Source organism: Salmo salar, chromosome ssa01 (assembly GCF_905237065.1).
Source record: "Salmo salar chromosome ssa01, Ssal_v3.1, whole genome shotgun sequence".
NCBI lineage: Eukaryota > Metazoa > Chordata > Actinopteri > Salmoniformes > Salmonidae > Salmo > Salmo salar.
This window is the reverse complement of record NC_059442.1, coordinates 108,862,201-109,006,379: the sequence shown is the minus strand read 5'-3', so window position 1 is coordinate 109,006,379 and position 144,179 is coordinate 108,862,201. Positions and strand designations below refer to the sequence as shown.

The window sequence follows — 144,179 nt, the reverse complement described above, 5'->3', positions numbered from 1 at the left end:
ATTGTGGATATGTTATAGACTGTATTGTGTATTGTGTTCATAGTAGATATGTTATAGACTGTGTGGTGCATTGTGTTCATAGTGGATATATTATAGACTGTGTGGTGTATTGTGGATATGTTAGACACTGTGTGGTGTATTGTGGATATATTATAGACTGTGGTGTATTGTGGATATATTATAGACTGTGTGGTGTATTGTGGATATATTATAGACTGTGTGGTGTATTGTGAATATATTATAGACTGTGTGGTGTATTGTCGATTTATTATAGACTGTGTGGTGTATTGTGGATATGTTATAGACTGTGTGGTGTATTGTGGATATATTATAGACTGTATTGTGTTCATAGTGGTTATATTATAGACTGTGTGGTGTATTGTGGTGTATTGTGGATATATTATAGACTGTGTGGTGTATTGTGGATATATTATAGACTGTGTGGTGTATTGTGTTCATAGTGGATATATAATTGACTCTGTGGTGTATAGTGGACATATTATAGACTGTATTGTGGTCATAGTGGATATATTATAGACTGTGTGGTGTATTGTGTTCATAGTGGATATATTATAGACTGTGTGGTGTATTGTGTTCATAGTGGATATATTATAGACTGTGTGGTGTATTGTGGATATATTATAGACTGTGTTGTATTCATAGTGGATATGTTATAGACTGTATTGTGTATTGTGGATATATTACAGACTGTGTGGTGTATTGTGGATATATTATAGACTGTGTGGTGTATTGTGGATATATTATAGACTGTGTGGTGTATTGTGGATATATTATAGACTGTGTTGTATTGTGGATATATTATAGACTGTGTGGTGTATTGTGGATATGTTATAGTCTGTGTGGTGTATTGTGGATATGTAATAGACTGTGTTGTGTATAGTGGATATATTATAGACTGTGTGGTGTATTGTGGATATGTTATAGATTGTGTGGTGTATTGTGGATATGTTATAGACTGTGTGGTGTATTGTGGATATGTAATAGACTGTGTTGTGTATAGTGCATATATTATAGACTGTGTGGTGTATTGTGGATATATTATAGACTGTGTGGTGTATTGTGAATATATTATAGACTGTGTGGTGTATTGTCGATTTATTATAGACTGTGTGGTGTATTGTGGATATGTTATAGACTGTGTGGTGTATTGTGGATATATTATAGACTGTATTGTGTTCATAGTGGATATATTGTAGACTGTGTGGTGTATTGTGGTTATATTGTAGACTGTGTGGTGTATTGTGGATATATTATAGACTGTGTGGTGTATTGTGGATATATTATAGACTGTGTGGTGTATTGTGTTCATAGTGGATATATTATTGACTCTGTGGTGTATAGTGGATATATTATAGACTGTATTGTGTTCATAGTGGATATATTATAGACTGTGTGGTGTATTGTGTTCATAGTGGATATATTATAGACTGTGTGGTGTATTGTGGATATATTATAGACTGTGTTGTGTTCATAGTGGATATGTTATAGACTGTATTGTGTATTGTGGATATATTATAGACTGTGTGGTGTATTGTGGATATATTATAGACTGTGTGGTGTATTGTGGATATATTATAGACTGTGTGGTGTATTGTGGATATATTATAGACTGTGTGGTGTATTGTGGATATATTATAGACTGTGTTGTATTGTGGATATATTATAGACTGTGTGGTGTATTGTGGATTTATTATAGACTGTGTGGTGTATTGCGGATATGTTATAGACTGTGTGGTGTATTGTGGATATATTATAGACTGTATTGTGTTCATAGTGGATATATTATAGACTGTGTGGTGTATTGTGGTTATATTGTAGACTGTGTGGTGTATTGTGGATATGTTAGAGACTGTGTGGTGTATTGTGGATATGTTAGAGACTGTGTGGTGTATTGTGGATATATTATAGACTGTGTGGTGTATTGTGGATATATTATAGACTGTGTGGTGTATTGTGAATATATTATAGACTGTGTGGTGTATTGTGGATATGTTATAGACTGTGTGGTGTATTGTAGATATATTATAGACTGTGTGGTGTATTGTGGATATATTATAGACTGTGTGGTGTATTGTGGATATATTATAGACTGTGTGGTGTATTGTGGATATAATATAGACTGTATTGTGTTCATAGTGGATATGTTATAGACTGTGTGGTGTAGTGTTCATAGTGGATATATTATAGACTGTGTGGTGTATAGTGGATATATTATAGACTGTATTGTGTTCATAGTGGATATGTTATAGACTGTGTGGTGTATTGTGGATATATTATAGACTGTATTGTGTTCATAGTGGATATATTATAGACTGTGTTGTGTTCATAGTGGATATATTATAGACTGTGTGGTGTATTGTGGATATGTTAGACACTGTGTGGTGTATTGTGGATATATTATAGACTGTGGTGTATTGTGGATATGTTATAGACTGTATTGTGTTCATAGTGGATATATTATAGACTGTGTGGTGTATTGTGGATATATTATAGACTGTGTTGTGTTCATAGTGGATATGTTATAGACTGTATTGTGTATTGTGGATATATTATAGACTGTGTGGTGTATTGTGGATATATTATAGACTGTGTGGGGTATTGTGGATATGTTATAGACTGTATTGTGTATTGTGTTCATAGTAGATATGTTATAGACTGTGTGGTGCATTGTGTTCATAGTGGATATATTATAGACTGTGTGGTGTATTGTGGATATGTTAGACACTGTGTGGGTTGAGACGTGTGGTGTATTGTGGATATATTATAGACTGTGTGGTGTATTGTGGATATATTATAGACTGTGTGGTGTATTGTGGATATATTATAGACTGTGTGGTGTATTGTGGATATATTATAGACTGTGTGGTGTATTGTGGATATATTATAGACTGTGTGGTGTATTGTGGATATATTATAGACTGTGTGGTGTATTGTGGATATATTATAGACTGTGTGGTGTATAGTGGATATATTATAGACTGTGTGGTGTATTGTGGATATATTATAGACTGTGTGGTGTATTGTGGATATATTATAGACTGTATTGTGTTCATAGTGGATATATTATAGACTGTGTGGTGTATTGTGTTCATAGTGGATATATTATAGACTGTGTGGTGTATTGTGGATATATTATAGACTGTGTGGTGTATTGTGGATATATTATAGACTGTATTGTGTTCATAGTGGATATATTATAGACTGTGTGGTGTATTGTGGATATGTTGTAGTCTGTGTGGTGTATTGTGGATATATTATAGACTGTGTGGTGTATTGTGGATATATTATAGACTGTGTGGTGTATTGTGGATATATTATAGACTGTGTGGTGTATTGTGGATATATTATAGACTGTGTGGTGTATTGTGGATATATTATAGACTGTGTGGTGTATTGTGGATTTATTATAGACTGTGTGGTGTATTGCGGATATGTTATAGACTGTGTGGTGTATTGTGGATATATTATAGACTGTATTGTGTTCATAGTGGATATATTATAGACTGTGTGGTGTATTGTGGTTATATTGTAGACTGTGTGGTGTATTGTGGATATGTTAGAGACTGTGTGGTGTATTGTGGATATGTTAGAGACTGTGTGGTGTATTGTGGATATATTATAGACTGTGTGGTGTATTGTGGATATATTATAGACTGTGTGGTGTATTGTGAATATATTATAGACTGTGTGGTGTATTGTGGATATGTTATAGACTGTGTGGTGTATTGTAGATATATTATAGACTGTGTGGTGTATTGTGGATATATTATAGACTGTGTGGTGTATTGTGGATATATTATAGACTGTGTGGTGTATTGTGGATATAATATAGACTGTATTGTGTTCATAGTGGATATGTTATAGACTGTGTGGTGTAGTGTTCATAGTGGATATATTATAGACTGTGTGGTGTATAGTGGATATATTATAGACTGTATTGTGTTCATAGTGGATATGTTATAGACTGTGTGGTGTATTGTGGATATATTATAGACTGTATTGTGTTCATAGTGGATATATTATAGACTGTATTGTGTTCATAGTGGATATGTTATAGACTGTATTGTGTTCATAGTGGATATATTATAGACTGTGTGGTGTATTGTGGATATATTATAGACTGTGTTGTGTTCATAGTGGATATGTTATAGACTGTATTGTGTATTGTGGATATATTATAGACTGTGTGGTGTATTGTGGATATATTATAGACTGTGTGGGGTATTGTGGATATGTTATAGACTGTATTGTGTATTGTGTTCATAGTAGATATGTTATAGACTGTGTGGTGCATTGTGTTCATAGTGGATATATTATAGACTGTGTTGTGTTCATAGTGGATATGTTATAGACTGTATTGTGTATTGTGGATATATTATAGACTGTGTGGTGTATTGTGGATATATTATAGACTGTGTGGGGTATTGTGGATATGTTATAGACTGTATTGTGTATTGTGTTCATAGTAGATATGTTATAGACTGTGTGGTGCATTGTGTTCATAGTGGATATATTATAGACTGTGTGGTGTATTGTGGATATGTTAGACACTGTGTGGTGTATTGTGGATATATTATAGACTGTGGTGTATTGTGGATATATTATAGACTGTGTGGTGTATTGTGGATATATTATAGACTGTGTGGTGTATTGTGAATATATTATAGACTGTGTGGTGTATTGTCGATTTATTATAGACTGTGTGGTGTATTGTGGATATGTTATAGACTGTGTGGTGTATTGTGGATATATTATAGACTGTATTGTGTTCATAGTGGATATATTATAGACTGTGTGGTGTATTGTGGATATATTATAGACTGTGTTGTGTTCATAGTGGATATGTTATAGACTGTATTGTGTATTGTGGATATATTATAGACTGTGTGGTGTATTGTGGATATATTATAGACTGTGTGGGGTATTGTGGATATGTTATAGACTGTATTGTGTATTGTGTTCATAGTAGATATGTTATAGACTGTGTGGTGTATTGTGTTCATAGTGGATATATTATTGACTGTGTGGTGTATTGTGATATGTTAGAGACTGTGGTGTATTGTGGATATATTATAGACTGTGTGGTGTATTGTGGATATATTATAGACTGTGTGGTGTATTGTGGATATATTATAGACTGTGTGGTGTATTGTGGATATATTATAGACTGTGTGGTGTATTGTGAATATATTATAGACTGTGTGGTGTATTGTCGATTTATTATAGACTGTGTGGTGTATTGTGGATATGTTATAGACTGTGTGGTGTATTGTGGTTATATTGTAGTCTGTGTGGTGTATTTTGGATATATTATAGACTGTGTGGTGTATTGTGGATATATTATAGACTGTATTGTGTTCATAGTGGATATATTATAGACTGTGTGGTGTATTGTGTTCATAGTGGATATATTATAGACTGTGTGGTGTATTGTGGATATATTATAGACTGTGTGGTGTATTGTGGATATATTATAGACTGTCTTGTATTGTGGATATATTATAGACTGTGTGGTGTATTGTGGATATGTTACAGTCTGTGTGGTGTATTGTGGATATATTATAGACTGTTTGGTGTATTGTGGATATATTATAGACTGTGTGGTGTATTGTGGATATATTATAGACTGTGTGGTGTATTGTGGATATATTATAGACTGTGTGGTGTATTGTGAATATATTATAGACTGTGTGGTGTATTGTGGATTTATTATAGACTGTGTGGTGTATTGCGGATATGTTATAGACTGTGTGGTGTATTGTGGATATATTATAGACTGTATTGTGTTCATAGTGGATATATTATAGACTGTGTGGTGTATTGTGGTTATATTGTAGACTGTGTGGTGTATTGTGGATATGTTAGAGACTGTGTGGTGTATTGTGGATATGTTAGAGACTGTGTGGTGTATTGTGGATATATTATAGACTGTGTGGTGTATTGTGGATATAATATAGACTGTGTGGTGTATTGTGAATATATTATAGACTGTGTGGTGTATTGTGGATATGTTATAGACTGTGTGGTGTATTGTAGATATATTATAGACTGTGTGGTGTATTGTGGATATATTATAGACTGTGTGGTGTATTGTGGATATATTATAGACTGTGTGGTGTATTGTGGATATAATATAGACTGTATTGTGTTCATAGTGGATATGTTATAGACTGTGTGGTGTAGTGTTCATAGTGGATATATTATAGACTGTGTGGTGTATAGTGGATATATTATAGACTGTATTGTGTTCATAGTGGATATGTTATAGACTGTGTGGTGTATTGTGGATATATTATAGACTGTATTGTGTTCATAGTGGATATATTATAGACTGTATTGTGTTCATAGTGGATATGTTATAGACTGTATTGTGTTCATAGTGGATATATTATAGACTGTGTGGTGTATTGTGGATATATTATAGACTGTGTTGTGTTCATAGTGGATATGTTATAGACTGTATTGTGTATTGTGGATATATTATAGACTGTGTGGTGTATTGTGGATATATTATAGACTGTGTGGGGTATTGTGGATATGTTATAGACTGTATTGTGTATTGTGTTCATAGTAGATATGTTATAGACTGTGTGGTGCATTGTGTTCATAGTGGATATATTATAGACTGTGTTGTGTTCATAGTGGATATGTTATAGACTGTATTGTGTATTGTGGATATATTATAGACTGTGTGGTGTATTGTGGATATATTATAGACTGTGTGGGGTATTGTGGATATGTTATAGACTGTATTGTGTATTGTGTTCATAGTAGATATGTTATAGACTGTGTGGTGCATTGTGTTCATAGTGGATATATTATAGACTGTGTGGTGTATTGTGGATATGTTAGACACTGTGTGGTGTATTGTGGATATATTATAGACTGTGGTGTATTGTGGATATATTATAGACTGTGTGGTGTATTGTGGATATATTATAGACTGTGTGGTGTATTGTGAATATATTATAGACTGTGTGGTGTATTGTCGATTTATTATAGACTGTGTGGTGTATTGTGGATATGTTATAGACTGTGTGGTGTATTGTGGATATATTATAGACTGTATTGTGTTCATAGTGGTTATATTATAGACTGTGTGGTGTATTGTGGTGTATTGTGGATATATTATAGACTGTGTGGTGTATTGTGGATATATTATAGACTGTGTGGTGTATTGTGTTCATAGTGGATATATAATTGACTCTGTGGTGTATAGTGGACATATTATAGACTGTATTGTGGTCATAGTGGATATATTATAGACTGTGTGGTGTATTGTGTTCATAGTGGATATATTATAGACTGTGTGGTGTATTGTGTTCATAGTGGATATATTATAGACTGTGTGGTGTATTGTGGATATATTATAGACTGTGTTGTATTCATAGTGGATATGTTATAGACTGTATTGTGTATTGTGGATATATTACAGACTGTGTGGTGTATTGTGGATATATTATAGACTGTGTGGTGTATTGTGGATATATTATAGACTGTGTGGTGTATTGTGGATATATTATAGACTGTGTTGTATTGTGGATATATTATAGACTGTGTGGTGTATTGTGGATATGTTATAGTCTGTGTGGTGTATTGTGGATATGTAATAGACTGTGTTGTGTATAGTGGATATATTATAGACTGTGTGGTGTATTGTGGATATGTTATAGATTGTGTGGTGTATTGTGGATATGTTATAGACTGTGTGGTGTATTGTGGATATGTAATAGACTGTGTTGTGTATAGTGCATATATTATAGACTGTGTGGTGTATTGTGGATATATTATAGACTGTGTGGTGTATTGTGAATATATTATAGACTGTGTGGTGTATTGTCGATTTATTATAGACTGTGTGGTGTATTGTGGATATGTTATAGACTGTGTGGTGTATTGTGGATATATTATAGACTGTATTGTGTTCATAGTGGATATATTGTAGACTGTGTGGTGTATTGTGGTTATATTGTAGACTGTGTGGTGTATTGTGGATATATTATAGACTGTGTGGTGTATTGTGGATATATTATAGACTGTGTGGTGTATTGTGTTCATAGTGGATATATTATTGACTCTGTGGTGTATAGTGGATATATTATAGACTGTATTGTGTTCATAGTGGATATATTATAGACTGTGTGGTGTATTGTGTTCATAGTGGATATATTATAGACTGTGTGGTGTATTGTGGATATATTATAGACTGTGTTGTGTTCATAGTGGATATGTTATAGACTGTATTGTGTATTGTGGATATATTATAGACTGTGTGGTGTATTGTGGATATATTATAGACTGTGTGGTGTATTGTGGATATATTATAGACTGTGTGGTGTATTGTGGATATATTATAGACTGTGTGGTGTATTGTGGATATATTATAGACTGTGTTGTATTGTGGATATATTATAGACTGTGTGGTGTATTGTGGATTTATTATAGACTGTGTGGTGTATTGCGGATATGTTATAGACTGTGTGGTGTATTGTGGATATATTATAGACTGTATTGTGTTCATAGTGGATATATTATAGACTGTGTGGTGTATTGTGGTTATATTGTAGACTGTGTGGTGTATTGTGGATATGTTAGAGACTGTGTGGTGTATTGTGGATATGTTAGAGACTGTGTGGTGTATTGTGGATATATTATAGACTGTGTGGTGTATTGTGGATATATTATAGACTGTGTGGTGTATTGTGAATATATTATAGACTGTGTGGTGTATTGTGGATATGTTATAGACTGTGTGGTGTATTGTAGATATATTATAGACTGTGTGGTGTATTGTGGATATATTATAGACTGTGTGGTGTATTGTGGATATATTATAGACTGTGTGGTGTATTGTGGATATATTATAGACTGTATTGTGTTCATAGTGGATATGTTATAGACTGTGTGGTGTAGTGTTCATGTGGATATATTATAGACTGTGTGGTGTATAGTGGATATATTATAGACTGTGTTGTGTTCATAGTGGATATTTTATAGACTGTGTGGTGTATTGTGGATATATTATAGACTGTATTGTGTTCATAGTGGATATATTATAGACTGTATTGTGTTCATAGTGGATATGTTATAGACTGTATTGTGTTCATAGTGGATATATTATAGACTGTGTGGTGTATTGTGGATATATTATAGACTGTGTTGTGTTCATAGTGGATATGTTATAGACTGTATTGTGTATTGTGGATATATTATAGACTGTGTGGTGTATTGTGGATATATTATAGACTGTGTGGGGTATTGTGGATATGTTATAGACTGTATTGTGTATTGTGTTCATAGTAGATATGTTATAGACTGTGTGGTGCATTGTGTTCATAGTGGATATATTATAGACTGTGTTGTGTTCATAGTGGATATGTTATAGACTGTATTGTGTATTGTGGATATATTATAGACTGTGTGGTGTATTGTGGATATATTATAGACTGTGTGGGGTATTGTGGATATGTTATAGACTGTATTGTGTATTGTGTTCATAGTAGATATGTTATAGACTGTGTGGTGCATTGTGTTCATAGTGGATATATTATAGACTGTGTGGTGTATTGTGGATATGTTAGACACTGTGTGGTGTATTGTGGATATATTATAGACTGTGTGTGTATTGTGGATATATTATAGACTGTGTGGTGTATTGTGGATATATTATAGACTGTGTGGTGTATTGTGAATATATTATAGACTGTGTGGTGTATTGTCGATTTATTATAGACTGTGTGGTGTATTGTGGATATGTTATAGACTGTGTGGTGTATTGTGGATATATTATAGACTGTATTGTGTTCATAGTGGATATATTATAGACTGTGTGGTGTATTGTGGATATATTATAGACTGTGTTGTGTTCATAGTGGATATGTTATAGACTGTATTGTGTATTGTGGATATATTATAGACTGTGTGGTGTATTGTGGATATATTATAGACTGTGTGGGGTATTGTGGATATGTTATAGACTGTATTGTGTATTGTGTTCATAGTAGATATGTTATAGACTGTGTGGTGTATTGTGTTCATAGTGGATATATTATTGACTGTGTGGTGTATTGTGATATGTTATAGACTGTGTGGTGTATTGTGGATATATTATAGACTGTATTGTGTTCATAGTGGATATATTGTAGACTGTGTGGTGTATTGTGGTTATATTGTAGACTGTGTGGTGTATTGTGGATATATTATAGACTGTGTGGTGTATTGTGGATATATTATAGACTGTGTGGTGTATTGTGTTCATAGTGGATATATTATTGACTCTGTGGTGTATAGTGGATATATTATAGACTGTATTGTGTTCATAGTGGATATATTATAGACTGTGTGGTGTATTGTGTTCATAGTGGATATATTATAGACTGTGTGGTGTATTGTGGATATATTATAGACTGTGTTGTGTTCATAGTGGATATGTTATAGACTGTATTGTGTATTGTGGATATATTATAGACTGTGTGGTGTATTGTGGATATATTATAGACTGTGTGGTGTATTGTGGATATATTATAGACTGTGTGGTGTATTGTGGATATATTATAGACTGTGTGGTGTATTGTGGATATATTATAGACTGTGTGTGTATTGTGGATATATTATAGACTGTGTGGTGTATTGTGGATTTATTATAGACTGTGTGGTGTATTGTGGATATGTTATAGACTGTGTGGTGTATTGTGGATATATTATAGACTGTATTGTGTTCATAGTGGATATATTATAGACTGTGTGGTGTATTGTGGTTATATTGTAGACTGTGTGGTGTATTGTGGATATGTTAGAGACTGTGTGGTGTATTGTGGATATGTTAGAGACTGTGTGGTGTATTGTGGATATATTATAGACTGTGTGGTGTATTGTGGATATATTATAGACTGTGTGGTGTATTGTGGATATATTATAGACTGTGTGGTGTATTGTGGATATGTTATAGACTGTGTGGTGTATTGTGGATATATTATAGACTGTGTGGTGTATTGTGGATATATTATAGACTGTGTGGTGTATTGTGGATATATTATAGACTGTGTGGTGTATTGTGGATATAATATAGACTGTATTGTGTTCATAGTGGATATGTTATAGACTGTGTGGTGTAGTGTTCATAGTGGATATATTATAGACTGTGTGGTGTATAGTGGATATATTATAGACTGTATTGTGTTATAGTGGATATGTTATAGACTGTGTGGTGTATTGTGGATATATTATAGACTGTATTGTGTTCATTGTGGATATATTATAGACTGTGTTGTGTTCATAGTGGATATGTTATAGACTGTGTTGTGTTCATAGTGGATATATTATAGACTGTGTGGTGTATTGTGGATATATTATAGACTGTGTTGTGTTCATAGTGGATATGTTATAGACTGTATTGTGTATTGTGGATATATTATAGACTGTGTGGTGTATTGTGGATATATTATAGACTGTGTGGGGTATTGTGGATATGTTATAGACTGTATTGTGTATTGTGTTCTAGTAGATATGTTATAGACTGTGTGGTGTATTGTGTTATAGTGGATATATTATAGACTGTGTTGTGTTCATAGTGGATATGTTATAGACTGTATTGTGTATTGTGGATATATTATAGACTGTGTGGTGTATTGTGGATATATTATAGACTGTGTGGGGTATTGTGGATATGTTATAGACTGTATTGTGTATTGTGTTCATAGTAGATATGTTATAGACTGTGTGGTGTATTGTGTTCATAGTGGATATATTATAGACTGTGTGGTGTATTGTGGATATGTTAGACACTGTGTGGTGTATTGTGGATATATTATAGACTGTGTGGTGTATTGTGGATATATTATAGACTGTGTGGTGTATTGTGGATATATTATAGACTGTGTGGTGTATTGTGAATATATTATAGACTGTGTGGTGTATTGTGGATATATTATAGACTGTGTGGTGTATTGTGGATATATTATAGACTGTGTGGTGTATTGTGGATATATTATAGACTGTATTGTGTTCATAGTGGATATATTATAGACTGTGTGGTGTATTGTGGATATATTATAGACTGTGTTGTGTTCATAGTGGATATGTTATAGACTGTATTGTGTATTGTGGATATATTATAGACTGTGTGGTGTATTGTGGATATATTATAGACTGTGTGGGGTATTGTGGATATGTTATAGACTGTATTGTGTATTGTGTTCATAGTAGATATGTTATAGACTGTGTGGTGTATTGTGTTCATAGTGGATATATTATTGACTGTGTGGTGTATTGTGGATATGTTAGAGACTGTGGTGTATTGTGGATATATTATAGACTGTGTGGTGTATTGTGGATATATTATAGACTGTGTGGTGTATTGTGGATATATTATAGACTGTGTGGTGTATTGTGGATATATTATAGACTGTGTGGTGTATTGTGAATATATTATAGACTGTGTGGTGTATTGTGGATTTATTATAGACTGTGTGGTGTATTGTGGATATGTTATAGACTGTGTGGTGTATTGTGGTTATATTGTAGTCTGTGTGGTGTATTGTGGATATATTATAGACTGTGTGGTGTATTGTGGATATATTATAGACTGTATTGTGTTCATAGTGGATATATTATAGACTGTGTGGTGTATTGTGTTCATAGTGGATATATTATAGACTGTGTGGTGTATTGTGGATATATTATAGACTGTGTGGTGTATTGTGGATATATTATAGACTGTCTGTGTATTGTGGATATATTATAGACTGTGTGGTGTATTGTGGATATGTTACAGACTGTGTGGTGTATTGTGGATATATTATAGACTGTTTGGTGTATTGTGGATATATTATAGACTGTGTGGTGTATTGTGGATATATTATAGACTGTGTGGTGTATTGTGGATATATTATAGACTGTGTGGTGTATTGTGAATATATTATAGACTGTGTGGTGTATTGTGGATTTATTATAGACTGTGTGGTGTATTGCGGATATGTTATAGACTGTGTGGTGTATTGTGGATATATTATAGACTGTATTGTGTTCATAGTGGATATATTATAGACTGTGTGGTGTATTGTGGTTATATTGTAGACTGTGTGGTGTATTGTGGATATGTTAGAGACTGTGTGGTGTATTGTGGATATGTTAGAGACTGTGTGGTGTATTGTGGATATATTATAGACTGTGTGGTGTATTGTGGATATAATATAGACTGTGTGGTGTATTGTGGATATATTATAGACTGTGTGGTGTATTGTGGATATGTTAAAGACTGTGTGGTGTATTGTGGATATATTATAGACTGTGTGGTGTATTGTGGATATATTATAGACTGTGTGGTGTATTGTGGATATATTATAGACTGTGTGGTGTATTGTGGATATAATATAGACTGTATTGTGTTCATAGTGGATATGTTATAGACTGTGTGGTGTAGTGTTCATAGTGGATATATTATAGACTGTGTGGTGTATAGTGGATATATTATAGACTGTATTGTGTTCATAGTGGATATGTTATAGACTGTGTGGTGTATTGTGGATATATTATAGACTGTATTGTGTCATAGTGGATATATTATAGACTGTGTTGTGTTCATAGTGGATATATTATAGACTGTATTGTGTCATAGTGGATATATTATAGACTGTGTGGTGTATTGTGGATATATTATAGACTGTGTTGTGTTATAGTGGATATGTTATAGACTGTGTTGTGTATTGTGGATATATTATAGACTGTGTGGTGTATAGTGGATATATTATAGACTGTGTGGTGTATTGTGGATATGTTATAGACTGTGTTGTGTATTGTGTTCATGTAGATATGTTATAGACTGTGTGGTGTATTGTGTTATGTGGATATATTATAGACTGTGTTGTGTTCATAGTGGATATGTTATAGACTGTGTTGTGTATAGTGCATATATTATAGACTGTGTGGTGTATTGTGGATATATTATAGACTGTGTGGGGTATTGTGGATATGTTATAGACTGTATTGTGTACTGTGTTCATAGTAGATATGTTATAGACTGTGTGGTGTATTGTGTTCATAGTGGATATATTATAGACTGTGTGGTGTATTGTGGATATGTTATACACTGTGTGGTGTTCATAGTGGATATATTATAGACTGTGTGGTGTATTGTGGATATATTATAGACTGTGTGGTGTATTGTGGATATATTATAGACTGTGTGGTGTATTGTGGATATATTATAGACTGTGTGGTGTATTGTCGATATTATACTGTGGTTTGTGGATATGTTATAGACTGTGTGGTGTATTGTGGATATATTATAGACTGTATTGTGGTCATAGTGGATATATTATAGACTGTGTGGTGTATTGTGGTGTATTGTGGATATATTATAGACTGTGTGGTGTATTGTGGATATATTATAGACTGTGTGGTGTATTGTGTTCATAGTGGATATATAATTGACTCTGTGGTGTATAGTGGACATATTATAGACTGTATTGTGGTCATAGTGGATATATTATAGACTGTGTGGTGTATTGTGTTCATAGTGGATATATTATAGACTGTGTGGTGTATTGTGTTCATAGTGGATATATTATAGACTGTGTGGTGTATTGTGGATATATTATAGACTGTGTTGTATTCATAGTGGATATGTTATAGACTGTATTGTGTATTGTGGATATATTACAGACTGTGTGGTGTATTGTGGATATATTATAGACTGTGTGGTGTATTGTGGATATATTATAGACTGTGTGGTGTATTGTGGATATATTATAGACTGTGTGTGTATTGTGGATATATTATAGACTGTGTGGTGTATTGTGGATATGTTATAGTCTGTGTGGTGTATTGTGGATATGTAATAGACTGTGTTGTGTATAGTGGATATATTATAGACTGTGTGGTGTATTGTGGATATGTTATAGATTGTGTGGTGTATTGTGGATATGTTATAGACTGTGTGGTGTATTGTGGATATGTAATAGACTGTGTTGTGTATAGTGCATATATTATAGACTGTGTGGTGTATTGTGGATATATTATAGACTGTGTGGTGTATTGTGAATATATTATAGACTGTGTGGTGTATTGTCGATTTATTATAGACTGTGTGGTGTATTGTGGATATGTTATAGACTGTGTGGTGTATTGTGGATATATTATAGACTGTATTGTGTTCATAGTGGATATATTGTAGACTGTGTGGTGTATTGTGGTTATATTGTAGACTGTGTGGTGTATTGTGGATATATTATAGACTGTGTGGTGTATTGTGGATATATTATAGACTGTGTGGTGTATTGTGTTCATAGTGGATATATTATTGACTCTGTGGTGTATAGTGGATATATTATAGACTGTATTGTGTTCATAGTGGATATATTATAGACTGTGTGGTGTATTGTGTTCATAGTGGATATATTATAGACTGTGTGGTGTATTGTGGATATATTATAGACTGTGTTGTGTTCATAGTGGATATGTTATAGACTGTATTGTGTATTGTGGATATATTATAGACTGTGTTGTGTATTGTGGATATATTATAGACTGTGTGGTGTATTGTGGATATATTATAGACTGTGTGGTGTATTGTGGATATATTATAGACTGTGTGGTGTATTGTGGATATATTATAGACTGTGTGGTGTATTGTTGATATATTATAGTCTGTGTGGTGTATTGTGGATATATTATAGACTGTGTGGTGTATTGTGGATATATTATAGACTGTGGTGTATTGTGGATTTATTATAGACTGTGTGGTGTATTGCGGATATGTTATAGACCGTGTGGTGTATTGTGGATATATTATAGACTGTATTGTGTTCATAGTGGATATATTATAGACTGTGTGGTGTATTGTGGTTATATTGTAGACTGTGTGGTGTATTGTGGATATGTTAGAGACTGTGTGGTGTATTGTGGATATATTATAGACTGTGTGGTGTATTGTGGATATATTATAGACTGTGTGGTGTATTGTGGATATATTATAGACTGTGTGGTGTATTGTGGATATATTATAGACTGTGTGGTGTATTGTGGATATATTATAGACTGTGCAGTGTATTGTGGATTATTATAGACTGTGTGGTGTATTGCGGATATGTTATAGACTGTGTGGTGTATTGTGGATATATTATAGACTGTATTGTGTTCATAGTGGATATATTATAGACTGTGTGGTGTATTGTGGTTATATTGTAGACTGTGTGGTGTATTGTGGATATGTTAGAGACTGTGTGGTGTATTGTGAATATGTTAGAGACTGTGTGGTGTATTGTGGATATATTATAGACTGTGTGGTGTATTGTGGATATATTATAGACTGTGTGGTGTATTGTGGATATATTATAGACTGTGTGGTGTATTGTGGATATATTAAAGACTGTGTTGTATTGTGGATATATTATAGACTGTGTGGTGTATTGTGGATATGTTATAGTCTGTGTGGTGTATTGTGGATATGTAATAGACTGTGTTGTGTATAGTGGATATATTATAGACTGTGTGGTGAATTGTGGATATATTATAGACTGTGTGGTGTATTGTGGATATATTATAGACTGTGTGGTGTATTGTGGATATGTTATAGACTGTGTGGTGTATTGTGGATATGTAATAGACTGTGTTGTGTATAGTGCATATATTATAGACTGTGTGGTGTATTGTGGATATATTATAGACTGTGTGGGGTATTGTGGATATGTTATAGACTGTATTGTGTACTGTGTTCATAGTAGATATGTTATAGACTGTGTGGTGTATTGTGTTCATAGTGGATATATTATAGACTGTGTGGTGTATTGTGGATATGTTATAGACTGTATTGTGTTCATAGTGGTTATATTATAGACTGTGTGGTGTATTGTGGTTATATTGTAGACTGTGTGGTGTATTGTGGATATATTATAGACTGTGTGGTGTATTGTGGATATATTATAGACTGTGTGGTGTATTGTGTTCATAGTGGATATATAATTGACTCTGTGGTGTATAGTGGACATATTATAGACTGTATTGTGGTCATAGTGGATATATTATAGACTGTGTGGTGTATTGTGTTCATAGTGGATATATTATAGACTGTGTGGTGTATTGTGGATATATTATAGACTGTGTTGTGTTCATAGTGGATATATTATAGACTGTGCGGTGTATTGTGTTCATAGTGGATATATTATAGACTGTGTGGTGTATTGTGTTCATAGTGGATATATTATAGACTGTGTGGTGTATTGTGTTCATAGTGGATATATTATAGACTGTGTGGTGTATTGTGGATATATTATAGACTGTGTTGTATTCATAGTGGATATGTTATAGACTGTATTGTGTATTGTGGATATATTACAGACTGTGTGGTGTATTGTGGATATGTTATAGATTGTGTGGTGTATTGTGGATATGTTATAGACTGTGTGGTGTATTGTGGATATGTAATAGACTGTGTTGTGTATAGTGCATATATTATAGACTGTGTGGTGTATTGTGGATATATTATAGACTGTGTGGTGTATTGTGAATATATTATAGACTGTGTGGTGTATTGTCGATTTATTATAGACTGTGTGGTGTATTGTGGATATGTTATAGACTGTGTGGTGTATTGTGGATATATTATAGACTGTATTGTGTTCATAGTGGATATATTGTAGACTGTGTGGTGTATTGTGGTTATATTGTAGACTGTGTGGTGTATTGTGGATATATTATAGACTGTGTGGTGTATTGTGGATATATTATAGACTGTGTGGTGTATTGTGTTCATAGTGGATATATTATTGACTCTGTGGTGTATAGTGGATATATTATAGACTGTATTGTGTTCATAGTGGATATATTATAGACTGTGTGGTGTATTGTGTTCATAGTGGATATATTATAGACTGTGTGGTGTATTGTGGATATATTATAGACTGTGTTGTGTTCATAGTGGATATGTTATAGACTGTATTGTGTATTGTGGATATATTATAGACTGTGTGGTGTATTGTGGATATATTATAGACTGTGTGGTGTATTGTGGATATATTATAGACTGTGTGGTGTATTGTGGATATATTATAGACTGTGTGGTGTATTGTGGATATATTATAGACTGTGTTGTATTGTGGATATATTATAGACTGTGTGGTGTATTGTGGATATGTTATAGTCTGTGTGGTGTATTGTGGATATTTTATAGACTGTGTGGTGTATTGTGGATATATTATAGACTGTGGTGTATTGTGGATTTATTATAGACTGTGTGGTGTATTGCGGATATGTTATAGACCGTGTGGTGTATTGTGGATATATTATAGACTGTATTGTGTTCATAGTGGATATATTATAGACTGTGTGGTGTATTGTGGTTATATTGTAGACTGTGTGGTGTATTGTGGATATGTTAGAGACTGTGTGGTGTATTGTGGATATATTATAGACTGTGTGGTGTATTGTGGATATATTATAGACTGTGTGGTGTATTGTGGATATATTATAGACTGTGTGGTGTATTGTGGATATATTATAGACTGTGTGGTGTATTGTGGATATATTATAGACTGTGTGGTGTATTGTGGATTATTATAGACTGTGTGGTGTATTGCGGATATGTTATAGACTGTGTGGTGTATTGTGGATATATTATAGACTGTATTGTGTTCATAGTGGATATATTATAGACTGTGTGGTGTATTGTGGTTATATTGTAGACTGTGTGGTGTATTGTGGATATGTTAGAGACTGTGTGGTGTATTGTGAATATGTTAGAGACTGTGTGGTGTATTGTGGATATATTATAGACTGTGTGGTGTATTGTGGATATATTATAGACTGTGTGGTGTATTGTGGATATATTATAGACTGTGTGGTGTATTGTGGATATATTAAAGACTGTGTTGTATTGTGGATATATTATAGACTGTGTGGTGTATTGTGGATATGTTATAGTCTGTGTGGTGTATTGTGGATATGTAATAGACTGTGTTGTGTATAGTGGATATATTATAGACTGTGTGGTGAATTGTGGATATATTATAGACTGTGTGGTGTATTGTGGATATATTATAGACTGTGTGGTGTATTGTGGATATGTTATAGACTGTGTGGTGTATTGTGGATATGTAATAGACTGTGTTGTGTATAGTGCATATATTATAGACTGTGTGGTGTATTGTGGATATATTATAGACTGTGTGGGGTATTGTGGATATGTTATAGACTGTATTGTGTACTGTGTTCATAGTAGATATGTTATAGACTGTGTGGTGTATTGTGTTCATAGTGGATATATTATAGACTGTGTGGTGTATTGTGGATATGTTATAGACTGTATTGTGTTCATAGTGGTTATATTATAGACTGTGTGGTGTATTGTGGTTATATTGTAGACTGTGTGGTGTATTGTGGATATATTATAGACTGTGTGGTGTATTGTGGATATATTATAGACTGTGTGGTGTATTGTGTTCATAGTGGATATATAATTGACTCTGTGGTGTATAGTGGACATATTATAGACTGTATTGTGGTCATAGTGGATATATTATAGACTGTGTGGTGTATTGTGTTCATAGTGGATATATTATAGACTGTGTGGTGTATTGTGGATATATTATAGACTGTGTTGTGTTCATAGTGGATATATTATAGACTGTGCGGTGTATTGTGTTCATAGTGGATATATTATAGACTGTGTGGTGTATTGTGGATATATTATAGACTGTGTTGTATTCATAGTGGATATGTTATAGACTGTATTGTGTATTGTGGATATATTATAGACTGTGTGGTGTATTGTGGATATATTATAGACTGTGTGGTGTATTGTGGATATATTATAGACTGTGTGGTGTATTGTGGATATATTATAGACTGTGTGGTGTATTGTGGATATATTATAGACTGTGTTGTATTGTGGATATATTATAGACTGTGTGGTGTATTGTTGATATGTTATAGTCTGTGTGGTGTATTGTGGATATATTATAGACTGTGTGGTGTATTGTGGATATATTATAGACTGTGGTGTATTGTGGATTTATTATAGACTGTGTGGTGTATTGCGGATATGTTATAGACCGTGTGGTGTATTGTGGATATATTATAGACTGTATTGTGTTCATAGTGGATATATTATAGACTGTGTGGTGTATTGTGGTTATATTGTAGACTGTGTGGTGTATTGTGGATATGTTAGAGACTGTGTGGTGTATTGTGGATATATTATAGACTGTGTGGTGTATTGTGGATATATTATAGACTGTGTGGTGTATTGTGGATATATTATAGACTGTGTGGTGTATTGTGGATATATTATAGACTGTGTGGTGTATTGTGGATATATTATAGACTGTGCAGTGTATTGTGGATTATTATAGACTGTGTGGTGTATTGCGGATATGTTATAGACTGTGTGGTGTATTGTGGATATATTATAGACTGTATTGTGTTCATAGTGGATATATTATAGACTGTGTGGTGTATTGTGGTTATATTGTAGACTGTGTGGTGTATTGTGGATATGTTAGAGACTGTGTGGTGTATTGTGAATATGTTAGAGACTGTGTGGTGTATTGTGGATATATTATAGACTGTGTGGTGTATTGTGGATATATTATAGACTGTGTGGTGTATTGTGGATATATTATAGACTGTGTGGTGTATTGTGGATATATTAAAGACTGTGTTGTATTGTGGATATATTATAGACTGTGTGGTGTATTGTGGATATGTTATAGTCTGTGTGGTGTATTGTGGATATGTAATAGACTGTGTTGTGTATAGTGGATATATTATAGACTGTGTGGTGAATTGTGGATATATTATAGACTGTGTGGTGTATTGTGGATATATTATAGACTGTGTGGTGTATTGTGGATATGTTATAGACTGTGTGGTGTATTGTGGATATGTAATAGACTGTGTTGTGTATAGTGCATATATTATAGACTGTGTGGTGTATTGTGGATATATTATAGACTGTGTGGGGTATTGTGGATATGTTATAGACTGTATTGTGTACTGTGTTCATAGTAGATATGTTATAGACTGTATGGTGTATTGTGTTCATAGTGGATATATTATAGACTGTGTGGTGTATTGTGGATATGTTATAGACTGTATTGTGTTCATAGTGGTTATATTATAGACTGTGTGGTGTATTGTGGTTATATTGTAGACTGTGTGGTGTATTGTGGATATATTATAGACTGTGTGGTGTATTGTGGATATATTATAGACTGTGTGGTGTATTGTGTTCATAGTGGATATATAATTGACTCTGTGGTGTATAGTGGACATATTATAGACTGTATTGTGGTCATAGTGGATATATTATAGACTGTGTGGTGTATTGTGTTCATAGTGGATATATTATAGACTGTGTGGTGTATTGTGGATATATTATAGACTGTGTTGTGTTCATAGTGGATATATTATAGACTGTGCGGTGTATTGTGTTCATAGTGGATATATTATAGACTGTGTGGTGTATTGTGTTCATAGTGGATATATTATAGACTGTGTGGTGTATTGTGGATATATTATAGACTGTGTTGTATTCATAGTGGATATGTTATAGACTGTATTGTGTATTGTGGATATATTACAGACTGTGTGGTGTATTGTGGATATGTTATAGATTGTGTGGTGTATTGTGGATATGTTATAGACTGTGTGGTGTATTGTGGATATGTAATAGACTGTGTTGTGTATAGTGCATATATTATAGACTGTGTGGTGTATTGTGGATATATTATAGACTGTGTGGTGTATTGTGAATATATTATAGACTGTGTGGTGTATTGTCGATTTATTATAGACTGTGTGGTGTATTGTGGATATGTTATAGACTGTGTGGTGTATTGTGGATATATTATAGACTGTATTGTGTTCATAGTGGATATATTGTAGACTGTGTGGTGTATTGTGGTTATATTGTAGACTGTGTGGTGTATTGTGGATATATTATAGACTGTGTGGTGTATTGTGGATATATTATAGACTGTGTGGTGTATTGTGTTCATAGTGGATATATTATTGACTCTGTGGTGTATAGTGGATATATTATAGACTGTATTGTGTTCATAGTGGATATATTATAGACTGTGTGGTGTATTGTGTTCATAGTGGATATATTATAGACTGTGTGGTGTATTGTGGATATATTATAGACTGTGTTGTGTTCATAGTGGATATGTTATAGACTGTATTGTGTATTGTGGATATATTATAGACTGTGTGGTGTATTGTGGATATATTATAGACTGTGTGGTGTATTGTGGATATATTATAGACTGTGTGGTGTATTGTGGATATATTATAGACTGTGTGGTGTATTGTGGATATATTATAGACTGTGTGGTGTATTGTGGATATGTTATAGTCTGTGTGGTGTATTGTGGATATTTTATAGACTGTGTGGTGTATTGTGGATATATTATAGACTGTGGTGTATTGTGGATTTATTATAGACTGTGTGGTGTATTGCGGATATGTTATAGACCGTGTGGTGTATTGTGGATATATTATAGACTGTATTGTGTTCATAGTGGATATATTATAGACTGTGTGGTGTATTGTGGTTATATTGTAGACTGTGTGGTGTATTGTGGATATGTTAGAGACTGTGTGGTGTATTGTGGATATATTATAGACTGTGTGGTGTATTGTGGATATATTATAGACTGTGTGGTGTATTGTGGATATATTATAGACTGTGTGGTGTATTGTGGATATATTATAGACTGTGTGGTGTATTGTGGATATATTATAGACTGTGTGGTGTATTGTGGATATATTATAGACTGTGTGGTGTATTGTGGATATATTATAGACTGTATTGTGTTCATAGTGGATATATTATAGACTGTGTGGTGTATTGTGGTTATATTGTAGACTGTGTGGTGTATTGTGAATATGTTAGAGACTGTGTGGTGTATTGTGGATATATTATAGACTGTGTGGTGTATTGTGGATATATTATAGACTGTGTGGTGTATTGTGGATATATTATAGACTGTGTGGTGTATTGTGGATATATTAAAGACTGTGTTGTATTGTGGATATATTATAGACTGTGTGGTGTATTGTGGATATGTTATAGTCTGTGTGGTGTATTGTGGATATGTAATAGACTGTGTTGTGTATAGTGGATATATTATAGACTGTGTGGTGAATTGTGGATATATTATAGACTGTGTGGTGTATTGTGGATATATTATAGACTGTGTGGTGTATTGTGGATATGTTATAGACTGTGTGGTGTATTGTGGATATGTAATAGACTGTGTTGTGTATAGTGCATATATTATAGACTGTGTGGTGTATTGTTGATATATTATAGACTGTGTGGGGTATTGTGGATATGTTATAGACTGTATTGTGTACTGTGTTCATAGTAGATATGTTATAGACTGTGTGGTGTATTGTGTTCATAGTGGATATATTATAGACTGTGTGGTGTATTGTGGATATGTTATAGACTGTATTGTGTTCATAGTGGTTATATTATAGACTGTGTGGTGTATTGTGGTTATATTGTAGACTGTGTGGTGTATTGTGGATATATTATAGACTGTGTGGTGTATTGTGGATATATTATAGACTGTGTGGTGTATTGTGTTCATAGTGGATATATAATTGACTCTGTGGTGTATAGTGGACATATTATAGACTGTATTGTGGTCATAGTGGATATATTATAGACTGTGTGGTGTATTGTGTTCATAGTGGATATATTATAGTCTGTGTGGTGTATTGTGGATATATTATAGACTGTGTTGTGTTCATAGTGGATATATTATAGACTGTGCGGTGTATTGTGTTCATAGTGGATATATTATAGACTGTGTGGTGTATTGTGGATATATTATAGACTGTGTTGTATTCATAGTGGATATGTTATAGACTGTATTGTGTATTGTGGATATATTATAGACTGTGTGGTGTATTGTGGATATATTATAGACTGTGTGGTGTATTGTGGATATATTATAGACTGTGTGGTGTATTGTGGATATATTATAGACTGTGTGGTGTATTGTGGATATATTATAGACTGTGTGGTGTATTGTGGATATGTTATAGACTGTGTGGTGTATTGTTGATATATTATAGACTGTGTGGTGTATTGTGGATATATTATAGACTGTGTGGTGTATTGTGGATTTATTATAGACTGTGTGGTGTATTGCGGATATGTTATAGACCGTGTGGTGTATTGTGGATATATTATAGACTGTATTGTGTTCATAGTGGATATATTATAGACTGTGTGGTGTATTGTGGTTATATTGTAGACTGTGTGGTGTATTGTGGATATGTTAGAGACTGTGTGGTGTATTGTGGATATATTATAGACTGTGTGGTGTATTGTGGATATATTATAGACTGTGTGGTGTATTGTGGATATATTATAGACTGTGTGGTGTATTGTGGATATATTATAGACTGTGTGGTGTATTGTGGATATATTATAGACTGTGCAGTGTATTGTGGATTATTATAGACTGTGTGGTGTATTGCGGATATGTTATAGACTGTGTGGTGTATTGTGGATATATTATAGACTGTATTGTGTTCATAGTGGATATATTATAGACTGTGTGGTGTATTGTGGTTATATTGTAGACTGTGTGGTGTATTGTGGATATGTTAGAGACTGTGTGGTGTATTGTGAATATGTTAGAGACTGTGTGGTGTATTGTGGATATATTATAGACTGTGTGGTGTATTGTGGATATATTATAGACTGTGTGGTGTATTGTGGATATATTATAGACTGTGTGGTGTATTGTGGATATATTAAAGACTGTGTTGTATTGTGGATATATTATAGACTGTGTGGTGTATTGTGGATATGTTATAGTCTGTGTGGTGTATTGTGGATATGTAATAGACTGTGTTGTGTATAGTGGATATATTATAGACTGTGTGGTGAATTGTGGATATATTATAGACTGTGTGGTGTATTGTGGATATATTATAGACTGTGTGGTGTATTGTGGATATGTTATAGACTGTGTGGTGTATTGTGGATATGTAATAGACTGTGTTGTGTATAGTGCATATATTATAGACTGTGTGGTGTATTGTGGATATATTATAGACTGTGTGGGGTATTGTGGATATGTTATAGACTGTATTGTGTACTGTGTTCATAGTAGATATGTTATAGACTGTATGGTGTATTGTGTTCATAGTGGATATATTATAGACTGTGTGGTGTATTGTGGATATGTTATAGACTGTATTGTGTTCATAGTGGTTATATTATAGACTGTGTGGTGTATTGTGGTTATATTGTAGACTGTGTGGTGTATTGTGGATATATTATAGACTGTGTGGTGTATTGTGGATATATTATAGACTGTGTGGTGTATTGTGTTCATAGTGGATATATAATTGACTCTGTGGTGTATAGTGGACATATTATAGACTGTATTGTGGTCATAGTGGATATATTATAGACTGTGTGGTGTATTGTGTTCATAGTGGATATATTATAGACTGTGTGGTGTATTGTGGATATATTATAGACTGTGTTGTGTTCATAGTGGATATATTATAGACTGTGCGGTGTATTGTGTTCATAGTGGATATATTATAGACTGTGTGGTGTATTGTGTTCATAGTGGATATATTATAGACTGTGTGGTGTATTGTGTTCATAGTGGATATATTATAGACTGTGTGGTGTATTGTGGATATATTATAGACTGTGTTGTATTCATAGTGGATATGTTATAGACTGTATTGTGTATTGTGGATATATTACAGACTGTGTGGTGTATTGTGGATATGTTATAGATTGTGTGGTGTATTGTGGATATGTTATAGACTGTGTGGTGTATTGTGGATATGTAATAGACTGTGTTGTGTATAGTGCATATATTATAGACTGTGTGGTGTATTGTGGATATATTATAGACTGTGTGGTGTATTGTGAATATATTATAGACTGTGTGGTGTATTGTCGATTTATTATAGACTGTGTGGTGTATTGTGGATATGTTATAGACTGTGTGGTGTATTGTGGATATATTATAGACTGTATTGTGTTCATAGTGGATATATTGTAGACTGTGTGGTGTATTGTGGTTATATTGTAGACTGTGTGGTGTATTGTGGATATATTATAGACTGTGTGGTGTATTGTGGATATATTATAGACTGTGTGGTGTATTGTGTTCATAGTGGATATATTATTGACTCTGTGGTGTATAGTGGATATATTATAGACTGTATTGTGTTCATAGTGGATATATTATAGACTGTGTGGTGTATTGTGTTCATAGTGGATATATTATAGACTGTGTGGTGTATTGTGGATATATTATAGACTGTGTTGTGTTCATAGTGGATATGTTATAGACTGTATTGTGTATTGTGGATATATTATAGACTGTGTGGTGTATTGTGGATATATTATAGACTGTGTGGTGTATTGTGGATATATTATAGACTGTGTGGTGTATTGTGGATATATTATAGACTGTGTTGTATTGTGGATATATTATAGACTGTGTGGTGTATTGTGGATATGTTATAGTCTGTGTGGTGTATTGTGGATATTTTATAGACTGTGTGGTGTATTGTGGATATATTATAGACTGTGGTGTATTGTGGATTTATTATAGACTGTGTGGTGTATTGCGGATATGTTATAGACCGTGTGGTGTCTTGTGGATATATTATAGACTGTATTGTGTTCATAGTGGATATATTATAGACTGTGTGGTGTATTGTGGTTATATTGTAGACTGTGTGGTGTATTGTGGATATGTTAGAGACTGTGTGGTGTATTGTGGATATATTATAGACTGTGTGGTGTATTGTGGATATATTATAGACTGTGTGGTGTATTGTGGATATATTATAGACTGTGTGGTGTATTGTGGATATATTATAGACTGTGTGGTGTATTGTGGATATATTATAGACTGTGTGGTGTATTGTGGATTATTATAGACTGTGTGGTGTATTGCGGATATGTTATAGACTGTGTGGTGTATTGTGGATATATTATAGACTGTATTGTGTTCATAGTGGATATATTATAGACTGTGTGGTGTATTGTGGTTATATTGTAGACTGTGTGGTGTATTGTGGATATGTTAGAGACTGTGTGGTGTATTGTGAATATGTTAGAGACTGTGTGGTGTATTGTGGATATATTATAGACTGTGTGGTGTATTGTGGATATATTATAGACTGTGTGGTGTATTGTGGATATATTATAGACTGTGTGGTGTATTGTGGATATATTAAAGACTGTGTTGTATTGTGGATATATTATAGACTGTGTGGTGTATTGTGGATATGTTATAGTCTGTGTGGTGTATTGTGGATATGTAATAGACTGTGTTGTGTATAGTGGATATATTATAGACTGTGTGGTGAATTGTGGATATATTATAGACTGTGTGGTGTATTGTGGATATATTATAGACTGTGTGGTGTATTGTGGATATGTTATAGACTGTGTGGTGTATTGTGGATATGTAATAGACTGTGTTGTGTATAGTGCATATATTATAGACTGTGTGGTGTATTGTGGATATATTATAGACTGTGTGGGGTATTGTGGATATGTTATAGACTGTATTGTGTACTGTGTTCATAGTAGATATGTTATAGACTGTGTGGTGTATTGTGTTCATAGTGGATATATTATAGACTGTGTGGTGTATTGTGGATATGTTATAGACTGTATTGTGTTCATAGTGGTTATATTATAGACTGTGTGGTGTATTGTGGTTATATTGTAGACTGTGTGGTGTATTGTGGATATATTATAGACTGTGTGGTGTATTGTGGATATATTATAGACTGTGTGGTGTATTGTGTTCATAGTGGATATATAATTGACTCTGTGGTGTATAGTGGACATATTATAGACTGTATTGTGGTCATAGTGGATATATTATAGACTGTGTGGTGTATTGTGTTCATAGTGGATATATTATAGACTGTGTGGTGTATTGTGGATATATTATAGACTGTGTTGTGTTCATAGTGGATATATTATAGACTGTGCGGTGTATTGTGTTCATAGTGGATATATTATAGACTGTGTGGTGTATTGTGGATATATTATAGACTGTGTTGTATTCATAGTGGATATGTTATAGACTGTATTGTGTATTGTGGATATATTACAGACTGTGTGGTGTATTGTGGATATATTATAGACTGTGTGGTGTATTGTGGATGTATTATAGACTGTGTGGTGTATTGTGGATATATTATAGACTGTGTTGTATTGTGGATATATTATAGACTGTGTGGTGTATTGTGGATATGTTATAGTCTGTGTGGTGTATTGTGGATATGTAATAGACTGTGTTGTGTATAGTGGATATATTATAGACTGTGTGGTGTATTGTGGATATGTTATAGATTGTGTGGTGTATTGTGGATATATTATAGACTGTGTGGTGTATTGTGGATATGTTATAGTCTGTGTGGTGTATTGTGGATATTTTATAGACTGTGTGGTGTATTGTGGATATATTATAGACTGTGGTGTATTGTGGATTTATTATAGACTGTGTGGTGTATTGCGGATATGTTATAGACCGTGTGGTGTATTGTGGATATATTATAGACTGTATTGTGTTCATAGTGGATATATTATAGACTGTGTGGTGTATTGTGGTTATATTGTAGACTGTGTGGTGTATTGTGGATATGTTAGAGACTGTGTGGTGTATTGTGGATATATTATAGACTGTGTGGTGTATTGTGGATATATTATAGACTGTGTGGTGTATTGTGGATATATTATAGACTGTGTGGTGTATTGTGGATATATTATAGACTGTGTGGTGTATTGTGGATATATTATAGACTGTGTGGTGTATTGTGGATTATTATAGACTGTGTGGTGTATTGCGGATATGTTATAGACTGTGTGGTGTATTGTGGATATATTATAGACTGTATTGTGTTCATAGTGGATATATTATAGACTGTGTGGTGTATTGTGGTTATATTGTAGACTGTGTGGTGTATTGTGGATATGTTAGAGACTGTGTGGTGTATTGTGAATATGTTAGAGACTGTGTGGTGTATTGTGGATATATTATAGACTGTGTGGTGTATTGTGGATATATTATAGACTGTGTGGTGTATTGTGGATATATTATAGACTGTGTGGTGTATTGTGGATATATTAAAGACTGTGTTGTATTGTGGATATATTATAGACTGTGTGGTGTATTGTGGATATGTTATAGTCTGTGTGGTGTATTGTGGATATGTAATAGACTGTGTTGTGTATAGTGGATATATTATAGACTGTGTGGTGAATTGTGGATATATTATAGACTGTGTGGTGTATTGTGGATATATTATAGACTGTGTGGTGTATTGTGGATATGTTATAGACTGTGTGGTGTATTGTGGATATGTAATAGACTGTGTTGTGTATAGTGCATATATTATAGACTGTGTGGTGTATTGTGGATATATTATAGACTGTGTGGGGTATTGTGGATATGTTATAGACTGTATTGTGTACTGTGTTCATAGTAGATATGTTATAGACTGTGTGGTGTATTGTGTTCATAGTGGATATATTATAGACTGTGTGGTGTATTGTGGATATGTTATAGACTGTATTGTGTTCATAGTGGTTATATTATAGACTGTGTGGTGTATTGTGGTTATATTGTAGACTGTGTGGTGTATTGTGGATATATTATAGACTGTGTGGTGTATTGTGGATATATTATAGACTGTGTGGTGTATTGTGTTCATAGTGGATATATAATTGACTCTGTGGTGTATAGTGGACATATTATAGACTGTATTGTGGTCATAGTGGATATATTATAGACTGTGTGGTGTATTGTGTTCATAGTGGATATATTATAGACTGTGTGGTGTATTGTGGATATATTATAGACTGTGTTGTGTTCATAGTGGATATATTATAGACTGTGCGGTGTATTGTGTTCATAGTGGATATATTATAGACTGTGTGGTGTATTGTGGATATATTATAGACTGTGTTGTATTCATAGTGGATATGTTATAGACTGTATTGTGTATTGTGGATATATTACAGACTGTGTGGTGTATTGTGGATATATTATAGACTGTGTGGTGTATTGTGGATGTATTATAGACTGTGTGGTGTATTGTGGATATATTATAGACTGTGTTGTATTGTGGATATATTATAGACTGTGTGGTGTATTGTGGATATGTTATAGTCTGTGTGGTGTATTGTGGATATGTAACAGACTGTGTTGTGTATAGTGGATATATTATAGACTGTGTGGTGTATTGTGGATATGTTATAGATTGTGTGGTGTATTGTGGATATGTTATAGACTGTGTGGTGTATTGTGGATATGTAATAGACTGTGTTGTGTATAGTGCATATATTATAGACTGTGTGGTGTATTGTGGATATGTTATAGACTGTGTGGTGTATTGTGGATATATTATAGACTGTATTGTGTTCATAGTGGATATATTGTAGACTGTGTGGTGTATTGTGGTTATATTGTAGACTGTGTGGTGTATTGTGGATATATTATAGACTGTGTGGTGTATTGTGGATATATTATAGACTGTGTGGTGTATTGTGTTCATAGTGGATATATTATTGACTCTGTGGTGTATAGTGGATATATTATAGACTGTATTGTGTTCATAGTGGATATATTATAGACTGTGTGGTGTATTGTGTTCATAGTGGATATATTATAGACTGTGTGGTGTATTGTGGATATATTATAGACTGTGTTGTGTTCATAGTGGATATGTTATAGACTGTATTGTGTATTGTGGATATATTATAGACTGTGTGGTGTATTGTGGATATATTATAGACTGTGTGGTGTATTGTGGATATATTATAGACTGTGTGGTGTATTGTGGATATATTATAGACTGTGTGGTGTATTGTGGATATATTATAGACTGTGTGGTGTATTGTGGATATATTATAGACTGTGTTGTATTGTGGATATATTATAGACTGTGTGGTGTATTGTGGATATATTATAGACTGTGTGGTGTATTGTGGATATATTATAGACTGTGTGGTGTATTGTGGATTATTATAGACTGTGTGGTGTATTGCGGATATGTTATAGACTGTGTGGTGTATTGTGGATATATTATAGACTGTATTGTGTTCATAGTGGATATATTATAGACTGTGTGGTGTATTGTGGTTATATTGTAGACTGTGTGGTGTATTGTGGATATGTTAGAGATTGTGTGGTGTATTGTGGATATGTTAGAGACTGTGTGGTGTATTGTGGATATATTATAGACTGTGTGGTGTATTGTGGATATATTATAGACTGTGTGGTGTATTGTGGATATATTAAAGACTGTGTTGTATTGTGGATATATTATAGACTATGTGGTGTATTGTGGATATGTTATAGTCTGTGTGGTGTATTGTGGATATGTAATAGACTGTGTTGTGTATAGTGGATATATTATAGACTGTGTGGTGAATTGTGGATATATTATAGACTGTGTGGTGTATTGTGGATATATTATAGACTGTGTGGTGTATTGTGGATATGTTATAGACTGTGTGGTGTATTGTGGATATGTAATAGACTGTGTTGTGTATAGTGCATATATTATAGACTGTGTGGTGTATTTTGGATATATTATAGACTGTGTGGGGTATTGTGGATATGTTATAGACTGTATTGTGTACTGTTTTCATAGTAGATATGTTATAGACTGTGTGGTGTATTGTGTTCATAGTGGATATATTATAGACTGTGTGGTGTATTGTGGATATGTTATAGACTGTGTGGTGTATTGTGGATATATTATAGACTGTGTGGTGTATTGTGGATATATTATAGACTGTGTGGTGTATTGTGGATATATTATAGACTGTGTGGTGTATTGTGGATTTATTATAGACTGTGTGGTGTATTGCGGATATGTTATAGACTGTGTGGTGTATTGTGGATATATTATAAACTGTATTGTGTTCATAGTGGATATATTATAGACTGTATTGTGTTCATAGTGGATATATTATAGACTGTGTGGTGTATTGTGGTTATATTGTAGACTGTGGGGTGTATTGTGGATATATTATAGACTGTGTGGAGTATTGTGGATATATTATAGACTGTGTGGTGTATTGTGTTTATAGTGGATATATTATTGACTCTGTGGGGTATAGTGGATATATTATAGACTGTATTGTGTTCATAGTGGATATATTATAGACTGTGTAGTGTATTGTGTTCATAGTGGATATATTATAGACTGTGTGGTGTATTGTGGATATATTATAGACTGTGTTGTGTTCATAGTGGATATGTTATAGACTATATTGTGTATTGTGGATATATTATAGACTGTGTGGTGTATTGTGGATATATTATAGACTGTGTGGTGTATTGTGGATATATTATAGACTCTGTGGTGTATTGTGGATATATTATAGACTGTGTTGTATTGTGGATATATTATAGACTGTGTGGTGTATTGTGGATATGTTATAGTCTGTGTGGTGTATTGTGGATATGTAATAGACTGTGTTGTGTATAGTGCATATATTATAGACTGTGTGGTGTATTGTGGATATATTATAGACTGTGTGGTGTATTGTGAATATATTATAGACTGTGTGGTGTATTGTCGATTTATTATAGACTGTGTGGTGTATTGTGGATATGTTATAGACTGTGTGGTGTATTGTGGATATATTATAGACTGTATTGTGTTCATAGTGGATATATTGTAGACTGTGTGGTGTATTGTGGTTATATTGTAGACTGTGTGGTGTATTGTGGATATATTATAGACTGTGTGGTGTATTGTGGATATATTATAGACTGTGTGGTGTATTGTGTTCATAGTGGATATATTATTGACTCTGTGGTGTATAGTGGATATATTATAGACTGTATTGTGTTCATAGTGGATATATTATAGACTGTGTGGTGTATTGTGTTCATAGTGGATATATTATAGACTGTGTGGTGTATTGTGGATATATTATAGACTGTGTTGTGTTCATAGTGGATATGTTATAGACTGTATTGTGTATTGTGGATATATTATAGACTGTGTGGTGTATTGTGGATATATTATAGACTGTGTGGTGTATTGTGGATATATTATAGACTGTGTGGTGTATTGTGGATATATTATAGACTGTGTGGTGTATTGTGGATATATTATAGACTGTGTTGTATTGTGGATATATTATAGACTGTGTGGTGTATTGTGGATATGTTATAGTCTGTGTGGTGTATTGTGGATATATTATAGACTGTGTGGTGTATTGTGGATATATTATAGACTGTGGTGTATTGTGGATTTATTATAGACTGTGTGGTGTATTGCGGATATGTTATAGACCGTGTGGTGTATTGTGGATATATTATAGACTGTATTGTGTTCATAGTGGATATATTATAGACTGTGTGGTGAATTGTGGATATATTATAGACTGTGTGGTGTATTGTGGATATATTATAGACTGTGTGGTGTATTGTGGATATGTTATAGACTGTGTGGTGTATTGTGGATATGTAATAGACTGTGTTGTGTATAGTGCATATATTATAGACTGTGTGGTGTATTGTGGATATATTATAGACTGTGTGGTGTATTGTGGATATATTATAGACTGTATTGTGTTCATAGTGGATATATTATAGACTGTGTGGTGTATTGTGGTTATATTGTAGACTGTGTGGTGTATTGTGGATATGTTATAGACTGTGTGGTGTATTGTGGATATGTTATAGACTGTGTGGTGTATTGTGGATATATTATAGACTGTGTGGTGTATTGTGGATATATTATAGACTGTGTGGTGTATTGTGGATATATTATAGACTGTGTGGGGTATTGTGGATATTTTATAGACCTTATTGTGTATTGTGTTCATAGTAGATATGTTATAGACTGTGTAGTTTATTGTGTTCATAGTGGATATATTATAGACTGTGTGGTGTATTGTGGATATGTTATAGACTGTGTGGTGTATTGTGGATATATTATAGACTGTGTGGGGTATTGTGGATATGTTATAGACTGTATTGTGTACTGTGTTCATAGTAGATATTTTATAGACTGTGTGGTGTATTGTGTTCATAGTGGATATATTATAGACTGTGTGGTGTATTGTGGATATATTATAGACTGTGTGGTGTATTGTGTTCATAGTGGATATATAATTGACTCTGTGGTGTATAGTGGACATATTATAGACTGTATTGTGGTCATAGTGGATATATTATAGACTGTGTGGTGTATTGTGTTCATAGTGGATATATTATAGACTGTGTGGTGTATTGTGGATATATTATAGACTGTGTTGTGTTCATAGTGGATATATTATAGACTGTGCGGTGTATTGTGTTCATAGTGGATATATTATAGACTGTGTGGTGTATTGTGTTCATAGTGGATATATTATAGACTGTGTGGTGTATTGTGGATATATTATAGACTGTGTTGTATTCATAGTGGATATGTTATAGACTGTATTGTGTATTGTGGATATATTACAGACTGTGTGGTGTATTGTGGATATATTATAGACTGTGTGGTGTATTGTGGATATATTATAGACTGTGTGGTGTATTGTGGATATATTATAGACTGTGTTGTATTGTGGATATATTATAGACTGTGTGGTGTATTGTGGATATGTTATAGTCTGTGTGGTGTATTGTGGATATGTAATAGACTGTGTTGTGTATAGTGGATATATTATAGACTGTGTGGTGTATTGTGGATATGTTATAGATTGTGTGGTGTATTGTGGATATGTTATAGACTGTGTGGTGTATTGTGGATATGTAATAGACTGTGTTGTGTATAGTGCATATATTATAGACTGTGTGGTGTATTGTGGATATATTATAGACTGTGTGGTGTATTGTGAATATATTATAGACTGTGTGGTGTATTGTCGATTTATTATAGACTGTGTGGTGTATTGTGGATATGTTATAGACTGTGTGGTGTATTGTGGATATATTATAGACTGTATTGTGTTCATAGTGGATATATTGTAGACTGTGTGGTGTATTGTGGTTATATTGTAGACTGTGTGGTGTATTGTGGATATATTATAGACTGTGTGGTGTATTGTGGATATATTATAGACTGTGTGGTGTATTGTGTTCATAGTGGATATATTATTGACTCTGTGGTGTATAGTGGATATATTATAGACTGTATTGTGTTCATAGTGGATATATTATAGACTGTGTGGTGTATTGTGTTCATAGTGGATATATTATAGACTGTGTGGTGTATTGTGGATATATTATAGACTGTGTTGTGTTCATAGTGGATATGTTATAGACTGTATTGTGTATTGTGGATATATTATAGACTGTGTGGTGTATTGTGGATATATTATAGACTGTGTGGTGTATTGTGGATATATTATAGACTGTGTGGTGTATTGTGGATATATTATAGACTGTGTGGTGTATTGTGGATATATTATAGACTGTGTTGTATTGTGGATATATTATAGACTGTGTGGTGTATTGTGGATATGTTATAGTCTGTGTGGTGTATTGTGGATATTTTATAGACTGTGTGGTGTATTGTGGATATATTATAGACTGTGGTGTATTGTGGATTTATTATAGACTGTGTGGTGTATTGCGGATATGTTATAGACCGTGTGGTGTATTGTGGATATATTATAGACTGTATTGTGTTCATAGTGGATATATTATAGACTGTGTGGTGTATTGTGGTTATATTGTAGACTGTGTGGTGTATTGTGGATATGTTAGAGACTGTGTGGTGTATTGTGGATATATTATAGACTGTGTGGTGTATTGTGGATATATTATAGACTGTGTGGTGTATTGTGGATATATTATAGACTGTGTGGTGTATTGTGGATATATTATAGACTGTGTGGTGTATTGTGGATATATTATAGACTGTGTGGTGTATTGTGGATTATTATAGACTGTGTGGTGTATTGCGGATATGTTATAGACTGTGTGGTGTATTGTGGATATATTATAGACTGTATTGTGTTCATAGTGGATATATTATAGACTGTGTGGTGTATTGTGGTTATATTGTAGACTGTGTGGTGTATTGTGGATATGTTAGAGACTGTGTGGTGTATTGTGAATATGTTAGAGACTGTGTGGTGTATTGTGGATATATTATAGACTGTGTGGTGTATTGTGGATATATTATAGACTGTGTGGTGTATTGTGGATATATTATAGACTGTGTGGTGAATTGTGGATATATTATAGACTGTGTGGTGTATTGTGGATATATTATAGACTGTGTGGTGTATTGTGGATATGTTATAGACTGTGTGGTGTATTGTGGATATGTAATAGACTGTGTTGTGTATAGTGCATATATTATAGACTGTGTGGTGTATTGTGGATATATTATAGACTGTGTGGGGTATTGTGGATATGTTATAGACTGTATTGTGTACTGTGTTCATAGTAGATATGTTATAGACTGTGTGGTGTATTGTGTTCATAGTGGATATATTATAGACTGTGTGGTGTATTGTGGATATGTTATAGACTGTATTGTGTTCATAGTGGTTATATTATAGACTGTGTGGTGTATTGTGGTTATATTGTAGACTGTGTGGTGTATTGTGGATATATTATAGACTGTGTGGTGTATTGTGGATATATTATAGACTGTGTGGTGTATTGTGTTCATAGTGGATATATAATTGACTCTGTGGTGTATAGTGGACATATTATAGACTGTATTGTGGTCATAGTGGATATATTATAGACTGTGTGGTGTATTGTGTTCATAGTGGATATATTATAGACTGTGTGGTGTATTGTGGATATATTATAGACTGTGTTGTGTTCATAGTGGATATATTATAGACTGTGCGGTGTATTGTGTTCATAGTGGATATATTATAGACTGTGTGGTGTATTGTGGATATATTATAGACTGTGTTGTATTCATAGTGGATATGTTATAGACTGTATTGTGTATTGTGGATATATTACAGACTGTGTGGTGTATTGTGGATATATTATAGACTGTGTGGTGTATTGTGGATGTATTATAGACTGTGTGGTGTATTGTGGATATATTATAGACTGTGTTGTATTGTGGATATATTATAGACTGTGTGGTGTATTGTGGATATGTTATAGTCTGTGTGGTGTATTGTGGATATGTAATAGACTGTGTTGTGTATAGTGGATATATTATAGACTGTGTGGTGTATTGTGGATATGTTATAGATTGTGTGGTGTATTGTGGATATGTTATAGACTGTGTGGTGTATTGTGGATATGTAATAGACTGTGTTGTGTATAGTGCATATATTATAGACTGTGTGGTGTATTGTGGATATGTTATAGACTGTGTGGTGTATTGTGGATATATTATAGACTGTATTGTGTTCATAGTGGATATATTGTAGACTGTGTGGTGTATTGTGGTTATATTGTAGACTGTGTGGTGTATTGTGGATATATTATAGAATGTGTGGTGTATTGTGGATATATTATAGACTGTGTGGTGTATTGTGTTCATAGTGGATATATTATTGACTCTGTGGTGTATAGTGGATATATTATAGACTGTATTGTGTTCATAGTGGATATATTATAGACTGTGTGGTGTATTGTGTTCATAGTGGATATATTATAGACTGTGTGGTGTATTGTGGATATATTATAGACTGTGTTGTGTTCATAGTGGATATGTTATTGACTGTATTGTGTATTGTGGATATATTATAGACTGTGTGGTGTATTGTGGATATATTATAGACTGTGTGGTGTATTGTGGATATATTATAGACTGTGTGGTGTATTGTGGATATATTATAGACTGTGTGGTGTATTGTGGATATATTATAGACTGTGTGGTGTATTGTGGATATATTATAGACTGTGTTGTATTGTGGATATATTATAGACTGTGTGGTGTATTGTGGATATATTATAGACTGTGTGGTGTATTGTGGATATATTATAGACTGTGTGGTGTATTGTGGATTATTATAGACTGTGTGGTGTATTGCGGATATGTTATAGACTGTGTGGTGTATTGTGGATATATTATAGACTGTATTGTGTTCATAGTGGATATATTATAGACTGTGTGGTGTATTGTGGTTATATTGTAGACTGTGTGGTGTATTGTGGATATGTTAGAGATTGTGTGGTGTATTGTGGATATGTTAGAGACTGTGTGGTGTATTGTGGATATATTATAGACTGTGTGGTGTATTGTGGATATATTATAGACTGTGTGGTGTATTGTGGATATATTAAAGACTGTGTTGTATTGTGGATATATTATAGACTATGTGGTGTATTGTGGATATGTTATAGTCTGTGTGGTGTATTGTGGATATGTAATAGACTGTGTTGTGTATAGTGGATATATTATAGACTGTGTGGTGAATTGTGGATATATTATAGACTGTGTGGTGTATTGTGGATATATTATAGACTGTGTGGTGTATTGTGGATATGTTATAGACTGTGTGGTGTATTGTGGATATGTAATAGACTGTGTTGTGTATAGTGCATATATTATAGACTGTGTGGTGTATTTTGGATATATTATAGACTGTGTGGGGTATTGTGGATATGTTATAGACTGTATTGTGTACTGTGTTCATAGTAGATATGTTATAGACTGTGTGGTGTATTGTGTTCATAGTGGATATATTATAGACTGTGTGGTGTATTGTGGATATGTTATAGACTGTGTGGTGTATTGTGGATATATTATAGACTGTGTGGTGTATTGTGGATATATTATAGACTGTGTGGTGTATTGTGGATATATTATAGACTGTGTGGTGTATTGTGGATTTATTATAGACTGTGTGGTGTATTGCGGATGTTATAGACTGTGTGGTGTATTGTGGATATATTATAGACTGTATTGTGTTCATAGTGGATATATTATAGACTGTATTGTGTTCATAGTGGATATATTATAGACTGTGTGGTGTATTGTGGTTATATTGTAGACTGTGGGGTGTATTGTGGATATATTATAGACTGTGTGGTGTATTGTGGATATATTATAGACTGTGTGGTGTATTGTGTTTATAGTGGATATATTATTGACTCTGTGGTGTATAGTGGATATATTATAGACTGTATTGTGTTCATAGTGGATATATTATAGACTGTGTAGTGTATTGTGTTCATAGTGGATATATTATAGACTGTGTGGTGTATTGTGGATATATTATAGACTGTGTTGTGTTCATAGTGGATATGTTATAGACGGTATTGTGTATTGTGGATATATTATAGACTGTGTGGTGTATTGTGGATATATTATAGACTGTGTGGTGTATTGTGGATATATTATAGACTCTGTGGTGTATTGTGGATATATTATAGACTGTGTTGTATTGTGGATATATTATAGACTGTGTGGTGTATTGTGGATATGTTATAGTCTGTGTGGTGTATTGTGGATATGTAATAGACTGTGTTGTGTATAGTGCATATATTATAGACTGTGTGGTGTATTGTGGATATATTATAGACTGTGTGGTGTATTGTGAATATATTATAGACTGTGTGGTGTATTGTCGATTTATTATAGACTGTGTGGTGTATTGTGGATATGTTATAGACTGTGTGGTGTATTGTGGATATATTATAGACTGTATTGTGTTCATAGTGGATATATTGTAGACTGTGTGGTGTATTGTGGTTATATTGTAGACTGTGTGGTGTATTGTGGATATATTATAGACTGTGTGGTGTATTGTGGATATATTATAGACTGTGTGGTGTATTGTGTTCATAGTGGATATATTATTGACTCTGTGGTGTATAGTGGATATATTATAGACTGTATTGTGTTCATAGTGGATATATTATAGACTGTGTGGTGTATTGTGTTCATAGTGGATATATTATAGACTGTGTGGTGTATTGTGGATATATTATAGACTGTGTTGTGTTCATAGTGGATATGTTATTGACTGTATTGTGTATTGTGGATATATTATAGACTGTGTGGTGTATTGTGGATATATTATAGACTGTGTGGTGTATTGTGGATATATTATAGACTGTGTGGTGTATTGTGGATATATTATAGACTGTGTGGTGTATTGTGGATATATTATAGACTGTGTGGTGTATTGTGGATATATTATAGACTGTGTTGTATTGTGGATATATTATAGACTGTGTGGTGTATTGTGGATATATTATAGACTGTGTGGTGTATTGTGGATATATTATAGACTGTGGGTGTATTGTGGATTATTATAGACTGTGTGGTGTATTGCGGATATGTTATAGACTGTGTGGTGTATTGTGGATATATTATAGACTGTATTGTGTTCATAGTGGATATATTATAGACTGTGTGGTGTATTGTGGATATGTTATAGACTGTGTGGTGTATTGTGGATATATTATAGACTGTATTGTGTTCATAGTGGATATATTATAGACTGTGTGGTGTATTGTGGTTATATTGTAGACTGTGTGGTGTATTGTGGATATGTTAGAGATTGTGTGGTGTATTGTGGATATGTTAGAGACTGTGTGGTGTATTGTGGATATATTATAGACTGTGTGGTGTATTGTGGATATATTATAGACTGTGTGGTGTATTGTGGATATATTAAAGACTGTGTTGTATTGTGGATATATTATAGACTATGTGGTGTATTGTGGATATGTTATAGTCTGTGTGGTGTATTGTGGATATGTAATAGACTGTGTTGTGTATAGTGGATATATTATAGACTGTGTGGTGAATTGTGGATATATTATAGACTGTGTGGTGTATTGTGGATATATTATAGACTGTGTGGTGTATTGTGGATATGTTATAGACTGTGTGGTGTATTGTGGATATGTAATAGACTGTGTTGTGTATAGTGCATATATTATAGACTGTGTGGTGTATTTTGGATATATTATAGACTGTGTGGGGTATTGTGGATATGTTATAGACTGTATTGTGTACTGTGTTCATAGTAGATATGTTATAGACTGTGTGGTGTATTGTGTTCATAGTGGATATATTATAGACTGTGTGGTGTATTGTGGATATGTTATAGACTGTGTGGTGTATTGTGGATATATTATAGACTGTGTGGTGTATTGTGGATATATTATAGACTGTGTGGTGTATTGTGGATATATTATAGACTGTGTGGTGTATTGTGGATTTATTATAGACTGTGTGGTGTATTGCGGATGTTATAGACTGTGTGGTGTATTGTGGATATATTATAGACTGTATTGTGTTCATAGTGGATATATTATAGACTGTATTGTGTTCATAGTGGATATATTATAGACTGTGTGGTGTATTGTGGTTATATTGTAGACTGTGGGGTGTATTGTGGATATATTATAGACTGTGTGGTGTATTGTGGATATATTATAGACTGTGTGGTGTATTGTGTTTATAGTGGATATATTATTGACTCTGTGGTGTATAGTGGATATATTATAGACTGTATTGTGTTCATAGTGGATATATTATAGACTGTGTAGTGTATTGTGTTCATAGTGGATATATTATAGACTGTGTGGTGTATTGTGGATATATTATAGACTGTGTTGTGTTCATAGTGGATATGTTATAGACGGTATTGTGTATTGTGGATATATTATAGACTGTGTGGTGTATTGTGGATATATTATAGACTGTGTGGTGTATTGTGGATATATTATAGACTCTGTGGTGTATTGTGGATATATTATAGACTGTGTTGTATTGTGGATATATTATAGACTGTGTGGTGTATTGTGGATATGTTATAGTCTGTGTGGTGTATTGTGGATATGTAATAGACTGTGTTGTGTATAGTGCATATATTATAGACTGTGTGGTGTATTGTGGATATATTATAGACTGTGTGGTGTATTGTGAATATATTATAGACTGTGTGGTGTATTGTCGATTTATTATAGACTGTGTGGTGTATTGTGGATATGTTATAGACTGTGTGGTGTATTGTGGATATATTATAGACTGTATTGTGTTCATAGTGGATATATTGTAGACTGTGTGGTGTATTGTGGTTATATTGTAGACTGTGTGGTGTATTGTGGATATATTATAGACTGTGTGGTGTATTGTGGATATATTATAGACTGTGTGGTGTATTGTGTTCATAGTGGATATATTATTGACTCTGTGGTGTATAGTGGATATATTATAGACTGTATTGTGTTCATAGTGGATATATTATAGACTGTGTGGTGTATTGTGTTCATAGTGGATATATTATAGACTGTGTGGTGTATTGTGGATATATTATAGACTGTGTTGTGTTCATAGTGGATATGTTATAGACTGTATTGTGTATTGTGGATATATTATAGACTGTGTGGTGTATTGTGGATATATTATAGACTGTGTGGTGTATTGTGGATATATTATAGACTGTGTGGTGTATTGTGGATATATTATAGACTGTGTGGTGTATTGTGGATATATTATAGACTGTGTTGTATTGTGGATATATTATAGACTGTGTGGTGTATTGTGGATATGTTATAGTCTGTGTGGTGTATTGTGGATATATTATAGACTGTGTGGTGTATTGTGGATATATTATAGACTGTGGTGTATTGTGGATTTATTATAGACTGTGTGGTGTATTGCGGATATGTTATAGACCGTGTGGTGTATTGTGGATATATTATAGACTGTATTGTGTTCATAGTGGATATATTATAGACTGTGTGGTGTATTGTGGTTATATTGTAGACTGTGTGGTGTATTGTGGATATGTTAGAGACTGTGTGGTGTATTGTGGATATATTATAGACTGTGTGGTGTATTGTGGATATATTATAGACTGTGTGGTGTATTGTGGATATATTATAGACTGTGTGGTGTATTGTGGATATATTATAGACTGTGTGGTGTATTGTGGATATATTATAGACTGTGTGGTGTATTGTGGATTATTATAGACTGTGTGGTGTATTGCGGATATGTTATAGACTGTGTGGTGTATTGTGGATATATTATAGACTGTATTGTGTTCATAGTGGATATATTATAGACTGTGTGGTGTATTGTGGTTATATTGTAGACTGTGTGGTGTATTGTGGATATGTTAGAGACTGTGTGGTGTATTGTGGATATGTTAGAGACTGTGTGGTGTATTGTGGATATATTATAGACTGTGTGGTGTATTGTGGATATATTATAGACTGTGTGGTGTATTGTGGATATATTATAGACTGTGTGGTGTACTGTGGATATATTAAAGACTGTGTTGTATTGTGGATATATTATAGACTGTGTGGTGTATTGTGGATATGTTATAGTCTGTGTGGTGTATTGTGGATATGTAATAGACTGTGTTGTGTATAGTGGATATATTATAGACTGTGTGGTGAATTGTGGATATATTATAGACTGTGTGGTGTATTGTGGATATATTATAGACTGTGTGGTGTATTGTGGATATGTTATAGACTGTGTGGTGTATTGTGGATATGTAATAGACTGTGTTGTGTATAGTGCATATATTATAGACTGTGTGGTGTATTGTGGATATATTATAGACTGTGTGGTGTATTGTGGATATATTATAGACTGTGTGGTGTATTGTGGATATATTATAGACTGTATTGTGTTCATAGTGGATATATTATAGACTGTGTGGTGTATTGTGGTTATATTGTAGACTGTGTGGTGTATTGTGGATATGTTATAGACTGTGTGGTGTATTGTGGATATGTTATAGACTGTGTGGTGTATTGTGGATATATTATAGACTGTGTGGTGTATTGTGGATATATTATAGACTGTGTGGTGTATTGTGGATATATTATAGACTGTGTGGGGTATTGTGGATATTTTATAGACTGTATTGTGTATTGTGTTCATAGTAGATATGTTATAGACTGTGTAGTTTATTGTGTTCATAGTGGATATATTATAGACTGTGTGGTGTATTGTGGATATGTTATAGACTGTGTGGTGTATTGTGGATATATTATAGACTGTGTGGTGTATTGTGGATATATTATAGACTGTGTGGTGTATTGTGGATATGTTATAGACTGTGTGGTGTATTGTGGATATGTTATAGACTGTGTGGTGTATTGTGGATATATTATAGACTGTGTGGTGTATTGTGGATATATTATAGACTGTGTGGTGTATTGTGGATATATTATAGACTGTGTGGTGTATTGTGGATATATTATAGACTGTATTGTGTTCATAGTGGATATATTATAGACTGTGTGGTGTATTGTGGTTATATTGTGGACTGTGTGGTGTATTGTGGATATATTATAGACTGTGTGGTGTATTGTGGATATATTATAGACTGTGTGGGGTATTGTGGATATGTTATAGACTGTATTGTGTATTGTGTTCATAGTAGATATGTTATAGACTGTGTGGTGTATTGTGTTCATAGTGGATATATTATAGACTGTGTGGTGTATTGTGGATATGTTAGAGACTGTGTGGTGTATTGTGGATATATTATAGACTGTGGTGTATTGTGGATATATTATAGACTGTGTGGAGTATTGTGGATATATTATAGACTGTGTGGTGTATTGTGAATATATTATAGACTGTGTGGTGTATTGTCGATTTATTATAGACTGTGTGGTGTATTGTGGATATGTTATAGACTGTGTGGTGTATTGTGGATATATTATAGACTGTATTGTGTTCATAGTGGATGTTATAGACTGTGTGGTGTATTGTGGATATATTATAGACTGTGTGGTGTATTGTGGATATGTTATAGACTGTGTGGTGTATTGTGGATATGTTATAGACTGTGTGGTGTATTGTGGATATGTAATAGACTGTGTTGTGTATTGTGGATATGTAATAGACTGTGTTGTGTATAGTGGATATATTATAGACTGTGGTGTATTGTGGATATATTATAGACTGTGTGGTGTATTGTGGATATATTATAGACTGGGTGGTGTATTGTGAATATATTATAGACTGTGTGGTCTATTGTGGATATGTAATAGACTGTGTTGTGTATAGTGGATATATTATAGACTGTGTGGGGTATTGTGGATATATTATAGACTGTGTGGGGTATTGTGGATATGTTATAGTCTGTATTGTGTATTGTGATCATAGTAGATATATTATAGACTGTGTGGTGTATTGTGGATATGTTATAGACTGTGTGGTGTATTGTGGATATATTATAGACTGTGTGGTGTATTGTGGATATATTATAGACTGTATTGTGTTCATAGTGGATATGTTATAGACTGTGTGGTCTATTGTGGATATGTAATAGACTGTGTGGTGTATAGTGGATATATTATAGACTGTGTGGGGTATTGTGGATATATTATAGACTGTGTGGGGTATTGTGGATATGTTATAGTCTGTATTGTGTATTGTGTTCATAGTAGATATATTATAGACTGTGTGGTGTATTGTGGATATGTTATAGACTGTGTGGTGTATTGTGGATATATTATAGACTGTGTGGTGTATTGTGGATATATTATAGACTGTGTGGTGTATTGTGGATATGTTATAGACTGTGTGGTGTATTGTGGATAAGTAATAGACTGTGTTGTGTATAGTGCATATATTATAGACTGTGTGGTGTATTGTGGATATATTATAGACTGTGTGGGTTATTGTGGATATGTTATAGACTGTATTGTGTATTGTGTTCATAGTAGATATGTTATAGACTGTGTGGTGTATTGTGTTCATAGTGGATATATTATAGACTGTGTGGTGTATTGTGGATATGTTAGAGACTGTGTGGTGTGTTGTGGATATATTATAGACTGTGTGGTGTATTGTGCATATGTTATAGACTGTGTGGTGTATTGTGGATATATTATAGACTGTATTGTGTTCATAGTGGATATATTATAGACTGTGTGGTGTATTGTGGTTACATTGTAGACTGTGTGGTGTATTGTGGATATATTATAGACTGTGTGGTGTATTGTGGATATATTATAGACTGTGTGGTGTATTGTGTTCATAGTGGATATATTATTGACTCTGTGGTGTATAGTGGATATATAATAGACTGTATTGTGTTCATAGTGGATATATTATAGACTGTGTGTTGTATTGTGTTCATAGTGGATATATTATGGACTGTGTGGTGTATTGTGGATATATTATAGACTGTGTGGTGTATTGTGGATATATTATAGACTGTGTGGTGTATTGTGGATATATTATAGACTGTGTGGTGTATTGTGGATATGTTATAGTCTGTGTGGTGTATTGTGGATATGTAATAGACTGTGTTGTGTATAGTGGATATATTATAGACTGTGTGGTGTATTGTGGATATATTATAGACTGTGTGGTGTATTGTGGATATATTATAGACTGTGTGGTGTATTGTGGATATGTTATAGACTGTGTGGTGTATTGTGGATATGTAAAAGACTGTGATGTGTATAGTGCATATATTATAGACTGTGTGGTGTATTGTGGATATATTATAGACTGTGTGGGGTATTGTGGATATTTTATAGACTGTATTGTGTATTGTGTTCATAGTAGATATGTTATAGACTGTGTAGTTTATTGTGTTCATAGTGGATATATTATAGACTGTGTGGTGTATTGTGGATATGTTATAGACTGTGTGGTGTATTGTGGATATATTATAGACTGTGTGGTGTATTGTGGATATATTATAGACTGTGTGGTGTATTGTGGATATGTTATAGACTGTGTGGTGTATTGTGGATATGTTATAGACTGTGTGGTGTATTGTGGATATATTATAGACTGTGTGGTGTATTGTGGATATATTATAGACTGTGTGGTGTATTGTGGATATATTATAGACTGTGTGGTGTATTGTGGATATATTATAGACTGTGTGGGGTATTGTGGATATTTTATAGACTGTATTGTGTATTGTGTTCATAGTAGATATGTTATAGACTGTGTAGTTTATTGTGTTCATAGTGGATATATTATAGACTGTGTGGTGTATTGTGGATATGTTATAGACTGTGTGGTGTATTGTGGATATATTATAGACTGTGTGGTGTATTGTGGATATATTATAGACTGTGTGGTGTATTGTGGATATGTTATAGACTGTGTGGTGTATTGTGGATATGTTATAGACTGTGTGGTGTATTGTGGATATATTATAGACTGTGTGGTGTATTGTGGATATATTATAGACAGTGTGGTGTATTGTGGATATATTATAGACTGTGTGGTGTATTGTGGATATTTTATAGACTGTATTGTGTTCATAGTGGATATATTATAGACTGTGTGGTGTATTGTGGTTATATTGTGGACTGTGTGGTGTATTGTGGATATATTATAGACTGTGTGGTGTATTGTGGATATATTATAGACTGTGTGGTGTATTGTATTCATAGTGGATATATTATAGACTGTATGGTGTATAGTGGATATATGATAGACTGTATTGTGTTCATAGTGGATATGTTAGAGACTGTGTGGTGTAGTGTTCATAGTGGATATATTATAGACTGTGTGGTGTATAGTGCATATATTATAGACTGTATTGTGTTCATAGTGGATATGTTATAGACTGTGTGGTGTATTGTGGATATATTATAGACTGTATTGTGTTCATAGTGGATATATTATAGACTGTATTGTGTTCATAGTGGATATGTTATAGACTGTATTGTGTTCATAGTGGATATATTATAGACTGTGTGGTGTATTGTGGATATATTATAGACTGTGTTGTGTTCATAGTGGATATGTTATAGACTGTATTGTGTATTGTGGATATATTATAGACTGTGTGGTGTATTGTGGATATATTATAGACTGTGTGGGGTATTGTGGATATGTTATAGACTGTATTGTGTATTGTGTTCATAGTAGATATGTTATAGACTGTGTGGTGTATTGTGGATATATTATAGACTGTGTGGTGTATTGTGGATATATTATAGACTGTGTGGTATATTGTGGATATATTATAGACTGTGTGGTGTATTGTGGATATGTTATAGACTGTGTGGTGTATTGTGGATAAGTAATAGACTGTGTTGTGTATAGTGCATATATTATAGACTGTGTGGTGTATTGTGGATATATTATAGACTGTATTGTGTTCATAGTGGATATATTATAGACTGTGTGGTGTATTGTGGATATATTATAGACTGTGTGGTGTATTGTGGATATATTATAGACTGTGTGGTATATTGTGGATATATTATAGACTGTGTGGTGTATTGTGGATATGTTATAGACTGTGTGGTGTATTGTGGATAAGTAATAGACTGTGTTGTGTATAGTGCATATATTATAGACTGTGTGGTGTATTGTGGATATATTATAGACTGTGTGGGGTATTGTGGATATGTTATAGACTGTATTGTGTATTGTGTTCATAGTAGATATGTTATAGACTGTGTGGTGTATTGTGTTCATAGTGGATATATTATAGACTGTGTGGTGTATTGTGGATATGTTAGAGACTGTGTGGTGTGTTGTGGATATATTATAGACTGTGTGGTGTATTGTGGATATGTTATAGACTGTGTGGTGTATTGTGGATATATTATAGACTGTATTGTGTTCATAGTGGATATATTATAGACTGTGTGGTGTATTGTGGTTATATTGTAGACTGTGTGGTGTATTGTGGATATATTATAGACTGTGTGGTGTATTGTGGATATATTATAGACTGTGTGGTGTATTGTGTTCATAGTGGATATATTATTGACTCTGTGGTGTATAGTGGATATATAATAGACTGTATTGTGTTCATAGTGGATATATTATAGACTGTGTGTTGTATTGTGTTCATAGTGGATATATTATAGACTGTGTGGTGTATTGTGGATATATTATAGACTGTGTGGTGTATTGTGGATATATTATAGACTGTGTGGTGTATTGTGGATATATTATAGACTGTGTGGTGTATTGTGGATATGTTATAGTCTGTGTGGTGTATTGTGGATATGTAATAGACTGTGTTGTGTATAGTGGATATATTATAGACTGTGTGGTGTATTGTGGATATATTATAGACTGTGTGGTGTATTGTGGATATATTATAGACTGTGTGGTGTATTGTGGATATGTTATAGACTGTGTGGTGTATTGTGGATATGTAAAAGACTGTGATGTGTATAGTGCATATATTATAGACTGTGTGGTGTATTGTGGATATATTATAGACTGTGTGGGGTATTGTGGATATTTTATAGACTGTATTGTGTATTGTGTTCATAGTAGATATGTTATAGACTGTGTAGTTTATTGTGTTCATAGTGGATATATTATAGACTGTGTGGTGTATTGTGGATATGTTATAGACTGTGTGGTGTATTGTGGATATATTATAGACGGTGTGGTGTATTGTGGATATATTATAGACTGTGTGGTGTATTGTGGATATGTTATAGACTGTGTGGTGTATTGTGGATATGTTATAGACTGTGTGGTGTATTGTGGATATATTATAGACTGTGTGGTGTATTGTGGATATATTATAGACTGTGTGGTGTATTGTGGATATATTATAGACTGTGTGGTGTATTGTGGATATGTTATAGACTGTGTGGTGTATTGTGGATATATTATAGACTGTGTGGTGTATTGTGGATATATTATAGACTGTGTGGTGTATTGTGGATATATTATAGACTGTGTGGTGTATTGTGGATATATTATATACTGTATTGTGTATTGTGTTCATAGTAGATATGTTATAGACTGTGTAGTTTATTGTGTTCATAGTGGATATATTATAGACTGTGTGGTGTATTGTGGATATGTTATAGACTGTGTGGTGTATTGTGGATATATTATAGACTGTGTGGTGTATTGTGGATATATTATAGACTGTGTGGTGTATTGTGGATATGTTATAGACTGTGTGGTGTATTGTGGATATGTTATAGACTGTGTGGTGTATTGTGGATATATTATAGACTGTGTGGTGTATTGTGGATATATTATAGACTGTGTGGTGTATTGTGGATATATTATAGACTGTGTGGTGTATTGTGGATATATTATATACTGTATTGTGTTCATAGTGGATATATTATAGACTGTGTGGTGTATTGTGGTTATATTGTGGACTGTGTGGTGTATTGTGGATATATTATAGACTGTGTGGTGTATTGTGGATATATTATAGACTGTGTGGTGTATTGTATTCATAGTGGATATATTATAGACTGTATGGTGTATAGTGGATATATGATAGACTGTATTGTGTTCATAGTGGATATGTTAGAGACTGTGTGGTGTAGTGTTCATAGTGGATATATTATAGACTGTGTGGTGTATAGTGGATATATTATAGACTGTATTGTGTTCATAGTGGATATGTTATAGACTGTGTGGTGTATTGTGGATATATTATAGACTGTATTGTGTTCATAGTGGATATATTATAGACTGTATTGTGTTCATAGTGGATATGTTATAGACTGTATTGTGTTCATAGTGGATATATTATAGACTGTGTGGTGTATTGTGGATATATTAGACTGTGTTGTGTTCATAGTGGATATGTTATAGACTGTATTGTGTATTGTGGATATATTATAGACTGTGTGGTGTATTGTGGATATATTATAGACTGTGTGGGGTATTGTGGATATGTTATAGACTGTATTGTGTATTGTGTTCATAGTAGATATGTTATAGACTGTGTGGTGTATTGTGTTCATAGTGGATATATTATTGACTGTGTGGTGTATTGTGGATATGTTAGAGACTGTGGTGTATTGTGGATATATTATAGACTGTGTGGTGTATTGTGGATATATTATAGACTGTGTGGTGTATTGTGGATATATTATAGACTGTGTGGTGTATTGTGGATATATTATAGACTGTGTGGTGTATTGTGAATATATTATAGACTGTGTGGTGTATTGTCGATTTATTATAGACTGTGTGGTGTATTGTGGATATGTTATAGACTGTGTGGTGTATTGTGGTTATATTGTAGTCTGTGTGGTGTATTTTGGATATATTATAGACTGTGTGGTGTATTGTGGATATATTATAGACTGTATTGTGTTCATAGTGGATATATTATAGACTGTGTGGTGTATTGTGTTCATAGTGGATATATTATAGACTGTGTGGTGTATTGTGGATATATTATAGACTGTGTGGTGTATTGTGGATATATTATAGACTGTCTTGTATTGTGGATATATTATTTACTGTGTGGTGTATTGTGGATATGTTATAGTCTGTGTGGTGTATTGTGGATATATTATAGACTGTTTGGTGTATTGTGGATATATTATAGACTGTGTGGTGTATTGTGGATATATTATAGACTGTGTGGTGTATTGTGGATATATTATAGGCTGTGTGGTGTATTGTGAATATATTATAGACTGTGTGGTGTATTGTGGATTTATTATAGACTGTGTGCTGTATTGCGGATATGTTATAGACTGTGTGGTGTATTGTGGATATATTATAGACTGTATTGTGTTCATAGTGGATATATTATAGACTGCGTGGTGTATTGTGGTTATATTGTAGACTGTGTGGTGTATTGTGGATATGTTAGAGACTGTGTGGTGTATTGTGGATATGTTAGAGACTGTGTGGTGTATTGTGGATATATTATAGACTGTGTGGTGTATTGTGGATATATTATAGACTGTGTGGTGTATTGTGAATATATTATAGACTGTGTGGTGTATTGTGGATATGTTATAGACTGTGTGGTGTATTGTAGATATATTATAGACTGTGTGGTGTATTGTGGATATATTATAGACTGTGTGGTGTATTGTGGATATATTATAGACTGTGTGGTGTATTGTGGATATATTATAGACTGTATTGTGTTCATAGTGGATATGTTATAGACTGTGTGGTGTAGTGTTCATAGTGGATATATTATAGACTGTGTGGTGTATAGTGGATATATTATAGACTGTATTGTGTTCATAGTGGATATGTTATAGACTGTGTGGTGTATTGTGGATATATTATAGACTGTATTGTGTTCATAGTGGATATATTATAGACTGTATTGTGTTCATAGTGGATATGTTATAGACTGTATTGTGTTCATAGTGGATATATTATAGACTGTGTGGTGTATTGTGGATATATTATAGACTGTGTTGTGTTCATAGTGGATATGTTATAAACTGTATTGTGTATTGTGGATATATTATAGACTGTGTGGTGTATTGTGGATATATTATAGACTGTGTGGGGTATTGTGGATATGTTATAGACTGTATTGTGTATTGTGTTCATAGTAGATATGTTATAGACTGTGTGGTGTATTGTGTACATAGTGGATATATTATAGACTGTGTGGTGTATTGTGGATATGTTAGAGACTGTGTGGTGTATTGTGGATATATTATAGACTGTGGTGTATTGTGGATATATTATAGACTGTGTGGTGTATTGTGGATATATTATAGACTGTGTGGTGTATTGTGAATATATTATAGACTGTGTGGTGTATTGTCGATTTATTATAGACTGTGTGGTGTATTGTGGATATGTTATAGACTGTGTGGTGTATTGTGGATATATTATAGACTGTATTGTGTTCATAGTGGTTATATTATAGACTGTGTGGTGTATTGTGGTTATATTGTAGACTGTGTGGTGTATTGTGGATATATTATAGACTGTGTGGTGTATTGTGGATATATTATAGACTGTGTGGTGTATTGTGTTCATAGTGGATATATAATTGACTCTGTGGTGTATAGTGGACATATTATAGACTGTATTGTGGTCATAGTGGATATATTATAGACTGTGTGGTGTATTGTGTTCATAGTGGATATATTATAGACTGTGTGGTGTATTGTGGATATATTATAGACTGTGTTGTGTTCATAGTGGATATATTATAGACTGTGTGGTGTATTGTGTTCATAGTGGATATATTATAGACTGTGTGGTGTATTTTGGATATATTATAGACTGTGTTGTATTCATAGTGGATATGTTATAGACTGTATTGTGTATTGTGGATATATTACAGACTGTGTGGTGTATTGTGGATATATTATAGACTGTGTGGTGTATTGTGGATATATTATAGACTGTGTGGTGTATTGTGGATATATTATAGACTGTGTTGTATTGTGGATATATTATAGACTGTGTGGTGTATTGTGGATATGTTATAGTCTGTGTGGTGTATTGTGGATATGTAATAGACTGTGTTGTGTATAGTGGATATATTATAGACTGTGTGGTGTATTGTGGATATGTTATAGATTGTGTGGTGTATTGTGGATATGTTATAGACTGTGTGGTGTATTGTGGATATGTAATAGACTGTGTTGTGTATAGTGCATATATTATAGACTGTGTGGTGTATTGTGGATATATTATAGACTGTGTGGTGTATTGTGAATATATTATAGACTGTGTGGTGTATTGTCGATTTATTATAGACTGTGTGGTGTATTGTGGATATGTTATAGACTGTGTGGTGTATTGTGGATATATTATAGACTGTATTGTGTTCATAGTGGATATATTGTAGACTGTGTGGTGTATTGTGGTTATATTGTAGACTGTGTGGTGTATTGTGGATATATTATAGACTGTGTGGTGTATTGTGGATATATTATAGACTGTGTGGTGTATTGTGTTCATAGTGGATATATTATTGACTCTGTGGTGTATAGTGGATATATTATAGACTGTATTGTGTTCATAGTGGATATATTATAGACTGTGTGGTGTATTGTGTTCATAGTGGATATATTATAGACTGTGTGGTGTATTGTGGATATATTATTGACTGTGTGGTGTATTGTGGACATATTATAGACTGTGTGGTGTATTGTGGATATATTATAGACTGTATTGTGTTCATAGTGGATATGTTATAGACTGTGTGGTGTATTGTGGATATATTATAGACTGTGTGGTGTATTGTGTTCATAGTGGATATATTATTGACTCTGTGGTGTATAGTGGATATATTATAGACTGTGTGGTGTATTGTGTTCATAGTGGATATATTATAGACTGTGTGGTGTATTGTGGATATATTATTGACTGTGTGGTGTATTGTGGACATATTATAGACTGTGTGGTGTATTGTGGATATATTATAGACTGTATTGTGTTCATAGTGGATATGTTATAGACTTTGTGGGGTATTGTGGATATATTATAGACTGTGTGGTGTATTGTGTTCATAGTGGATATATTATAGACTGTGTGGTGTATTGTGGATATATTATAGACTGTGTGGTGTATTGTGGATATATTATAGACTGTGTGGTGTATTGTGGATATGTTATAGACTGTGTGGTGTATTGTGGATATATTATAGACTGTATTGTGTTCATAGTGGATATATTATAGACTGTGTGGTGTATTGTGGTTATATTGTAGACTGTGTGGTGTATTGTGGATATATTATAGACTGTGTGGTGTATTGTGGATATATTATAGACTGTGTGGTGTATTGTGTTCATAGTGGATATATTATTGACTCTGTGGTGTATAGTGGATATATTATAGACTGTATTGTGTTCATAGTGGATATATTATAGACTGTGTGGTGTATTGTGTTCATAGTGGATATGTTATAGACTGTGTGGTGTGTGGTGTATTGTGGATATATTATAGACTGTGTGGTGTATTGTGGATATATTATTGACTGTATTGTGTTCATAGTGGATATATTATAGACTGTGTGGTGTATTGTGGATATATTATAGACTGTGTGGTGTATTGTGTTCATAGTGGATATGTTATAGACTGTGTGGTGTGTGGTGTATTGTGGATATATTATAGACTGTGTGGTGTATTGTGGATATATTATAGACTGTATTGTGTTCATAGTGGATATATTATAGACTGTGTGGTGTATTGTGGATATATTATAGACTTTGTGTTCATAGTGGATATGATATAGACTGTGTGGTGTATTGTGTTCATAGTGGATATATTATAGACTGTGTGGTGTATTGTGGATATGTTATAGACTGTGTGGTGTATTGGGGATATATTATAGACTGTGTGGTGTATTGGGGATATATTATAGACTGTATTGTGTTCATAGTGGATATATTATAGACTGTGTGGTGTATTGTGGATATATTATAGACTTTATTGTGTTCATAGTGGATATGATATAGACTGTGTGGTGTATTGTGTTCATAGTGGATATATTATAGACTGTGTGGTGTATTGTGGATATATTATAGACTGTGTGGTGTATAGTGGATATATTATAGACTGTGTGGTGTATTGTGTTCATAGTGGATATATTATAGACTGTGTGGTGTATTGTGGTTATATTATAGACTGCGTGGTGTATTGTGGTTATATTATAGACTGTGTGGTGTATAGTGGACATATTATAGACTGTGTGGTGTATAGTGGACTTATTATAGACTGTGTGGTGTATTGTGGATATATTATAGACTGTGTGGTGTATAGTGGATATATTATAGACTGTGTGGTGTATAGTGGATATATTATAGACTGTGTGGTGTATTGTGGATATATTATTGACTGTGTGGTGTATTGTGGACATATTATAGACTGTGTGGTGTATTGTGGATATATTATAGACTGTATTGTGTTCATAGTGGATATGTTATAGACTGTGTGGGGTATTGTGGATATATTATAGACTGTGTGGTGTATTGTGTTCATAGTGGATATATTATAGACTGTGTGGTGTATTGTGGATATATTATAGACTGTGTGTTGTATTGTGGATATATTATAGACTGTGTGGTGTATTGTGGATATATTATAGACTGTGTGGTGTATTGTGGATATATTATAGACTGTATTGTGTTCATAGTGGATATATTATAGACTGTGTGGTGTATTGTGGATATATTATAGACTGTGTGGTGTATTGTGGATATATTATAGACTGTGTGGTGTATTGTGTTCATAGTGGATATATTATTGACTCTGTGGTGTATAGTGGATATATTATAGACTGTATTGTGTTCATAGTGGATATATTATAGACTGTGTGGTGTATTGTGTTCATAGTGGATATATTATAGACTGTGTGGTGTATTGTGGATATATTATTGACTGTGTGGTGTATTGTGGACATATTATAGACTGTGTGGTGTATTGTGGATATATTATAGACTGTATTGTGTTCATAGTGGATATGTTATAGACTGTGTTGGGTATTGTGGATATATTATAGACTGTGTGGTGTATTGTGTTCATAGTGGATATATTATAGACTGTGTGGTGTATTGTGGATATATTATAGACTGTGTGGTGTATTGTGGATATATTATAGACTGTGTGGTGTATTGTGGATATGTTAGACTGTGTGGTGTATTGTGGATATATTATAGACTGTATTGTGTTCATAGTGGATATATTATAGACTGTGTGGTGTATTGTGGTTATATTGTAGACTGTGTGGTGTATTGTGGATATATTATAGACTGTGTGGTGTATTGTGGATATATTATAGACTGTGTGGTGTATTGTGTTCATAGTGGATATATTATTGACTCTGTGGTGTATAGTGGATATATTATAGACTGTATTGTGTTCATAGTGGATATATTATAGACTGTGTGGTGTATTGTGTTCATAGTGGATATGTTATAGACTGTGTGGTGTGTGGTGTATTGTGGATATATTATAGACTGTGTGGTGTATTGTGTTCATAGTGGATATGTTATAGACTGTGTGGTGTGTGGTGTATTGTGGATATATTATAGACTGTGTGGTGTATTGTGGATATATTATTGACTGTATTGTGTTCATAGTGGATATATTATAGACTGTGTGGTGTATTGTGGATATATTATAGACTTTATTGTGTTCATAGTGGATATAATATAGACTGTGTGGTGTATTGAGTTCATAGTGGATATATTATAGACTGTGTGGTTTATTGTGGATATGTTATAGACTGTGTGGTGTATTGGGGATATATTATAGACTGTGTGGTGTATTGGGGATATATTATAGACTGTGTGGTGTATTGGGGATATATTATAGACTGTGTGGTGTATTGTGGATATATTATAGACTGTGTGGTGTATTGTGGATATATTATAGACTGTGTGGTGTATTGTGGATATATTATAGACTGTGTGGTGTATAGTGGATATATTATAGACTGTGTGGTGTATTGTGTTCATAGTGGATATATTATAGACTGTGTGGTGTATAGTGGACATATTATAGACTGTGTGGTGTATTGTGGATATATTATAGACTGTGTGGTGTATTGTGGATATATTATAGACTGTGTGGTGTATTGTGGATATATTATAGACTGTGTGGTGTATTGTGGATATGTTATAGACTGTGTGGTGTATTGTGGATATATTATAGACTGTGGTGTATCGTGGATATATTAGACTGTGTGGTGTATTGTGTTCATAGTGGATATATTATAGACTGTGTGGTGTATTGTGGATATGTTATAGACTGTGTGGTGTATTGTGGATATATTATTGACTGTGTGGTTTATTGTGGACATATTATAGACTGTGTGGTGTATTGTGGATATATTATAGACTGTATTGTGTTCATAGTGGATATTTTATAGACTGTGTGGGGTATTGTGGATATATTATAGACTGTGTGGTGTATTGTGTTCATAGTGGATATATTATAGACTGTGTGGTGTATTGTGGATATATTATAGACTGTGTGGTGTATTGTGGATATATTATAGACTGTGTGGTGTATTGTGGATATGTTAGACTGTGTGGTGTATTGTGGATATATTATAGACTGTATTGTGTTCATAGTCGATATATTATAGACTGTGTGGTGTATTGTGGTTATATTGTAGACTGTGTGGTGTATTGTGGATATATTATAGACTGTGTGGTGTATTGTGGATATATTATAGACTGTGTGGTGTATTGTGTTAATAGTGGATATATTATTGACTCTGTGGTGTATAGTGGATATATTATAGACTGTATTGTGTTCATAGTGGATATATTATAGACTGTGTGGTGTATTGTGTTCATAGTGGATATGTTATAGACTGTGTGGTGTGTGGTGTATTGTGGATATATTATAGACTGTGTGGTGTATTGTGGATATATTATTGACTGTATTGTGTTCATAGATGATATATTATAGACTGTGTGGTGTATTGTGGATATATTATAGACTTTATTGTGTTCATAGTGGATATAATATAGACTGTGTGGTGTATTGTGTTCATAGTGGATATATTATAGACTGTGTGGTTTATTGTGGATATGTTATAGACTGTGTGGTGTATTGGGGATATATTATAGACTGTGTGGTGTATTGGGGATATATTATAGACTGTGTGGTGTATTGTGGATATATTATAGACTGTGTGGTGTATTGTGGATATATTATAGACTGTGTGGTGTATAGTGGATATATTATAGACTGTGTGGTGTATTGTGTTCATAGTGGATATATTATAGACTGTGTGGTGTATAGTGGACATATTATAGACTGTGGGGTATCGTGGATATATTAGACTGTGTGGTGTATTGTGTTCATAGTGGATATATTATAGACTGTGTGGTGTATTGTGGATATGTTATAGACTGTGTGGTGTATTGGGGATATATTATAGACTGTGTGGTGTATTGGGGATATATTATAGACTGTGTGGTGTATTGTGGATATATTATAGACTGTGTGGTGTATTGTGGATATATTATAGACTGTGTGGTGTATAGTGGATATATTATAGACTGTTTGGTGTATTGTGTTCATAGTGGATATATTATAGACTGTGTGGTGTATTGTGGTTATATTATAGACTGCGTGGTGTATTGTGGTTATATTATAGACTGTGTGGTGTATAGTGGACATATTATAGACTGTGTGGTGTATAGTGGACTTATAGACTGTGTGGTGTATTGTGGATATATTATAGACTGTGTGGTGTATAGTGGATATATTATAGACTGTGTGGTGTATAGTGGATATATTATAGACTGTGTGGTGTATTGTGGATATATTATTGACTGTGTGGTGTATTGTGGACATATTATAGACTGTGTGGTGTATTGTGGATATATTATAGACTGTATTGTGTTCATAGTGGATATGTTATAGACTGTGTGGGGTATTGTGGATTTATTATAGACTGTGTGGTGTATTGTGTTCATAGTGGATATATTATAGACTGTGTGGTGTATTGTGGATATATTATAGACTGTGTGGTGTATTGTGGATATATTATAGACTGTGTGGTGTATTGTGGATATATTATAGACTGTATTGTGTTCATAGTGGATATATTATAGACTGTGTGGTGTATTGTGGTTATATTGTAGACTGTGTGGTGTATTGTGGATATATTATAGACTGTGTGGTGTATTGTGGATATATTATAGACTGTGTGGTGTATTGTGTTCATAGTGGATATATTATTGACTCTGTGGTGTATAGTGGATATATTATAGACTGTGTGGTGTATTGTGTTCATAGTGGATATATTATAGACTGTGTGGTGTATTGTGGATATATTATTGACTGTGTGGTGTATTGTGGACATATTATAGACTGTGTGGTGTATTGTGGATATATTATAGACTGTATTGTGTTCATAGTGGATATGTTATAGACTGTGTGGGGTATTGTGGATATATTATAGACTGTGTGGTGTATTGTGTTCATAGTGGATATATTATAGACTGTGTGGTGTATTGTGGATATATTATAGACTGTGTGGTGTATTGTGGATATATTATAGACAGTGTGGTGTATTGTGGATATGTTATAGACTGTGTGGTGTATTGTGGATATATTATAGACTGTATTGTGTTCATAGTGGATATTTTATAGACTGTGTGGTGTATTGTGGTTATATTGTAGACTGTGTGGTGTATTGTGGATATATTATAGACTGTGTGGTGTATTGTGGATATATTATAGACTGTATTGTGTTCATAGTGGATATGTTATAGACTGTGTGGGGTATTGTGGATATATTATAGACTGTGTGGTGTATTGTGTTCATAGTGGATATATTATAGACTGTGTGGTGTATTGTGGATATATTATAGACTGTGTGGTGTATTGTGGATATATTATAGACTGTGTGGTGTATTGTGGATATGTTATAGACTGTGTGGTGTATTGTGGATATATTATAGACTGTATTGTGTTCATAGTGGATATTTTATAGACTGTGTGGTGTATTGTGGTTATATTGTAGACTGTGTGGTGTATTGTGGATATATTATAGACTGTGTGGTGTATTGTGGATATATTATAGACTGTGTGGTGTATTGTGTTCATAGTGGATATATTATTGACTCTGTGGTGTATAGTGGATATATTATAGACTGTATTGTGTTCATAGTGGATATATTATAGACTGTGTGGTGTATTGTGTTCATAGTGGATATGTTATAGACTGTGTGGTGTGTGGTGTATTGTGGATATATTATAGACTGTGTGGTGTATTGTGGATATATTATTGACTGTATTGTGTTCATAGTGGATATATTATAGACTGTGTGGTGTATTGTGGATATATTATAGACTTTATTGTTTTCATAGTGGATATAATATAGACTGTGTGGTGTATTGTGTTCATAGTGGATATATTATAGACTGTGTGGTGTATTATGGATATGTTATAGACTGTGTGGTGTATTGTGGATATATTATAGACTGTGTGGTGTGTAGTGGATATATTATAGACTGTGTGGTGTATTGTGTTCATAGTGGATATATTATAGACTGTGTGGTGTATTGTGGATATATTATAGACTGTGTGGTGTATTGTGGATATATTATAGACTGTGTGGTGTATTGTGGATATATTATAGACTGTGTGGTGTGTAGTGGATATATTATAGACTGTGTGGTGTATTGTGTTCATAGTGGATATATTATAGACTGTGTGGTGTATTGTGGTTATATTATAGACTGCGTATTGTATTGTGGATATATTATAGACTGTGTGGTGTATTGTGGATATATTATAGACTGTGTGGTGTATTGTGTTCATAGTGGATATATTATTGACTCTGTGGTGTATAGTGGATATATTATAGAGTGTATTGTGTTCATAGTGGATATATTATAGACTGTGTGGTGTATTGTGTTCATAGTGGATATATTATAGACTGTGTGGTGTATTGTGGATATATTATTGACTGTGTGGTGTATTGTGGACATATTATAGACTGTGTGGTGTATTGTGGATATATTATAGACTGTATTGTGTTCATAGTGGATATGTTATAGACTGTGTGGGGTATTGTGGATATATTATAGACTGTGTGGTGCATTGTGTTCATAGTGGATATATTATAGACTGTGTGGTGTATTGTGGATATATTATAGACTGTGTGGTGTATTGTGGATATATTATAGACTGTGTGGTGTATTGTGGATATGTTATAGACTGTGTGGTGTATTGTGGATATATTATAGACTGTATTGTGTTCATAGTGGATATTTTATAGACTGTGTGGTGTATTGTGGTTATATTGTAGACTGTGTGGTGTATTGTGGATATATTATAGACTGTGTGGTGTATTGTGGATATATTATAGACTGTGTGGTGTATTGTGTTCATAGTGGATATATTATTGACTCTGTGGTGTATAGTGGATATATTATAGACTGTATTGTGTTCATAGTGGATATATTATAGACTGTGTGGTGTATTGTGTTCATAGTGGATATGTTATAGACTGTGTGGTGTATTGTGGATATGTTATAGACTGTGTGGTGTATTGGGGATATATTATAGACTGTGTGGTGTATTGGGGATATATTATAGAATGTGTGGTGTATTGGGGATATATTATAGACTGTGTTGTGTATTGTGGATATATTATAGACTGTGTGGTGTGTAGTGGATATATTATAGACTGTGTGGTGTATTGTGTTCATAGTGGATATATTATAGACTGTGTGGTGTATTGTGGTTATATTATAGACTGCGTGGTGTATTGTGGTTATATTATAGACTGTGTGGTGTATAGTGGACATATTATAGACTGTGTGGTGTATTGTGGATATATTATAGACTGTGTGGTGTATTGTGGATATATTATAGACTGTGTGGTGTATTGTGGATATATTATAGACTGTGTGGTGTATTGTGGATATATTATAGACTGTGTGGTGTATTGTGTTCATAGTGGATATATTATTGACTCTGTGGTGTATAGTGGATATATTATAGACTGTGTGGTGTATTGTGTTCATAGTGGATATATTATAGACTGTGTGGTGTATTGTGGATATATTATTGACTGTGTGGTGTATTGTGGACATATTATAGACTGTGTGGTGTATTGTGGATATATTATAGACTGTATTGTGTTCATAGTGGATATGTTATAGACTGTGTGGGGTATTGTGGATATATTATAGACTGTGTGGTGTATTGTGTTCATAGTGGATATATTATAGACTGTGTGGTGTATTGTGGATATATTATAGACTGTGTGGTGTATTGTGGATATATTATAGACAGTGTGGTGTATTGTGGATATGTTATAGACTGTGTGGTGTATTGTGGATATATTATAGACTGTGTGGGGTATTGTGGATATATTATAGACTGTGTGGTGTATTGTGTTCATAGTGGATATATTATAGACTGTGTGGTGTATTGTGGATATATTATAGACTGTGTGGTGTATTGTGGATATATTATAGACTGTGTGGTGTATTGTGGATATATTATAGACTGTATTGTGTTCATAGTGGATATGTTATAGACTGTGTGGGGTATTGTGGATATATTATAGACTGTGTGGTGTATTGTGTTCATAGTGGATATATTATAGACTGTGTGGTGTATTGTGGATATATTATAGACTGTGTGGTGTATTGTGGATATATTATAGACTGTGTGGTGTATTGTGGATATGTTATAGACTGTGTGGTGTATTGTGGATATATTATAGACTGTATTGTGTTCATAGTGGATATTTTATAGACTGTGTGGTGTATTGTGGTTATATTGTAGACTGTGTGGTGTATTGTGGATATATTATAGACTGTGTGGTGTATTGTGGATATATTATAGACTGTGTGGTGTATTGTGTTCATAGTGGATATATTATTGACTCTGTGGTGTATAGTGGATATATTATAGACTGTATTCTGTTCATAGTGGATATATTATAGACTGTGTGGTGTATTGTGTTCATAGTGGATATGTTATAGACTGTGTGGTGTGTGGTGTATTGTGGATATATTATAGACTGTGTGGTGTATTGTGGATATATTATTGACTGTATTGTGTTCATAGTGGATATATTATAGACTGTGTGGTGTATTGTGGATATATTATAGACTTTATTGTTTTCATAGTGGATATAATATAGACTGTGTGGTGTATTGTGTTCATAGTGGATATATTATAGACTGTGTGGTGTATTATGGATATGTTATAGACTGTGTGGTGTATTGGGGATATATTATAGACTGTGTGGTGTATTGGGGATATATTATAGACTGTGTGGTGTATTGTGGATATATTATAGACTGTGTGGTGTATTGTGGATATATTATAGACTGTGTGGTGTATTGTGGATATATTATAGACTGTGTGGTGTGTAGTGGATATATTATAGACTGTGTGGTGTATTGTGTTCATAGTGGATATATTATAGACTGTGTGGTGTATTGTGGTTATATTATAGACTGCGTGGTGTATTGTGGATATATTATAGACTGTGTGGTGTATTGTGGATATATTATAGACTGTGTGGTGTATTGTGTTCATAGTGGATATATTATTGACTCTGTGGTGTATAGTGGATATATTATAGACTGTATTGTGTTCATAGTGGATATATTATAGACTGTGTGGTGTATTGTGTTCATAGTGGATATATTATAGACTGTGTGGTGTATTGTGGATATATTATTGACTGTGTGGTGTATTGTGGACATATTATAGACTGTGTGGTGTATTGTGGATATATTATAGACTGTATTGTGTTCATAGTGGATATGTTATAGACTGTGTGGGGTATTGTGGATATATTATAGACTGTGTGGTGTATTGTGTTCATAGTGGATATATTATAGACTGTGTGGTGTATTGTGGATATATTATAGACTGTGTGGTGTATTGTGGATATATTATAGACTGTGTGGTGTATTGTGGATATGTTATAGACTGTGTGGTGTATTGTGGATATATTATAGACTGTATTGTGTTCATAGTGGATATTTTATAGACTGTGTGGTGTATTGTGGTTATATTGTAGACTGTGTGGTGTATTGTGGATATATTATAGACTGTGTGGTGTATTGTGGATATATTATAGACTGTGTGGTGTATTGTGTTCATAGTGGATATATTATTGACTCTGTGGTGTATAGTGGATATATTATAGACTGTATTGTGTTCATAGTGGATATATTATAGACTGTGTGGTGTATTGTGTTCATAGTGGATATGTTATAGACTGTGTGGTGTATTGTGGATATGTTATAGACTGTGTGGTGTATTGGGGATATATTATAGACTGTGTGGTGTATTGGGGATATATTATAGACTGTGTTGTGTATTGTGGATATATTATAGACTGTGTGGTGTGTAGTGGATATATTATAGACTGTGTGGTGTATTGTGTTCATAGTGGATATATTATAGACTGTGTGGTGTATTGTGGTTATATTATAGACTGCGTGGTGTATTGTGGTTATATTATAGACTGTGTGGTGTATAGTGGACATATTATAGACTGTGTGGTGTATTGTGGATATATTATAGACTGTGTGGTGTATTGTGGATATATTATAGACTGTGTGGTGTATTGTGGATATATTATAGACTGTGTGGTGTATTGTGGATATGTTATAGACTGTGTGGTGTATTGTGGATATATTATAGACTGTGGTGTATAGTGGATATATTATAGACTGTGTGGTGTATTGTGGATATATTATAGACTGTGTGGTGTATTGTGGATATATTATAGACTGTGTGGTTTATTGTAGCTATTTGCAGGCAGAATGTTTCAGTGGTTCTAGTCTGGTGCTGAAGCTCTCCTCCTGGACTCTCAGCTTCTCTGTGAATTCAGCCTGTAACAACACAAGAGGAAAGACATTGATAATAGTTTGGATAACTACTCATTATTTAACAAATGAAGAGTGCTTCAACGTTGTCATCCAATAGACGATTGTATTTCCCTGGCTGCGTGTATTTCCCCGGCTGCATGCATTTCCCTGGCTGCATCTATTTCCCCGGCTGCATGTATTCCCCTGGCTGTATGTATTTCCCCTGGCTGTATGTATTTCCCCGGCTGTATGTATTTCCCCGGCTGTATGTATTCCCCTGGCTGTATGCATTTCCCTGGCTGTATGTTGGGCTGTATACTTGAGAATGGAACAGTTCCAACCTACTTATGGAATTCATCCACAGCTTGTCCTACATTTAATCATTTCAACATATCGTTTAACAACAGAGCGGCGATTTGGCCCGAGACGATCCACAATGAAGGTTAAAGCCGTATGATGAGACCCGCATGCCTGTTGAAACTCCTAGGAACATATCCCCTTCAGAGGGAAAAAAAATGAATGTTATTAAATATCGTTTAACAAGAGAGCGGCGATTTGGCCCGAGACGATCCACAATGAAGGTTAAAGCCGTCACTACCAACAGGAGATTGAGGTAGAGAGGCTGCTGAGAGTTCGTATCCCACACTGCATCTCTCTCTCTCAGTGTTGTGACAGGAACTGAGTCATTCTATTAACTCATCTGATCAATGGGATCTTCTGCTATAAGTGTAAATTGTAGCAGTGAAATATGTCATTGACCTTGAGCAGACAGAAAAGAGAGAAAGTCATTGACATTGAGCAGACAGAAAGGAGAGAGAATGGTTAGAAATAGCTGTAGTTGTACGGTGGTGGATCATTCAGAATCAGGATGCTGCACACTGTTGGGGATGAAGAATCACATTACAGCAGAGCCACTCAATAACATGGACGTCCGTCAGTCCGTCAGTCCGTCAGTCCGTCAGTCAGTCAGTCAGTCAGTCAGTGAGTGTAGCTGTTCAGCTCTTTATCACACGGGCCTGTCTACTGTGATTTACGTCTGTCACCCTATTCACTATTTAGTGCACTACTTTCAACCAAGGCCCATAGGACTCTGGTCAAACGTAGTGCACTACATAGGGAAATAGGGTGCCATTTGGAACACAACCCTCCATGTCTCTGTTGTCCTATTTAGACCCATCATAATGAAAACCACCTGTACTGTTTTATAAACATGACAACAATTAGTATAAAACAAAACCTGCGTTTCCTGTTTAACATCGAATATATTCAACTTGTGAAAACTTGTCAAGGAAGATATGAAAACATCCAACAACAGTCCCAAAGCCTGTGTTCGGCTGCAGTCAGCGTGGTTATATCTGGACTGGTTATTGGAATTCAGCTGAGAACTGGCCTCCAGATGGATCAACGATCCAATTCAACTGTATATATAAACACCAGTATACATGAAGGTTGTTCATTTCAATAAAAACTATACAACAAAAAGCTTTAAAGGACTCAGATTCATCATGAAATCTCACCTGTAGGTTTCTCAGCATCTCTTTGGTCAGGTCATCCAGCACGTCTTTCACATCCTGAACGTTGTACTCTTCAAACTCTGTAGCCTTGTTCTCCTTCTCTTGCTCCAGAACTGTTTCACCTGGTACCTCTCCATCCTCCACCTGGCTGGTCCTCTGTCCCTGGGTAAACAGACCACCTATCAGACAGGCTGGTCCTCTGTCCCTGGGTCAACAGAACACCACCTATCAGACAGGCTGGTCCTCTGTCCCTGGGTCAGTAGAACACCACCTATCAGACAGGCTGGTCCTCTGTCCCTGGGTCAACAGAACACCACCTATCAGACAGGCTGGTCCTCTGTCCCTGGGTCAGTAGAACACCACCTATCAGACAGGCTGGTCCTCTGTCCCTGGGTCAACAGAACACCACCTATCAGACAGGCTGGTCCTCTGTCACTGGGTCAACAGAACACCACCTATCAGACAGGCTGGTCCTCTGTCCCTGGGTCAACAGACCACCACCTATCAGACAGGCTGGTCCTCTGTCCCTGGGTCAACAGAACACCTATCAGACAGAATGGTCCTCTGTCCCTGGGTCAACAGACCACCACCTATCAGACAGGCTGGTCCTCTGTCCCTGGGTCAACAGAACACCACCTATCAGACAGGCTGGTCCTCTGTCCCTGGGTCAACAGACCACCACCTATCAGACAGGCCGGTCCTCTGTCCCTGGGTCAGTATCAGACAGGTAGAATATTCCAGGAGGGAGATTCACATCATTGTTCCATTATGTGTATGGTGCTGCATGTTGAATAGGAACGAGATGAATGCAAAGCTACTGGCATGTTCAGAATACCATTACAACTTTAACTACAATATCCTACCCTTACATTCTGTTGCTATATGTTTAAATCAACCGTTATGGTATTTAACTACCATCTCCTACCCTTACATTCTGTTGCTATATGTTTAAATCAACCGTTATGGTATTTAACTACAATATCCTACCCTTAAATTATGTTACTACATGTTTAAATCAACCGTTATAGTATGTACTAGCAGTGATCAGTCATAAAGTCAGGCTTTAGTTCTCAGTAAAGAGGTCTTCAACATTGTGACAGCGCCCACCTGTGGTCATATGGGAAACGGCATGATCACTGACTTGGAACAGGAGTTGTGGAAAAGGAGTGATACTAACTCAGAAATAATAGACAATAATATAATCTGTATTATTTATTTATCTACTTGTCTTTTTAATCCAGATAGTATACTAAAATAGCAAACTACCTCTTCCTGCTGTTCAACAGGAGTCTAAGCAAAGAACAGGAGTCATGTAATGAGGTAGTCCTGCAGTACAGTACCTCTTCCTGCTGTTGAACAGGAGTCATGTAATGAGGTAGACATCAGTAGTCCTGCAGTACAGTACTTCTTCCTGCTGGTCAACAGGAGTCATGTAATGAGGTAGTCATCAGTAGTCCTACAGTACAGTACCTCTTCCTGCTGTTCAACAGGAGTCATGTAATGAGGTAGATATCAGTAGTCCTACAGTACAGTACCTGTTCCTGCTGTTCAACAGGAGTCATGTAATGAGGTAGACATCAGTAGTCCTACAGTACAGTACCTCTTCCTGCTGTTCAACAGGAGTCATGTAATGAGGTAGTCCTACAGTACAGTACAGTACCTCTTCCTGCTGTTCAACAGGGGTCATGTAATGAGGTAGACATCAGTAGTCCTACAGTACAGTACAGTACCTCTTCATGCTGTTCAACAGGAGTCATGTAATGAGGTAGACATCAGTTGTCCTACAGTACAGTACCTCTTCATGCTGTTAAACAGGAGTCATGTAATGAGGTAGATATCAGTAGTCCTACAGTACAGTAAAGTACCTCTTCCTGGTGTTCAACAGGAGTCATGTAATGAGGTAAACATCAGTAGTCCAACAGTACAGTACAGTACCTCTTCCTGGTGTTCAACAGGAGTCATGTAATGAGGTAGACATCAGTAGACATACAGTACAGTACCTCTTCCTGCTGTTCAACAGGAGTCATGTAATGAGGTAGACATCAGTAGTCCTGCAGTACAGTACCTCTTCCTGCTGGTCAACAGGAGTCATGTAATGAGGTAGTCATCAGTAGTCCTACAGTACAGTACCTCTTCCTGCTGTTCAATAGGAGTCATGTAATGAGGTAGTCCTACAGTACAGTACAGTACCTCTTCCTGCTGTTCAACAGGGGTCATGTAATGAGGTAGACATCAGTAGTCCTACAGTACAGTACCTCTTCATACTGTTGAACAGGAGTCATGTAATGAGGTAGACATCAGTTGTCCTACAGTACAGTACCTCTTCATGCTGTTCAACAGGAGTCATGTAATGAGGTAGATATCAGTAGTCCTACAGTACAGTACCTCTTCCTGGTGTTCAACAGGAGTCATGTAATGAGGTAGATATCAGTAGTCCTACAGTACAGTACCTCTTCCTGGTGTTCAACAGGAGTCATGTAATGAGGTAAACATCAGTAGTCCTACAGTACAGTACCTCTTCCTGCTGTTCAACAGGAGTCATGTAATGAGGTAGACATCAGTAGTCCTACAGTACATTACCTCTTCCTGCTGTTCAACAGGAGTCATGTAATGAGGTAGTCCTACAGTACAGTACAGTACCTCTTCCTGCTGTTCAACAGGGGTCATGTAATGAGGTAGACATCAGTAGTCCTACAGTACAGTACCTCTTCATGCTGTTCAACAGGAGTCATGTAATGAGGTAGACATCAGTTGTCCTACAGTACAGTACCTCTTCATGCTGTTCAACAGGAGTCATGTAATGAGGTAGATATCAGTAGTCCTACAGTACAGTACCTCTTCCTGGTGTTCAACAGGAGTCATGTAATGAGGTAAACATCAGTAGTCCAACATACAGTACCTCTTCCTGCTGTTCAATAGGAGTCATGTAATGAGGTAGACATCAGTAGTCCTACAGTACATTACCTCTTCCTGCTGTTCAACAGGAGTCATGTAATGAGGTAGTCCTACAGTACAGTACAGTACCTCTTCCTGGTGTTCAACAGGAATCATGTAATGAGGTAGACATCAGTAGTCCTACAGTACAGTACAGTACCTCTTCCTGGTGTTCAACAGGAGTCATGTAATGAGGTAGTCATCAGTAGTCCTACAGTACAGTACCTCTTCCTGCTGTTCAACAGGAGTCATGCAATGAGGTAGACATCAGTAGTCCTACAGTACAGTACCTCTTCCTGCTGTTCAACAGGAGTCATGTAATGAGGTAGACATCAGTAGTCCTACAGTACAGTACATTACCTCTTCCTGCTGTTCAATAGGAGTCATGTAATGAGGTAGACATCAGTAGTCCAACAGCACAGTACCTCTTCCTGCTGTTCAACAGGAGTCATGTAATGAGGTAGATATCAGTAGTCCTACAGTACAGTACAGGACCTCTTCCTGCTGTTCAACAGGGGTCATGTAATGAGGTAGACATCAGTAGTCCTACAGTACAGTACCTCTTCCTGCTGTTCAATAGGAGTCATGTAATGAGGTAGACATCAGTAGTCCTACAGTACATTACCTCTTCCTGCTGTTCAACAGGAGTCATGTAATGAGGTAGTCCTACAGTACAGTACAGTACCTCTTCCTGCTGTTCAACAGGGGTCATGTAATGAGGTAGACATCAGTAGTCCTACAGTACAGTACCTCTTCATGCTGTTCAACAGGAGTCATGTAATGAGGTAGACATCAGTTGTCCTACAGTACAGTACCTCTTCATGCTGTTCAAAAGGAGTCATGTAATGAGGTAGATATCAGTAGTCCTACAGTACAGTACCTCTTCCTGGTGTTCAACAGGAGTCATGTAATGAGGTAAACATCAGTAGTCCAACATACAGTACCTCTTCCTGCTGTTCAACAGGAGTCATGTAATGAGGTAGATATCAGTAGTACTACAGTACAGTACAGTACCTCTTCCTGGTGTTCAACAGGAGTCATGTAATGAGGTAGACATCAGTAGTCCTACAGTACAGTACAGTACCTCTTCCTGGTGTTCAACAGGAGTCATGTAATGAGGTAGTCATCAGTAGTCCTACAGTACAGTACCTCTTCCTGCTGTTCAACAGGAGTCATGCAATGAGGTAGACATCAGTAGTCCTACAGTACAGTACCTCTTCCTGCTGTTCAACAGGAGTCATGTAATGAGGTAGACATCAGTAGTCCTACAGTACAGTACAGTACCTCTTCCTGCTGTTCAATAGGAGTCATGTAATGAGGTAGACATCAGTAGTCCAACAGCACAGTACCTCTTCCTGCTGTTCAACAGGAGTCATGTAATGAGGTAGATATCAGTAGTCCTACAGTACAGTACAGGACCTCTTCCTGCTGTTCAACAGGGGTCATGTAATGAGGTAGACATCAGTAGTATACAGTACAGTACCTCTTCCTGCTGTTCAATAGGAGTCATGTAATGAGGTAGATATCAGTAGTCCTACAGTACAGTACAGTACCTCTTCCTGGTGTTCAACAGGAGTCATGTAATGAGGTAGACATCAGTAGTCCTACAGTACAGTACAGTACAGTACCTCTTCCTGGTGTTCAACAGGAGTCATGTAATGAGGTAAACATCAGTAGTCCAACAGTACAGTACAGTACCTCTTCCTGGTGTTCAACAGGAGTCATGTAATGAGGTAGACATCAGTAGACCTACAGTACAGTACCTCTTCCTGCTGTTCAACAGGAGTCATGTAATGAGGTAGACATCAGTAGTCCTGCAGTACAGAACCTCTTCCTGCTGGTCAACAGGAGTCATGTAATGAGGTAGTCATCAGTAGTCCTACAGTACATTACCTCTTCCTGCTGTTCAATAGGAGTCATGTAATGAGGTAGTCATCAGTAGTCCTACAGTACAGTACCTCTTCCTGCTGTTCAACAGGAGTCATGTAATGAGGTAGACATCAGTAGTCCTACAGTACAGTACCTCTTCCTGCTGTTCAACAGGAGTCATGTAATGAGGTAGACATCAGTAGTCCTACAGTACATTACCTCTTCATACTGTTCAACAGGAGTCATGTAATGAGGTAGTCCTACAGTACAGTACAGTACCTCTTCATGCTGTTCAACAGGGGTCATGTAATGAGGTAGACATCAGTAGTCCTACAGTACAGTACAGTACCTCTTCATGCTGTTCAACAGGAGTCATGTAATGAGGTAGACATCAGTTGTCCTACAGTACCTCTTCATGCTGTTCAACAGGAGTCATGTAATGAGGTAGATATCAGTAGTCCTACAGTACAGTACCTCTTCCTGGTGTTCAACAGGAGTCATGTAATGAGGTAGACATCAGTAGTCCTACAGTACAGTACCTCTTCCTGCTGTTCAACAGGAGTCATGTAATGAGGTAGTCATCAGTAGTCCTACAGTACAGTACCTCTTCATGCTGGTCAACAGGAGTCATGTAATGAGGTAGACATCAGTAGTCCTACAGTACAGTACCTCTTCATGCTGGTCAACAGGAGTCATGTAATGAGGTAGTCATCAGTTGTCCTACAGTACAGTACCTCTTCATACTGGTCAACAGGAGTCATGTAATGAGGTAGACATCAGTAGTCCTACAGTACAGTACAGTACCTCTTCCTGCTGTTCAACAGGAGTCATGTAATGAGGTAGTCATCAGTAGTCCTACAGTACAGTACCTCTTCATGCTGTTCAACAGGAGTCATGTAATGAGGTAGACATCAGTTGTCCTACAGTACAGTACCTCTTCATGCTGTTCAACAGGAGTCATGTAATGAGGTAGATATCAGTAGTCCTACAGTACAGTACCTCTTCCTGGTGTTCAACAGGAGTCATGTAATGAGGTAGTCATCAGTAGTCCTACAGTACAGTACCTCTTCATGCTGGTCAACAGGAGTCATGTAATGAGGTAGACATCAGTAGTCCTACAGTACAGTACCTCTTCCTGCTGTTCAATAGGAGTCATGTAATGAGGTAGACATCAGTAGTCCAACAGCACAGTACCTCTTCCTGCTGTTCAACAGGAGTCATGTAATGAGGTAGATATCAGTAGTCCTACAGTACAGTACCTCTTCCTGCTGTTCAACAGGAGTCATGTAATGAGGTAGACATCAGTAGTCCTGCAGTACAGTACCTCTTCCTGCTGGTCAACAGGAGTCATGTAATGAGGTAGTCATCAGTACTCCTACAGTACAGTACCTCTTCCTGCTGTTCAATAGGAGTCATGTAATGAGGTAGTCCTACAGTACAGTACAGTACCTCTTCCTGCTGTTCAACAGGGGTCATGTAATGAGGTAGACATCAGTAGTCCTACAGTACAGTACCTCTTCATGCTGTTCAACAGGAGTCATGTAATGAGGTAGACATCAGTTGTCCTACAGTACAGTACCTCTTCATGCTGTTCAACAGGAGTCATGTAATGAGGTAGATATCAGTAGTCCTACAGTACAGTACCTCTTCCTGGTGTTCAACAGGAGTCATGTAATGAGGTAAACATCAGTAGTCCAACATACAGTACCTCTTCCTGCTGTTCAACAGGAGTCATGTAATGAGGTAGTCATCAGTAGTCCTACAGTACAGTACCTCTTCATGCTGGTCAACAGGAGTCATGTAATGAGGTAGACATCAGTAGTCCTACAGTACAGTACCTCTTCATGCTGTTCAACAGGAGTCATGTAATGAGGTAGTCCTACAGTACAGTACAGTACCTCTTCCTGCTGTTCAACAGGGGTCATGTAATGAGGTAGACATCAGTAGTCCTACAGTACAGTACAGTACCTCTTCATGCTGTTCAACAGGAGTCATGTAATGAGGTAGACATCAGTTGTCCTACAGTACAGTACCTCTTCATGCTGTTCAACAGGAGTCATGTAATGAGGTAGATATCAGTAGTCCTACAGTACAGTACCTCTTCCTGGTGTTCAACAGGAGTCATGTAATGAGGTAAACATCAGTAGTCCAACAGTACAGTACCTCTTCCTGCTGTTCAACAGGAGTCATGTAATGAGGTAGATATCAGTAGTACTACAGTACAGTACAGTACCTCTTCCTGGTGTTCAACAGGAGTCATGTAATGAGGTAGACATGAGTAGTCCTACAGTACAGTACAGTACCTCTTCCTGGTGTTCAACAGGAGTCATGTAATGAGGTAGACATCAGTAGTCCTACAGTACAGTACCTCTTCCTGCTGTTCAACAGGAGTCATGTAATGAGGTAGTCATCAGTAGTCCTACAGTACAGTACCTCTTCATGCTGTTCAACAGGAGTCATGTAATGAGGTAGACATCAGTAGTCCTACAGTACAGTACCTCTTCCTGCTGTTCAATAGGAGTCATGTAATGAGGTAGACATCAGTAGTCCAACAGCACAGTACCTCTTCCTGCTGTTCAACAGGAGTCATGTAATGAGGTAGACATCAGTAGTCCTACAGTACAGTACCTCTTCCTGCTGTTCAATAGGAGTCATGTAATGAGGTAGATATCAGTAGTCCTACAGTACAGTACCTCTTCCTGCTGTTCAACAGGGGTCATGTAATGAGGTAGACATCAGTAGTCCTACAGTACAGTACCTCTTCCTGCTGTTCAATAGGAGTCATGTAATGAGGTAGATATCAGTAGTCCTACAGTACAGTACAGTACCTCTTCCTGGTGTTCAACAGGAGTCATGTAATGAGGTAGACATCAGTAGTCCTACAGTACAGTACCTCTTCCTGCTGTTCAATAGGAGTCATGTAATGAGGTAGACATCAGTAGTCCAACAGCACAGTACCTCTTCCTGCTGTTCAACAGGAGTCATGTAATGAGGTAGACATCAGTAGTCCTACAGTACAGTACAGTACCTCTTCCTGGTGTTCAACAGGAGTCATGTAATGAGGTAGACATCAGTAGTCCTACAGTACAGTACAGTACCTCTTCATGCTGTTCAACAGGAGTCATGTAATGAGGTAGACATCAGTTGTCCTACAGTACAGTACCTCTTCATGCTGTTCAACAGGAGTCATGTAATGAGGTAGATATCAGTAGTCCTACAGTACAGTACAGTACCTCTTCCTGGTGTTCAACAGGAGTCATGTAATGAGGTAAACATCAGTAGTCCTACAGTACAGTACCTCTTCCTGATGTTCAACAGGAGTCATGTAATGAGGTAGACATCAGTAGTCCTACAGTACAGTACAGTACCTCTTCCTGGTGTTCAACAGGAGTCATGTAATGAGGAAGACTCAGTAGTCCTACAGTACAGTACCTCTTCCTGCTGTTCAACAGGAGTCATGTAATGAGGTAGTCATCAGTAGTCCTACAGTACAGTACCTCTTCATGCTGGTCAACAGGAGGCCTGTAATGAGGTAGACATCCGTAGTCCTACAGTACAGTACAGTACCTCTTCATGCTGTTCAACAGGAGTCATGTAATGAGGTAGACATCAGTTGTCCTACAGTACAGTACCTCTTTATGCTGTTCAACAGGAGTCATGTAATGAGGTAGATATCAGTAGTCCTACAGTACAGTACCTCTTCCTGGTGTTCAACAGGAGTCATGTAATGAGGTAAACATCAGTAGTCCAACAGTACAGTACCTCTTCCTGCTGTTCAACAGCAGTCATGTAATGAGGTAGATATCAGTAGTACTACAGTACAGTACATTACCTCTTCCTGGTGTTCAACAGGAGTCATGTAATGAGGTAGACATCAGTAGTCCTACAGTACAGTACCTCTTCCTGGTGTTCAACAGGAGTCATGTAATGAGGTAGACATCAGTAGTCCTACAGTACAGTACCTCTTCCTGCTGTTCAACAGGAGTCATGTAATGAGGTAGTCATCAGTAGTCCTACAGTACAGTACCTATTCATGCTGGTCAACAGGAGTCATGTAATGAGGTAGACATCAGTAGTCCTACAGTACAGTACCTCTTCATGCTGTTCAACAGGAGTCATGTAATGAGGTAGTCCTACAGTACAGTACAGTACCTCTTCCTGCTGTTCAACAGGGGTCATGTAATGAGGTAGACATCAGTAGTCCTACAGTACAGTACCTCTTCCTGCTGTTCAATAGGAGTCATGTAATGAGGTAGACATCAGTAGTCCAACAGCACAGTACCTCTTTCTGCTGTTCAACAGGAGTCATGTAATGAGGTAGATATCAGTAGTCCTACAGTACAGTACAGTACCTCTTCCTGGTGTTCAACAGGAGTCATGTAATGAGGTAGACATCAGTAGTCCTACAGTACAGTACAGTACCTCTTCATGCTGTTCAACAGGAGTCATGTAATGAGGTAGACATCAGTTGTCCTACAGTACAGTACCTCTTCCTGGTGTTCAACAGGAGTCATGTAATGAGGTAAACATCAGTAGTCCTACAGTACAGTACAGTACCTCTTCCTGGTGTTCAACAGGAGTCATGTAATGAGGTAGACATCAGTAGTCCTACAGTACAGTACAGTACCTCTTCCTGGTGTTCAACAGGAGTCATGTAATGAGGAAGACTCAGTAGGTCTACAGTACAGTACCTATTCCTGCTGTTCAACAGGAGTCATGTAATGAGGTAGTCATCAGTAGTCCTACAGTACAGTACCTCTTCATGCTGGTCAACAGGAGGCATGTAATGAGGTAGACATCCGTAGTCCTACAGTACAGTACAGTACCTCTTCATGCTGTTCAACAGGAGTCATGTAATGAGGTAGACATCAGTTGTCCTACAGTACAGTACCTCTTCCTGGTGTTCAACAGGAGTCATGTAATGAGGTAGACATCAGTAGTCCTACAGTACAGTACCTCTTCCTGGTGTTCAACAGGAGTCATGTAATGAGGTAAACATCAGTAGTCCAACAGTACAGTACCTCTTCCTGCTGTTCAACAGAAGTCATGTAATGAGGTAGATATCAGTAGTACTACAGTACAGTACATTACCTCTTCCTGGTGTTCAACAGGAGTCATGTAATGAGGTAGACATCAGTAGTCCTACAGTACAGTACCTCTTCCTGGTGTTCAACAGGAGTCATGTAATGAGGTAGACATCAGTAGTCCTACAGTACAGTACCTCTTCCTGCTGTTCAACAGGAGTCATGTAATGAGGTAGTCATCAGTAGTCCTACAGTACAGTACCTCTTCATGCTGGTCAACAGGAGTCATGTAATGAGGTAGACATCAGTAGTCCTACAGTACAGTACCTCTTCATGCTGTTCAACAGGAGTCATGTAATGAGGTAGTCCTACAGTACAGTACAGTACCTCTTCCTGCTGTTCAACAGGGGTCATGTAATGAGGTAGACATCAGTAGTCCTACAGTACAGTACAGTACCTCTTCATGCTGTTCAACAGGAGTCATGTAATGAGGTAGACATCAGTTGTCCTACAGTACAGTACCTCTTCATGCTGTTCAACAGGAGTCATGTAATGAGGTAGATATCAGTAGTCCTACAGTACAGTACCTCTTCCTGGTGTTCAACAGGAGTCATGTAATGAGGTAAACATCAGTAGTCCAACAGTACAGTACCTCTTCCTGCTGTTCAACAGGAGTCATGTAATGAGGTAGATATCAGTAGTACTACAGTACAGTACAGTACCTCTTCCTGGTGTTCAACAGGAGTCATGTAATGAGGTAGACATGAGTAGTCCTACAGTACAGTACAGTACCTCTTCCTGGTGTTCAACAGGAGTCATGTAATGAGGTACACATCAGTAGTCCTACAGTACAGTACCTCTTCCTGCTGTTCAACAGGAGTCATGTAATGAGGTAGACATCAGTAGTCCTACAGTACAGTACCTCTTCCTGCTGTTCAATAGGAGTCATGTAATGAGGTAGTCATCAGTAGTCCTACAGTACAGTACAGTACCTCTTCCTGGTGTTCAACAGGAGTCATGTAATGAGGTAGTCATCAGTAGTCCTACAGTACAGTACCTCTTCCTGCTGTTCAACAGGAGTCATGCAATGAGGTAGACATCAGTAGTCCTACAGTACAGTACCTCTTCCTGCTGTTCAACAGGAGTCATGTAATGAGGTAGACATCAGTAGTCCTACAGTACAGTACAGTACCTCTTCCTGCTGTTCAATAGGAGTCATGTAATGAGGTAGACATCAGTAGTCCAACAGCACAGTACCTCTTCCTGCTGTTCAACAGGAGTCATGTAATGAGGTAGATATCAGTAGTCCTACAGTACAGTACAGGACCTCTTCCTGCTGTTCAACAGGGGTCATGTAATGAGGTAGACATCAGTAGTATACAGTACAGTACCTCTTCCTGCTGTTCAATAGGAGTCATGTAATGAGGTAGATATCAGTAGTCCTACAGTACAGTACAGTACCTCTTCCTGGTGTTCAACAGGAGTCATGTAATGAGGTAGACATCAGTAGTCCTACAGTACAGTACAGTACAGTACCTCTTCCTGGTGTTCAACAGGAGTCATGTAATGAGGTAAACATCAGTAGTCCAACAGTACAGTACAGTACCTCTTCCTGGTGTTCAACAGGAGTCATGTAATGAGGTAGACATCAGTAGACCTACAGTACAGTACCTCTTCCTGCTGTTCAACAGGAGTCATGTAATGAGGTAGACATCAGTAGTCCTGCAGTACAGAACCTCTTCCTGCTGGTCAACAGGAGTCATGTAATGAGGTAGTCATCAGTAGTCCTACAGTACATTACCTCTTCCTGCTGTTCAATAGGAGTCATGTAATGAGGTAGTCATCAGTAGTCCTACAGTACAGTACCTCTTCCTGCTGTTCAACAGGAGTCATGTAATGAGGTAGACATCAGTAGTCCTACAGTACAGTACCTCTTCCTGCTGTTCAACAGGAGTCATGTAATGAGGTAGACATCAGTAGTCCTACAGTACATTACCTCTTCATACTGTTCAACAGGAGTCATGTAATGAGGTAGTCCTACAGTACAGTACAGTACCTCTTCATGCTGTTCAACAGGGGTCATGTAATGAGGTAGACATCAGTAGTCCTACAGTACAGTACAGTACCTCTTCATGCTGTTCAACAGGAGTCATGTAATGAGGTAGACATCAGTTGTCCTACAGTACCTCTTCATGCTGTTCAACAGGAGTCATGTAATGAGGTAGATATCAGTAGTCCTACAGTACAGTACCTCTTCCTGGTGTTCAACAGGAGTCATGTAATGAGGTAGACATCAGTAGTCCTACAGTACAGTACCTCTTCCTGCTGTTCAACAGGAGTCATGTAATGAGGTAGTCATCAGTAGTCCTACAGTACAGTACCTCTTCATGCTGGTCAACAGGAGTCATGTAATGAGGTAGACATCAGTAGTCCTACAGTACAGTACCTCTTCATGCTGGTCAACAGGAGTCATGTAATGAGGTAGTCATCAGTTGTCCTACAGTACAGTACCTCTTCATACTGGTCAACAGGAGTCATGTAATGAGGTAGACATCAGTAGTCCTACAGTACAGTACAGTACCTCTTCCTGCTGTTCAACAGGAGTCATGTAATGAGGTAGTCATCAGTAGTCCTACAGTACAGTACCTCTTCATGCTGTTCAACAGGAGTCATGTAATGAGGTAGACATCAGTTGTCCTACAGTACAGTACCTCTTCATGCTGTTCAACAGGAGTCATGTAATGAGGTAGATATCAGTAGTCCTACAGTACAGTACCTCTTCCTGGTGTTCAACAGGAGTCATGTAATGAGGTAGTCATCAGTAGTCCTACAGTACAGTACCTCTTCATGCTGGTCAACAGGAGTCATGTAATGAGGTAGACATCAGTAGTCCTACAGTACAGTACCTCTTCCTGCTGTTCAATAGGAGTCATGTAATGAGGTAGACATCAGTAGTCCAACAGCACAGTACCTCTTCCTGCCGTTCAACAGGAGTCATGTAATGAGGTAGATATCAGTAGTCCTACAGTACAGTACCTCTTCCTGCTGTTCAACAGGAGTCATGTAATGAGGTAGACATCAGTAGTCCTGCAGTACAGTACCTCTTCCTGCTGGTCAACAGGAGTCATGTAATGAGGTAGTCATCAGTACTCCTACAGTACAGTACCTCTTCCTGCTGTTCAATAGGAGTCATGTAATGAGGTAGTCCTACAGTACAGTACAGTACCTCTTCCTGCTGTTCAACAGGGGTCATGTAATGAGGTAGACATCAGTAGTCCTACAGTACAGTACCTCTTCATGCTGTTCAACAGGAGTCATGTAATGAGGTAGACATCAGTTGTCCTACAGTACAGTACCTCTTCATGCTGTTCAACAGGAGTCATGTAATGAGGTAGATATCAGTAGTCCTACAGTACAGTACCTCTTCCTGGTGTTCAACAGGAGTCATGTAATGAGGTAAACATCAGTAGTCCAACATACAGTACCTCTTCCTGCTGTTCAACAGGAGTCATGTAATGAGGTAGTCATCAGTAGTCCTACAGTACAGTACCTCTTCATGCTGGTCAACAGGAGTCATGTAATGAGGTAGACATCAGTAGTCCTACAGTACAGTACCTCTTCATGCTGTTCAACAGGAGTCATGTAATGAGGTAGTCCTACAGTACAGTACAGTACCTCTTCCTGCTGTTCAACAGGGGTCATGTAATGAGGTAGACATCAGTAGTCCTACAGTACAGTACAGTACCTCTTCATGCTGTTCAACAGGAGTCATGTAATGAGGTAGACATCAGTTGTCCTACAGTACAGTACCTCTTCATGCTGTTCAACAGGAGTCATGTAATGAGGTAGATATCAGTAGTCCTACAGTACAGTACCTCTTCCTGGTGTTCAACAGGAGTCATGTAATGAGGTAAACATCAGTAGTCCAACAGTACAGTACCTCTTCCTGCTGTTCAACAGGAGTCATGTAATGAGGTAGATATCAGTAGTACTACAGTACAGTACAGTACCTCTTCCTGGTGTTCAACAGGAGTCATGTAATGAGGTAGACATGAGTAGTCCTACAGTACAGTACAGTACCTCTTCCTGGTGTTCAACAGGAGTCATGTAATGAGGTAGACATCAGTAGTCCTACAGTACAGTACCTCTTCCTGCTGTTCAACAGGAGTCATGTAATGAGGTAGTCATCAGTAGTCCTACAGTACAGTACCTCTTCATGCTGTTCAACAGGAGTCATGTAATGAGGTAGACATCAGTAGTCCTACAGTACAGTACCTCTTCCTGCTGTTCAATAGGAGTCATGTAATGAGGTAGACATCAGTAGTCCAACAGCACAGTACCTCTTCCTGCTGTTCAACAGGAGTCATGTAATGAGGTAGACATCAGTAGTCCTACAGTACAGTACCTCTTCCTGCTGTTCAATAGGAGTCATGTAATGAGGTAGATATCAGTAGTCCTACAGTACAGTACCTCTTCCTGCTGTTCAACAGGGGTCATGTAATGAGGTAGACATCAGTAGTCCTACAGTACAGTACCTCTTCCTGCTGTTCAATAGGAGTCATGTAATGAGGTAGATATCAGTAGTCCTACAGTACAGTACAGTACCTCTTCCTGGTGTTCAACAGGAGTCATGTAATGAGGTAGACATCAGTAGTCCTACAGTACAGTACCTCTTCCTGCTGTTCAATAGGAGTCATGTAATGAGGTAGACATCAGTAGTCCAACAGCACAGTACCTCTTCCTGCTGTTCAACAGGAGTCATGTAATGAGGTAGACATCAGTAGTCCTACAGTACAGTACAGTACCTCTTCCTGGTGTTCAACAGGAGTCATGTAATGAGGTAGACATCAGTAGTCCTACAGTACAGTACAGTACCTCTTCATGCTGTTCAACAGGAGTCATGTAATGAGGTAGACATCAGTTGTCCTACAGTACAGTACCTCTTCCTGGTGTTCAACAGGAGTCATGTAATGAGGTAAACATCAGTAGTCCTACAGTACAGTACCTCTTCCTGATGTTCAACAGGAGTCATGTAATGAGGTAGACATCAGTAGTCCTACAGTACAGTACAGTACCTCTTCCTGGTGTTCAACAGGAGTCATGTAATGAGGAAGACTCAGTAGTCCTACAGTACAGTACCTCTTCCTGCTGTTCAACAGGAGTCATGTAATGAGGTAGTCATCAGTAGTCCTACAGTACAGTACCTCTTCATGCTGGTCAACAGGAGGCCTGTAATGAGGTAGACATCCGTAGTCCTACAGTACAGTACAGTACCTCTTCATGCTGTTCAACAGGAGTCATGTAATGAGGTAGACATCAGTTGTCCTACAGTACAGTACCTCTTTATGCTGTTCAACAGGAGTCATGTAATGAGGTAGATATCAGTAGTCCTACAGTACAGTACCTCTTCCTGGTGTTCAACAGGAGTCATGTAATGAGGTAAACATCAGTAGTCCAACAGTACAGTACCTCTTCCTGCTGTTCAACAGCAGTCATGTAATGAGGTAGATATCAGTAGTACTACAGTACAGTACATTACCTCTTCCTGGTGTTCAACAGGAGTCATGTAATGAGGTAGACATCAGTAGTCCTACAGTACAGTACCTCTTCCTGGTGTTCAACAGGAGTCATGTAATGAGGTAGACATCAGTAGTCCTACAGTACAGTACCTCTTCCTGCTGTTCAACAGGAGTCATGTAATGAGGTAGTCATCAGTAGTCCTACAGTACAGTACCTATTCATGCTGGTCAACAGGAGTCATGTAATGAGGTAGACATCAGTAGTCCTACAGTACAGTACCTCTTCATGCTGTTCAACAGGAGTCATGTAATGAGGTAGTCCTACAGTACAGTACAGTACCTCTTCCTGCTGTTCAACAGGGGTCATGTAATGAGGTAGACATCAGTAGTCCTACAGTACAGTACCTCTTCCTGCTGTTCAATAGGAGTCATGTAATGAGGTAGACATCAGTAGTCCAACAGCACAGTACCTCTTTCTGCTGTTCAACAGGAGTCATGTAATGAGGTAGATATCAGTAGTCCTACAGTACAGTACAGTACCTCTTCCTGGTGTTCAACAGGAGTCATGTAATGAGGTAGACATCAGTAGTCCTACAGTACAGTACAGTACCTCTTCATGCTGTTCAACAGGAGTCATGTAATGAGGTAGACATCAGTTGTCCTACAGTACAGTACCTCTTCCTGGTGTTCAACAGGAGTCATGTAATGAGGTAAACATCAGTAGTCCTACAGTACAGTACAGTACCTCTTCCTGGTGTTCAACAGGAGTCATGTAATGAGGTAGACATCAGTAGTCCTACAGTACAGTACAGTACCTCTTCCTGGTGTTCAACAGGAGTCATGTAATGAGGAAGACTCAGTAGGTCTACAGTACAGTACCTATTCCTGCTGTTCAACAGAAGTCATGTAATGAGGTAGTCATCAGTAGTCCTACAGTACAGTACCTCTTCATGCTGGTCAACAGGAGGCATGTAATGAGGTAGACATCCGTAGTCCTACAGTACAGTACAGTACCTCTTCATGCTGTTCAACAGGAGTCATGTAATGAGGTAGACATCAGTTGTCCTACAGTACAGTACCTCTTCATGCTGTTCAACAGGAGTCATGTAATGAGGTAGATATCAGTAGTCCTACAGTACAGTACCTCTTCCTGGTGTTCAACAGGAGTCATGTAATGAGGTAAACATCAGTAGTCCAACATACAGTACCTCTTCCTGCTGTTCAACAGGAGTCATGTAATGAGGTAGTCATCAGTAGTCCTACAGTACAGTACCTCTTCATGCTGGTCAACAGGAGTCATGTAATGAGGTAGACATCAGTAGTCCTACAGTACAGTACCTCTTCATGCTGTTCAACAGGAGTCATGTAATGAGGTAGTCCTACAGTACAGTACAGTACCTCTTCCTGCTGTTCAACAGGGGTCATGTAATGAGGTAGACATCAGTAGTCCTACAGTACAGTACAGTACCTCTTCATGCTGTTCAACAGGAGTCATGTAATGAGGTAGACATCAGTTGTCCTACAGTACAGTACCTCTTCATGCTGTTCAACAGGAGTCATGTAATGAGGTAGATATCAGTAGTCCTACAGTACAGTACCTCTTCCTGGTGTTCAACAGGAGTCATGTAATGAGGTAAACATCAGTAGTCCAACAGTACAGTACCTCTTCCTGCTGTTCAACAGGAGTCATGTAATGAGGTAGATATCAGTAGTACTACAGTACAGTACAGTACCTCTTCCTGGTGTTCAACAGGAGTCATGTAATGAGGTAGACATGAGTAGTCCTACAGTACAGTACAGTACCTCTTCCTGGTGTTCAACAGGAGTCATGTAATGAGGTAGACATCAGTAGTCCTACAGTACAGTACCTCTTCCTGCTGTTCAACAGGAGTCATGTAATGAGGTAGTCATCAGTAGTCCTACAGTACAGTACCTCTTCATGCTGTTCAACAGGAGTCATGTAATGAGGTAGACATCAGTAGTCCTACAGTACAGTACCTCTTCCTGCTGTTCAATAGGAGTCATGTAATGAGGTAGACATCAGTAGTCCAACAGCACAGTACCTCTTCCTGCTGTTCAACAGGAGTCATGTAATGAGGTAGACATCAGTAGTCCTACAGTACAGTACCTCTTCCTGCTGTTCAATAGGAGTCATGTAATGAGGTAGATATCAGTAGTCCTACAGTACAGTACCTCTTCCTGCTGTTCAACAGGGGTCATGTAATGAGGTAGACATCAGTAGTCCTACAGTACAGTACCTCTTCCTGCTGTTCAATAGGAGTCATGTAATGAGGTAGATATCAGTAGTCCTACAGTACAGTACAGTACCTCTTCCTGGTGTTCAACAGGAGTCATGTAATGAGGTAGACATCAGTAGTCCTACAGTACAGTACCTCTTCCTGCTGTTCAATAGGAGTCATGTAATGAGGTAGACATCAGTAGTCCAACAGCACAGTACCTCTTCCTGCTGTTCAACAGGAGTCATGTAATGAGGTAGACATCAGTAGTCCTACAGTACAGTACAGTACCTCTTCCTGGTGTTCAACAGGAGTCATGTAATGAGGTAGACATCAGTAGTCCTACAGTACAGTACAGTACCTCTTCATGCTGTTCAACAGGAGTCATGTAATGAGGTAGACATCAGTTGTCCTACAGTACAGTACCTCTTCATGCTGTTCAACAGGAGTCATGTAATGAGGTAGATATCAGTAGTCCTACAGTACAGTACAGTACCTCTTCCTGGTGTTCAACAGGAGTCATGTAATGAGGTAAACATCAGTAGTCCTACAGTACAGTACCTCTTCCTGATGTTCAACAGGAGTCATGTAATGAGGTAGACATCAGTAGTCCTACAGTACAGTACAGTACCTCTTCCTGGTGTTCAACAGGAGTCATGTAATGAGGAAGACTCAGTAGTCCTACAGTACAGTACCTCTTCCTGCTGTTCAACAGGAGTCATGTAATGAGGTAGTCATCAGTAGTCCTACAGTACAGTACCTCTTCATGCTGGTCAACAGGAGGCCTGTAATGAGGTAGACATCCGTAGTCCTACAGTACAGTACAGTACCTCTTCATGCTGTTCAACAGGAGTCATGTAATGAGGTAGACATCAGTTGTCCTACAGTACAGTACCTCTTTATGCTGTTCAACAGGAGTCATGTAATGAGGTAGATATCAGTAGTCCTACAGTACAGTACCTCTTCCTGGTGTTCAACAGGAGTCATGTAATGAGGTAAACATCAGTAGTCCAACAGTACAGTACCTCTTCCTGCTGTTCAACAGCAGTCATGTAATGAGGTAGATATCAGTAGTACTACAGTACAGTACATTACCTCTTCCTGGTGTTCAACAGGAGTCATGTAATGAGGTAGACATCAGTAGTCCTACAGTACAGTACCTCTTCCTGGTGTTCAACAGGAGTCATGTAATGAGGTAGACATCAGTAGTCCTACAGTACAGTACCTCTTCCTGCTGTTCAACAGGAGTCATGTAATGAGGTAGTCATCAGTAGTCCTACAGTACAGTACCTATTCATGCTGGTCAACAGGAGTCATGTAATGAGGTAGACATCAGTAGTCCTACAGTACAGTACCTCTTCATGCTGTTCAACAGGAGTCATGTAATGAGGTAGTCCTACAGTACAGTACAGTACCTCTTCCTGCTGTTCAACAGGGGTCATGTAATGAGGTAGACATCAGTAGTCCTACAGTACAGTACCTCTTCCTGCTGTTCAATAGGAGTCATGTAATGAGGTAGACATCAGTAGTCCAACAGCACAGTACCTCTTTCTGCTGTTCAACAGGAGTCATGTAATGAGGTAGATATCAGTAGTCCTACAGTACAGTACAGTACCTCTTCCTGGTGTTCAACAGGAGTCATGTAATGAGGTAGACATCAGTAGTCCTACAGTACAGTACAGTACCTCTTCATGCTGTTCAACAGGAGTCATGTAATGAGGTAGACATCAGTTGTCCTACAGTACAGTACCTCTTCCTGGTGTTCAACAGGAGTCATGTAATGAGGTAAACATCAGTAGTCCTACAGTACAGTACAGTACCTCTTCCTGGTGTTCAACAGGAGTCATGTAATGAGGTAGACATCAGTAGTCCTACAGTACAGTACAGTACCTCTTCCTGGTGTTCAACAGGAGTCATGTAATGAGGAAGACTCAGTAGGTCTACAGTACAGTACCTATTCCTGCTGTTCAACAGGAGTCATGTAATGAGGTAGTCATCAGTAGTCCTACAGTACAGTACCTCTTCATGCTGGTCAACAGGAGGCATGTAATGAGGTAGACATCCGTAGTCCTACAGTACAGTACAGTACCTCTTCATGCTGTTCAACAGGAGTCATGTAATGAGGTAGACATCAGTTGTCCTACAGTACAGTACCTCTTCCTGGTGTTCAACAGGAGTCATGTAATGAGGTAGACATCAGTAGTCCTACAGTACAGTACCTCTTCCTGGTGTTCAACAGGAGTCATGTAATGAGGTAAACATCAGTAGTCCAACAGTACAGTACCTCTTCCTGCTGTTCAACAGAAGTCATGTAATGAGGTAGATATCAGTAGTACTACAGTACAGTACATTACCTCTTCCTGGTGTTCAACAGGAGTCATGTAATGAGGTAGACATCAGTAGTCCTACAGTACAGTACCTCTTCCTGGTGTTCAACAGGAGTCATGTAATGAGGTAGACATCAGTAGTCCTACAGTACAGTACCTCTTCCTGCTGTTCAACAGGAGTCATGTAATGAGGTAGTCATCAGTAGTCCTACAGTACAGTACCTCTTCATGCTGGTCAACAGGAGTCATGTAATGAGGTAGACATCAGTAGTCCTACAGTACAGTACCTCTTCATGCTGTTCAACAGGAGTCATGTAATGAGGTAGTCCTACAGTACAGTACAGTACCTCTTCCTGCTGTTCAACAGGGGTCATGTAATGAGGTAGACATCAGTAGTCCTACAGTACAGTACAGTACCTCTTCATGCTGTTCAACAGGAGTCATGTAATGAGGTAGACATCAGTTGTCCTACAGTACAGTACCTCTTCATGCTGTTCAACAGGAGTCATGTAATGAGGTAGATATCAGTAGTCCTACAGTACAGTACCTCTTCCTGGTGTTCAACAGGAGTCATGTAATGAGGTAAACATCAGTAGTCCAACAGTACAGTACCTCTTCCTGCTGTTCAACAGGAGTCATGTAATGAGGTAGATATCAGTAGTCCTACAGTACAGTACCTCTTCCTGGTGTTCAACAGGAGTCATGTAATGAGGTAGACATCAGTAGTCCTACAGTACAGTACAGTACCTCTTCCTGCTGTTCAATAGGAGTCATGTAATGAGGTAGACATCAGTAGTCCAACAGCACAGTACCTCTTCCTGCTGTTCAACGGGAGTCATGTAATGAGGTAGATATCAGTAGTCCTACAGTACAGTACAGTACCTCTTCCTGCTGTTCAACAGGGGTCATGTAATGAGGTAGACATCAGTAGTCCTACAGTACAGTACCTCTTCCTGCTGTTCAATAGGAGTCATGTAATGAGGTAGATATCAGTAGTCCTACAGTACAGTACAGTACCTCTTCCTGGTGTTCAACAGGAGTCATGTAATGAGGTAGACATCAGTAGTCCTACAGTACAGTACCTCTTCCTGCTGTTCAATAGGAGTCATGTAATGAGGTAGACATCAGTAGTCCAACAGCACAGTACCTCTTCCTGCTGTTCAACAGGAGTCATGTAATGAGGTAGACATCAGTAGTCCTACAGTACAGTACCTCTTCCTGCTGTTCAACAGGAGTCATGTAATGAGGTAGACATCAGTAGTCCTACAGTACATTACCTCTTCCTGCTGTTCAACAGGAGTCATGTAATGAGGTAGTCCTACAGTACAGTACAGTACCTCTTCCTGCTGTTCAACAGGGGTCATGTAATGAGGTAGACATCAGTAGTCCTACAGTACAGTACAGTACCTCTTCATGCTGTTCAACAGGAGTCATGTAATGAGGTAGACATCAGTTGTCCTACAGTACAGTACCTCTTCATGCTGTTCAACAGGAGTCATGTAATGAGGTAGATATCAGTAGTCCTACAGTACAGTACCTCTTCCTGGTGTTCAAAAGGAGTCATGTAATGAGGTAAACATCAGTAGTCCAACAGTACAGTACCTCTTCCTGCTGTTCAACAGGAGTCATGTAATGAGGTAGATATCAGTAGTACTACAGTACAGTACAGTACCTCTTCCTGGTGTTCAACAGGAGTCATGTAATGAGGTAGACATCAATAGTCCTACAGTACAGTACAGTACCTCTTCCTGGTGTTCAACAGCAGTCATGTAATGAGGTAGACATCAGTAGTCCTACAGTACAGTACCTCTTCCTGCTGTTCAACAGGAGTCATGTAATGAGGTAGTCATCAGTAGTCCTACAGTACAGTACCTCTTCATGCTGGTCAACAGGAGTCATGTAATGAGGTAGACATCAGTAGTCCAACAGCACAGTACCTCTTCCTGCTGTTCAACAGGAGTCATGTAATGAGGTAGATATCAGTAGTCCTACAGTACAGTACCTCTTCCTGGTGTTCAACAGGAGTCATGTAATGAGGTAGACATCAGTAGTCCTACAGTACAGTACAGTACCTCTTCCTGCTGTTCAATAGGAGTCATGTAATGAGGTAGACATCAGTAGTCCAACAGCACAGTACCTCTTCCTGCTGTTCAACGGGAGTCATGTAATGAGGTAGATATCAGTAGTCCTACAGTACAGTACAGTACCTCTTCCTGCTGTTCAACAGGGGTCATGTAATGAGGTAGACATCAGTAGTCCTACAGTACAGTACCTCTTCCTGCTGTTCAATAGGAGTCATGTAATGAGGTAGATATCAGTAGTCCTACAGTACAGTACAGTACCTCTTCCTGGTGTTCAACAGGAGTCATGTAATGAGGTAGACATCAGTAGTCCTACAGTACAGTACCTCTTCCTGCTGTTCAATAGGAGTCATGTAATGAGGTAGACATCAGTAGTCCAACAGCACAGTACCTCTTCCTGCTGTTCAACAGGAGTCATGTAATGAGGTAGACATCAGTAGTCCTACAGTACAGTACCTCTTCCTGCTGTTCAACAGGAGTCATGTAATGAGGTAGACATCAGTAGTCCTACAGTACATTACCTCTTCCTGCTGTTCAACAGGAGTCATGTAATGAGGTAGTCCTACAGTACAGTACAGTACCTCTTCCTGCTGTTCAACAGGGGTCATGTAATGAGGTAGACATCAGTAGTCCTACAGTACAGTACAGTACCTCTTCATGCTGTTCAACAGGAGTCATGTAATGAGGTAGACATCAGTTGTCCTACAGTACAGTACCTCTTCATGCTGTTCAACAGGAGTCATGTAATGAGGTAGATATCAGTAGTCCTACAGTACAGTACCTCTTCCTGGTGTTCAAAAGGAGTCATGTAATGAGGTAGACATCAATAGTCCTACAGTACAGTACAGTACCTCTTCCTGGTGTTCAACAGGAGTCATGTAATGAGGTAGACATCAGTAGTCCTACAGTACAGTACCTCTTCCTGCTGTTCAACAGGAGTCATGTAATGAGGTAGTCATCAGTAGTCCTACAGTACAGTACCTCTTCATGCTGGTCAACAGGAGTCATGTAATGAGGTAGACATCAGTAGTCCTACAGTACAGTACCTCTTCCTGCTGTTCAATAGGAGTCATGTAATGAGGTAGACATCAGTAGTCCAACAGCACAGTACCTCTTACTGCTGTTCAACAGGAGTCATGTAATGAGGTAGATATCAGTAGTCCTACAGTACAGTACCTCTTCCTGGTGTTCAACAGGAGTCATGTAATGAGGTAGACATCAGTAGTCCTACAGTACAGTACAGTACCTCTTCCTGCTGTTCAATAGGAGTCATGTAATGAGGTAGACATCAGTAGTCCAACAGCACAGTACCTCTTCCTGCTGTTCAACGGGAGTCATGTAATGAGGTAGATATCAGTAGTCCTACAGTACAGTACAGTACCTCTCCCTGCTGTTCAACAGGGGTCATGTAATGAGGTAGACATCAGTAGTCCTACAGTACAGTACCTCTTCCTGCTGTTCAATAGGAGTCATGTAATGAGGTAGATATCAGTAGTCCTACAGTACAGTACAGTACCTCTTCCTGGTGTTCAACAGGAGTCATGTAATGAGGTAGACATCAGTAGTCCTACAGTACAGTACCTCTTCCTGCTGTTCAATAGGAGTCATGTAATGAGGTAGATATCAGTAGTCCTACAGTACAGTACAGTACCTCTTCCTGGTGTTCAACAGGAGTCATGTAATGAGGTAGACATCAGTAGTCCTACAGTACAGTACCTCTTCCTGCTGTTCAATAGGAGTCATGTAATGAGGTAGATATCAGTAGTCCTACAGTACAGTACAGTACCTCTTCATGCTGTTCAACAGGAGTCATGTAATGAGGTAGACATCAGTTGTCCTACAGTACAGTACCTCTTAATGCTGTTCAACAGGAGTCATGTAATGAGGTAGATATCAGTAGTCCTACAGTACAGTACAGTACCTCTTCCTGGTGTTCAACAGGAGTCATGTAATGAGGTAAACATCAGTAGTCCTACAGTACAGTACCTCTTCCTGGTGTTCAACAGGAGTCATGTAATGAGGTAGACATCAGTAGTCCTACAGTACAGTACAGTACCTCTTCCTGGTGTTCAACAGGAGTCATGTAATGAGGAAGACTCAGTAGTCCTACAGTACAGTACCTCTTCCTGCTGTTCAACAGGAGTCATGTAATGAGGTAGTCATCAGTAGTCCTACAGTACAGTACGTCTTCATGCTGGTCAACAGGAGGCCTGTAATGAGGTAGACATCCGTAGTCCTACAGTACAGTACAGTACCTCTTCCTGGTGTTCAACAGGAGTCATGTAATGAGGTAGACATCAGTAGTCCTACAGTACAGTACCTCTTCCTGCTGTTCAACAGGAGTCATGTAATGAGGTAGTCATCAGTAGTCCTACAGTACAGTACCTCTTCATGCTGGTCAACAGGAGTCATGTAATGAGGTAGACATCAGTAGTCCTACAGTACAGTACCTCTTCCTGCTGTTCAATAGGAGTCATGTAATGAGGTAGACATCAGTAGTCCAACAGCACAGTACCTCTTACTGCTGTTCAACAGGAGTCATGTAATGAGGTAGATATCAGTAGTCCTACAGTACAGTACCTCTTCCTGGTGTTCAACAGGAGTCATGTAATGAGGTAGACATCAGTAGTCCTACAGTACAGTACAGTACCTCTTCCTGCTGTTCAATAGGAGTCATGTAATGAGGTAGACATCAGTAGTCCAACAGCACAGTACCTCTTCCTGCTGTTCAACGGGAGTCATGTAATGAGGTAGATATCAGTAGTCCTACAGTACAGTACAGTACCTCTCCCTGCTGTTCAACAGGGGTCATGTAATGAGGTAGACATCAGTAGTCCTACAGTACAGTACCTCTTCCTGCTGTTCAATAGGAGTCATGTAATGAGGTAGATATCAGTAGTCCTACAGTACAGTACAGTACCTCTTCCTGGTGTTCAACAGGAGTCATGTAATGAGGTAGACATCAGTAGTCCTACAGTACAGTACCTCTTCCTGCTGTTCAATAGGAGTCATGTAATGAGGTAGATATCAGTAGTCCTACAGTACAGTACAGTACCTCTTCCTGGTGTTCAACAGGAGTCATGTAATGAGGTAGACATCAGTAGTCCTACAGTACAGTACCTCTTCCTGCTGTTCAATAGGAGTCATGTAATGAGGTAGATATCAGTAGTCCTACAGTACAGTACAGTACCTCTTCATGCTGTTCAACAGGAGTCATGTAATGAGGTAGACATCAGTTGTCCTACAGTACAGTACCTCTTAATGCTGTTCAACAGGAGTCATGTAATGAGGTAGATATCAGTAGTCCTACAGTACAGTACAGTACCTCTTCCTGGTGTTCAACAGGAGTCATGTAATGAGGTAAACATCAGTAGTCCTACAGTACAGTACCTCTTCCTGGTGTTCAACAGGAGTCATGTAATGAGGTAGACATCAGTAGTCCTACAGTACAGTACAGTACCTCTTCCTGGTGTTCAACAGGAGTCATGTAATGAGGAAGACTCAGTAGTCCTACAGTACAGTACCTCTTCCTGCTGTTCAACAGGAGTCATGTAATGAGGTAGTCATCAGTAGTCCTACAGTACAGTAAGTCTTCATGCTGGTCAACAGGAGGCCTGTAATGAGGTAGACATCCGTAGTCCTACAGTACAGTACAGTACCTCTTCATGCTGTTCAACAGGAGTCATGTAATGAGGTAGACATCAGTTGTCCTACAGTACAGTACCTCTTTATGCTGTTCAACAGGAGTCATGTAATGAGGTAGATATCAGTAGTCCTACAGTACAGTACCTCTTCCTGGTGTTCAACAGGAGTCATGTAATGAGGTAAACATCAGTAGTCCAACAGTACAGTACCTCTTCCTGCTGTTCAACAGCAGTCATGTAATGAGGTAGATATCAGTAGTACTACAGTACAGTACATTACCTCTTCCTGGTGTTCAACAGGAGTCATGTAATGAGGTAGACATCAGTAGTCCTACAGTACAGTACCTCTTCCTGGTGTTCAACAGGAGTCATGTAATGAGGTAGACATCAGTAGTCCTACAGTACAGTACCTCTTCCTGCTGTTCAACAGGAGTCATGTAATGAGGTAGTCATCAGTAGTCCTACAGTACAGTACCTCTTCATGCTGGTCAACAGGAGTCATGTAATGAGGTAGACATCAGTAGTCCTACAGTACAGTACCTCTTCATGCTGTTCAACAGGAGTCATGTAATGAGGTAGTCCTACAGTACAGTACAGTACCTCTTCCTGCTGTTCAACAGGGGTCATGTAATGAGGTAGACATCAGTAGTCCTACAGTACAGTACAGTACCTCTTCATGCTGTTCAACAGGAGTCATGTAATGAGGTAGACATCAGTTGTCCTACAGTACAGTACCTCTTCATGCTGTTCAACAGGAGTCATGTAATGAGGTAGATATCAGTAGTCCTACAGTACAGTACCTCTTCCTGGTGTTCAACAGGAGTCATGTAATGAGGTAAACATCAGTAGTCCAACAGTACAGTACCTCTTCCTGGTGTTCAACAGGAGTCATGTAATGAGGTAGACATGAGTAGTCCTACAGTACAGTACAGTACCTCTTCCTGGTGTTCAACAGGAGTCATGTAATGAGGTACACATCAGTAGTCCTACAGTACAGTACCTCTTCCTGCTGTTCAACAGGAGTCATGTAATGAGGTAGACATCAGTAGTCCTACAGTACAGTACCTCTTCCTGCTGTTCAATAGGAGTCATGTAATGAGGTAGACATCAGTAGTCCAACAGCACAGTACCTCTTCCTGCTGTTCAACGGGAGTCATGTAATGAGGTAGATATCAGTAGTCCTACAGTACAGTACAGTACCTCTCCCTGCTGTTCAACAGGGGTCATGTAATGAGGTAGACATCAGTAGTCCTACAGTACAGTACCTCTTCCTGCTGTTCAATAGGAGTCATGTAATGAGGTAGATATCAGTAGTCCTACAGTACAGTACAGTACAGTACCTCTTCCTGGTGTTCAACAGGAGTCATGTAATGAGGTAGACATCAGTAGTCCTACAGTACAGTACCTCTTCCTGCTGTTCAATAGGAGTCATGTAATGAGGTAGATATCAGTAGTCCTACAGTACAGTACAGTACCTCTTCCTGGTGTTCAACAGGAGTCATGTAATGAGGTAGACATCAGTAGTCCTACAGTACAGTACCTCTTCCTGCTGTTCAATAGGAGTCATGTAATGAGGTAGATATCAGTAGTCCTACAGTACAGTACAGTACCTCTTCATGCTGTTCAACAGGAGTCATGTAATGAGGTAGACATCAGTTGTCCTACAGTACAGTACCTCTTAATGCTGTTCAACAGGAGTCATGTAATGAGGTAGATATCAGTAGTCCTACAGTACAGTACAGTACCTCTTCCTGGTGTTCAACAGGAGTCATGTAATGAGGTAAACATCAGTAGTCCTACAGTACAGTACCTCTTCCTGCTGTTCAACAGGAGTCATGTAATGAGGTAGACATCAGTAGTCCTACAGTACAGTACCTCTTCCTGCTGTTCAATAGGAGTCATGTAATGAGGTAGACATCAGTAGTCCAACAGCACAGTACCTCTTCCTGCTGTTCAACGGGAGTCATGTAATGAGGTAGATATCAGTAGTCCTACAGTACAGTACAGTACCTCTCCCTGCTGTTCAACAGGGGTCATGTAATGAGGTAGACATCAGTAGTCCTACAGTACAGTACCTCTTCCTGCTGTTCAATAGGAGTCATGTAATGAGGTAGATATCAGTAGTCCTACAGTACAGTACAGTACCTCTTCCTGGTGTTCAACAGGAGTCATGTAATGAGGTAGACATCAGTAGTCCTACAGTACAGTACCTCTTCCTGCTGTTCAATAGGAGTCATGTAATGAGGTAGATATCAGTAGTCCTACAGTACAGTACAGTACCTCTTCCTGGTGTTCAACAGGAGTCATGTAATGAGGTAGACATCAGTAGTCCTACAGTACAGTACCTCTTCCTGCTGTTCAATAGGAGTCATGTAATGAGGTAGATATCAGTAGTCCTACAGTACAGTACAGTACCTCTTCATGCTGTTCAACAGGAGTCATGTAATGAGGTAGACATCAGTTGTCCTACAGTACAGTACCTCTTAATGCTGTTCAACAGGAGTCATGTAATGAGGTAGATATCAGTAGTCCTACAGTACAGTACAGTACCTCTTCCTGGTGTTCAACAGGAGTCATGTAATGAGGTAGACATCAGTAGTCCAACAGCACAGTACCTCTTCCTGCTGTTCAACGGGAGTCATGTAATGAGGTAGATATCAGTAGTCCTACAGTACAGTACAGTACCTCTCCCTGCTGTTCAACAGGGGTCATGTAATGAGGTAGACATCAGTAGTCCTACAGTACAGTACCTCTTCCTGCTGTTCAATAGGAGTCATGTAATGAGGTAGATATCAGTAGTCCTACAGTACAGTACAGTACCTCTTCCTGGTGTTCAACAGGAGTCATGTAATGAGGTAGACATCAGTAGTCCTACAGTACAGTACCTCTTCCTGCTGTTCAATAGGAGTCATGTAATGAGGTAGATATCAGTAGTCCTACAGTACAGTACAGTACCTCTTCCTGGTGTTCAACAGGAGTCATGTAATGAGGTAAACATCAGTAGTCCTACAGTACAGTACCTCTTCCTGGTGTTCAACAGGAGTCATGTAATGAGGTAGACATCAGTAGTCCTACAGTACAGTACAGTACCTCTTCCTGGTGTTCAACAGGAGTCATGTAATGAGGAAGACTCAGTAGTCCTACAGTACAGTACCTCTTCCTGCTGTTCAACAGGAGTCATGTAATGAGGTAGTCATCAGTAGTCCTACAGTACAGTACGTCTTCATGCTGGTCAACAGGAGGCCTGTAATGAGGTAGACATCCGTAGTCCTACAGTACAGTACAGTACCTCTTCATGCTGTTCAACAGGAGTCATGTAATGAGGTAGACATCAGTTGTCCTACAGTACAGTACCTCTTTATGCTGTTCAACAGGAGTCATGTAATGAGGTAGATATCAGTAGTCCTACAGTACAGTACCTCTTCCTGGTGTTCAACAGGAGTCATGTAATGAGGTAAACATCAGTAGTCCAACAGTACAGTACCTCTTCCTGCTGTTCAACAGCAGTCATGTAATGAGGTAGATATCAGTAGTACTACAGTACAGTACATTACCTCTTCCTGGTGTTCAACAGGAGTCATGTAATGAGGTAGACATCAGTAGTCCTACAGTACAGTACCTCTTCCTGGTGTTCAACAGGAGTCATGTAATGAGGTAGACATCAGTAGTCCTACAGTACAGTACCTCTTCCTGCTGTTCAACAGGAGTCATGTAATGAGGTAGTCATCAGTAGTCCTACAGTACAGTACCTCTTCATGCTGGTCAACAGGAGTCATGTAATGAGGTAGACATCAGTAGTCCTACAGTACAGTACCTCTTCATGCTGTTCAACAGGAGTCATGTAATGAGGTAGTCCTACAGTACAGTACAGTACCTCTTCCTGCTGTTCAACAGGGGTCATGTAATGAGGTAGACATCAGTAGTCCTACAGTACAGTACAGTACCTCTTCATGCTGTTCAACAGGAGTCATGTAATGAGGTAGACATCAGTTGTCCTACAGTACAGTACCTCTTCATGCTGTTCAACAGGAGTCATGTAATGAGGTAGATATCAGTAGTCCTACAGTACAGTACCTCTTCCTGGTGTTCAACAGGAGTCATGTAATGAGGTAAACATCAGTAGTCCAACAGTACAGTACCTCTTCCTGGTGTTCAACAGGAGTCATGTAATGAGGTAGACATGAGTAGTCCTACAGTACAGTACAGTACCTCTTCCTGGTGTTCAACAGGAGTCATGTAATGAGGTACACATCAGTAGTCCTACAGTACAGTACCTCTTCCTGCTGTTCAACAGGAGTCATGTAATGAGGTAGACATCAGTAGTCCTACAGTACAGTACCTCTTCCTGCTGTTCAATAGGAGTCATGTAATGAGGTAGACATCAGTAGTCCAACAGCACAGTACCTCTTCCTGCTGTTCAACGGGAGTCATGTAATGAGGTAGATATCAGTAGTCCTACAGTACAGTACAGTACCTCTCCCTGCTGTTCAACAGGGGTCATGTAATGAGGTAGACATCAGTAGTCCTACAGTACAGTACCTCTTCCTGCTGTTCAATAGGAGTCATGTAATGAGGTAGATATCAGTAGTCCTACAGTACAGTACAGTACCTCTTCCTGGTGTTCAACAGGAGTCATGTAATGAGGTAGACATCAGTAGTCCTACAGTACAGTACCTCTTCCTGCTGTTCAATAGGAGTCATGTAATGAGGTAGATATCAGTAGTCCTACAGTACAGTACAGTACCTCTTCCTGGTGTTCAACAGGAGTCATGTAATGAGGTAGACATCAGTAGTCCTACAGTACAGTACCTCTTCCTGCTGTTCAATAGGAGTCATGTAATGAGGTAGATATCAGTAGTCCTACAGTACAGTACAGTACCTCTTCATGCTGTTCAACAGGAGTCATGTAATGAGGTAGACATCAGTTGTCCTACAGTACAGTACCTCTTAATGCTGTTCAACAGGAGTCATGTAATGAGGTAGATATCAGTAGTCCTACAGTACAGTACAGTACCTCTTCCTGGTGTTCAACAGGAGTCATGTAATGAGGTAAACATCAGTAGTCCTACAGTACAGTACCTCTTCCTGCTGTTCAACAGGAGTCATGTAATGAGGTAGACATCAGTAGTCCTACAGTACAGTACCTCTTCCTGCTGTTCAATAGGAGTCATGTAATGAGGTAGACATCAGTAGTCCAACAGCACAGTACCTCTTCCTGCTGTTCAACGGGAGTCATGTAATGAGGTAGATATCAGTAGTCCTACAGTACAGTACAGTACCTCTCCCTGCTGTTCAACAGGGGTCATGTAATGAGGTAGACATCAGTAGTCCTACAGTACAGTACCTCTTCCTGCTGTTCAATAGGAGTCATGTAATGAGGTAGATATCAGTAGTCCTACAGTACAGTACAGTACCTCTTCCTGGTGTTCAACAGGAGTCATGTAATGAGGTAGACATCAGTAGTCCTACAGTACAGTACCTCTTCCTGCTGTTCAATAGGAGTCATGTAATGAGGTAGATATCAGTAGTCCTACAGTACAGTACAGTACCTCTTCCTGGTGTTCAACAGGAGTCATGTAATGAGGTAGACATCAGTAGTCCTACAGTACAGTACCTCTTCCTGCTGTTCAATAGGAGTCATGTAATGAGGTAGATATCAGTAGTCCTACAGTACAGTACAGTACCTCTTCATGCTGTTCAACAGGAGTCATGTAATGAGGTAGACATCAGTTGTCCTACAGTACAGTACCTCTTAATGCTGTTCAACAGGAGTCATGTAATGAGGTAGATATCAGTAGTCCTACAGTACAGTACAGTACCTCTTCCTGGTGTTCAACAGGAGTCATGTAATGAGGTAAACATCAGTAGTCCTACAGTACAGTACCTCTTCCTGGTGTTCAACAGGAGTCATGTAATGAGGTAGACATCAGTAGTCCTACAGTACAGTACAGTACCTCTTCCTGGTGTTCAACAGGAGTCATGTAATGAGGAAGACTCAGTAGTCCTACAGTACAGTACCTCTTCCTGCTGTTCAACAGGAGTCATGTAATGAGGTAGTCATCAGTAGTCCTACAGTACAGTACGTCTTCATGCTGGTCAACAGGAGGCCTGTAATGAGGTAGACATCCGTAGTCCTACAGTACAGTACAGTACCTCTTCATGCTGTTCAACAGGAGTCATGTAATGAGGTAGACATCAGTTGTCCTACAGTACAGTACCTCTTTATGCTGTTCAACAGGAGTCATGTAATGAGGTAGATATCAGTAGTCCTACAGTACAGTACCTCTTCCTGGTGTTCAACAGGAGTCATGTAATGAGGTAAACATCAGTAGTCCAACAGTACAGTACCTCTTCCTGCTGTTCAACAGCAGTCATGTAATGAGGTAGATATCAGTAGTACTACAGTACAGTACATTACCTCTTCCTGGTGTTCAACAGGAGTCATGTAATGAGGTAGACATCAGTAGTCCTACAGTACAGTACCTCTTCCTGGTGTTCAACAGGAGTCATGTAATGAGGTAGACATCAGTAGTCCTACAGTACAGTACCTCTTCCTGCTGTTCAACAGGAGTCATGTAATGAGGTAGTCATCAGTAGTCCTACAGTACAGTACCTCTTCATGCTGGTCAACAGGAGTCATGTAATGAGGTAGACATCAGTAGTCCTACAGTACAGTACCTCTTCATGCTGTTCAACAGGAGTCATGTAATGAGGTAGTCCTACAGTACAGTACAGTACCTCTTCCTGCTGTTCAACAGGGGTCATGTAATGAGGTAGACATCAGTAGTCCTACAGTACAGTACAGTACCTCTTCATGCTGTTCAACAGGAGTCATGTAATGAGGTAGACATCAGTTGTCCTACAGTACAGTACCTCTTCATGCTGTTCAACAGGAGTCATGTAATGAGGTAGATATCAGTAGTCCTACAGTACAGTACCTCTTCCTGGTGTTCAACAGGAGTCATGTAATGAGGTAAACATCAGTAGTCCAACAGTACAGTACCTCTTCCTGCTGTTCAACAGGAGTCATGTAATGAGGTAGATATCAGTAGTACTACAGTACAGTACAGTACCTCTTCCTGGTGTTCAACAGGAGTCATGTAATGAGGTAGACATGAGTAGTCCTACAGTACAGTACAGTACCTCTTCCTGGTGTTCAACAGGAGTCATGTAATGAGGTACACATCAGTAGTCCTACAGTACAGTACCTCTTCCTGCTGTTCAACAGGAGTCATGTAATGAGGTAGACATCAGTAGTCCTACAGTACAGTACCTCTTCCTGCTGTTCAATAGGAGTCATGTAATGAGGTAGACATCAGTAGTCCAACAGCACAGTACCTCTTCCTGCTGTTCAACAGGAGTCATGTAATGAGGTAGATATCAGTAGTCCTACAGTACAGTACCTCTTCCTGGTGTTCAACAGGAGTCATGTAATGAGGTAGACATCAGTAGTCCTACAGTACAGTACAGTACCTCTTCCTGCTGTTCAATAGGAGTCATGTAATGAGGTAGACATCAGTAGTCCAACAGCACAGTACCTCTTCCTGCTGTTCAACGGGAGTCATGTAATGAGGTAGATATCAGTAGTCCTACAGTACAGTACAGTACCTCTTCCTGCTGTTCAACAGGGGTCATGTAATGAGGTAGACATCAGTAGTCCTACAGTACAGTACCTCTTCCTGCTGTTCAATAGGAGTCATGTAATGAGGTAGATATCAGTAGTCCTACAGTACAGTACAGTACCTCTTCCTGGTGTTCAACAGGAGTCATGTAATGAGGTAGACATCAGTAGTCCTACAGTACAGTACCTCTTCCTGCTGTTCAATAGGAGTCATGTAATGAGGTAGACATCAGTAGTCCAACAGCACAGTACCTCTTCCTGCTGTTCAACAGGAGTCATGTAATGAGGTAGACATCAGTAGTCCTACAGTACAGTACCTCTTCCTGCTGTTCAACAGGAGTCATGTAATGAGGTAGACATCAGTAGTCCTACAGTACATTACCTCTTCCTGCTGTTCAACAGGAGTCATGTAATGAGGTAGTCCTACAGTACAGTACAGTACCTCTTCCTGCTGTTCAACAGGGGTCATGTAATGAGGTAGACATCAGTAGTCCTACAGTACAGTACAGTACCTCTTCATGCTGTTCAACAGGAGTCATGTAATGAGGTAGACATCAGTTGTCCTACAGTACAGTACCTCTTCATGCTGTTCAACAGGAGTCATGTAATGAGGTAGATATCAGTAGTCCTACAGCACAGTACCTCTTCCTGGTGTTCAAAAGGAGTCATGTAATGAGGTAAACATCAGTAGTCCAACAGTACAGTACCTCTTCCTGCTGTTCAACAGGAGTCATGTAATGAGGTAGATATCAGTAGTACTACAGTACAGTACAGTACCTCTTCCTGGTGTTCAACAGGAGTCATGTAATGAGGTAGACATCAATAGTCCTACAGTACAGTACAGTACCTCTTCCTGGTGTTCAACAGGAGTCATGTAATGAGGTAGACATCAGATGTCCTACAGTACAGTACCTCTTCCTGCTGTTCAACAGGAGTCATGTAATGAGGTAGTCATCAGTAGTCCTACAGTACAGTACCTCTTCATGCTGGTCAACAGGAGTCATGTAATGAGGTAGACATCAGTAGTCCAACAGCACAGTACCTCTTCCTGCTGTTCAACAGGAGTCATGTAATGAGGTAGATATCAGTAGTCCTACAGTACAGTACCTCTTCCTGGTGTTCAACAGGAGTCATGTAATGAGGTAGACATCAGTAGTCCTACAGTACAGTACAGTACCTCTTCCTGCTGTTCAATAGGAGTCATGTAATGAGGTAGACATCAGTAGTCCAACAGCACAGTACCTCTTCCTGCTGTTCAACGGGAGTCATGTAATGAGGTAGATATCAGTAGTCCTACAGTACAGTACAGTACCTCTTCCTGCTGTTCAACAGGGGTCATGTAATGAGGTAGACATCAGTAGTCCTACAGTACAGTACCTCTTCCTGCTGTTCAATAGGAGTCATGTAATGAGGTAGATATCAGTAGTCCTACAGTACAGTACAGTACCTCTTCCTGGTGTTCAACAGGAGTCATGTAATGAGGTAGACATCAGTAGTCCTACAGTACAGTACCTCTTCCTGCTGTTCAATAGGAGTCATGTAATGAGGTAGACATCAGTAGTCCAACAGCACAGTACCTCTTCCTGCTGTTCAACAGGAGTCATGTAATGAGGTAGACATCAGTAGCCCTACAGTACAGTACCTCTTCCTGCTGTTCAACAGGAGTCATGTAATGAGGTAGACATCAGTAGTCCTACAGTACATTACCTCTTCCTGATTTTCAACAGGAGTCATGTAATGAGGTAGTCCTACAGTACAGTACAGTACCTCTTCCTGCTGTTCAACAGGGGTCATGTAATGAGGTAGACATCAGTAGTCCTACAGTACAGTACAGTACCTCTTCATGCTGTTCAACAGGAGTCATGTAATGAGGTAGTCCTACAGTACAGTACAGTACCTCTTCCTGCTGTTCAACAGGGGTCATGTAATGAGGTAGACATCAGTAGTCCTACAGTACAGTACAGTACCTCTTCATGCTGTTCAACAGGAGTCATGTAATGAGGTAGACATCAGTTGTCCTACAGTACAGTACCTCTTCATGCTGTTCAACAGGAGTCATGTAATGAGGTAGATATCAGTAGTCCTACAGTACAGTACCTCTTCCTGGTGTTCAACAGGAGTCATGTAATGAGGTAAACATCAGTAGTCCAACAGTACAGTACCTCTTCCTGCTGTTCAACAGGAGTCATGTAATGAGGTAGATATCAGTAGTACTACAGTACAGTACAGTACCTCTTCCTGGTGTTCAACAGGAGTCATGTAATGAGGTAGACATGAGTAGTCCTACAGTACAGTACAGTACCTCTTCCTGGTGTTCAACAGGAGTCATGTAATGAGGTACACATCAGTAGTCCTACAGTACAGTACCTCTTCCTGCTGTTCAACAGGAGTCATGTAATGAGGTAGACATCAGTAGTCCTACAGTACAGTACCTCTTCCTGCTGTTCAATAGGAGTCATGTAATGAGGTAGACATCAGTAGTCCAACAGCACAGTACCTCTTCCTGCTGTTCAACAGGAGTCATGTAATGAGGTAGATATCAGTAGTCCTACAGTACAGTACCTCTTCCTGGTGTTCAACAGGAGTCATGTAATGAGGTAGACATCAGTAGTCCTACAGTACAGTACAGTACCTCTTCCTGCTGTTCAATAGGAGTCATGTAATGAGGTAGACATCAGTAGTCCAACAGCACAGTACCTCTTCCTGCTGTTCAACGGGAGTCATGTAATGAGGTAGATATCAGTAGTCCTACAGTACAGTACAGTACCTCTTCCTGCTGTTCAACAAGGGTCATGTAATGAGGTAGACATCAGTAGTCCTACAGTACAGTACCTCTTCCTGCTGTTCAATAGGAGTCATGTAATGAGGTAGATATCAGTAGTCCTACAGTACAGTACAGTACCTCTTCCTGGTGTTCAACAGGAGTCATGTAATGAGGTAGACATCAGTAGTCCTACAGTACAGTACCTCTTCCTGCTGTTCAATAGGAGTCATGTAATGAGGTAGACATCAGTAGTCCAACAGCACAGTACCTCTTCCTGCTGTTCAACAGGAGTCATGTAATGAGGTAGACATCAGTAGTCCTACAGTACAGTACCTCTTCCTGCTGTTCAACAGGAGTCATGTAATGAGGTAGACATCAGTAGTCCTACAGTACATTACCTCTTCCTGCTGTTCAACAGGAGTCATGTAATGAGGTAGTCCTACAGTACAGTACAGTACCTCTTCCTGCTGTTCAACAGGGGTCATGTAATGAGGTAGACATCAGTAGTCCTACAGTACAGTACAGTACCTCTTCATGCTGTTCAACAGGAGTCATGTAATGAGGTAGACATCAGTTGTCCTACAGTACAGTACCTCTTCATGCTGTTCAACAGGAGTCATGTAATGAGGTAGATATCAGTAGTCCTACAGTACAGTACCTCTTCCTGGTGTTCAAAAGGAGTCATGTAATGAGGTAAACATCAGTAGTCCAACAGTACAGTACCTCTTCCTGCTGTTCAACAGGAGTCATGTAATGAGGTAGATATCAGTAGTACTACAGTACAGTACAGTACCTCTTCCTGGTGTTCAACAGGAGTCATGTAATGAGGTAGACATCAATAGTCCTACAGTACAGTACAGTACCTCTTCCTGGTGTTCAACAGGAGTCATGTAATGAGGTAGACATCAGTAGTCCTACAGTACAGTACCTCTTCCTGCTGTTCAACAGGAGTCATGTAATGAGGTAGTCATCAGTAGTCCTACAGTACAGTACCTCTTCATGCTGGTCAACAGGAGTCATGTAATGAGGTAGACATCAGTAGTCCAACAGCACAGTACCTCTTCCTGCTGTTCAACAGGAGTCATGTAATGAGGTAGATATCAGTAGTCCTACAGTACAGTACCTCTTCCTGGTGTTCAACAGGAGTCATGTAATGAGGTAGACATCAGTAGTCCTACAGTACAGTACAGTACCTCTTCCTGCTGTTCAATAGGAGTCATGTAATGAGGTAGACATCAGTAGTCCAACAGCACAGTACCTCTTCCTGCTGTTCAACGGGAGTCATGTAATGAGGTAGATATCAGTAGTCCTACAGTACAGTACAGTACCTCTTCCTGCTGTTCAACAGGAGTCATGTAATGAGGTAGACATCAGAAGTCCTACAGTACATTACCTCTTCCTGCTGTTCAACAGGAGTCATGTAATGAGGTAGTCCTACAGTACAGTACAGTACCTCTTCCTGCTGTTCAACAGGGGTCATGTAATGAGGTAGACATCAGTAGTCCTACAGTACAGTACAGTACCTCTTCATGCTGTTCAACAGGAGTCATGTAATGAGGTAGACATCAGTTGTCCTACAGTACAGTACCTCTTCATGCTGTTCAACAGGAGTCATGTAATGAGGTAGATATCAGTAGTCCTACAGTACAGTACCTCTTCCTGGTGTTCAAAAGGAGTCATGTAATGAGGTAAACATCAGTAGTCCAACAGTACAGTACCTCTTCCTGCTGTTCAACAGGAGTCATGTAATGAGGTAGATATCAGTAGTACTACAGTACAGTACAGTACCTCTTCCTGGTGTTCAACAGGAGTCATGTAATGAGGTAGACATCAATAGTCCTACAGTACAGTACAGTACCTCTTCCTGGTGTTCAACAGGAGTCATGTAATGAGGTAGACATCAGTAGTCCTACAGTACAGTACCTCTTCCTGCTGTTCAACAGGAGTCATGTAATGAGGTAGTCATCAGTAGTCCTACAGTACAGTACCTCTTCATGCTGGTCAACAGGAGTCATGTAATGAGGTAGACATCAGTAGTCCAACAGCACAGTACCTCTTCCTGCTGTTCAACAGGAGTCATGTAATGAGGTAGATATCAGTAGTCCTACAGTACAGTACCTCTTCCTGGTGTTCAACAGGAGTCATGTAATGAGGTAGACATCAGTAGTCCTACAGTACAGTACAGTACCTCTTCCTGCTGTTCAATAGGAGTCATGTAATGAGGTAGACATCAGTAGTCCAACAGCACAGTACCTCTTCCTGCTGTTCAACGGGATTCATGTAATGAGGTAGATATCAGTAGTCCTACAGTACAGTACAGTACCTCTTCCTGCTGTTCAACAGGGGTCATGTAATGAGGTAGACATCAGTAGTCCTACAGTACAGTACCTCTTCCTGCTGTTCAATAGGAGTCATGTAATGAGGTAGATATCAGTAGTCCTACAGTACAGTACAGTACCTCTTCCTGGTGTTCAACAGGAGTCATGTAATGAGGTAGACATCAGTAGTCCTACAGTACAGTACCTCTTCCTGCTGTTCAATAGGAGTCATGTAATGAGGTAGACATCAGTAGTCCAACAGCACAGTACCTCTTCCTGCTGTTCAACAGGAGTCATGTAATGAGGTAGACATCAGTAGCCCTACAGTACAGTACCTCTTCCTGCTGTTCAACAGGAGTCATGTAATGAGGTAGACATCAGTAGTCCTACAGTACATTACCTCTTCCTGATTTTCAACAGGAGTCATGTAATGAGGTAGTCCTACAGTACAGTACAGTACCTCTTCCTGCTGTTCAACAGGGGTCATGTAATGAGGTAGACATCAGTAGTCCTACAGTACAGTACAGTACCTCTTCATGCTGTTCAACAGGAGTCATGTAATGAGGTAGACATCAGTTGTCCTACAGTACAGTACCTCTTCATGCTGTTCAACAGGAGTCATGTAATGAGGTAGATATCAGTAGTCCTACAGTACAGTACCTCTTCCTGGTGTTCAAAAGGAGTCATGTAATGAGGTAAACATCAGTAGTCCAACAGTACAGTACCTCTTCCTGCTGTTCAACAGGAGTCATGTAATGAGGTAGATATCAGTAGTACTACAGTACAGTACAGTACCTCTTCCTGGTGTTCAACAGGAGTCATGTAATGAGGTAGACATCAATAGTCCTACAGTACAGTACAGTACCTCTTCCTGGTGTTCAACAGGAGTCATGTAATGAGGTAGTCCTACAGTACAGTACAGTACCTCTTCCTGCTGTTCAACAGGGGTCATGTAATGAGGTAGACATCAGTAGTCCTACAGTACAGTACAGTACCTCTTCATGCTGTTCAACAGGAGTCATGTAATGAGGTAGACATCAGTTGTCCTACAGTACAGTACCTCTTCATGCTGTTCAACAGGAGTCATGTAATGAGGTAGATATCAGTAGTCCTACAGTACAGTACCTCTTCCTGGTGTTCAAAAGGAGTCATGTAATGAGGTAAACATCAGTAGTCCAACAGTACAGTACCTCTTCCTGCTGTTCAACAGGAGTCATGTAATGAGGTAGATATCAGTAGTACTACAGTACAGTACAGTACCTCTTCCTGGTGTTCAACAGGAGTCATGTAATGAGGTAGACATCAATAGTCCTACAGTACAGTACAGTACCTCTTCCTGGTGTTCAACAGGAGTCATGTAATGAGGTAGACATCAGTAGTCCTACAGTACAGTACCTCTTCCTGCTGTTCAACAGGAGTCATGTAATGAGGTAGTCATCAGTAGTCCTACAGTACAGTACCTCTTCATGCTGGTCAACAGGAGTCATGTAATGAGGTAGACATCAGTAGTCCAACAGCACAGTACCTCTTCCTGCTGTTCAACAGGAGTCATGTAATGAGGTAGATATCAGTAGTCCTACAGTACAGTACCTCTTCCTGGTGTTCAACAGGAGTCATGTAATGAGGTAGACATCAGTAGTCCTACAGTACAGTACAGTACCTCTTCCTGCTGTTCAATAGGAGTCATGTAATGAGGTAGACATCAGTAGTCCAACAGCACAGTACCTCTTCCTGCTGTTCAACGGGAGTCATGTAATGAGGTAGATATCAGTAGTCCTACAGTACAGTACAGTACCTCTTCCTGCTGTTCAACAGGAGTCATGTAATGAGGTAGACATCAGAAGTCCTACAGTACATTACCTCTTCCTGCTGTTCAACAGGAGTCATGTAATGAGGTAGTCCTACAGTACAGTACAGTACCTCTTCCTGCTGTTCAACAGGGGTCATGTAATGAGGTAGACATCAGTAGTCCTACAGTACAGTACAGTACCTCTTCATGCTGTTCAACAGGAGTCATGTAATGAGGTAGACATCAGTTGTCCTACAGTACAGTACCTCTTCATGCTGTTCAACAGGAGTCATGTAATGAGGTAGATATCAGTAGTCCTACAGTACAGTACCTCTTCCTGGTGTTCAAAAGGAGTCATGTAATGAGGTAAACATCAGTAGTCCAACAGTACAGTACCTCTTCCTGCTGTTCAACAGGAGTCATGTAATGAGGTAGATATCAGTAGTACTACAGTACAGTACAGTACCTCTTCCTGGTGTTCAACAGGAGTCATGTAATGAGGTAGACATCAATAGTCCTACAGTACAGTACAGTACCTCTTCCTGGTGTTCAACAGGAGTCATGTAATGAGGTAGACATCAGTAGTCCTACAGTACAGTACCTCTTCCTGCTGTTCAACAGGAGTCATGTAATGAGGTAGTCATCAGTAGTCCTACAGTACAGTACCTCTTCATGCTGGTCAACAGGAGTCATGTAATGAGGTAGACATCAGTAGTCCAACAGCACAGTACCTCTTCCTGCTGTTCAACAGGAGTCATGTAATGAGGTAGATATCAGTAGTCCTACAGTACAGTACCTCTTCCTGGTGTTCAACAGGAGTCATGTAATGAGGTAGACATCAGTAGTCCTACAGTACAGTACAGTACCTCTTCCTGCTGTTCAATAGGAGTCATGTAATGAGGTAGACATCAGTAGTCCAACAGCACAGTACCTCTTCCTGCTGTTCAACGGGATTCATGTAATGAGGTAGATATCAGTAGTCCTACAGTACAGTACAGTACCTCTTCCTGCTGTTCAACAGGGGTCATGTAATGAGGTAGACATCAGTAGTCCTACAGTACAGTACCTCTTCCTGCTGTTCAATAGGAGTCATGTAATGAGGTAGATATCAGTAGTCCTACAGTACAGTACAGTACCTCTTCCTGGTGTTCAACAGGAGTCATGTAATGAGGTAGACATCAGTAGTCCTACAGTACAGTACCTCTTCCTGCTGTTCAATAGGAGTCATGTAATGAGGTAGACATCAGTAGTCCAACAGCACAGTACCTCTTCCTGCTGTTCAACAGGAGTCATGTAATGAGGTAGACATCAGTAGCCCTACAGTACAGTACCTCTTCCTGCTGTTCAACAGGAGTCATGTAATGAGGTAGACATCAGTAGTCCTACAGTACATTACCTCTTCCTGATTTTCAACAGGAGTCATGTAATGAGGTAGTCCTACAGTACAGTACAGTACCTCTTCCTGCTGTTCAACAGGGGTCATGTAATGAGGTAGACATCAGTAGTCCTACAGTACAGTACAGTACCTCTTCATGCTGTTCAACAGGAGTCATGTAATGAGGTAGACATCAGTTGTCCTACAGTACAGTACCTCTTCATGCTGTTCAACAGGAGTCATGTAATGAGGTAGATATCAGTAGTCCTACAGTACAGTACCTCTTCCTGGTGTTCAAAAGGAGTCATGTAATGAGGTAAACATCAGTAGTCCAACAGTACAGTACCTCTTCCTGCTGTTCAACAGGAGTCATGTAATGAGGTAGATATCAGTAGTACTACAGTACAGTACAGTACCTCTTCCTGGTGTTCAACAGGAGTCATGTAATGAGGTAGACATCAATAGTCCTACAGTACAGTACAGTACCTCTTCCTGGTGTTCAACAGGAGTCATGTAATGAGGTAGACATCAGTAGTCCTACAGTACAGTACCTCTTCCTGCTGTTCAACAGGAGTCATGTAATGAGGTAGTCATCAGTAGTCCTACAGTACAGTACCTCTTCATGCTGGTCAACAGGAGTCATGTAATGAGGTAGACATCAGTAGTCCTACAGTACAGTACCTCTTCCTGCTGTTCAATAGGAGTCATGTAATGAGGTAGACATCAGTAGTCCAACAGCACAGTACCTCTTACTGCTGTTCAACAGGAGTCATGTAATGAGGTAGATATCAGTAGTCCTACAGTACAGTACCTCTTCCTGGTGTTCAACAGGAGTCATGTAATGAGGTAGACATCAGTAGTCCTACAGTACAGTACAGTACCTCTTCCTGCTGTTCAATAGGAGTCATGTAATGAGGTAGACATCAGTAGTCCAACAGCACAGTACCTCTTCCTGCTGTTCAACGGGAGTCATGTAATGAGGTAGATATCAGTAGTCCTACAGTACAGTACAGTACCTCTCCCTGCTGTTCAACAGGGGTCATGTAATGAGGTAGACATCAGTAGTCCTACAGTACAGTACCTCTTCCTGCTGTTCAATAGGAGTCATGTAATGAGGTAGATATCAGTAGTCCTACAGTACAGTACAGTACCTCTTCCTGGTGTTCAACAGGAGTCATGTAATGAGGTAGACATCAGTAGTCCTACAGTACAGTACCTCTTCCTGCTGTTCAATAGGAGTCATGTAATGAGGTAGATATCAGTAGTCCTACAGTACAGTACAGTACCTCTTCCTGGTGTTCAACAGGAGTCATGTAATGAGGTAGACATCAGTAGTCCTACAGTACAGTACCTCTTCCTGCTGTTCAATAGGAGTCATGTAATGAGGTAGATATCAGTAGTCCTACAGTACAGTACCTCTTCATGCTGTTCAACAGGAGTCATGTAATGAGGTAGACATCAGTTGTCCTACAGTACAGTACCTCTTAATGCTGTTCAACAGGAGTCATGTAATGAGGTAGATATCAGTAGTCCTACAGTACAGTACAGTACCTCTTCCTGGTGTTCAACAGGAGTCATGTAATGAGGTAAACATCAGTAGTCCTACAGTACAGTACCTCTTCCTGGTGTTCAACAGGAGTCATGTAATGAGGTAGACATCAGTAGTCCTACAGTACAGTACAGTACCTCTTCCTGGTGTTCAACAGGAGTCATGTAATGAGGAAGACTCAGTAGTCCTACAGTACAGTACCTCTTCCTGCTGTTCAACAGGAGTCATGTAATGAGGTAGTCATCAGTAGTCCTACAGTACAGTACGTCTTCATGCTGGTCAACAGGAGGCCTGTAATGAGGTAGACATCAGTAGTCCTACAGTACAGTACAGTACCTCTTCATGCTGTTCAACAGGAGTCATGTAATGAGGTAGACATCAGTTGTCCTACAGTACAGTACCTCTTTATGCTGTTCAACAGGAGTCATGTAATGAGGTAGATATCAGTAGTCCTACAGTACAGTACCTCTTCCTGGTGTTCAACAGGAGTCATGTAATGAGGTAAACATCAGTAGTCCAACAGTACAGTACCTCTTCCTGCTGTTCAACAGCAGTCATGTAATGAGGTAGATATCAGTAGTACTACAGTACAGTACATTACCTCTTCCTGGTGTTCAACAGGAGTCATGTAATGAGGTAGACATCAGTAGTCCTACAGTACAGTACCTCTTCCTGGTGTTCAACAGGAGTCATGTAATGAGGTAGACATCAGTAGTCCTACAGTACAGTACCTCTTCCTGCTGTTCAACAGGAGTCATGTAATGAGGTAGTCATCAGTAGTCCTACAGTACAGTACCTCTTCATGCTGGTCAACAGGAGTCATGTAATGAGGTAGACATCAGTAGTCCTACAGTACAGTACCTCTTCATGCTGTTCAACAGGAGTCATGTAATGAGGTAGTCCTACAGTACAGTACAGTACCTCTTCCTGCTGTTCAACAGGGGTCATGTAATGAGGTAGACATCAGTAGTCCTACAGTACAGTACCTCTTCCTGCTGTTCAATAGGAGTCATGTAATGAGGTAGACATCAGTAGTCCAACAGCACAGTACCTCTTCCTGCTGTTCAACAGGAGTCATGTAATGAGGTAGATATCAGTAGTCCTACAGTACAGTACAGTACCTCTTCCTGGTGTTCAACAGGAGTCATGTAATGAGGTAGACATCAGTAGTCCTACAGTACAGTACAGTACCTCTTCATGCTGTTCAACAGGAGTCATGTAATGAGGTAGACATCAGTTGTCCTACAGTACAGTACCTCTTCATGCTGTTCAACAGGAGTCATGTAATGAGGTAGATATCAGTAGTCCTACAGTACAGTACAGTACCTCTTCCTGGTGTTCAACAGGAGTCATGTAATGAGGAAGACTCAGTAGTCCTACAGTACAGTACCTCTTCCTGCTGTTCAACAGGAGTCATGTAATGAGGTAGTCATCAGTAGTCCTACAGTACAGTACGTCTTCATGCTGGTCAACAGGAGGCCTGTAATGAGGTAGACATCAGTAGTCCTACAGTACAGTACAGTACCTCTTCATGCTGTTCAACAGGAGTCATGTAATGAGGTAGACATCAGTTGTCCTACAGTACAGTACCTCTTTATGCTGTTCAACAGGAGTCATGTAATGAGGTAGATATCAGTAGTCCTACAGTACAGTACCTCTTCCTGGTGTTCAACAGGAGTCATGTAATGAGGTAAACATCAGTAGTCCAACAGTACAGTACCTCTTCCTGCTGTTCAACAGCAGTCATGTAATGAGGTAGATATCAGTAGTACTACAGTACAGTACATTACCTCTTCCTGGTGTTCAACAGGAGTCATGTAATGAGGTAGACATCAGTAGTCCTACAGTACAGTACCTCTTCCTGGTGTTCAACGGGAGTCATGTAATGAGGTAGACATCAGTAGTCCTACAGTACAGTACCTCTTCCTGCTGTTCAACAGGAGTCATGTAATGAGGTAGTCATCAGTAGTCCTACAGTACAGTACCTCTTCATGCTGGTCAACAGGAGTCATGTAATGAGGTAGACATCAGTAGTCCTACAGTACAGTACCTATTCATGCTGTTCAACAGGAGTCATGTAATGAGGTAGTCCTACAGTACAGTACAGTACCTCTTCCTGCTGTTCAACAGGGGTCATGTAATGAGGTAGACATCAGTAGTCCTACAGTACAGTACCTCTTCCTGCTGTTCAATAGGAGTCATGTAATGAGGTAGACATCAGTAGTCCAACAGCACAGTACCTCTTCCTGCTGTTCAACAGGAGTCATGTAATGAGGTAGATATCAGTAGTCCTACAGTACAGTACAGTACCTCTTCCTGGTGTTCAACAGGAGTCATGTAATGAGGTAGACATCAGTAGTCCTACAGTACAGTACAGTACCTCTTCATGCTGTTCAACAGGAGTCATGTAATGAGGTAGACATCAGTTGTCCTACAGTACAGTACCTCTTCATGCTGTTCAACAGGAGTCATGTAATGAGGTAGATATCAGTAGTCCTACAGTACAGTACAGTACCTCTTCCTGGTGTTCAACAGGAGTCATGTAATGAGGTAAACATCAGTAGTCCTACAGTACAGTACAGTACCTCTTCCTGGTGTTCAACAGGAGTCATGTAATGAGGTAGACATCAGTAGTCCTACAGTACAGTACAGTACCTCTTCCTGGTGTTCAACAGGAGTCATGTAATGAGGAAGACTCAGTAGTCCTACAGTACAGTACCTCTTCCTGCTGTTCAACAGGAGTCATGTAATGAGGTAGTCATCAGTAGTCCTACAGTACAGTACCTCTTCATGCTGGTCAACAGGAGGCATGTAATGAGGTAGACATCCGTAGTCCTACAGTACAGTACAGTACCTCTTCATGCTGTTCAACAGGAGTCATGTAATGAGGTAGACATCAGTTGTCCTACAGTACAGTACCTCTTCCTGGTGTTCAACAGGAGTCATGTAATGAGGTAAACATCAGTAGTCCAACAGTACAGTACCTCTTCCTGCTGTTCAACAGGAGTCATGTAATGAGGTAGATATCAGTAGTACTACAGTACAGTACAGTACCTCTTCATGCTGTTCAACAGGAGTCATGTAATGAGGTAGACATCAGTTGTCCTACAGTACAGTACCTCTTCATGCTGTTCAACAGGAGTCATGTAATGAGGTAGATATCAGTAGTCCTACAGTACAGTGCAGTACCTCTTCCTGCTGTTCAACAGGAGTCATGCAATGAGGTAGACATCAGTAGTCCTACAGTACAGTACCTCTTCCTGCTGTTCAACAGGAGTCATGTAATGAGGTAGTCATCAGTAGTCCTACAGTACAGTACCTCTTCATGCTGGTCAACAGGAGTTATGTAATGAGGTAGACATCAGTAGTCCTACAGTACAGTACCTCTTCATGCTGGTCAACAGGAGTCATGTAATGAGGTAGTCATCAGTTGTCCTACAGTACAGTACCTCTTCATACTGGTCAACAGGAGTCATGTAATGAGGTAGACATCAGTAGTCCTACAGTACAGTACAGTACCTCTTCCTGCTGTTCAACAGGAGTCATGCAATGAGGTAGACATCAGTAGTCCTACAGTACAGTACCTCTTCCTGTTGGTCAACAGGAGTCATGTAATGAGGTAGTCATCAGAAGTCCTACAGTACAGTACCTCTTCATGATGTTCAACAGGAGTCATGTAATGAGGTAGACATCAGTAGTCCTACAGTACAGTACCTCTTCCTGCTGTTCAACAGGAGTCATGTAATGAGGTAGTCATCAGTAGTCCTACAGTACAGTACCTCTTCATGCTGGTCAACAGGAGTCATGTAATGAGGTAGACATCAGTAGTCCTACAGTACAGTACCTCTTCATGCTGGTCAACAGGAGTCATGTAATGAGGTAGTCATCAGTTGTCCTACAGTACAGTACCTCTTCATACTGGTCAACAGGAGTCATGTAATGAGGTAGACATCAGTAGTCCTACAGTACAGTACAGTACCTCTTCCTGCTGTTCAACAGGAGTCATGCAATGAGGTAGACATCAGTAGTCCTACAGTACAGTACCTCTTCCTGTTGGTCAACAGGAGTCATGTAATGAGGTAGTCATCAGAAGTCCTACAGTACAGTACCTCTTCATGCTGTTCAACAGGAGTCATGTAATGAGGTAGACATCAGTAGTCCTTTAGTACAGTACCTCTTCCTGCTGTTGAACAGGAGTCATGTAATGAGGTAGACATCAGTAGTCCAACAGCACAGTACCTCTTCCTGCTGTTCAACAGGAGTCATGTAATGAGGTAGATATCAGTAGTCCTACAGTACAGTACCTCTTCCTGGTGTTCAACAAGAGTCATGTAATGAGGTAGACATCAGTAGTCCTACAGTACAGTACAGTACAGTACCTCTTCCTGCTGTTCAATAGGAGTCATGTAATGAGGTAGACATCAGTAGTCCAACAGCACAGTACCTCTTCCTGCTGTTCAACAGGAGTCATGTAATGAGGTAGATATCAGTAGTCCTACAGTACAGTACAGTACCTCTTCCTGGTGTTCAACAGGAGTCATGTAATGAGGTAGACATCAGTAGTCCTACAGTACAGTACAGTACCTCTTCATGCTGTTCAACAGGAGTCATGTAATGAGGTAGACATCAGTTGTCCTACAGTACAGTACCTCTTCATGCTGTTCAACAGGAGTCATGTAATGAGGTAGATATCAGTAGTCCTACAGTACAGTGCAGTACCTCTTCCTGGTGTTCAACAGGAGTCATGTAATGAGGTAAACATCAGTAGTCCTACAGTACAGTACAGTACCTCTTCCTGGTGTTCAACAGGAGTCATGTAATGAGGTAGACATCAGTAGTCCTACAGTACAGTACAGTACCTCTTCCTGGTGTTCAACAGGAGTCATGTAATGAGGTAGTCATCAGTAGTCCTATAGTACAGTACCTCTTCATGCTGGTCAACAGGAGGCATGTAATGAGGTAGACATCAGTAGTCCTACAGTACTGTACCTCTTCATGCTGGTCAACAGGAGTCATGTAATGAGGTAGTCATCAGTTGTCCTACAGTACAGTACCTCTTCATGCTGGTCAACAGGAGGCATGTAATGAGGTAGACATCAGTAGTCTTACAGTACTGTACCTCTTCATGCTGGTCAACAGGAGTCATGTAATGAGGTAGTCATCAGTTGTCCTACAGTACAGTACCTCTTCATACTGGTCAACAGGAGTCATGTAATGAGGTAGACATCAGTAGTCCTACAGTACATTACAGTACCTCTTCCTGCTGTTCAACAGGAGTCATGTAATGAGGTAGACATCAGTAGTCCTACAGTACAGTACCTCTTCCTGCTGGTCAACAGGAGTCATGTAATGAGGTAGTCATCAGTAGTCCTACAGTACAGTACCTCTTCATGCTGTTCAACAGGAGTCATGTAATGAGGTAGACATCAGTAGTCCTTTAGTACAGTACCTCTTCCTGCTGTTGAACAGGAGTCATGTAATGAGGTAGTCATCAGTAGTCCTACAGTACAGTACCTCTTCCTGCTGTTCAACAGGGGTCATGTAATGAGGTAGACATCAGTAGTCCTACAGTACAGTACCGCTTCCTGCTGTTCAATAGGAGTCATGTAATGAGGTAGACATCAGTAGTCCAACAGTACAGTACCTCTTCCTGCTGTTCAACAGGAGTCATTTAATGAGGTAGACATCAGTAGTCCTACAGTACAGTACCTCTTCATGGTGTTCAACAGGAGTCATGTAATGGAGGTAGACATCAGTATTCATGCCTTCTTCCAGCGGAGCTACAAAGTCTGCTGAGCTGATCACCTCTATGGTCCTCTGGAATACAGTTAGTCAGGAAACATAGAGGTTGTAATCTCACCCATGATCTTACAGTAGAATATGTTGGATGTTTGCCTTCACATTTGTGAATATATTAAGACAAGGATCATATTACCTGGTAACAGAGCTTGTAAAGATATCAATGGGAAATCAAACAGACTCATAATGGCAACCAAACTGCCAGGGAGGAGTCGCTGTACTACAGCTCTCTGTCTGGAAATTATGAGTTTGTTTATTATGTAACATCCTGGAACGCTGCAGCTCCTAGAAAATACCTCTGGTTGAACAAATCTATTTAATGAGATCTGATGTTATTATTGGCTCCATACATGCTGTGATAATGAGATCTGATGTTATTATAGGATAGATAAATGCTGTGATAATGAGATCTGATGTTATTATAGGCTCCATACATGCTGTGATAATGAGATCTGATGTTATTATAGGCTCCATACATGTTGTGATAATGAGATCTACTGTTATTATAGGCTCCATACATGTTGTGATAATGAGATCTACTGTTATTATAGGCTCCATACATGTTGTGATAATGAGATCTACTGTTATTATAGGCTCCATACATGCTGTGATAATGAGATACACTGTTATTATAGGCTCCATACATGCTGTGATAATGAGATCTGATGTTATTGTAGGCTCCATACATGCTGTGATAATGAGATATACTGTTATTATAGGCTCCATACATGCTGTGATAATGATTTTGAATGTTATTATAGGCTCCATACATGCTGTGATAATAAGATCTGATGTTATTATAGGCTCCATACATGCTGTGATAATGAGATCTGATGTTATTATAGGCTCCATTCATGCTGTGATAATGAGATCTGATGTAATTATAGGATAGATACATGCTGTGATAATGAGATCTGATGTTATTATAGGCTCCATACATGCTGTGATAATGAGATCTGATGTTATTATAGGATAGATAAATGCTGTGAGAGGAACAGAGTGAACTGGTCCCGTGTGGCTCAGTTGGTAGAGCATGGTGTTTGCAACGCCAGGGTTGTGGGTTCGATTCCCACGGGGGACCAGTACGGAAAAAAATGTATGAAATATATGCATTCACTACTGTAAGTCGCTCTGGATAAGATCGTCTGCTAAATGACTAAAATGTAAATGTAACTGTTGTGATTGACTTTTGTTTCAGCACAGTACATGCAGTATAGGGCCGGTACATTTACAGAAAGGTGCTTCCACTAGTTTGACTTCTCCTGATTAGTTAGAGATGACAGATAAATGGTCTCCTGATGGTGAGTTAGTTAGAGATGACAGATAAATGGTCTCCTGATGGTGAATTAGTTAGAGATGACAGATAAATGGTCTCCTGATGGGGAGTTAGTTAGAGATGACAAACAAATGGTCTCCTGATGGTGAGTTAGTCAGAGATGACAGATAAATGGTCTCCTGATGGTGAGTTAGTTAGAGATGACAGATAAATGGTCTCCTGATGGTGAGTTAGTCAGAGATGACAGATAAATGCTCTCCTGATGGTGAGTTAGTTAGAGATGACAGATAAATGGTCTCCTGATGGTGAGTTAGTCAGAGATGACAGATAAATAGTCTCCTGATGGTGAGTTAGTCAGAGATGACAGATAAATGGTCTCCTGATGGTGAGTTAGTTAGAGATGACAGATAAATGCTCTCCTGATGGTGAGTTAGTCAGAGATGACAGATAAATAAATTCTTAGGGACAATGACAGGAAAGGACTCTCTTTATGGTCACTACCCTTCCAAGTTACTCACTAGCTTCCTTAAGGAAACCTCAACACACAGCCTCACCTTCTTTCCAAGGAGCAGTTCCTCTCTAGGTTGGTTGAAGAGAAACTCATAGAGTCGGTAGTTCTGAAAGAGACTATCGTAAAACAGGTGAACCAAGATTAGTAGCCAACAGATCAGAACATCAACATCCACTATGAGTGAGGTTCACTGCTCTGAATGGATTATCACCAGGTAAGTAAGGACAGTGTTAATGTGATATTAATCATGTAGACCCTACTAAAAAAAGGCTAATAGAGAAGAGTCTTGCTACCTGCACTTCAGGTAGTCAGTGATGGACATGGCCTGTTCAGCATCAAACAGTGAGTCAACCTCTGGAGAAAGAGACTGGCGTGTTCCTGATATCAACTTGGCAAACTCGTTCAGGTTATCACCAAATGGCATCTGCTTCTCTGGGACATGAAGGACAGATATGAATACAGATATTAGCCACAGCCAGTCCATATTGACGTTAGCCATAAAAATCTTGACTGGACGTTCATTACTTTTCTCTCTAGCAGGAACGGATGCTGTGCCAAGATCAGGACAGCGAGGAGCGTGAGACGTGTCAAATCGAGAAGATTGAAATACTGCTAGTTTTTAATGAAATTGGCTTTTCGTCAGCATGCTAGGCTAGCTAATGCTAAAGCAACCCATTAGATTCGACAACACTTTCGGTAAGATACTCGCCACAACGCAAGGCATTGCATTTAAATGGAATTCAATGGGTATTGTATATAGCATTAGCTAGCCTAGCATGCCGACAAAAAAAGCAGTTTCATTAAAAAAAAATAGCAGTATTTCAATCTTCTCGATTTTTCAGTTGGGATAATTAGGAATACAGCGCCATCTCCCATTCATGGATTGAGGTACGTTTTCTGAGCCAGATCTCACGCCGGCTCCCTGGTGTCCACATTCTGGCACCGCTCCGCTCCGGCTACAGAGAGAAGTAATAAACGGCTAGTAGGATTCTTACAACTAGCACAGCCCCTAATGAAGGTATAGATGATTAGGTGGTGAACACAGCCCCTAATGAAGGTATTGATGATTAGGTGGTGAACACACGGTCCCTAATGAAGGTATTGATGATTAGGTGGTGAACACACGGTCCCTAATGAAGGTATTGATGATTAGGTGGTGAACACAGTCCCTAATGAAGGTATTGATGATTAGGTGGTGAACACAGTCCCTAATGAAGGTATTGATGATTAGGTGGTGAACACACAGTCCCTAATGAAGGTATTGATGATTAGGTGGTGAACACACAGTCCCTAATGAAGGTATTGATGATTAGGTGGTGAACACACAGTCCCTAATGAAGGTATTGATGATTAGGTGGAGAACACACAGTCCCTAATGAAGGTATTGATGATTAGGTGGAGAACACAGTCCCTAATGAAGGTATTGATGATTAGGTGGTGAACACACAGTCCCTAATGAAGGTATTGATGATTAGGTGGTGAACACACAGTCCCTAATGAAGGTATTGATGATTAGGTGGTGAACACACAGTCCCTAATGAAGGTATTGATGATTAGGTGGAGAACACAGTCCCTAATGAAGGTATTGATGATTAGGTGGTGAACACACAGTCCCTAATGAAGGTATTGATGATTAGGTGGTGAACACAGTCCCTAATGAAGGTATAGATGGTTAGGTGGTGAACACAGTCCCTAATGAAGGTATTGATGATTAGGTGGTGAACACAGTCCCTAATGAAGGGCAAAATGTGTAGAATTGCAGCAAACTTTCAAACTGCAACCTTATCTCAGATTGTGAAATATTGGAGGAAATGAACTCTAAAACGTCTATTTTCTTCGCTCTGTTGTCAAGAGGGGGGCCACTTAAAAATTCTCGCAAGGTGGGGTGGGAGCCCAACGAAATGTTAATTAGGGCCCACAAAAGGGCTGTCTGCATGTGTGGGTATAGATGTGGATATGCAGGCCTGCGAGCCACTGTGGCCGGTCATGATGAGTTCAGATTTTGTGGCCCCCACCCCAATCAAAGTTTCTCCATCCCTGCTTGGGGCACACTCGTGGTAACAAATCAAAATTATAGGTTGCACAGCAAATTACTCAACGCATATGTATATACTGTATTCTATACTATTCCACGGTATCTTAGTCACTTAATAATGTTTACATATCTTGTATTACTCATCTCATATGTATATACTGTATTCTATACTATTCTACTCTATCTGTCTATGCATTACTCATCTCATATGTATATACTGTATTCTGTTCTACGGTATCTCATTCACTTAATAATGTTTACATATTTTGCATTACTCATCTCATTTGTATATACTGTATTCTATACTATTCTACTGTATCTTAGTCCGTTCCGCTCTGAAGTCGCTCGTCCATATGTATATAGTCTTAATTCCATTTCTTTACTTTAGATGTGTGTGTATTGGGTATATGTTGTGTAATCTGTTAGATACTACTTGTTAGATATTACTGCACTGTCTGAGCTAGAAACACAAGCATTTCGTTACACCCACAATAACATCTGTTAATCACGTGTATGTGACCGATAAAATGTGATTTGATACTGTCTGTCACCTATAGATCTTATGACATACCCCTGATATTGTCCAGTAACAACTGCAGTAGAGCCATGACGAATGAGATCTGTTGACAGCTGTAGTTCATCTCCCTGGCCCACCAGAAGCCAGAGACAAAGTAGTCCAACAGGGCTGCCTCCTTCACACATGTCTGGTAGTTCTTCAAAACAAGTATTTCTTCAAACTGGCTGTAGTAAAAACAAAAGTTTAGCATACATGCAACACTTCCAAAATAAAATGGCTACTTGACCGATATATCCTTGTTACTTACAATTGCACTTGTTCCACTGTCAAATCCAACAGCGTGTTGATTTGTTCATGGGAAATAAGTTTCCATTGAGGGTTGGCTTTTTCAGCATAATTTTCCTGTAATAATTGGATTCAGAACACAAGTGAGTTTGGTTAGCTAGCCAAACTAGGTTAGCTCTAGCTATGATAACGGTTTGGTCAAATAATCCAAATAACCAGACAAATGATGTAGTAAATATGTCAAATAATATCAACTATTAATAGGGTTTTAACGTATCTTCCTACTTTGGACGCAGCGTCATTTCTGTCGTTTGTATTTTTATCCGCTGACTTGTTGCTTTGTTTCGCTTTTGCAGACATGTTATTGTCACCTGCGTTACCATGACAGCATTTCCGCAGTGGACGGGCCACTTCCGTCCAGCTTCCGGTCAGTCTGGTCTATCGAGATGGATAAATCTGATGCTAAGAATCTCAGCGTTACCAACTTAGCGACTTTTGTCGCTATATTTTGCGAGTATTCAGACCCCATCTAGCGACACATTTAAAAAAATAAAAATAAAAGGATAGCCAATAGCTACTTTCCTTACTGAGGAGTTGGCAACACTGTGCTAGATCTGTGTAGTCAACTTGTAACCAGTGATGTCCGGAGCGCCGTACTTGATACTAATAATTTTGGGCGAATTGCATACCGTCTCCTCTATAAAACAAAGTCAATGAAAGTCCAGTATGAAGACAGGCAGAAGCTGCTTCTCCAGTAGAAAACCTCGACCACAGCACTTGAAGGCGTTGCCATGGTGTTGCCTGGCTGACCTCATGGGTAGAAACATCTCCGGGTTACCGGTTGTCTCGCACCGAACTGCGCATGTGCACGCCGTCAACTCAAAAGGCATTCGTTTCGATATAATGTTGTTTTTGATGAAAATGAAAACGTGTAATTTTTCTCCCTTTCACTCGGTTGGAGTAATAACATGTTCAACTACTTAAGACACTAGCTTAAATCTATGTTGTGCTTTTATATTTCGTGAAAAAATGATCAAATAGGAATGAAGAGTGGACATTCATTTCCTGATTCAGCTTTGTAGAAATATATTTGCTTAGGGTAGGGGTCTGCGGTCCAAACACTGAAAAGACACACCTTGTCCCCTCAGCCCTCAAATTAAGTGAACGTTTCATAACGTCTGATGAGTATACACTTGCAGGTCAAGGGGCGAAGGAGGCAGGAAGGATTTTTAAATGGACCTGCCGAAAGTGTTTTCAGCCACCGGTAGTTTATGGGCGCTTTATATGCGCTACAGTCAATTATGATTGCATGTCTACTTATATTAACTATATAATTATTAATATACGCCTACTGTATGATAACTAGTAAATTAATTACTTCCTAGCAGGAACTTCTGATGAAGGAAAATGTTTTATTTCTACAATTTACAAAAGATTTTTTTTTTTAAAGAATAATTATAAAAAAAGAATATATATATATTATATATATAAAAACTAACAAAAACATTGTTACATTTATGAGACGTGTTTGTGCATTAGTAGCACAATTTCTTACTTATTTACATTTGTTTTTACTTACTCTTGTATGTTGACTCCATATTGACTGTGGCTGACATGAGTAAAACTTTTAAACGTGTTAACCCTCGCAAGGCTGCCGGCCTAGACGGCATCCCAAGCCGCGTCCTCTGAGCATGCGCAGACCACCTGGCTGGTGTGTTTATGGACATATTCAATCTCTCCCTATCCCAGTCTGCTGTCCCCACATGCTTCAAGAGGGCCACCATTGTTCCTGTACCCAAAAAGGCAAAGACAACAACTAAATGATTATTGCCCATAGCGCTCACTTCTGTCAACAATAAGAATATGAAAAAAAAAGTAACAAGTAATTAAAGAGCAGCTGTAAAATAACAATAGCGAGACTATATACAGGGGGTACCGGTACAGAGTCAATGTGGAGGCTATATACAGGGGGTACCAGTACAGAGTCAATGTGGAGGCTATATACAGGGGGGGTACCAGTACAGAGTCAATGTGGAGGCTACATACAGGGGGTACCGGTACAGAGTCAATGTGGAGGCTATATACAGGGGGTACCAGTACAGAGTCAATGTGGAGGCTATATACAGGGGGTACCGGTACAGAGTCAATGTGGAGGCTATATACAGGGGGTACCGGTACAGAGTCAATGTGGAGGCTATATACAGGGGGTACCGGTACAGAGTCAATGTGCAGACTATATACAGGGGGTACCAGTACAGAGTCAATGTGGAGGCTATATACAGGGGGTACCGGTACAGAGTCAATGTGGAGGCTATATACAGGGGGTACCAGTACAGAGTCAATGTGGAGGCTATATACAGGGGGTACCGGTACAGAGTCAATGTGGAGGCTATATACAGGGGGTACCAGTACAGAGTCAACATGGAGGCTATATACAGGGGGTACCAGTACAGAGTCAATGTGGAGGCTATATACAGGGGGTACCGGTACAGAGTCAATGTGGAGGCTATATACAGGGAGTACCGGTACAGAGTCAATGTGGAGGCTATATACAGGGGGTACCGGTACAGAGTCAATGTGGAGGCTATATACAGGGGGTACCGGTACAGAGTCAATGTGGAGGCTATATACAGGGGGTACCGGTACAGAGTCATTGTGGAGGCTATATACAGGGGATACCAGTACAGAGTCAATGTGGAGACTATATACAGGGGGTACCAGTACAGAGTCAATGTGGAGGCTATATACAGGGGGTACCGGTACAGAGTCAATGTGGAGACTATATACAGGGGGTACCAGTACAGAGTCAATGTGGAGGCTATATACAGGGGGTACCGGTACAGAGTCAATGTGGAGGCTATATACAGGGGGTACCGGTACAGAGTCAATGTGGAGGCTATATACAGGGGGTACCGGTACAGAGTCAATGTGGAGGCTATATACAGGGGCTACCGGTACAGAGTCAATGTGGAGGCTATATACAGGGGGTACCGGTACAGAGTCAATGTGGAGGCTACATACAGGGGGTACCAGTACAGAGTCAATGTGGAGGCTATATACAGGGGGTACCTGTACAGAGTCAATGTGGAGACTATATACAGGGGGTACCAGTACAGAGTCAATGTGGAGGCTATATACAGGGGGTACCGGTACAGAGTCAATGTGGAGGCTATATACAGGGAGTACCGGTACAGAGTCAATGTGGAGGCAATATACAGGGGGTACCGGTACAGAGTCAATGTGGAGACTATATACAGGGGGTACCGGTACAGAGTCAATGTGGAGGCAATATACAGGGGGTACCGGTACAGTGTCAATGTGGAGGCTATATACAGGGGGTACCAGTACAGAGTCAATGTGGAGGCTATATACAGGGGGTACCAGTACAGAGTCAATGTGCAGGGGCACCGGTGTCGAGGTAATATGTACATGTAGGTAGAGTTATTAAAGTGACTATGCGTAGATAATAACAGAGATTAGCAGCAGCGTAGAAGAGGAGGGGCAATGCAAATAGTCTGGGTGGCCATTTGATTAGATGTTCAGGTGTCTTATGGCTTGGGGGTTGAAGCTTTGATCCAAGATGGCGTAGCAGTCAGATGTCTTTGTCCTGTCGTGTCCCATTGTTATGAGAATTATGTTCTCAATGTTAACTACAATTAAAATGCTCAGTCTGCAACCCGGATTTGGTAAAATTCTGGTTGAATAACACAGACAGGGTCCCAGCTTACAAGAGGCAGAATGTTTATTCACGAGAACGTTCTGAAGTCCATTGTACAGAGACATCATTTTTATAGGTCACTCCTTACTCAGCACACACACATACACACAAACATTAAGGCCCCAGATCTCTTAACACTGTATATCATTACCCAGCAGACAGTTTCATTCCTCTGAGATTAGGGAAACCTTGAGGGGTCCTCCCTCTCATATCTTAAACCCTCAGAGTTCAAGCTAGGTCAGATCAACCACAGTTGAACAGTTCTTGGTGTTTACTTAAACACACAGACACACATCCTTCTCTTTCCCAGTTCAACCTCGTTAGATTTATGCTTAACCCTTTAGTTACTCATTCTACATGCTATATAGACCATATCCCTACTAGTTAAGTTTCAGGGTAGAATTATTTAATCATTACATTCAAACATATAAATCCCTTAACACCCATGTATATATCTTTTTACACTGTATTATTGACTGTATGTTTGATTATTCTATGTGTAACTGTTTTGTTGTATGTGTCGAACTGCTTTGCTTTATCTTTATCAAATAATGTTTACATATTTTTACATACTCATCTCATATGTATATATTGCATCTGGCCTATGCCGATCGGTCATCGCTCATCCATATATTTATATGTACATATTCTTATTCCATCCCTTTAGATTTGTGTGTATTAGGTAGTTGTTGTGGAATTGCTAGATTACTTGTTAGATATTACTGCACTCTCTGAACTAGAAGCACAAGCATTTCGCTATACTCGCATTAACATCTGCTAACCATGTGTATGTGACCAATAACATTTGATTTGATTTGTGGGGGGTTTAAGTGCCTTGATCAAGGGCACAACGGCAGGAGATGGTAGGTCTACATGGGATCACACACAGCAGCCTTCCAGTGTCAGTAATGCTTACATTCTCATGTAGGCTATAATGGGAGTCATGAACATGTTGTTCGAAGTCATGGAGAAGTCATGGAAAACGTGTATAAACCCTTAACAGTGAATAATCACAGGTCACTATAGCATAATGTAATTTGTGAATTTCGGTGAACATGCTTTGATGGAGCTCTACGCACAATTCCTTTGACCTCATGGCTTGGTTTTTGCTCTGACATGCATTTTCAACTGTGGGACCTTTATATAGACAGGTGTGTGCCTTTCCAAATCATGTCCAATCAATTGAATTTACCACAGGTGGACTCCAATCAATTTGTAGAAACATCTCAAGGATGATCAATGGAAACAGGATGGACCTGAGCTCAATTTTGAGTCTCATAGTCAAGGGTCTGAATACTTATGTAAATAAGGTATTTCTGTTTAAATTTTTTATACATTTGCTAAAATTAAAAAACTGTTTTCGATTTGTCATAATGGGGTATAGTGTGTAGATTGATGAGAAGAAAAAAAAGAATTGTATCAATTTCAGAATAAGGCTGTGAAGTAACAAAGTGTAGAAAAGCGTCTGAATACTTTCCGAATACACTGTATAATAATACTTCCTACATGCAACTCCCTTAAAAATGTCAAATTGACTTTTACTCAACTAATTGCTTTGCATTTGTCGCGCGTCAAGCGCAGGATTTTGCCACCGGCAGCAGCCATCGGGTATTTCTTGTGCGAGGCGTGTCTAAACGTTCACTTTTTCACCGGTGTGTTGAAGCGGCTGAAAGCGAGCAGACTGGAAACATGCCCCATTAATGTGGCGGCTGAATTTATTTGGATAGGATTTCTCCCACCCAGACAAAAAAAAGATGATAGTGAAGTTTATCTGTGCGGTTATTACCCGGTCCCTATTCCTCCTCATCTCTCTGATAGGAGTATGGAGAGTGGTCTGGGTTAAGAATAATGCTCTTTATTGGTTCTTAACGATCCTTTATCTTCCTCTGGTGGTCGAGATGATTTTAACCCTGAAGAGAAAACAATTACAGGATTATAAATGGTAAATCTAAATAACATAGAACTGTGAAATTAAAGGATTATAAATGGTAAATCTAAATAACATAGAACTGTGAAATTACAGGATTATAAATGGTAAATCTAAATAACATAGAACTGTGAAATTACAGGATTATAAATGGTAAATCTAAATAACATACAACTGTGAAATTACAGGATTATAAATGGTAAATCTAAATAACATACAACTGTGAAATTACTTTTTTCTTAAAGTTTAGTAGCCTTAAAATATGTTTTTTTTTAAATACCTTTTCATTTTACCTTTTCATTTTATCTTTCCATGTCTCCAGGTTTTCTCCTGCCATCTTCTTGTTCCTCATCAGTATCATACCATCTCTATGGATTCTAGAGTTACATCATCAAGAGAACAAAGCTACTGATTCCAGGGTAAGGGCTTTGATTTTCTGTTTTGTTTAGGCTTTTTAATCATTTATTCCTTCACTTTAGTTGTACATTTATTTGTAACTTGCATAATGAGCGGAAATCATATACTGTACTCTGTGTAAATAATGCTGAATTTTATCATATACTGTACTCTTTAAATAATGCTGAATGTTATCACATACTGTACTCTGTGTAAATAATGCTGAATGTTATCATATACTGTACTCTGTGTAAATAATGCTGAATGTTATCATATACTGTACTCTGTGTAAATAATGCTGAATGTTATCATATACTGTGTGTAAATTATGTTGTTTATTTTCTATTGTCCACACTGTAGGCTAGAACACATAGTATAGTATCAATGTAACTCGTGTACTGTATGTCTGTTCATCTTCATCAGTGTGACAAACGGGATTCATCTGAAAACATAAAGAGCCTGATAAACATGTGGAGAGGGAATTCCACCAATGGCAGCAAGACGTTATTCCAGGTAGGCAGAATCCACAGTGTTTCCTGTGTCCTGCAGGTTTTTCCTACAGGCCTGTCTAGACAGAGGCTCTCTTTATTAACACCAGTTTGTTTAGTAATGCTGCTCGTGCACCTCAAAGACTCTTATTGTGAGCTGGGACTTTTTTATAACTAAAATACATCTGCAGAAGTGCTTTTTTAAACACAACAACCCTTAATAAAAACAATTACAAGCTTAGTCTCACACAGGACTTTTATTCATCTGGCCTACTCTGCTGCTGGCTTTAGTACCCTCCCCTGGTCTGAACTGGGGCCCTTCTCTCCCTTAACCTCTTAGAAAACATTCATTCATGTTTTTTAAGGAGATTTTGAGATACTGATCTTTAATAATAACACCACTGGATGGAGTTACCTAGCCAGTAATAACCTCTAATCAGTTATACTAACCACTATGTGTTTCTCTGGATGGAGTTACCTAGCCAGTAATAACCTCTAATCAGTTATACTAACCACTATGTGTTTCTCTGGATGGAGTTACCTAGCCAGTAATAAGCTCTAATCAGTTATACTAACCACTATGTGTCTCTCTGGATGGAGTTACCTAGCCAGTAATAACCTCTAATCAGTTATACTAACCACTATGTGTCTCTCTGGATGGAGTTACCTAGCCAGTAATAACCTCTAATCAGTTATACTAACCACTATGTGTTTCTCTGGATGGAGTTACCTAGCCAGTAATAACCTCTAATCAGTTATACTAACCACTATGTGTCTCTCTGGATGGAGTTACCTAGCCAGTAATAACCTCTAATCAGTTAAACTAACCACTATGTGTTTCTCTGGATGGAGTTACCTAGCCAGTATTATCCTCTAATCAGTTATACTAACCACTATGTGTCTCTCTGGATGGAGTTACCTAGCCAGTAATAACCTCTAATCAGTTATACTAACCACTATGTGTCTCTCTGGTTGGAGTTACCTAGCCAGTAATAACCTCTAATCAGTTATACTAACCACTATGTGTTTCTCTGGATGGAGTTACCTAGCCAGTAATAACCTCTAATCAGTTATACTAACCACTATGTGTTTCTCTGGATGGAGTTACCTAGCCAGTAATAAGCTCTAATCAGTTATACTAACCACTATGTGTCTCTCTGGATGGAGTTACCTAGCCAGTAATAACCTCTAATCAGTTATACTAACCACTATGTGTCTCTCTGGATGGAGTTACCTAGCCAGTAATAACCTCTAATCAGTTATACTAACCACTATGTGTTTCTCTGGATGGAGTTACCTAGCCAGTAATAACCTCTAATCAGTTATACTAACCACTATGTGTCTCTCTGGATGGAGTTACCTAGCCAGTAATAACCTCTAATCAGTTAAACTAACCACTATGTGTTTCTCTGGATGGAGTTACCTAGCCAGTATTATCCTCTAATCAGTTATACTAACCACTATGTGTCTCTCTGGATGGAGTTACCTAGCCAGTAATAACCTCTAATCAGTTATACTAACCACTATGTGTCTCTCTGGTTGGAGTTACCTAGCCAGTAATAACCTCTAATCAGTTATACTAACCACTATGTGTCTCTCTGGATGGAGTTACCTAGCCAGTAATAACCTCTAATCAGTTATACTAACCACTATGTGTTTCTCTGGATGGAGTTACCTAGCCAGTATTATCCTCTAATCAGTTATACTAACCACTATGTGTCTCTCTGGATGGAGTTACCTAGCCAGTAATAACCTCTAATCAGTTATACTAACCACTATGTGTCTCTCTGGTTGGAGTTACCTAGCCAGTAATAACCTCTAATCAGTTATACTAACCACTATGTGTCTCTCTGGATGGAGTTACCTAGCCAGTAATAACCTCTAATCAGTTATACTAACCACTATGTGTTTCTCTGGATGGAGTTACCTAGCCAGTAATAACCTCTAATCAGTTATACTAACCACTATGTGTCTCTCTGGATGGAGTTACCTAGCCAGTAATAACCTCTAATCAGTTATACTAACCACTATGTGTCTCTCTGGATGGAGTTACCTAGCCAGTAATAACCTCTAATCAGTTATACTAACCACTATGTGTCTCTCTGGATGGAGTTACCTAGCCAGTAATAACCTCTAATCAGTTATACTAACCACTATGTGTCTCTCTGGTTGGCCCAACAGGGTTCAGTATCTCTGTTGTCGTCAGTGTGTGCTAACGACAGGATCCTAGGCCTCCACCAGACCCTGTTGATCCTGCTGGTTATAGGGAAGTGGTTGCTTCCTGTAGCAGGAGGGGTGACCAGGGATGAACTTTCCCAGCTCCTCCTCATCTTCGTAGGCACAGCCGCTGACATCCTGGAGTTCACCTCAGAGACGCTGTTGGATGTCAAGTGAGTCTCTAACCCCTAACCCCCTAACCTCTAACCCCTAACCCCCTAACCCCTAACCTCTAACCTCTAACCTCTAACCCCTAACCCCTAACCCCTACCCCTACCCCCCTAACCTCTAACCCCTAACCCCTAACCTCTAACCTCTAACCTCTACCCCCTAAACCCCTACCCCCTAACCCCCTAACCCCTAACCTCTAACCCCTAACCCCTAACCCTAACCTCTAACCCCTAACCCCTAACCTCTAACCCCTAACCCCTACCCCCTACCCCCTAACCTCTAACCCCTAACCTCTAAACCCTAACCTCTAACCCCTAACCCTAACGTCTAACGTCTAACCCCTAACCTCTAACCCCTAACCCTAACCCTAACCCCTAACCCTAACCTCTAACCCCTAACCTGACATCCTGGAGTTCACCCCAGAGATACTGTCTGATGTCAAGTCAGTACCCTAACCCTAACCCCTAACCCCTAACCTCAGAGATACTGTCTGATGTCAAGTCAGTACCTTAACCCCTAACCCTAACCCCTAACCTCAGAGATACTGTCTGATGTCAAGTCAGTACCTTAACCCCTAACCCTAACCCCTAACCCCTAACCCCTAACCCTAACCCCTAACCCATGACCCCTTACCCCTAACCCCTGACCTCAGAGATACTGTCTGATGTCAAGTCAGTACCCTAACCCTAACCCCTAACCCCTGACCTCAGAGATACTGTCTGATGTAGATATTTTAAGTCAGTAGACATTATATGTAGCCTGGATGCCAGTCTTTCTGCACTCTTGGCATGACAATTCCATAAGGAACAGAAACAGACTGGGCCCAGGCTACAGTAGCATGACAATTCCATAAGGAACAGAAACAGACTGGACCCAGGCTACAGTAGCATGACAATTCCATAAGGAACAGAAACAGACTGGACCCAGGCAACAGTACCATGACAATTCCATAAGGAACAGAAACATACTGGACCCAGGCTACAGTAGCATGACAATTCCATAAGGAACAGAAACAGACTGGACCCAGGCTACAGTAGCATGACAATTCCATAAGGAACAGAAACAGACTGGACCCAGGCTACAGTAGCATGACAATTCCATAAGGAACAGAAACAGACTGGACCCAGGCTACAGTAGCATGACAATTCCATAAGGAACAGAAACAGACTGGACCCAGGCTACAGTAGCATGACAACTCTATAAGGAACAGAAACAGACTGAACCCAGGCTACAGTAGCTTGACAATTCCATAAGGAACAGAAACAGACTGAACCCAGGCTACAGTAGCATGACAATTCCATAAGGAACAGAAACAGACTGGACCCAGGCTACAGTAGCATGACAATTCCATAAGGAACAGAAACAGACTGGACCCAGGCTACAGTAGCATGACAATTCCATAAGGAACAGAAACAGACTGGACCCAGGCTACAGTAGCATGACAATTCCATAAGGAACAGAAACAGACTGGACCCAGGCTACAGTAGCATGACAATTCCATAAGGAACAGAAACAGACTGAACCCAGGCTACAGTAGCATGACAATTCCATAAGGAACAGAAACAGACTGAACCCAGGCTACAGTAGCATGACAATTCCATAAGGAACAGAAACAGACTGGACCCAGGCTACAGTAGCAGTGCAGAAAAACATACATGAGAATGTATGTATTCCAATTTGTAAAGCAGCCGATGCCTCATGTTTTCAATTAAAGAGGAAAAGAAAAGGGCCTCCCAAGTGGCGCAGTGGTCTAAGGCGTGACTACAGACCCGGATTTCATCCCAGGCTGTGTCACAGCCGGCCGTGACCGGGAGACCCATGAGGCGACGCACAATTGGCCAAGTAGCCAATTGGCCAAGGGTCAAGGGTCGTGTTTCGGAGGACGCATGGCTCTCAACCTTCGCCTCTCCAGAGTCCGTACGGGATTTGCAGCGATGGGACAAGACTGTAACTACCAACTGGATATCATGAAACTGTGGAAAAAAAAGGGGTAAAAGTACAACAACAAAAAAAGAGTAAAAGAGAAGAGTACACCGAAACAATGTAGACTACAATACGGTTTCCTTTGTTTCCATGTTGTCATATTCTGCTGAGCTTGCGGCTACAATAATGTAATGTCAGTCCCAGCATGGTGTACGTCATCCTAGGAGTCTGGACGTGGAGCATGATCCAGTTTCCTCTCCACCTGTCAGGTACTGTGTGTTTCTATACTGGCTCTTCTTATGGTTACGGTAACCATAATGTTATTGCACTGTTATGCAGGGAATTATGGTAACCATAATGTTATTGCTCTGTTATACAGGGAATTACGGTAATCATAATGTTATTGCTCTGTTATACAGGGAATTACGGTAACCATAATGTTAGTGCTCTGTTATACAGGGAATTATGGTAACCATAATGTTATTGCTCTGTTATACAGGGAATTATGGTAACCATAATGTTATTGCTCTGTTATACAGGGAATTACGGTAATCATAATGTTAGTGCTCTGTTATACAGGGAATTATGGTAACCATAATGTTATTGCTCTGTTATACAGGGAATTATGCTAACCATAATGTTATTGCTCTGTTTTACAGGGAATTACGGTAATCATAATGTTATTGCTCTGTTATACAGGGAATTATGGTAACCATAATGTTATTGCTCTGTTATACAGGGAATTATGGTAACCATAATGTTATTGCTCTGTTATGCAGGGAATTATGGTAACCATAATGTTATTGCTCTGTTATACAGGGAATTATGGTAACCATAATGTTATTGCTCTGTTATACAGGGTATTATGGTAACCATAGTGTTATTGCTCTGTTATACAGGGAATTACGGTAACCATAATGTTATTGCTCTGTTATACAGGGAATTATGGTAATGACAATATTTTTCCACCAGAATTTCTTGGGACCCCAACGCAAATATATTTATTTTATTCAGTCAGTATGTATGCGGCAATATTTAGACACAGATGTGGATTTCAATGTCACTAACTTATCCCACATGACCAGTTGACCAATGTCTCTTCTCTCCCCAGTGTCTACCTCCAGACCTGATGAATATTCAGAGGGGGATCAGGGTGTGTCTCTGCTGGCCAGACTAAGGACAGATATCTGGAGCATGGTGGAGAGCCTCTTCATCCAGGACGGACCCTTCCTGGTGGTCCGCCTCACCCTCGTCCTCCACTTCCACGTCATACACCAGATGCTCATCTTCTTCGCCATCAAGAACTTCCTGGTGGTCGTTCTGAACTTCTACCGTCTGTTTGTCATCTACACCGACTACAAGGCTTCAGGTTGATCTGAGGTTATAATAAGATGAAAATTCAGCTGTAAACTGGAACTGATAAATATCTCTGGGTTAGGGTGGGTAGATGGCTGACAGCAGAGGTGTCTGTCTGAACACTGGGTAATATCACTGGGTTAGGGTGGGTAGATGGCTGACAGCAGACGTGTCTGTCTGAACACTGGGTAATATCTCTGGGTTAGGGTGGGTAGATGGCTGACAGCAGAGGTGTCTGTCTGAACACTGGGTAATATCTCTGGGTTAGGGTGGGTAGATGGCTGACAGCAGACGTGTCTGTCTGAACACTGGGTAATATCTCTGGGTTAGGGTGGGTAGATGGCTGACAGCAGACGTGTCTGTCTGAACACTGGGTAATATCTCTGGGTTAGGGTGGGTAGACGGCTGACAGCAGACGTGTCTGTCTGGATTATTAACAGCCACAGCTACGGACAAATTATTAACATAAGATTGTTCATGTTTGTTTGATCTCAAACTAGATCTATGGGTGGAACCCTTTAAATAAAATACAATTGGTCAGATACACATGGTTAGCCAGATGTTATTGGTCACGTGGTTAGCCAGACGTTATTGGTCACGTGGTTAGCCAGATGTTATTGGTCACGTGGTTAGCCAGATGTTATTGGTCACGTGGTTAGCAGATGTTATTGGTCAGATACACATGGTTAGCAGATGTTATTGGTCACGTGGTTAGCAGATGTTATTGCAGGTGTAGCGAAATGCTTGTGTTTCTAGCTCCAACAGAGCAGTAATATCTAACAAGTAATACCTAACAATTTCACAACAAATACCCAATACACACAAATCTAAGTAAAGTGTCATGTCCTGACCAGTATAGGGGTTATTTGTTATTATAGTTTGGTCAGGACGTGGCAGAGGGTATTTGTTTTATGTGGTTCAGGGTGTGTGTGTATGTAGAGGGGTGTTAGATTTATGTGTTCCGGGGTTTTCGGTTTATGTTCTTGTTTTGTATTCTAGGGTTTCTATGTTGTGTATTTCTTTGTTTGCCTTGTGTGGCTCTCAATCAGGAACAGCTGTACATCGTTGTTTCTGATTGAGAGTCAGACTTAAGGAGCTTGTTTTCCACCTGTCCCTTTGTGGGTAGTTGTCTTTGCACTGCTGTTAGTATAGCCTGCGAAACTGTCATTCTGTCGCCTCTTTGTCTTCTTGTTTTTTCGTGTTCACTATTAAATAAATAATGATGAGCCTTGGTCTCTACATTACGACACCCGTGACATAAAGGAATGGAATTAAGAATATATAAATATATGGATGAGCAATGTCAGAGCAGCATAGACTAAGATACAGTAGAATAGAATATAATACACTATATACATATGAGATGAGTAATACATAGACTAAGATACAGTAGAATAGTATAGAATACAGTATATACATATGAGATGAGTAAAGCAGTAGGATAGAATACAGTATATACATATGAGATGAGTAATACATAGACTAAGATACAGTAGAATAGAATACAGTATATACATATGAGATGAGTAATGTATAGACAAAGATACAGTATAATAGAATACAGTAGATACATATGAGATGAGTAATACATAGACTAAGATACAGTAGAATAGAATACAGTATATACATATGAGATGAGTAATACATAGACTAAGATACAGTAGAATAGGATTGAATACAGTATATACATATGAGATGAGTAATGCAAGATATGTACACATTGTTAAAGTGACTAGTGTTCCAAGTCTATGTATACAGGGCAGCAGCCTCTCTAAGTTAGTGATGGCTGTTTAACAGTCTGATGGCCTTGAGATAGAAGCTGTTTAACAGTCTGATGGCCTTGAGATAGAAGCTGTTTTTCAGTCTCTCGGTCCCAGCTTTGATGCACCTGTACTGACCTCGCCTTCTGGATGATAGCGGGGTGAACAGGCAGTGGCTCAGGTGGTTGATGTCCTTGATGATCTTTTTGGCCTTCCTGTGACATCAGGTGCTGTAGGTGTCCTGCAGGTCAGGTAGCTTGCCCCTGGTGATGCGTTGGGCAGACCACACTACCCTCTGGAGAGCCCTGCGGTTGCGGGAGGTGCAGTTGCCGTACCAAGTGGTGATACAGCCTGACAGGATGCTCTAAATTGTGCATTTGTAAAAGTTTCTGAGGGTTTTAGGTGCCAAGCTGTTGCACCTTCTTCACCACACTGTGTGGGTGGACCATTTCAGTTTGTCAGTGATGTGTACGCCAAGGAACTTGAAGCTTTCCACCTTCTCCACTGCGGTCCTGTAGATGTGGATATGGGGGTGCTCCCTGTGCTGTTTCCACGATCATCTCCTTTGTTTTGTTGACGTTGAATGAAAGGTTATTTTCCTGGCACCACACTCCCAGAGCCCTCACCTCCTCCCTGTAGGCTGTCTCGTCCCCTTGTGGGGCCCCAGTGTTGAGGTTCAGCAAAGTGGAGGTGTTGTTACCTACCTTCACCACCTGGGGGCGGCCCGTCAGAAAGTCCAGGACCCAATTGCACAGGGCGGGGCTCAGACCCAGTGCCTCGAGCTTAATGATGAGCTTGGAGGGTACTGTGGTGTTGAACGCTGATAACAGAAGAATGAAAATTACATGTCAGTGAACAGCATTGTTACCTAGGTATTCCTCTTGTCCAGATGGGATAAGGCAGTGGGCAGAGTGATGGCGATTGCATCGTCTGTGGATCTATCGGGGCGGTAAGCAAATTATTTGTACAGCCTGTGTGTGGAATGTCAGTGAATGGTTTTAATCAGTAGTCAGTATAGCTACATAGTAGCAACACTCATAACAGAAGAATGAAAATTACATGTCGTTTTATTGTTTAGCATCTTTAGTATTTTATTCACCATAGAGTTTAATGTATGGCCAAGCGTTGTTTTATCTTTCATTTACAATCTGTAGAAACTATGAGAATAGAACGTTTCAGAACTTGTGTGAAACATCACAGCACAGTTGAAAGAAAATATGGCAAATAGAAATGTAATGGATGCTAGTGTTCGGAGAGAGATGGGAGGGGTTGAGGGGCACTGAAGGATGGGACTGGATGGAGCTGAAGGATGGGACTGGATGGTGGTCAGAGATAGATGGGAGGGGTTGAGGGTCAGAGATAGATGGGAGGGGTTGAGGGGCGCTGAAGGATGGGACTGGATGGAGCTGAAGGATGGGACTGGATGGAGCTGAAGGATGGGACTGGATGGTGGTCAGAGATAGATGGGAGGGGTTGAGGGGAGCTGAAGGATGGGACTGGATGGAGCTGAAGGATGGGACTGGATGGAGCTGAAGGATGGGACTAGATGGTGGTCAGAGATAGATGGGAGGGGTTGAGGAGAGCTGAAGGATGCGACTGGATGGTCTTCAGAGATAGATGGGAGGGGTTGAGGGGCGCTGAAGGATGGGACTGGATGGTGTTCAGAGATAGATGGGAGGGGTTGAGGGGAGCTGAAGGATGGGACTGGATGGAGCTGAAGGATGGGACTGGATGGAGCTGAAGGATGGGACTGGATGGTGGTCAGAGATAGATGGGAGGGGTTGAGGAGAGCTGAAGGATGGGACTGGATGGAGCTGAAGGATGGGACTGGATGGTGTTAAGAGATAGATGGGAGGGGTTGAGGGGAGCTGAAGGATGGGACTGGATGGTGGTCAGAGATAGATGGGAGGGGTTGAGGAGAGCTGAAGGATGGGACTGGATGGAGCTGAAGGATGGGACTGGATGGTGTTCAGAGATAGATGGGAGGGGTTGAGGGGAGCTGAAGGATGGGACTGGATGGTGTTCAGAGATAGATGGGAGGGGTTGAGGGGAGCTGAAGGATGGGACTGGATGGAGCTGAAGGATGGGACTGGATGGTGTTCAGAGATAGATGGGAGGGGTTGAGGGTAGCTGAAGAGTGGTTATATATACATACAGTGCATTCTCTGTAACTCTGTCCTCTGTTATGGGAGATATAATGTCTCTGTAACTCTGTCCTCTGTTATGGGAGATAAAATGTCTCTGTAACTCTGTGGTCTGTTATGGGAGATATAATGTCTCTGTAACTCTGTCCTCTGTTATGGGAGATATAATGTCTCTGTAACTCTGTCCTCTGTTATGGGAGATATAATGTCTCTGTAACTCTGTGGTCTGTTATGGGAGATATAATGTCTCTGTAACTCTGTCCTCTGTTATGGGAGATATAATGTCTCTGTTACTCTGTCCTCTGTTATGGGAGATATAATGTCTCTGTAACTGTCCTCTGTTATGGGAGATATAATGTCTCTGTAACTCTGTCCTCTGTTATGGGAGATATAATGTCTCTGTAACTCTGCCCTCTGTTATGGGAGATATAATGTCTCTGTAACTCTGTCCTCTGTTATGGGAGATATAATGGAATGTAGGACTGAACAAATCTCCAGACTTCAAAGCCTTGTTTATAACAAGATGTAAACAGCTGATTGGCTTCGGTTGAAGTTGTTTACTCTTCACTTCCAGAATAATTAGCTGGGTTGAAGTCATTCTACACAATCCCATATCAAGTTCTGTTTTCGTGAAATGGGTTTTTATTTGATATGAAGGAGTGGATTTGATAGTTCCCTTCAACTTGACGTTAATGTAGCCTTTCTTCTGTAAATATAGCGTTGGTGAATTCCATGACAATTCCTGTTTACAAACTGCTTATCAGGTTGTCTGTTGGGGAAATCAAGATGGTCATATATCAAATGGAAAGAAAATACCATTCTGATCTCTCATGTACACTGAGTGTCCAAAACATTAGGAACACCTGCTCTTTCCATGACACAGACTGACCAGGTGAAACCAGGTGAAAGCTGATCCCGTATTGATGTCACATGTTAAATTCACCTCAATCAAGGAGGAGACGGGTTAAAGAAGGTTTTTTAAGGCTTGAGACCATTGAGACATGGATTGTGTTTGTGTGCCATTCAGATGGTGAATGGGCAAGACAACAGATTCAAGTGCCATTGAACGGGGAATGGTAGTAGGTGACGGGTAAACCGGTTTTAGTGTGTCAAGAACTGCAATGCTGCTGATTTTTTTTCTCACTCTCAAAAGTTTCCTGTGTGGATGAAGAATGGTCCACCACCGAAAGGATATCCAGCCAACTTGATACAACTGTGGGAAGCATTGGAGTCAGCATGGGCCAGCATTCATGTGGAACGCTTTCAACACCTTGTAGAGTCCATCCCCTGATGAATTGAGGCTGTTCTGAGGGCAAAAGGGAGTGCAATTCAATATTAGGAATATGTTCCTAATGTTTTGTCCACTCAGTGTAGATGTAGTACAGTATCATTATACTGTTGAAGGAATAGTAATTACATCATCTGTCCACCAGGAGGAGGTATGGCCACTAAACAACAATAGTAATTACACCATCTGTCCACCAGGAGGAGGTATGGTCACTAAACAACAATAGTAATTACACCATCTGTCCACCAGGAGGAGGTATGGTCACTAAACAACAATAGTAATTACACCATCTGTCCACCAGGAGGAGAAATGGTCACTAAACAACAATAGTAATTACACCATCTGTCCAACAGGAGGTATGGTCACTAAACAACAATAGTAATTACATCATCTGTCCTCCAGGAGGTATGGTAACTAAACAACAATAGTAATTACACATTCTGTCCACCAGGAGGAGGTATGGTCACTAAACAACAATAGTAATTACACCATCTGTCAACCAGGAGGAGGTATGGTCACTAAACAGCAATAGTAATTTCATAATCTGTCCTCCAGGAGGTATGGTCACTAAACAACAATAGTAATTACACCATCTGTCCACGAGGAGGAGGTATGGTCACTAAACAACAATAGTAATTACACCATCTGTCCACCAGGAGGAGGTATGGTCACTAAACAACAATAGTAATTACACCATCTGTCCACCAGGAGGAGGTATGGTCACTAAACAACAATAGTAATTAAACCATCTGTCCACCAGGAGGAGGTATGGTCACTAAACAACAATTGTAATTACACCATCTGTCCACCAGGAGGAGGTATGGTCACTAAACAACAATAGTAATTACACCATCTGACCACCAGGAGGAGGTATGGTCACTAAACAACAATAGTAATTACATCATCTGTCCTCCAGGAGGAGGTATGGTCACTAAACAACAATAATAATTTCAACATCTGTCCACCAGGAGGAGGTATGGTCACTAAGCAACAATAGTAATTACACCATCTGTCCACCAGGATGAGGTATGGTCGCTAAACAACAATAGTAATTACATAATCTGTCCTCCAGGAGGTATGGTCACTAAACAACAATAGTAATTACACCATCTGTCCACCAGGAGGAGGTATGGTCACTAAACAACAATAGTAATTACATCATCTGTCCACCAGGAGAAGGTATGGTAACTAAACAACAATAGTATTTACACCATCTGTCCTCCAGGAGGTATGGTCACTAAACAACAATAGTAATTACACCATCTGTCCAACAGGAGGAGGTATGGTCACTAAACAACAACAGAAATTACCCCATCTGTCCACCAGGAGGAGGTATGGTCACTAAACAACAATAGTAATTACACCATCTGTCCACCAGGAGGAGGTATGGCCACTAACAACAATAGTAATTATACCATCTGTCCACTAGGAGGAGGTATGGTCACCAAACAACAATAGTAATTACACCATCTTTCCACCAGGTGGAGGTATGGTCATTAAACAACAATAGTAATTACACCATCTGTCCTCCAGGTGGAGGTATGGTCATTAAACAACAATAGTAATTACACCATCTGTCCACCAGGAGGTATGGTCACTAAACAACAATAGTAATTACACCATCTGTCCACCAGGAGGTATGGTCACTAAACATCAATAGTAATTACACCATCTGTCCACCAGGTGGAGTTATGGTCACTAATCAACAATAGTAACTACATCATCTGTCCACCAGGAGGAGGTATGGTCACTAAACAACAATAGTAATTACACCATCTGTCCACCAGGAGGAGGTATGGTCACTAAACAACAATAGTAATTACATCATCTGTCCACCAGGAGGTATAGTTCACTAAACAACAATAGTGATTACACCATCTGTCCACCAGGAGGAGGTATGGTCACTAAACAACAATAGTAATTACACCATCTGTCCACCAGGAGGAGGTATGTTCACTAAACAACAATAGTATTTACACCATCTGTCCACCAGGAGGAGAAATGGTCACTAAACAACAATAGTAATTACACCATCTGTCCACCAGGAGGTATGGTCACTAAACAACAATAGTAATTACATCATCTGTCCACCAGGAGGTATGGTCACTAAACAACAATAGTAATTACACCATCTGTCCACCAGGAGGAGGTATGGTCACTTAAACAACAATAGTAATTACACCATCTGTCCACCAGGAGGAGGTATGGTCACTAAACAACAATAGTAATTACACCATCTGTCCACCAGGAGGTATGGTCACTAAACAACAATAGTAATTACACCATCTGTCCACCAGGAGGAGGTATGGTCACTAAACAACAATAGTGATTACACCATCTGTCCACCAGGAGGAGGTATGGTCACTAAACAACAATAGTAATTACACCATCTGTCCACCAGGAGGAGGTATGTTCACTAAACAACAATAGTATTTACACCATCTGTCCACCAGGAGGAGAAATGGTCACTAAACAACAATAGTAATTACACCATCTGTCCACCAGGAGGTATGGTCACTAAACAACAATAGTAATTACATCATCTGTCCTCTAGGAGGTATGGTCACTAAACAACAATAGTAAATACACCATCTGTCCACCAGGAGGAGGTATGGTCACTAAACAACAACAGTAATTACCCCATCTGTCCACAAGGAGGAGGTATGGTCACTAAACAACAATAGTAATTACACCATCTGTCCACCAGGAGGAGAAATGGTCACTAAACAACAATAGTAATTACACCATCTGTCCACCAGGAGGAGGTATGGCCACTAAACAACAATAGTAATTACACCATCTGTCCACCAGGAGGAGGTATGGTCACTAAACAACAATAGTAATTACACCATCTGTCCACCAGGAGGAGGTATGGTCACTAAACAACAATAGTAATTACACCATCTGTCCACCAGGAGGAGAAATGGTCACTAAACAACAATAGTAATTACACCATCTGTCCACCAGGAGGTATGGTCACTAAACAACAATAGTAATTACATAATCTGTCCTCCAGGAGGTATGGTCACTAAACATCAATAGTAATTACAGCATCTGTCCACCAGGAGGAGGAATGGTCACTAAACAACAATAGTAATTACACCATCTGTCCACCAGGAGGAGGTATGGTCACTAAACAACAATAGTAATTAAACCATCTGTCCTCCAGGAGGTATGGTCACTAAACAACAATAGTAATTACACCATCTGACCACCAGGAGGAGGTATGGTCACTAAACAACAATAGTAATTACATCATCTGTCCTCCAGGAGGAGGTATGGTCACTAAACAACAATAGTAATTACACCATCTGTCCACCAGGAGGTATGGTCACTAAACAACAATAGTAATTACACCATCTGTCCACCAGGAGGTATGGTCACTAAACAACAATAGTAATTACATCATCTGTCCTCCAGGAGGTATGGTCACTAAACATCAATAGTTATTACAGCATCTGTCCACCAGGAGGAGGAATGGTCACTAAACAACAATAGTAATTACACCATCTGTCCACCAGGAGGAGGTATGGTCACTAAACAACAATAGTAATTACACCATCTGTCCACCAGGAGGAGGTATGGTCACTAAACAACAATAGTAATTACAGCATCTGTCCACCAGGAGGAGGAATGGTCACTAAACAACAATAGTAATTACACCATCTGTCCACCAGGAGGAGGTATGGTCACTAAACAACAATAGTAATTAAACCATCTGTCCTCCAGGAGGTATGGTCACTAAACAACAATAGTAATTACACCATCTGACCAACAGGAGGAGGTATGGTCACTAAACAACAATAGTAATTACATCATCTGTCCTCCAGGAGGAGGTATGGTCACTAAACAACAATAGTAATTTCACCATCTGTCCACCAGGAGGAGGTATGGTCACTAAGCAACAATAGTAATTACACCATCTGTCCACCAGGATGAGGTATGGTCGCTAAACAACAATAGTAATTACATAATCGTTCCACCAGGAGGAGGTATGGTCACTAAACAACAATAGTAATTACACCATCTGTCCACCAGGAGGAGGTATGGCCACTAACAACAATAGTAATTATACCATCTGTCCACCAGGAGGAGGTATGGTCACTAAACAACAATAGTAATTACACCATCTGTCCTCCAGGAGGATGTAGGGTCACTAAACAACAATAGTAATTACACCATCTGTCCACCAGGAGGTATGGTCACTAAACATCAATAGTACTTACACCATCTGTCCACCAGGTGGAGTTATGGTCACTAATCAACAATAGTAACTACATCATCTGTCCACCAGGAGGAGGTATGGTCACTAAACAACAATAGTAATTACACCATCTGTCCACCAGGAGGAGGTACGGTCACTAAACAACAATAGTAATTACATCATCTGTCCACCAGGAGGTATAGTTCACTAAACAACAATAGTGATTAAACCATCTGTCCACGAGGAGGAGGTATGGTCACTAAACAACAATAGTAATTACACCATCTGTCCACCAGTAGGAGGTATGGTCACTAAACAACAATAGTGATTACACCATCTGTCCACCAGGAGGAGGTATGGTAACTAAACAACTATAGTAATTTCACCACCTGTCCACCAGGAGGTATGGTCACTAAATAACAATAGTAATTACACCATCTGTCCACCAGGAGGTATGGCCACTAAACATCAATAGTAATTACACCATCTGTCCACCAGGTGGAGGTATGGTCACTAAACAACAATATTAACTACATCATCTGTCCACCAAGAGGAGGTATGGTCACTAAACAACAATAGTATTTACACCATCTGTCCACCAGGAGGAGGAATGTTCAATAAACAACAATAGTAATTACATCATCTGTCCACCAGGAGGTATGGTCACTAAACAACAATAGTAATTACATAATCTGACCACCAGGAGGTATAGTTCACTAAACAACAATAGTGATTACACCATCTGTCCACCAGGAGGAGGTATGGTCACTAAACAACAATAGTAATTACACCATCTGTCCACCAGGAGGAGGTATGGTCACTAAACAACAATAGTGATTACACCATCTGTCCACCAGGAGGAGGTATGGTAACTAAACAACTATAGTAATTTCACTATCTGTCCACCAGGAGGTATGGTCACTAAACAACAATAGTAATTACACCATCTGTCCACCAGGAGGTATGGCCACTAAACATCAATAGTAATTACACCATCTGTCCACCAGGTGGAGGTATGGTCACTAAACAACAATATTAACTACATCATCTGTCCACCAGGAGGAGGTATGGTCACTAAACAACAATAGTATTTACACCATCTGTCCACCAGGAGGAGGAATGTTCAATAAACAACAATAGTAATTACACCATCTATCCACCAGGAGGAGGTATGGTCACTAAACAACAATAGTAATTACATAATCTGTCCACCAGGAGGTACGGTCACTAAACAACAATAGTAATTACACCATCTGTCCACCAGGAGGAGATATGGTCACTAAACAACAATAGTAATTACATAAACAGTCCAACAGGAGGTATGGTCACTAAACAACAATAGTAATTACACCATGTGTCCACCATGAGGTATGGTAACTTAACAACAATAGTAATTACATCATCTGACCACCAGGAGGTATGGTCACTAAACAACTATAGTAATTACACCATCTGTCCTCCAGGAGGTATGGTCACTAAACAACTATAGTAATTACACCATCTGTCCACCAGGAGGAGGTATGGTCACTAAACAACAACAGTAATTACCCCATCTGTCCACAAGGAGGAGGTATGGTCACTAAACAACAATAGTAATTACACCATCTGTCCACCAGGAGGAGGTATGGCCATTAAACAACAGTAATAATTACACCATCTGTCCACCAGGAGGAGGTATGGTCACTAAACAACAATAGTAATTAAACCATCTGTCCACCAGGAGGAGGTATGGTCACTAAACAACAATAGTATTTACACCATCTGTCCACCAGGAGGAGGAATGTTCTCTAAACAACAATAGTAATTACATCATCTGTCCACCAGGAGGTATGGTCGCTAAACAACAATAGTAATTACACCATCTGTCCACCAGGAGGAGGTATGGTCACCAAACAACAATAGTAATTACATAATCTGTCTACCAGGAGGTATGGTCACTAAGCAACAATAGTAATTACACCATCTGTCCACCAGGAGGAGGTATGGTAACTAAGCAACAATAGTAATTACCCCATCTGTCCACCAGGAGGAGGTATGGTCACTAAACAGCAATAGTAATTTCATAATCTGTCCTCCAGGAGGTATGGCCACTAAACAACAATAGTAATTACACCATCTGTCCACCAGGAGGAGGTATGGTCACTAAACAACAATAGTAATTACACCATCTGTCCACCAGGAGGAGGTATGGTCACCAAACAACAATAGTAATTACATAATCTGTCTACCAGGAGGTATGGTCACTAAGCAACAATAGTAATTACACCATCTGTCCACCAGGAGGAGGTATGGTAACTAAGCAACAATAGTAATTACCCCATCTGTCCACCAGGAGGAGGTATGGTCACTAAACAGCAATAGTAATTTCATAATCTGTCCTCCAGGAGGTATGGCCACTAAACAACAATAGTAATTACACCATCTGTCCACCAGGAGGAGGTATGGTCACTAAACAACAATAGTAATTACACCATCTGTCCACCAGGAGGAGGTATGGTCACTAAAAACAATAGTAATTACACCATCTGTCCACCAGGAGGAGGTATGGTCACTAAACAACAATAGTAATTACATAATCTGTCCACCAGGAGAAGGTATGGTAACTAAACAACAATAGTAATTACACCATCTGTCCTCCAGGAGGTATGGTCACAAAACAACAAT

At 38.7% G+C, this 144,179-nt stretch overlaps 1 protein-coding gene and 1 long non-coding RNA gene across 3 annotated transcripts; one reads left to right on the top strand and one right to left on the bottom strand.

Annotated features, from left to right (window-relative positions):
* Positions 1–64,726: 64,726 nt before the first annotated feature.
* Positions 64,727–121,574, bottom strand: LOC106592999 (ciliary-associated calcium-binding coiled-coil protein 1). Of its 2 annotated transcripts, none has more exons than XM_045687387.1 (8): positions 120,209–120,728; positions 119,946–120,040; positions 119,693–119,862; positions 117,380–117,518; positions 117,130–117,202; positions 115,210–115,317; positions 66,453–66,611; positions 64,727–64,959 (listed from the first exon to the last, which is right to left on the bottom strand). In XM_045687387.1, exons 1-8 carry the CDS (start codon positions 120,281–120,283, stop codon positions 64,876–64,878), a joined length of 903 nt encoding a protein of 300 aa, XP_045543343.1. In that variant the 5' UTR covers positions 120,284–120,728; the 3' UTR covers positions 64,727–64,875. The 2 variants fall into 2 exon arrangements, with proteins under 2 accessions (XP_045543343.1, XP_045543345.1); XM_045687389.1 differs by lacking the exon at positions 120,209–120,728 and adding an exon at positions 121,503–121,574 and having other exon boundaries at positions 64,752–64,959.
* Positions 121,575–125,262: 3,688 nt separating this feature from the next.
* Positions 125,263–133,345, top strand: LOC106592998 (transmembrane protein 26). Its single transcript, XR_006756902.1, has 6 exons — positions 125,263–125,583; positions 125,891–125,987; positions 126,388–126,477; positions 128,634–128,842; positions 130,962–131,032; positions 131,875–133,345. It is a non-coding gene; the product is annotated as a transmembrane protein 26 (long non-coding RNA).
* Positions 133,346–144,179: the final 10,834 nt, after the last annotated feature.

Bases quoted from the DNA above. Each gene is read 5' to 3' on its own strand.
- LOC106592999 (XM_045687387.1), bottom strand. From the start codon at position 120,283: ATGTCTGCAAAAGCGAAACAAAGCAACAAGTCAGCGGATAAAAATACA. The intron at 115,318-117,129 runs GTGAGGCTGTGT...ACTGTATTCCAG, and splicing joins AACTGCTCCTTGGAAAGAAG to AGGACCATAGAGGTGATCAG. The intron at 64,960-66,452 runs GTGAGATTTCAT...GTGTTGTTACAG, and splicing joins AGATGCTGAGAAACCTACAG to GCTGAATTCACAGAGAAGCT.